The sequence below is a fragment of the Triticum urartu genome, chromosome 2A (genome assembly GCF_056163025.1).
Source record: "Triticum urartu cultivar PI428250 chromosome 2A, HENAU_Tu73, whole genome shotgun sequence".
NCBI classification, from domain to species: domain Eukaryota; kingdom Viridiplantae; phylum Streptophyta; class Magnoliopsida; order Poales; family Poaceae; genus Triticum; species Triticum urartu.
Window position 1 is genome coordinate 367,055,774 of NC_141874.1, and position 144,179 is coordinate 367,199,952.

At 46.8% G+C, this 144,179-nt stretch overlaps 1 protein-coding gene across 1 annotated transcript; it reads left to right on the forward strand.

The window, feature by feature from the left end:
* The first annotated feature begins 29,981 nt into the window (after positions 1-29,981).
* Positions 29,982-75,845, forward strand: LOC147985128 (uncharacterized). The gene is made up of 5 exons (XM_087541420.1): positions 29,982-30,014; positions 31,429-31,540; positions 31,771-31,880; positions 70,719-72,201; positions 72,930-75,845. Exons 1-4 carry the CDS (start codon positions 29,982-29,984, stop codon positions 71,904-71,906), a joined length of 1,443 nt encoding a protein of 480 aa, XP_087397546.1. The 3' UTR covers positions 71,907-72,201; positions 72,930-75,845.
* Positions 75,846-144,179: the final 68,334 nt, after the last annotated feature.

Genomic DNA, 144,179 nt, shown 5'->3' on the forward strand with positions numbered 1-144,179 from the left:
CTCCAAAAGAGCTTCCTCACTATACCTCACCCACCGCACTGTCTCGTGCTCCAAAGGGAGGTGCTCGGCGCGCCATGCTACACTTGAGGCGTCTCATAAGAGCGCAGCACCCGCGCCGAAGAAGTCGTCAAAGAGGAAGGCAGACGATAACACAGCCGAAGGATACGTCTCCAACGTATCTATAATTTTTGATTGTTCCATGCTATTATATTATTTGTTTTGGATGTTTATGGGGTTTATTATACGCCTTTATATTATTTTTGGGACTAACCTATTAACCGGAGGCCCAACCCAAATTGTTGTTTTCTTGCCTATTTCAGTGTTTCGAAGAAAAGGAATATCAAACGGAGTCCAAACGGAATGAAACCTTCGGGAGAGTTATTTTTGGAACGAAAGAAATCCAGGAGACTTGGAGTGTACGTTAGGGAAGCAACAAGGTGGCCACGAGGCAGGGAGGCGCGAATGCCCCTGGGCGCGCCCCCTACCCTCATGGGCCCCTCGTGGCTCCCCTGACCGACTTCTTTCGCTTATATATATCCATATGCCCTAAAAACTTCGGGGAACAGAATAGATCGGGAGTTCCGCCGCTAGAAGCCTCTGTAGCCACCGAAAACCAATCGGGACCCTGTTCCGGCACCCTGCCAGAGAGGGGATCCCTCACCGGTAGCCATCTTCATCATCCCGGCGCTCTCCATGACGAGGATGGAGTAGTTCTCCCTTGGGCTGAGGGTATGTACCAGTAGCTGTGTGTTTTATCTCTCTCTCTCTCTCATGTTCTTGAGTCGGCACAATCTTGATGTATCGCGAGCTTTGCTATTATATTTGGATCTTATGATGTTTCTCCCCCTCTACTCTCTTTTGATGAATTGAGTTTTCCCTTTGAAGTTATATTATCGGATTGAGTCTAAGGATTTGAGAACACTTGATGTATGTATTGCATGTTCTTATCTATAGTGACAATGGGATATCACGTGATCCACTTGATGTATGTTTTGGTGATCAACTTGCGAGTTCCGTGACCTTGTGAACTTATGCATAGGGGTTGGCACACGTTTTTGTCTTGACTCTCCGGTAGAAACTTTGGGGGACTCTTTGAAGTTCTTTGTGTTGGTTGAATAGATGAATTTGAGATTGTGTGATGCATATCGTATAATCATACCCACGGATACTTGAGGTGACATTGGATTATCTAGGTGACATTAGGGTTTTGGTTGAATTGTGTCTTAAGGTGTTATTCTAGTACGAACTCTATCATAGATTGAACGGAATGAATAGCTTTGTGTTATTTTACTACAGACTCTTGAATAGATCGATCAGAAAGGATAACTTTGAGGTGGTTTCGTACCCTACCATAATCTCTTTGTTTGTTCTCCTCTATTAGTTACTTTGGAGTGAATCTTTGTTGCACGTTGAGGGATAGTTATATGATCCAATTATGTTATTATTGTTGAGAGGACTTGCACTAGTGAAAGTATGAACTCTAGGCCTTGTTTCAACGCATTGCAATACCATTTGTGCTCACTTTTATCATTAGTTACCTTGCTGTTTTTATATTTTCAGATTACAAAAACCTATATCTGCCATCCATATTGCACTTGTATCACCATCTCTTCGCCGAACTAGTGCACCTATACAATTTACCATTGTATTGGGTTTGTTGGGGACACAAGAGACTCTTTGTTATTTGGTTGCAGGGTTGTTTAAGAGAGACCATCTTCATCCTATGCCTCCCATGGATTGATAAACCTTAGGTCATCCACTTGAGGGAAATTTCCTACTGTCCTACAAACCTCTACACTTGGAGGCCCAACAACGTCTAGAAGAAGAAGGTTGTGTAGTAGACATCAAGCTCTTTTCTGGCGCCGTTGCCGGGGAGGTGAGAGCTTGAAGGTATATCTTTAGATCTTGCAATCGAATCTTTTAGTTTCTTGTTTTTATCACTAGTTTAATTTATAAAAGAAAACTAAAAAATGGAATTGAGTTTGCCTCATACGCTTCATCTTTTTAATATCTTTCGTGAGTATGATGGAAAGGAAAATTGTGCCAAAGTGTTAGAAGAAGAATGCATTAAAATGTTTGGCACTAAATCTTTGAATGATGAGCATCATTGCAATGTTGTTAGTATGAACTCTTTGAATATCCATAGTACTAATGATGATTGCACTAGTCATGATGAAAATATTTGTTATATGCATGTCGATTTTTGTGGATTGCATAGAGTTTGCAAGTACATACCAAACAGGGAAGATAGATTTTGCAAGAGGCATAAGTATTTGGAAACTAAATGGTTGCAAGAAAGGCTAGATGTTTGTGCTGAAAATTTAAACTTTCTTAGCCGTACTTGTGAACTTTGCAATGAACGTGATCATTTCAGTACCCAATGCAAATTGTTTCATGATCGTATCGTGTCCAAAAATTGTGATGACTTGATTTCCCTTGCGCATCATAATGAACTTAGTTTGCTCTTGGGTTATGAAGAAATGAAACGTATAACTAAGGTTATTCCAGAATTTGCCCTTGATAGAGTTCTTCATTTTGTTCTAGAGGAAGTTTATATGTATTGTGCGGTGAATTGCATTGAAAATCCTTATATTGCCAAGTATATAAAGAAAAGAAAACAAATAGAATATGAAGAGAATACTAATGAAAGGGAAGAGACTTCCCAATATCCTCCTATTATTTCTTATGATGAATCAGGTTACGAGGAGGAGTCTTCTATCCAACCAATCTCATTAATAAGGAGCTCAAAACAGAGGGTTAAACCCACACATGATTTGAAGAAGAAAAAGAAAATACGGAGGATAAAAGGTAGAAAGGTATCCCTCCCAAATGATTTTGCTCCTATTACTCATTGTGATGATGATAATTGCTATACTATTGGTGCTATCCATACTATTAATGATGAGAGTGATTATGCTTATGATATGAAAAGGCCCAAGCTTGGGGATGCTATGTTTGATGAAGATGATGTTTTTGAGAATATATTTGCTGTAATTAATGTTTGTCCCAAGCTTAGGGATGCTACGTTTAATGAAGATGATATTTTTAGTCTCCCAAGTTTTGATATGCAAATTTATAATGATGATAGCATGCCTCCTACTTATGATGATTATACTGATGAAAGTGGGTTTGGAAGAGTGTCAACTTTAGGAAGTAATGATCCCACTATTTTGGAGGATGTTGAATCTTATTATGATAATTATGAAAGTGTATTTGGAGAGGTCATGACTTTGTTTAGTAATGATTCCACTATCTTGGAAGAGGTTTCAATCAATTATGATGAGAACAAAGTTACTACTTATGATGATTTTTGTGATGATACTTATGCTATAAAAAGTAGTGATGATTATATTTATAAAACTTGTCATGATTATGATTACCCTTTTTCTGAACATTACTATTTTAATGTGGAAAAAATTTATAGTATTCGAGTCTCTTATGATACTCCCACTATTCTGAATAAGAAGAATCTTGCTTATGTGGAGAGTAGTAAATTTTCTATGCTTGTAGATCCTAAAAAGAATGCTTTATGTGATAGTTATATTGTTGAATTCATTTATGATGCTAGTGAAAATTATTATGAGGGAGGAATATATGCTTGTAGTAAGTGCAATAATATCAAGTTTCCTCTCTATGTGCTTAAAGTTTTGAAGTTTTGCATGCTTTACCTTCCTATGCAAGTTGATTCTTGTTCCCATAAATTGTTTGCTCACAAAATCCCTATGCATAGGAAGTGGGTTAGGATTAAATGTGCTAGTTATATTCTTCATGATGCTCTCTTTATGTTTCGATTCTTATCTTTTATGTGAGCATCATTGAAATCATCATGCCTAGCTAGGGGCGTTAAACGATAGCGCTTGTTGGGAGGCAACCCAACTTTATTTTTGTTCCTTGATTTTTGTTCCTGTTTAGTAATAAATAATTCATCTAGCCACTGTTTAGATGTGGTTTTATGATTTTAATTAGTGTTTGTGCCAAGTAAAGCCTTTAGGATCTTCTTGGGTGATTGTTATTTGATCTAGTTGTAAAAAACAGAAAGTATGCGCTCACGAGAATAATTTTCATTTTTTTACCAGAGAGCGATAAAATCCCAATTCCACTTGCAGTAGATTAATAAACAAATTTCCTAGCACTTCCTAATTTCTCAGGATTTTTGGGGTTCCAGAAGTATACGTTTGATACAGATTACTACAGACTATTCTGTTTTTGACAGGTTCTATTTTTTTGTGTTGTTTGCTTATTTTGATGAATCTATGAGTAGTATTGGAGGGTATGAACCATATATAAGTTGGAAAACAGTAGATATTACACCAATATGAATTTATAATGAGTTCACAACAGTACCTGTGTGGTGATTTATTTTCTTACACTAACGGAGCTTACGAGTTTTCTGTTAGGTTTTGTGTTGTGGAGTTTTCAAGTTTTGGTTAAAGATTCGATGGACTATGGAATAAGGAGTGGAAAGAGCCTAATATTGGGGATGCCCAAGGCACCCCAACGTAATATTCAAGGACAACCAAGAGCCTAAGCTTGGGGATGCCCCGGATGGCATCCCCTCTTTCGTCTTCGTTCATCGGTAACTTTACTTGGAGCTGTATTTTTATTTACCACATGATATGTGTTTTGCTTGGAGCATCATTTTATTTTACTTTGTTTTACTTGCTGTTTGAATAAAATACCAAGATCTGAAATTCTTTAATGTTAGAGAGTCTTCATATAGTTGCATAATTATTCGACTACTCATTGATCTTCACTTATATCTTTCGGAGTAGTTTGTTGTCGCTCTAGTGCTTCACTTATATCTTTTTAGAGCACAGTGGTGGTTTTATTTTATAGAAATAGATGAACTCTCATGCTTCACTTATATTATTTTGAGATTCCAAAACAGCATGGTAATTTGCTTTGGTTATGAATTTAGTCCTAATATGATGGGCATCCAAGAGGGATATAATAAAAACTTTCATATAGAGTGCATTTAATACTATGAGAAGTTTGATACTTGATGATTGTTTTGAGATATGAAGATGGTGATATTAGAGTCATGCTAGTTGAGTAGTTGTGAATTTGAGAGATACTTGTGTTAAAGTTTGTGATTCCCGTAGCATGCATGTATGGTGAACCGTTATGTGATGAAGTCGGAGCATGATTTATTTTTTGATTGTCTTCCTTATGAGTGGCGGTCGGGGACGAGAGATAGTCTTCTCCTACCAATCTATCCCCCTAGGAGCATGCGCGTAATACTTTGTTTTGATAACTAATAGATTTTTTTAATAAGTATGTGAGTTCTTTATGACTAATGTTGAGTCCATGGATTATACGCACTCTCACCCTTCCACCATTGCTAGCCTCTCTAGTATCGCGCAACTTTCGCCGGTACCATGAACCCACCATATACCTTCCTCAAAACAGCCACCATACCTACCTATTATGGCATTTCCATAGCCATTCCGAGATATATTGCCATGCAACTTTCCACCGTTCTGTTATTATAACACATTTCATCATTGTCATATTGCTTGCATGATCATGTAGTTGACATCGTATTTGTGGCAAAGCCACCGTTCATAAATCTTCATACATGTCACTCATGAATCATTGCACATTCCGGTACACCGCCAGAGGCATTCACATAGAGTCATATTTTGTTCTAAGTATTGAGTTGTAATTCTTAATTTGTAAGTAAATAAAAGTGTGACGATCATCATTATTATAGCATTGTCCCATGTGAGGAAAGGATGATGGAGACTATGATTCCCCCACAAGTCGGGATGAGACTCCGGAAGAAAGAAAAGAGGCCAAAAAAAGAGAAAATGCCCAAATAAAAAATAAAAAGTAAATATAAAATGAGAGAAAAAGAGAGAAGGGACAATGTTACTATCCTTTTTCCACACTTCTGCTTCAAAGTAGCACCATGATCTTCATGATAGAGAGTCTCCTATGTTGTCACTTTCATATACTAGTGGGAATTTTACATTATAGAACTTGGCTTGTATATTCCAATGATGGGCTTCCTCAAAATTGCCCTAGGTCTTCATGAGCAAGCAAGTTGGATGCACACCCACTTAGTTTCTTTTGTTGATCTTTCATACACTTATAACTCTAGTGCAACTGTTGCATGGCCATCCCTACTCACTCACATTGATATCTATTCATGGGCATCTCCATAGCCCGTTGATACGCCTAGTTGATGTGAGACTATCTTCTCCTTTTTGTCTTCTCCACAACCACCATTCTATTCCACTTATAGTGCTATGTCCATGGCTCACGCTCATGTATTGCGTGAAGATTGAAAAAGTTTGAGAACATCAAAAGTATGAAACAATTGGATGGCTTGTCATCGGGGTTGTGCATGATTTAAATATTTTGCGTGATGAAGATAGAGCATAGCCAGACTATATGATTTTGTAGGGATAGCTTTCTTTGGCCATGTTATTTTGAGAAGACATGATTACTTTGTTAGTATGCTTGAAGTATTATTATTTTTATGTCAATATTAAACTTTTGTCTTGAATCCTATGGATATGAATATTCTTGCCACAATAAAAAGAATTACATGGATAAATATGTTAGGTAGCATTCCACATAAAAAAATCTGTTTTTATCATCTACCTACTCGAGGACGAGCAGGAATTAAGCTTGGGGATGCTGATACGTCTCCAACGTATCCATAATTTTTGATTGTTCCATGCTATTATATTATCTGGTTTGGATGTTTATGGGCTTTATTATACACTTTTATGTTATTTTTGGGACTAACCTATTAATCGGAGGCCCAGCCCAAATTGTTTTTTTCATGCCTATTTTAGTGTTTCGAAGAAAAGGAATATCAAACGGAATGAAACCTTCGGGAGAGTTACTTTTGGAACGGAAGCAATCCAGGAGACTTGGAGTGTACGTCAGGGACGCAACGAGGTGGCCGCGAGGCAAGGAGGCGCGCCTGCCCCCCTGGGCGTGCCCCCACCCTCGTGGGCCCCTCGTGGCTCCCCTGACCGACTTCTTTCGCCTATATATATCCATATACCCTAAAAACTTCGGGGAACAGAATAGATCGGGAGTTCCACCGCCATAAGCCTCTGTAGCCACCAAAAACCAATCAGGACCCTGTTCCGGCACCCTGCCGGAGGGGGGATCCGTCACCAGTGGCCATCTTCGTCATCCCGGCGCTCTCCATGACGAGGAGGGAGTAGTTCTCCCTCGGGGCCGAGGGTATGTACCAGTAGCTATGTGTTTGATCTCTCTCTCTCTCTCATGTTCTTTAGTCGGCACGATCTTGATGTATTGCAAGCTTTGCTATTATATTTGGATCTTATGATGTTTCTCCCCCTCTACTCTCTTGTGATGAATTGAGTTTTCCCTTTGAAGTTATCTTATCGGATTGAGTCTTTAAGGATTTGAGAACACTTGATGTATGTCTTGCATGTGCTTATTTGTGGTGACAATGGGATATCACGTGATCCACTTGATGTATGTTTTGGTGATCAACTTGCGAGTTCCGTGACCTCGTGAACTTATGCATAGGGGTTGGCACACGTTTTCGTCTTGACTCTCCGGTAGAAACTTTGGGGCAGTCTTTGAAGTTCTTTGTGTTGGTTAAATAGATGAATCTGATATTGTGTGATGCATATCGTATAATCGTACCCACGGATACTTGAGGTGACATTGGAGTATCTAGGTGACATTAGGGTTTGGGTTGATTTGTGTCTGAAGGTGTTATTCTAGTACGAACTCTATGATAGATCGAACGGAAAGAATAGCTTTGTGTTTTTTACTACGGACTCTTGAATAGATCGATCAGAAAGGATAACTTTGAGGTGGTTTCGTACCCTACCATAATCTCTTCGTTTGCTCTCCACTATTAGTTACTCCCTCTGTTCCAAAATAGATGACCCAACTTTGTACTAAAGTTAGTACAAAGTTGGGTCATCTATTTGGGAACGGAGGGAGTACTTTGGAGTGACTCTTTGTTGCATGTTGATGGATAGTTATATGATCCAATTATGTTATTATTGTTGAGAGGACTTGCACTAGTGAAAGTATGAACCCTACGCCTTGTTTCAACGCATTGCAATACCATTTGTGCTCACTTTTATCATTAGTTGCCTTGCTGTTTTTATATTTTTAGATTACAAAAATCTATATCTACCATCCATATTGCACTTGTATCACCATCTTTTCGCTGAACTAGTGCACCTATACAATTTACCATTGTATTGGGTGTGTTGGGGACACAAGAGACTCTTTGTTATTTTGTTGCAGGGTTGTTTGAGAGAGACCAACTTCATCCTACGCCTCCCATGGATTGATAAACCTTAGGTCATCCACTTGAGGGAAATTTTCTACTGTCCTACAAACCTCTGTACTTGGAGGCCCAACAATGTCTACAAGAAGAAGGTTGCATAGTAGACATCACCGAACCTTCATCGAAGAGGTGTGGCTTTTTAAATATGCCTCCTGGCCGTCACATCGAACTGTGACATTATCTACTGCGTCTTATCAGGAAGAGCGTTCGCCGGACTATGTCCAGGGATCTTGCATGTCGTGCCTCCACTAGTCAGATTCCAGACCCTGCCCTATGGACGGGGGCTGACACGAGAGTGACGCCGGATTGTCCTTCTGCGTAGGATTCGGCTGATATGTCCGTCACGAACTCTGAAGTGGAGAGCGCCATGAATCATCAGTGCCGGAGTGCCGCTCTTCGTGACACCGGTCTTACAAAAGAGGCATTTAATGCCTTCAGCTTGGCTGATGCATACATCCGAGTTGCTCGGGATGAGCTTACCAGAGCCACGGACTAGCATTTGAAAGATATGCGGGTAAGTACGCATTGTACAGCCTTTGTAATCATAAACCAGTAGCCCCCAAGACTTGAAGCAGTTGATACAACTGATTTAAAGAGCATTGTATAATCAGGCACTTACAAATAGAACAACCTGCTGTCTCAAGAGCCGGAAATGTGTCGGACCCAGCTAGCTACGGCTACCGCCGAATTGGAGAAATCCAAGGAGTCACCGCCTGGTAATGTTTCCCTCCATCTAGAAAAAATATAATCACATACCAATAATATGAATAATGTTGTGTTTCCGCTGACAGGATCAGTAGATCAACTGAAAGAGAAACTGAAAGTCGCCCAGGCGGGTGAACAGGAAGCCAAAAGGCAATAGGCGAACGTGTGCTGATGCGGGCCAGGGACGACAAGAACAAGTTGTAGGATTCCAACATCCTGATGGGCGAAGAGCTAAAAGATGTACGAGCCCAGCTGGCTGACGCCGTAAAGGAGAATAAGAGGCTATGGGGCGGCATATTCAGTATGCTTTCGAACTTACCTTTGTGAAATTCGGTGGAAAAATGAGCTGACAGATTTATGTCTGCAGGTAGGTTGACTGGCTGTCCCGAAGAAGAGATGTCCGGATCTCAAGGCGGTCTGCTCCAAGAGTTGTCCCAAGTGCACCAGCGAGCTCCGCAATCAATGCGGAGCGTTGCCCAGGCTTTGTGGCCATACGCCTCCCCTCCAGGAAGTATGGAGGAGCTTGTGAAGCTATTCCAAGGGGCTCGGCGGTGCTTTCGATTATGGAGGATTTCGGCCTGCCGAGAAGGTGCGCGAGAGGCTTGGGCCATGGTAAAAACACGGTACACCAAGCTTGATCCGAATTATATGGCCCGGGTTGGACCTCCGGGGTCAGATGGACAAGAAATTCCCGTTAGTCTGGTATATGACCAAGTAAAGATAGCCGCCAAGTTTTCCCAACAGGATTTTAAGCTACACAGTCTGTTAGACAGTGTAGAGGAAGAAGTTTTTGAATCCAAGTGACTATGTACTTCATTTGACAAATTTGTCCCTAGACGGATTATAAAACGATTGTCATGGCAGACCTTTTCGCTTCGACCTCTAGACCCGAAGGTGCAGAGTGTTTTCGAATACCCGCTCTATAATATAGACCGGGGTACGCGTGGAAACCAGGCGTAGGGGTCATAGTTGCTTGAACAGACAAGTTGTATCCGGCTAGCTATGATATATTACATGTTGATTGTAAGAAACATCTTCCAGGGAGAATAGTTCTGTTAAGGGTTCATTTCCCTGGGCAGAGATGCGTTAATATGCATGTCCGAACTATGATTGAAAAATCGCAGTATACGTAACATCTGGGGGTTCATAGTATGATGAAGGTAAAACGTCTTTAGTTCACCGACTGAATATTCCCTTAGGAACGCTAGCTTTCGGCTTCACCCAGTCTGAGGTACAAGTCCGGATGACCCGGCTGTAACAATCACAGTGGTGCTCCCATTATGCCCTATCCGAACAAATGGGAACGTAGGGCATAGGCACAGGAGCCAGGCAACCCAGCTTGGCAAAAACTGAAGTCATAACGATGCATATAATGGTGAAGAAAAGGTACATATGTGGAAGAGGACACATATGTGTTGAGCTTGATGCTCGGAAAATTATAATAAGCTTCTCTAAAAGAAGCCCCCAGGTATTATGAGTGTATACATTTAAGGATGTGCACATCATGGGTGTGCAGTTTGGCCACACAAGAGTTAAAGAGATAGAGAAAAATTAAAGAGGGTAAAAATGAAAACAAAGGTAGAAGAATACGAACAAAGACTATGGCTCTAGGCATAGAATCTTCGAGTCTTGTGGCATTCCACGGGTTCGGCTCTAGGCGATTGTCAGATGCATCACGCAGGAGGTACGCTCCTCCAGTGAGAACCTCATTGAGGGAGTCTTGGATTAGGGGGTCTCCGGACAGCCGAACTATATCCTTTGGCCGGACTGTTGGACTATGAAGACACGAGATTGAAGACTTCGTCCCATGTTCGGATGGGACTCTACTTGGCGTGGAAGGCAGGCTAGGCAATACGGATATGGATATCTCCTCCTTTGTAACCGACCTTGTGTAACCCTAGCCTCCTCCGGTGTCTATATAAACTGGAGGGTTTTAGTCCGTGGAACAATAGACAATCATACCATAGGCTAGCTTCTAGGGTTTAGCCTCTCTGATCTCGTGGTAGATCAACTCTTGTACTACTCATATTATCAAGAATAATCAAGCAGGACGTAGGGTTTTACCTCCATCAAGAGGGCCCGAACCTGGGTAAAACATCGTGTCCCCTGCCTCCTGTTATCATGCGCCTTAGACGCATAGTTCGGGACTCCCTACCCGAGATCCGCCGATTTTGACACCGACATTAGTGCTTTCATTGAGAATTCCTATGTGTCGTCACCGTTAGGCTTGATGGCTCCTTCAATCATCGATAGCGATGTATTCCAGGGTGAGACTTTTCTTCCCGGATAGATCTTTGTATTCGGCGGCTTCACACTGCGGGCCAACTTGCTTGGCCATCTGGAGCAGATCGAGAGTTACGCCCCTGGCCACCAGGTCAGGTTTGGAAGCTTAAACTGCACGGCCGACATCCGTGGAGACTTGATCTTTGACGGATTCGAGCCCCTGCAGAGTGCGCCGCACGGTCACGATGAGCATGATTTAGCTCTACCATCGGACAGTGTTCGGGAGACCGCACCGGCAACCGCTCCGACCCTCAATTCGAAGCCAATTGCGCCATCCATGGACGGGTGGATAGACCCCGCCACGGAGGCCGTATTCTCAGTGGCGAACGAGCCGAGGATCAACCTTACCCTTCACGGGAGCCGTGACGCCGAACTACCAGATTCTTCCCTGGCCACGGACTCTGAACCGCCTGCGCCCGTTCTTGTCGAATCCGACTGGGCGCCCATCATGGAGTTCACCTCCACGGATATTTTTCAGCACTCGCCTTTCGGCGACATAATGAACTCATTAAGGTCTCTCTCCTTGTCAGGAGAGTCCTGGCCGAACTATGTCCGGCAGGATTGGGATGCGGATGACGAAGAAATAGCCACTGTCGACAATTTGACCGACATGCCCGACTTCGACTCCGAAGACATCAACGGCATGGACGATGATGCAGGAGGCGAACAAGAACCACTGCCCACAGGGCACTGGACGGCCACCTCATCATATGATATATACATGGTGGACACACCCAAAGAAGGCAATGGCGACGAGACAGTGGAGGATGACCCCTCCAAGAAACAACCCAAGTGCTGACGTCAGCGGCGCTGCTCTAAGTCTCGCCAAAGCAAAAGCGGTGACACCGACACAGGAGATAATAGCACTCCGGACAGTGCCGAGGACGACAACAATCCCCTCCAGCAAGATTTAGAGCAGGAGGATGGAGAAGCCAGCCCTCCCGAGAGAGCGGCAGATGGAGAGGCGGAGGATGATAATTACATGCCTCCCTCCGAAGACGAGGCAAGCCTTGACGATGACGAATTTGTCGTGCCTGAGGATCCCGTCGAGCAAGAGCGCTTCAAGCGTCGGCTTATAGCCATGACAAATAGCCTTAAGAAAAAGCAGCAGCAGCTTCAAGCTGATCAAGATTTGCTAGCTGACAGATGGACTGATGTCCTTGCGGCCGAGGAATATGAACTCGAACGCCCCTCCAAGAGTTACCCAAAGAGCAGGTTGCTACCCCGACTGGAGGAGCAAGCATTAAAACCTACATCTCCAGCGTATGATGCGGCTGATCGGCCACCTCATGGCCGCGATAGAGAGGCATTTCAGCCAAAAGCTTAGCCCGCACCCCGATGCTACTCAAATAAAAATTTCAAGGCACGGGGAAACACACTAGACCTGTGAGACGTATTGGAGGACAAAGCAAAACACGCAAGATCGATCTATGGATCACGAGGGCGCGCCACCACGTGGGACGATAACTGTCACACCGGATACAGTAAAAGTAAATCCGGTCGTGCCGAACACAGCGGATAAGACTCATTTGAGCTGCGTCGCGACATAGCCCAGTACGGAGGCGCCGCACACCACCTATGCTTCACAAACGAAGTAATGGATCACCAAATCCTAGAGGGTTTCAAACCCGTTAATATAGAATCATACGACGGCACAACAGATCATGCGGTATGGATCGAGGACTTCCTCCTACACATCCACATGGCCCGCGGTCACGATCTACACGCCATCAAATACCTCCCACTCAAACTCAAAGGACCAGCTCGGCATTGGCTCAACAGCCTGCCAGCAGAATCCATTGGTTGTTGGGAAGATCTGGAAGCCGCATTCCTCGACAACTTCGAGGGCACTTATGTGCGACCACCAGATGCCGATGACTTGAGCCACATAATTCAGCAGCCAGAGGAATCAGCCAGGCAATTTTGGACACGGTTCCTGACAAAGAAAAATCAAATCGTCGACTGTCCGGATGCAGAGGCCCTAGCAGCTTTTAAGAACAACATCCGCGACGAGTGGCTATGGCAGCCCTCATGACACTCATGACCCGCTTTTGCGTGGGAGAAGACAGCTGGCTGGCTCGCAGCAATAACATATCAAAGAACCATGGTACTTCTGATACCAAGGATGGCAATGGCAGGTCATGTCGCAAACAACACAAGCGCCGCATCAACAACTACAATACCGAGGATACGGCAGTCAATGCCGGATTCAAAGGCTCTAAACCCGGTCAGCGGAAAAAGCCATTCAAAAAAAGCACTCCGGGCCCGTCCAGTTTGGACCGTATACTCGATCGCTTGTGTCAAATACATGGCACCCCCGACAAGCCAGCCAACCACACCAACAGGGATTGTTGGGTGTTCAAGCAGGCCGGCAAGTTAAATGCCAAAAACAAAGATAAGGGGTCACATAGCGACGACGACGAGGAGCCCCGACAGCCGAACACCGGAGGACAGAAGAGGTTCCCCCCACAAGTGCGGATGGTGAACATGATATACACAACCCACATCCCCAAGAGGGAGCAGAAACATGCGCTGAGGGACGTATATGCGTTGGAGCCAGTCGCCCCAAAGTTCAACCTGTGGTCCTCCTGTCCGATCACCTTCAATCGCATGGACCATCCCACTAGTATCCGTCATGGCGGATTCGCCGCACTGGTCCTAGACCCAATCATCGACGGATTTCACCTCACTCGAGTCCTTATGGACGGCGGCAGCAGCCTAAACCTGCTTTATCAGGACATAGTGTGCAAAATGGGTATAGACCCCTCAAGGATCAAACCCACAAAAACAACCTTTAAAGGCGTCATACCAGGTGTAGAGGCCCATTGCACAGGCTCAGTCACACTGGAAGTGGTCTTCGGATCCCCGGATAAGTTCCGAAGCGAGGAGTTAATCTTTGATATAGTCCCGTTCCACAGCAGCTATCATGCACTGCTCGGGCGAACCGCATTTGCGAGATTCAACACTGTACCGCACTATGCATATCTCAAGCTCAGGATGCCAGGACCTCGGGGGGTCATCACAGTCAATGGAAACACAGAGCGCTCTCTCCGCACGGAGGAGCACACTGCGGCCCTTGCAGCAGAAGCGCAAAGCAGCCTCTTAAGGCAATCCACCAGTTCGGCGATTAAAGACCTGGACACCTTTAAGCGCGCCCGGTGTAATCGGCAATAATACCGCCTGGCATGTTCTGAGCTCGCATAGCAATGCGGTCCCCACACCAGTCCCAGCCAAACGGTGAAATCTGTGCCACGCGTACATAATTACGCATTGGAAATACCATGGGCACAGGTGGGGAGGGGGGCACGACTACGGCACGCCCCAAGACGCGGCTCAACCGCACTAGGGGCTTCCCGCTTTGTTACTTTTCTCTCTTCAGGACTTTAATCTCTAGAAACCCCCGTCCGGCAGTACGATTGCTGAACACACGATGCAACAACCAAGGAGGCAAAAAGCCACGTCGCACGACGGAACTCCCAGGTGGTCTCCGATAACGAGTGAAATACTTGCTTTAAATACCATTCCTCAGCTTGCCCTTGGAGGGGACATGTCAAATAGTCCTACTTTTCGCTTATCGCACTACTTGTATCATTCAGCTTCGACGCACCTTTTTGAATAAACAATGCATAGAACTAGACTATTACCGCATTCTCTATTCTTTCTTTTATTATTATTTATATATATATATGTTCATTCATGACATTCAGCACCCATACACTCTGGTACGGCCAATATGCCAGGGGCTTAAGCGTACCCCATAATACGGCGTGAGAAGTCCGAACACTTTCGACAGTGCGGCACCCCGAACTTATAGCACTATATGCATCAGCTCCGAATCATGTCTTGGCTCAATAGTTGGGTTTGCCCGGCTCCCATGTTTTGGAACCTTACGTTCCGCTATATTGGCTAAGGTAGCACTGGGAGAACTACTGCGATTGTGCCCCGGTTCATCTGGGCTAAGCACCTCAGTAGAGAAAGCTAAAACTGACTATCATGATAAGGCGAGAGTTGGTCGCTGTTCGAGAGGTCTCGAGTCCCTAAAGACTTATGCCGTTTCAAGCGAGGAGTCGACTTTGTACGGCTTAAGGCGTGTATAGCTCCCCGAATTAGGCCTTCCGAATACTAGGGGCTTCGCCAAAATTTAAAATTGTAGACTTCTATGGCTAAGTAAGAGTGATAAAGCATTATAGTCTGATTGCCTTGTTCGTTGTGTCGAGCACCTCCCTCGAAGGACCCAACAATGGGAAAAAGAGTGCTCAGATTTATCCCGAACACCCTAGCACTCGTGGCATGGGGGCAGAAATCGACGACTGGCCATCTCTCAGATTTAACAAATAGCCGCACAGAAGGTAATATTTTAAATTCAAACAAGCGTTGCATAGCGCATATGAACAAGTTTTCATAACATAGGATCACACGAGGAAGTTTATTCAAAAATTACATCCTTCGCACACTCGTCCGCCACAAGACGGGCACCCTTTAGGACACCCTCATAATACATCTCAGGGTGGCGATGCTCCTTGCCCTACGGTGGCCCCTCCTTCACCATCTTCTCGGCGTCCATCTTGGCCTAGAGCACCTTCGCACAGGCAAAGGCCCGGCGTGCACCTTTGATGTAGACGGACCACTTTATGGCCTCCAGCCGTGGGTAGGCATCCACAAGCCACCTCACCAGGCCGAAGTAGCTGTTGGGAAGGGAGTCGCCAGGCCACATTTGTACTATAAGGCCCCTCATGGCCTGTTCGGCCGCCTTGTGCAGCTCGACCAGTTGCTTCAGCTGGTCGCTCATAGGCATCGGATGTTCGATCCCAGTATACTGAGACCAGAATAGCTTCTCTGCCGAGCTTCCCTCCTCGGCCTGGTAATATTTTGCAGCATCCGACATGCTGCGAGGCAAATCTGCGAATTCTCCTGGAGAGCTCCGGACTCGGGTAAGTAACAAGTAATTTACTTTCACATGCTTGCTTTGCATATTGAATTCCTTACCTGCCGCTATATTCCTCATCGCCTCAATTTCCTGGAGGGCCTTTTGGGCTTCAACCTTGGCATGCTTTGTGCTCTCGAGGGCCGCGGCAAGATCAGACTCTCGCGTCTTCGAGTCAAGCTCCAAAGCCTCGTGCTTCTTCACGAGAGCCTGGAGCTCTTGCTGCACCTCGCCCACCCGTGCCTCTTGTTTTTCCCGCTCGGTGCGCTCCTTGGCCGCTTTGTTTTCGGCCTCAGACAGCGCTTGCTTCAGGGTCGCCACTTCGGTCGTGGCCCCTGGCACATTCATGATGATCCTGTCAGTTCGCAACCACATTTTCTTTTTTTATATAGACAAGGAATTACTTACCTTTTTTCTCCTCGAGCTGCCTCTTGGTAAGGCCGAGCTCCTTCTCGGACCGCTCGAGGTCCTGCTTGAGTGCGGCGACCTCCGCAGTCAGTGCGGCAGAGGTCAGCAGCGAAGCCTGCATACGCATACAGACATACTTATATTAGACTCCTACATATATTATTGGTCCTCTATTCGGCTTTTCTTTGTGAACACCAAACTGAGCATCAGGGGCTACTGTCTATGCGGTAATATTTTTCCTATATTTTAAATACTTACCTCAAAGCATGTTAGAAGGCTGGCACAGGCTTCAGTCAGTCCGCTCTTGGCGGACTGAACCTTCTTGATCACCGCACTCATAATAGTGCGGTGCTCTTCGTCGATGGAAGCGCTGTGAAGCGCTCCCAGCAGGTCGTCCGGTGCCTCTGGTTGGACAGAGGTCACCGGCACGGACGGCTTGCCCTTCTTGGAAGGGAGCCGCCTACCCGAGTCCGGAACCACTGGAGGTTCCGGCGCGGTGTTCGGCTGAGGGCCGAACTTGGAGCCCTTGGGAGCCTTGCTCCCTTTGCTCCTGGAGTCCGGAAGGTCGCCTTGAGGCGCCTCCGGGACTGTCTCCCCCTGGCTCGGTGCCCCTTGAGACAATACCTCGGCATTATCCGTAGGGCAAGGGGAGGAGGCGGTTGGAAGTGTATCACTATTCATGTCCGACGAGTCCAAGGAACCGTCTGACGATGATACGCCGATACGGGCTTGGGGCGGACTGCATAATCATATTCGACATTAGGAGAGGCAGTGCGACAAAGGTATGCTATGAGTTACTTTGGTATCCGAATACTTATGACTTTGCTAGGGGCTTGGCCCTGAGCAGCCACTCGTCTTCGCCGTCGGCAGTGGTGGTGGAGTAGTCCGTAAGGAGAGTCCTTCCCTTCTTGGACCCTTCGGCCTCCCCGATTGGGGCGGCCTTCCTTTTCTTGTCTCCCCCGGATGGAGGGCAAGAATCTTCATCTTCCTTCGCCTTGTTTTCACGGGAGGAATGCGTCTCGGTGTTATCGGATGATGAGTCCGATACCACCTGGTGCCGGGAACTCTTTCGGCTTCCCTTGGCCTTCTTCTTGGTCTTCTCCGACACCTCATAAGGAGCCGGAGTCCGCATCTTCGTCAAGAGAGCATCTGCGGGGTCTTCGGGCAGAGGAGCCGGACAGTTAATCTGCTCCGATGTCTCCACCCAGTCCAGTCAAAGGCATGGGAGCTCAGACCCCGCACATGGTTAAGCTATGGGAAATAAACACCCGACCAGATGTACAGAACTTACCGGATTCACAGGGCGCTTCGCGCTTAGACCGCGGTCCTCGGTAAGAGAAGGAGGGACCTCGGCGCCCTTGAACAGCACCCTCTAGACGTCCTTATGCATCATGTCGAAGAGCTCTCTTAGAGTCTGGTGCTGGGCCAGGTCGAACTCCCATAAGTTGAAATCTCGTTGTTGACACAGGAGGATCCGGCGGAAGAGCATGACCTGGACTATGTTGACAAGCTTAAGTTTCTTGCTTGTCATGTTCCGGATACACTTCTGGAGTCCGTCCAGCTCCACCGATGAACCCCAGGACAGGCCCTTCTCCTTCGAGGAAGTGAGCCGCGTGGGGATTCCGGATCGAAACTCTAGGGCCGCCACCCAGTTGGTGTCGCGCGGCTCGGTGATGTAGAACCACCCCGATTGCCACCCCTTTATGGTCTCCACGAAGGAGCCTTTGAGCCATATAACGTTGGGCCTTTTCCCACCATGGCTCTGCCGCATTCCGCTTGTTGTCCGCCCACCACCTTCGGCTTGATATTGAAGGTCTTCAGCCACATGCCGAAGTGGGGCCGGATGCGGAGGAAAGCCTCGCACACGACGATGAACGCCGAGATGTTGAGGATGAAATTCGGGGCCAGATCATGAAAGTCCAGCCCATAATAGAACATGAGGCTGTGGACGAATGGATGGAGGGGAAACCCCAGTCCGCGGACGAAGTGGGGGAGAAAAACCACCCTTTCGTGAGGTTCCGGGGTAGGGACGACCTGCCCCGCAGCTGGAAGCCGGTGTGCGATATCTGCGGCTAAGTATCCGGCTCCACGTAGCTTTTTGATGTGTCCCTCCGTGACGGAGGAGGCCATCCACTTGCCTCCCGCTCTGGACATGTTTGGAGAGAGTTGAGGAGAAGGATGTGGACTTGGGCGTTGGAGCTCGAGTGCGCGAGAATGGATGAGCAAGGAGGAAGAAGGCGTGGGTAGAAAAAGGTAAGACCTTATCCTTTTATAAGGGCGGACGAAACTATGCGCCCCCCACTAGCCTGGTAAAACTCGCTTATCCCCCGAGCGCCATAATTGGTGGCGCGGTTGGGTTACCCACGTCCGTATTGATGAGAATCCCATGATAAGGGGAACACGATCTCTGCTTTGACAAGACGTGTCAAGAAACCGCCTCGCGTTATGTGCGGGCCTGGTTGAAGAAAAACGGTTCAAATAATTACCTGGCCGTGGCGTGATGTCATGCTGCCAAAACATGTCAGCAGATTAGATTTGTGGTAATATTATTCTCTCTACGGTGGTAGGTGGAACTTATTTTACAGGGTCGGACACTATCCTTGTATTCATACTCTTCCGTGGTGTATTCGGAGGAGGAACCCGCCTTGCAATGCCGAAGACAACACTGTGCGCCGGACTCATCGTCATTGAAGCCTGGTTCAGGGGCTACTGAGGGAGTCCTGGATTAGGGGGTCCCCGGACAGCCGGACTATATCCTTTGGCCGGACTGTTGGACTATGAAGATACGAGATTGAAGACTTCGTCCCGTGTCCGTATGGGACTCTACTTGGCGTGGAAGGCAAGCTAGGCAATATGGATATGGATATCTCCTCCTTTGTAACCGACCTTGTGTAACCCTAGCCTCCTCCGTGTCTATATAAACCGGAGGGTTTTAGTCCGTAGGACAACAGACAATCATACCATAGGCTAGCTTCTAGGGTTTAGCCTCTCTGATCTCGTGGTAGATCAACTCTTGTACTACTCATATTATCAAGAATAATCAAGCAGAACGTAGGGTTTTACCTCCATCAAGAGGGCCCGAACCTGGGTAAACATTGTGTCCCCTGCCTCCTGTTACCATCCGCCTTAGGCGCACAGTTCGGGACCCCCTACCCGAGATCCGCTGGTTTTGACACCGACACTCATCTATGATGAAGGGACCCTCCCACTTGGGCTTGAGTTTGTCCTTTTTCTTTTCTGGCAAGCATAAAATGAGTTCACCAACATTATAAGTCTTGGCCCGCACTTCTCTACTTTGGTATCTGCGAGCCTGTTGTTTATAGAATGCATAACGGGCTTTTGCAACGTCATGCTCCTCCTCTAGGGCATCTAGACTATCCTGCCGATCGAGCTCGGCCTCTCTCTCTTCGTACATGCGCACTCGAGGTGTGTTGTGAATGATGTCGCAGGGCAAAATGGCCTCTGCGTCGTACACCATGAAGAATGGTGTGTATCCGGTAGTGCGATTGGACGTGGTCCGCAGCCCCTATAGTGCGGAGTCGGAGTCTTCAACCCAGTGCTTGTCTGATTCCTTCAAAGACCACACTAGTGTAGACTTGATGCCGCTCATGATAAGACCATTAGCTCGTTCGACTTGCCCGTTTGTTTGTTGGTGATAGACGGAGGCGTAATCAAGCTTAAGGCCCAGGTTAGCATACCAGGTTTTCACTTCATCGGCTGTAAAATTGGAGCCATTATCAGTGATGATGCTTTGTGGGACACCATAACGGTGCACAACACCGGATATAAACTCTATAACTAGTCCAACTTCTGTCGTTCTAACTGGCTTGGCCTCTACCCACTTGGTGAACTTATCTACCATGAACAATAGATATTTTTTCGTGTGGCTTCCTCCTTTAAGGGGTCCGACCATATCAAGCCCCCAGACCGTGAAAGACCAAGTAATGGGGATTGTTTGTAGAGCGGTAGGCGGCATATGGCTTTGATTGGTGAAAAGCTGGCATCCGACACAGTGTTGGACAAGGTCCCGTGCATCTTCTCGGGTCGTTGGCCAAAAGAAACATGTACGTAAGGCTTTACTTACAAGGGCCCGAGCCGCGGCGTGGTGACCGCCGAGACTAGCATGGATTTCAGCCAGGAGCTGCCGTCCCTCTTCTTCGGAGATACATCTTTGAATGACTCCGGTAGCACTTTTCTTGTAGAGCTCTCCTTCATGGACCTTATAGGCTTTCGAACGCCGAACAATGCAACAAGCCTCATTCTGATCCTCAGGGAGCTCTCGCCTATTAAGGTAGGCCAAGAAGGGTTCGGTCCATGGGGAAATTACTGCCATTATTAGATGGGCCGATGGTGTTATTTCGGTGGCTGAGCCGCCGATGATATCAGTATTGTGTTCGGAATCTAGGGGTATGATCGGATCTAGACTGGCGTTGCTGCTCTCATCCTTCCACACCACGGATGGCTTGAATAGCCTTTCCAGAAAGATGTTAGGCGGGGCGGGGTCATGCTTGGCGCCCACACGAGCAAGGACATCTGCCGCTTGATTACTTTCTCGAGCCACATGATGAAACTCGAGTCCCTCGAACCCAGCTGATATTTTGAGTACGCCATTATGATAGTATGCCATCTTTGGATCTTTGGCGTCAAAGTCTCTGTTTATTTGGGATATCGCGAGATTTGAATCCCTGCACACCTCCAGGCCCTGTATGCCCATGGAGGCAGCCATCTGAAGACCGTGCAATAGGGCCTCGTATTCAGCTGCGTTGGTGGAGTCTGTGTATAATATTTGGAGTACGTACTAGACTGTGTCTCCAGTGGGGGACGTCAAGACGACGCCCGGTCCCAAACCAGCCAGCATTTTAGATCCATCGAAGTGCATGACCCAGTTGGAATATGTATCGTACTCTTTAGGGAGTTCAGCCTCTGTCCATTCGGCGATGAAATCGGCCAATACTTGGGATTTACTAGCTCGGCATGGTTTGTATGTTATGTCGAATGGTAGGAGCTCAATATCGCACTTGGCAATCCGACCCGTAGCGTCACGGTTATTTATTATATCATTGAGTAGTACTTCGGAAGCCACCATGATCGAACACTCTTGGAAGTTTTGTAGCTTCCGGGATGCCATGAAGACCTCATATGCTATCTTTTGGTAATAAGGGTACCGGGATTTGCATGGTGTGAGGACAGTGGATACGTAGTATACCGGTTTCTGAAGTGGGAACTTGTGTCCGTCCTCCTCTCGCTCAACGACGAGCACCGCGCTCACCACCTGGTGCGTTGCAGAGTTGTATAATAACATCGGTTCGCCGACGTTTGGCGCGGCCAGGATTGGGTTGTTTGCTAAAAGAGCCTTTATTTCCTCCAATCCTGTTGTTGCCGCTTCCGTCCAATCGAAGTGGTCGGTACGTCGGAGAAGGCGATAAAGTGGCAATGCTTTTTCTCCTAGTCTGGAGATAAAGCGGCTTAAAGCTGCCACACATCTGGCTAGTTTTTGGACTTGTTTAAGGTCTGTTGGTGTAGCCAATTGTGACAAAGCTCAGATTTTGGCTGGATTTGCCTCAATTCCTCTATTGGAAACGATGAAGCCCAATAGTTTTCTGATGGGAACGCTGAAAACATACTTTTATGGATTGAGCTTGATGTCATATGTTCGAAGGTTGTTGAATGTGAGACACGTATCATCTATTAACGACTCGACGTGCTTAGTCTTGATGACGATGTCATCCACATATGCTTCAACTCTCTTGCCGATTTGTTTCTCCAGGCATGTTTGAATCATGCGCTGGTGGGTGGCGCCGGTGTTTTTGAGCCCAAATGGCATAGTGTTGAAGCAGAAAGGCCCGTATGGGGTGATGAATGTTGTTGCGGCTTGATCGAACTCCTTCATTTTAATTTTATAGTATGCGGAGTATGCGTCAAGGAAACACAGTGAGTCGTGTCCTGCAGTAGCATCAATAATCTGATCGATGCGGGGGAGAGGATTTGTCCTTTTTTGGCACCATCACTAAGTTTGCTAGCCAGTCCGGGTGTTTTATTTCTCTGATGAATATGTCCTTGATTAACTTGGCTAGCTCCTCTCCCATAGCTTGTCGCTTAGGTTCGGAAAAGCGCCGCAGTGTTTGCTTGACCGGCTTACATCCCTTCAATATATTGTGGCTGTGTTCGGCCAGCCTGCGTGGGATTCCTCGCATATCAGAAGGGTGCCAGGCGAATATGTCCCAGTTCTCACGCAGGAACATTCGTAGTGTGGCATCAATCGTTGGGTCCAGCTATGCCCTGATGGAAGCTGTCTTCTTGGGGTCCATCGGGTGGACTTGAAATTTGAGTATTTTGTCTGCTCGTTTGAAGGAGGTGGATTTGGGATGCTTATCGAGGATTACATCGTCCCTATCCACCGTAGAGCATAGTGCGGTTAGCTCTTCGGCCGCAAGGGACAGGGATGCTGTTTTGTTTTGGCGCAGAGGGCTATGTCCGGATCACTAGCAAGAGTGATAATATCGTTGGGCCTGTGCATCTTGAGCTTCATATACCCGTAATGAGGTATAGCTTGAAAGCGTGTGAATGCATCTCGCCCCGACAGGGCATGATATCCACTGTTGAAAGGGGCTACTTGGAAGGTTATCTCTTCGAACCGATAGTTCTCCGGTGTGCTGAATACCACATCGAGTGTAATTTTCCCCGCGAATCGTGCCTCCCGGCTAGGAATGATCCCTAGGAAGGTCGTATTACTATGCTCGATGTGGCTCATGTCTATTTCCATTTTATTCAGTGTGTCCTCGTAGATGAGGTTTAGTCCGCTGCCGCTGTCCATGAGCACTTTAGTGAGCCGAAAGCCATCCACAATTGGGTTGAGGACCAAGGTGGCTGGTGCCCGGACTGACCGGACTTTTGGTTCGTCACTGGCGTTGAAAGTATATGGCCGTTTCATTCCAGGGATTTATTGTTGCGACTTGGCAGACTTCAGCCAGGTCGCGGAGTGCCCTCTTGCGCTGATTGTTTGAAGCGAAAGTCTCAAAGACTGTCAAGACTCTGAGGTCGTCATCTTCTGGGGGGAGTTGCTCCGCGGTGCTTTTGGTGAGGATATCCTCGCCGCTCTTGGCCACTTGCCGGAGTATCCAACATGCTCTAAGGCTGTGGGTTGGTACGGTATGCGGTGTCGTGTGTCGTGTGTATTTTGCACGGCCGATCGAGCCATCCCTCTAGAATGGTTCCGCGTCCCATAATGGGTTTAGTTTTCATTACTATGGGTTCGGGTGCCCCCCGAGGGTGCATCCGTTTTGCTCGCCCGAGGGGTTGGGTGGAGACCGGTGGCTCCCAGCGAGCTTTCTGGGTTTTCCAGGCGCTTTCCATTGCGCGGTACTTCTGGACCATGGTCGCCATGTCAGCAAAGTGTAGTAGGCGACGGTGGTTGATGGTATTGAGGATTCCTTCGTTCATGCAATTATTGCAGAATACTGAAATCGCGTCCTCGTCGCGGTAGTCCTTAATCTTGTCTTTGACAAGGAGGAATCTGGCCCAAAAGTGATTGACTGTTTCCTGAGGCCGTTGTCGTACGTACATGAGGTTGCATATATCTGGTGGGCCGGAATTGCTTGGCGAATATTGCTTGTGGTGGGTGGGTGGTTTTAAATCCGAACCCTGACCCGATTTGGAGTCCGGAGCCTGAAAACCTTCCGAGCTCATTAGTTCGGGCTCTGGGGTGTCGAATGATTTTCCGGGCGCAACGCCCGAACCCAAGTTCAGGAGACTGGGAGTGTCGTTCCGCAGACGGGTATCCGGCTCTTCGAGATCAAAAATCTGAACATAGTTGGTCTTCAGCATAGGGGAAGAATTGTTGTTTTGTTCTTCTACGACCGCTATCTGTTGGGTGACCGGAGGAGATTTGATTTCTCTCTGATCGGGTTTATGCCCAATCTGATCATAGTCAGTAGCGACCCCCATGTCAGCGATGCGATCCAGGAGTTCGTTTAAAGACAACCACTCCGCCGCATCCATCCATCTGGAGTATTCCGAGTCAACACGGAGGCGGTTTTTGATGACCCGAGAAGTCATCATCGGCTTAACGGCCGAACGGGGGGTGATGGTAAAGCCGCTCAGCCGGAGGGTCTAGCCTGAGGCCAGAGCTCCTCCGGAGGTGATACTGTCTTTGATAACAAGGTGAGCCATCAACCCTAACTTCGACGTCACAGTGGGAATCTCAATGAAAGCACCAATGTCGGTGTCAAAACCGGCGGATCTCGGGTAGGGGGTCCCAAACTGTACGTCTAAGGTCGATGGTAACAGGAGATAGGAGACACAATGTTTTACCCAGGTTCGGGCCCTCTTGATGGAGGTAATACCCTACGTCATGCTTAATTGATCTTGATGAGTATGAGGATTACAAGAGCTGATCTACCACGAGATCGTTGTGGCTAAACCCTAGAAGTCTAGCATGTATGATTGTGATCGTTCCTAAGAACTAAATCCTCCGGTTTATATAGACACCGGAGGGGCCTAGGGTTATACAAAGTCGGTTACAGAGAAAGGAAATACTACATCCGAACACCTAGCTTGACTTCCACGCAAAGGAGAGTCCCATTCGGACACAGAGCAAGTCTTCTATCTTATATCTTCATGGCCCAATAGTCCGACCCATGTCACACAGGCCGGACACCCCAGGACCCCTTAATCTAGGACTCCCCCACCGGCTGTGTGCCGACCATGAAGATCGCAACCCTATTCGACGGTTCATAGGGGTCCGGAATATTTTCTCCATTGGAACAACCCCCAAGCCGATCGTCTTGCAATTGATACATTGAATTAGTCTCGCGTGTGGACGATTCACCATCAGAATAGATGGCCTTCTCACCACCAGACACAGATCCTTCCTCAAATTCTGCCCATGGATAAAACCAACAAAGGCGTGCTTCACGGCGGGTTGAACCCGGGTGGGTCGTGCACGCTGAGTCGTCTCGATGATGTCGGTGCAGGTGTCCGGCTGAGGGCCCGGTTCGCCGATCTTGCCGATGAAGACGTGGATTCCGCCGAAGGGGATCCGGTACCCGTACTCAATTCTGCCGGCCTCAGGGCCCCAGCCTGCATCGTCGATGTAGAGCTTGCTGCGATGACTCTTGGTCATCCGGCCCACAACATATCCCTTGATCCCTTCGAAGCTGCCCTTCAATAACTCGAAACCACCATGCGCCAGCCCCACGGTGGGCGCCAACTGTCGTGGAGTTGACACGTCATATGTCCTAGCACAAGGACTTAGTCGTGGAGCCATCGCAACTAGGTTAGCTTGAAGGGGTTAAGTGGGACAAAGGACACATAGAGTTTACCCAGGTTCGGCCCCTCTCAACGAGGTAAAATCCTACTCCTGCTTTGTGTTGTATTGCCAGGGTTTTTTATTACCAGGGAGAAAATACGCTTGACCTAGCTCTCTATTGTTTGTTACTTGCCCTAAACCGCCGCCGGGTCGTCCTTTTATATATACAGGTAGACGCCCGGTGGCTCACGGAGTCCCGGCCTACTCATACACAACATGTCCGGCTCAGTGACTAACTACACTTGCCTTATAATACAAGTCTTACATACATGACGGTTCATCCTCTTGGGCCTCAAGTCGCCACAGGGTCTTGGGCCACCAACGGGCTTGTATGATCAGCCATCTTCACAGTAAGCTACCAGTGGTATGACCTGGCCCTCCTGGGCGGTTCATACCCAGTAGTTATATCCCCAACAGTATTGATTAATGGAATAAGTGTAAAGATGCTTTTACTTCCAAGTATTTTCCTCCCTCTAAGATCATCTCCCTTAGGAACGATATTATGAATTTTAAGCAAGTTGATCGTGAACACATTGCACAATCTTCGGAGAGGATGAAATTGATGATACAAAATTGCCCTACTCATGGTTTAAATTTGTGGATGATCATATAAAATTTTTATGCCGGATTGAATTTTGCTTCTAGAAATCTTTTAGATTCGTCCGCGGGAGGTACTTTTATGGAAGTTACATTAGGAGAAGCTATTAAACTCCTATATAATATTACGGTTAATTATTCTCAATGGCATACCGAAAGATCTTCTAATAGTAAAAAAGTGAATGTGATTGAAGAGATTAATGTTTTGAGTGGAAAGATGAATGAACTTATGAAATTGTTTGCTAGTAAGAGTGCTCTTATTGATCCCAATGATATGCCTTTGTCTACTTTGATTGAGAATAATAATGAATCTATGGATGTGAATTTTGTTGGTTGGAACAATTTTGGTAATAACGTGTATAGAGGTAATTTCAATCCTAGGCCGTTTCCTAGCAATTCCTCTAATAGTTATGGTAATTCCTACAAGAACTCTTATGGAAATTATAATAAGACGCCCTCTGATTTTAAGAACAATATTAAAGAATTTATTAGTCTCAAAAGAATTTCAATGCTTTGGTTGAAGAAAATTTGCTTAAAATTGATTATTTGTCTAGGAACGTGGATAGAATTTCTCTTGAGATTAATTCTTTGAAAATTAGATCTATTCTACCCAAACACGATATTAATGAATCTGTGAAAGCTATGAGAATTTCCATTGATGAGTGCAAACAAAGAACTGCTAAGATGCATGCTAAGCAAGATTGGTTTATAAAAGCGTGTTCTTCTAGTTTGTGGAAATAATGATGAAGATATTAAAGTGATTGATGTGACTCCTATTGAATCTTTGTTTTCTAATATAAATCTTCATAAATATGGGACTGGAGATGAGTCAACTTTAGTTAAAGGCGTCCCAATGATTTGGAGTTTATATATCTTAATGCAAAAATTGATAAAAGTGGGGTTGGAGAGTTCAAAACTTTAACTAGCGATGAACCCACTCTTTCGGATTTCAAGGATTTTAATTATGATAATTGTTCTTGATAGATTGTATTTCCTTGTTGCAATCCATGTTAAGTTATCCTCATGCTTATAATCAAAATAAATCTTTTACTAAACATATCGTTGATGCTATGATGAAATCTTTTGAAGAAAATCATGAATTGGAAGTTTCTATTCCTATAAAGCTATATGATGAGTGAGAACTTGCTATTAAGATTAAGATTAAAGATTATGAGTGCCATCCTTTGTGTGATTTGGGTTCTAGCGTTTCCACTATTCCAAAAACTTTATGTGATGTGTTAGGTTTCCGTGAATTTGATGATTGTTCTTTAAATTTGCATCTTGCGGATTCCACTATTAAGAAACCTATTGGAAGAATTAATGATATTCTTATTGTTGCAAATAGGAATATGTGCCCGTAGATTTCATTGTTCTTGATATAGATTGCAATTCTACATATCCTATTATCCTTGCTAGACCTTTCCTTACAACAATTGGTGCAATTATTGATATGAAAGAAGGAAACATTAGATTTCAGTTTTCGCTAAAGGAAGGGCATGGAGCACTTTCCTAGAAACAAAATTAGGTTACCATATGATTCTATTATGAGATCTACTTATGGATTGCATACCGAAGATGACAATACCTAGATCTATGATTTATGCCTAGCTAGGGGCGTTAAACAATAGCGCTTGTTGGGACGCAACCCAATTTTATTTTATTTCTTGCTTTTTTGGTTCTGTTTTTCAATAATTTTGTCATCTAGCCTCTAGTTAGATGTGTTTTGGTGTTTTAAATTAGTGTTCACGCTAAGTCAGACCTTTGGGATGGCTTACGGTGGTAGTTGATTTGATCTTGCTGAAAAGGAGAAACTTTTGCGCCCAGTTACAGAATTTTCAAAAATCATAGAAGCGTGGAAAAACTCTGAATTTTCTACACAAGATTGATATACAAATTGTCTATGTTTTCCTAATTTATCAGAATTTTTGGAGTTACAGAAGTATTCGAAGTTTTCAGATTTCTACAGACTGTTCTGTTTTTGACAAATTCTGTTTTCTATGTGTTGTTTGCTTATTTTGATGAATCTCTACTCCTAATGGAGCAATTGCTAGGATTGCGTCCAGGTTTTTTTGTCTGGCTTTTTTCGTCCATTTTTTTCATCTCACCTCCACCACTGCCCCTTCACATTGGTTTTTCATTGTCTAATAAAAACTTTCCTATCTAGCCACTTTTCAAATGGGTAGTAACCGATAGCACATTACCAAACAATGAAATCCAGTTTCATGACAATCAATGCTAAAATCTTAACTTTCCTAATGCATTGATCCTTACCTTTCCAAACAACCAAATATTCTACTATTAAAGGAAAATTAGTGAACGATGATTCATCATTCAACTCCTTCATAATGATACATTGCGCCTTCCCACACTTACCAAATCGTCGCTCGCAGGTCGTTGTTCATTCGCAACCCTGCCCATCGATAATTCATTTGTTCGCAGCTCCTACCATCGATCAAAATCATCTCGCACCCACCGATTTTTTGGTAGCGCATGCCCTATGCCGGTATTTTCTGATTTGTTTCTATTGCTCACCCTTTGAGATCGATCTCCTTCCCGATTCATCCTGGAAAACAAATCCTACTGATTATGAGTTTTATTTCCATTCTTTTCAAACCGAGCCCCACCCGATCTGAATCTAGACAAGGGGTTTTCCCTCCCTTCCAAGTTCAAACCCATCACGTCTGTTCTGCCAGCCATGGAAGAGAGGTCGGGGAGGGGAGCATGGTGGCATGTGGACCAACTAGCAGGAAAAGGACATGCCGATGAAGGCAGTGGCTCCTCTACCGCTCACCACGACCCCACTGCTGGTCGTGTGCTGGTTCTCCATCCACCCCCACCTCCAACTCGATCTTCGGTTGTCGCTAATAGCTAGTCTGCGACCGTTCTGTGGGCCTACAGTGGTGCTGATCCAAGATGGTGTTGCCTTGCCCTTGAGCACGCTGCCGCGGATGGTAGCGGCGCACAATCATCCGTTTCCGTGAGCCTGCCTCCACCGTGGTCGTGAAGGCCATGCCCCAGTCGCGCTCAAGGCCCTCGCCTGCACACCTCTCACGAGAACCCTTCCCATTAGTTCTCCGCTGCCGCCCTACCCGATGCACACCATGTCGGATCCTTCCTATGGCCTGTGCCCCTGCCCACGCACTACCCAGGCATGAGGGCCATAGCAAGGGCCCGTCCGATACACACACATCACAGTCCACCGAAGAATTGTTGCCTAGGTGAGTAGTTAGTTTGTGGTTGTGGATAGCTGACATTGTCTTCAGTTAAATTGGAGATTTCTTGTTCAGTTTTGCTGAGTTGTGTGTGATTTGATTGTATGTCGTCTAGAGCAAAGGTGGGTTCGGTGGCGCCGGTGGAGGAAGAATTGTCAATGAGAACCTGGACTTAGATGCAGGGTCATCGAAGAGAAGGACAACACCCCAGCCTTCATACACATGATGGAACACACATTGCCGATGATGCGGTACCAGGCCTACGGAAGAGATCCTGAGGTATGTATGAAGCCTTCAGAGCTTTTTAGTTGAGCGACTGCATAACTGAAGAATTTTGTGTTTGTAGTCTTTCAAAGTTGATTTAGACACCTTAGAATTCAAGATCATGGTTGTCTGATCTTTTCACAATTATATCAATTATTGTACTGTTTTCGGATTGATGATGAGAGATGTAGATTTCTGAGATTAGTTGCAATGAAATTTGGTTCACTAATTCAATGCTTAGACATACAAGATGCTATACTAGAGCTCAGGATAAAAAAGTTTGGTCACTTTGTTTCATTCTATAATGCCCGCCACAATACTGCATTAGCACTATCTTCAAAGATGCGTCCCCAGATGTTGTTAGGGATTTCTTCTGGGGATGATGACTTATGGATCAAGAACACTTGCGACGATATGCTTCTGCAGCGTGAGACATTGAATGTGTGCCTAAAGACTAGAACGATAGTTGTTTGCTGGGTCAGGAAGGAGAGGTATCTGCGTGATATCCCTCGCAATCTTTGTGAAAAAGCATGACACTACTTGCCTTGCATGTGTTCTGCAATGACAAGGAGTATGCTATCGGCCACAGGGTATGGGCTTCTGGAAAGACGTACTAGTGCGCTAATAAGGTATGTGATGAAATAGTACAACATTGTCTGATAGAAAGCTACTATTATTGGAGTATACACATTCACATGATTGCTTTTACAACCATTTTTAGGGTACCTTTACGTATGTACTTGAGATGGAAACTCTTTCTGTTTGTTTAATGTTCCCATTTGCAAATTTTCATCATGTGATTGCTTTTACAGTCATTGCCGCTTTGTCCATATTTGGTTAAGATGCACTGCATTCTATATCTTTCTATGCCAAGCATATTTCTCTTTTCTATCTGTAGTTCCTCGCATACATAAGCAAATGACAATGCATATTATGTTCCCTCTCCCTCTATATATCTCCAAATTCGTGGTAGCAAGAATCACTACGTACTGACCACATCGTCAATATGAATTTAGACCTATATGATGGAATCAATAAGACAACATAGCTTTCATTCTTATAAAGGAGGTCAGTTCCGTTCAGACCATTTAGCTATGTGCAGTTAAATTGTCAATCATCTATTAGATGCTTTTTACATCAAAAGGGGTGATTTCACCCAACTTTTTACATGTGGTCACCGTCATAGATAATATAAAATATTTGCAGTTCAAACTGACGTCAAGAATATAGATCCTTTGAAAGTTAAGCTTGGTTACCATGCGTACAACTGGTGACTGATCGTACAAGCATTGCGGCCATTGATTCTTGCTTTCATTTAGGTTAATTAGCACTATAATCATTAGTATCGACACAAATGCAAACAGAGTCATTAGTATCTTCTAACGGCTAGCATTGACTTGATTAATTTGATGTGTTGCCACCATCACAGGCCAGCAGCCCGGGGCGCAATGATGTGCCTGTGAACTCGCCGCCGTCCGTGCATATCGGGCATCCAAGCGTGCCCAGTAGTCACATGGTCGCCCCGCAGATGAAAAAATCAGGTACTTTACAACCTCAACTTTTGCAACTTCGATTAATTTACATCAACTTCTTCTCTGTTGGCTTTGGATCTGAAACTTCGATTAATTTACATCAACTTCTTCTTTGTTAATTACATCACCATCATAAAATTGGTTTCTTTTTAATTCAGGTTTCACTTGTAAGATGTGGGAAACAGTGTGACTCAATGACATTTTGACTTTGTTAATTTACATCACCATTCAAAATTTAGGTTTCAAAATCATGTATGTTCTACAATCTGATAGACATTTTCCAGTTTTTGAAGATATTATGAGGCCGAGTTGGGCGTCGAACCAGCAGTCCACGGTGGCGAGGAACCTGGTTACGATAGGGTTGCGTATCATCGAGCCCGGCACTGAGCATGTGCACGGCCCAGCCTTCTGCTGACGGCAATGCGGCTCCCTATTTATTATTGACGTGAGATTATGTGGGATGTAGGATGTCCGCTTGTCCCATCAAAAATTATGTGGACACATATGGGCCTCCCACTTATATTATGCAGCAGATGTAGTTGTGGATGCGGATTGGGGTTAGTTTGTTGAGTTACAGTTGTCTGAGCGAAATAATTTTCCTACTTTAGAAAATATGGCAAATAGTGTTGCATTAGAGATGGCTTTGTAACAAATTGCATGAGCAGTTTATATTTTTTCCATCAAGTCGTACAATTTTTTGGTTAGGTTCGAAGGGTAAGTGCATTGGTTGGTTGCTTCAAGACTTAATAATGGACATGGTGGCATATTTGTGGCATGCCCAATAATGGACATCGTATTTTTGTTTCACAGTAATGCATGAGATTTCAACTCTGAGTTATAATGTGTAATAGATCATGAGACATTAGATCTACTTTCTTGGCTTGGGGGGCGTCACGGGCAGTGCACGCCTCCTCTCCCTTGATGGCGGTGGCGGATTGGCACAAGCACGGGGTGTGAAGGAGATTGGGTGTCATGGTGATGGTGAGGTGGGAGTCATCCGGTTTTACAGGAGAGGGCTCAAGCGGGACTATGGCCGGAAAACAAGTAGGAGGGGAGGGTCCAACAGGAAAAGAGAAGGGTGCACTGTGGGGTGGGTTTTTTGTGTTGGGGCCGCGTGTTGGAGATAACATGGCACATAGTCCGAACAACTACATTTCTCCCCCACATGTGGTCTGGATTTCACGGAGTTTGCTGGTGGTTAAATTTTGAGGAGCCTGCTGGGCGCCCGTTTGATCTCCGTACATGCCCCGTTGTATGAGGAAGAAATAATCTTTGACCTTGAGGAAGATCATAATCATTTGTTTATATTCGCATAGCAATTGTGGCCTGTAGCAACGCACGGGCGTTCTACTAGTCTATGGGTAGTATTGAGGGGTATGAACCATGGATAAGTTGGAATACAGTAGATATTACACCAACATAAATAAATAATGAGTTCACAACAGTATGAAAAAGTGGTGATTTATTTTCTTGTACTAACGAATCTCATGAGTTTTCTGTTGAGTTGTGTTGTGAAGTTTTCAAGTTTTGGGTAAAATTTGATGGACTATGGAATAAGGAGTAGCAAGAGCCTAAGATTGGGGATACCCAAGGCACCCCAAGGTAATATTCAAGTACAACCAAGCATCTAAGCTTGGGGATGCCCCGGATAGCATCCCATCTTCGGTCTTCATCTATCGGTAAATTTACTTGAGGCTATATTTTTATTCACCACATGATATGTGTTTGATTGGAGCGTCTTGTATGATATGAGTCTTTGCTTTTTAGTTTTCCACAATCAACCTTGTTGTACACACCTTTTTAGAGGGACACGCATGAATCAGTAATTTATTAGAATACTATATGTGCTTCACTTATATCTTTTGAGCTAGGCAATTTTGCTCTAGTACTTCACTTATATCATTTTAGAGCACGATGGTGGCTTTATTTTATAGAAATTATTGAACTCTCATGCTTCACTTATATTATTTTGAGAGTCTCTCTAAACAGCATGGTAATTTTCTTTGGTTATGAATTTAGTCCTAATATGATGGGCATCCAAGAGGGACATAATAAAAAACTTTCATATAAAGTGCGTTGAATACTATGTGAAGTTTGATTCCTTATGATTGTTTTGAGATATAGAGAAGGTGATATTAGAGTCATGCTAGTGAGTAATTGTGGATTGGTAGAAATATTTGTGTTAAAGTTTGTGATTCCCATAGCATGCACGTATGGTGAACCGTTATTGGATGAAGTCAGAGCATGATTTATTTATTGATTGTCTTCCTTATGAGTGGCGGTCGGGGATGAGCGATGGTCTTCTCCTACCAATCTATCCCCCTAGGAGCATGCGCGTAGTACTTTGTTTCAATGAATAATAGATTTTTGCAATAAGTATGTGAGTTCTTTATGACTAATGTTGAGTACATGGATTATACGCACTCTCACCCTTCCACCATTGCTAGGCTCTCTAGTACCACGCAACTTTTGCCGGTGCATTACACCCACCGTATATCTTCCTAAAAACAGCCACCATACCTACCTATTATGGTATTTCCATAGCCATTCCGAGATATATTGCCATGCAACTTCCACCGTTCCATTTTATTATGACATGCACAATCACTGTCATATTGCTTCGCATGATCGTAAGATAGCTAGCATGATGTTTACATGGCTTGTCTATTTTTTTTGTGTCATTTGCTACGCTAGATCATTGCACATCCCGGTACACCACCGGCGGCATTTATATAGAGTCATATTTTTCTCTAAGTATCGAGTTGTAATTCTTGAGTTGTAAGTAAATAAAAGTGTAATGATCATCATTATTAGAGCATTGTCCCATGTGAGGAAAGGATGATGGAAGCTATGATTCCCTCACAAGTTGGGATGAGTCTCCAGACTTTATAAAAATAAAAGAGGCCAAATAAGCCCACCAAAAAATGAGAGAAAAGTGAGAAGGGACAATGTTACTATCTTTTTTCCACACTTGTGCTTCAAAGTAGCAGCATGATCTTCATGATAGAGAGTCTCCTATGTTGTCACATTCATATACTAGTAGAAATTTTTCGTTATATAACTTGGCTTGTGTATTTCAATGATGGGCTTCCTCAAATTGCCCTAGGTCTTCATGAGCAACCGTGTTGGATGCACACCCACTTAGTTTCACTAGTACATCGAGGTGTTATACAAATGGTTTTTAACCCCTTTCCATGACTACATTTGGATTTGTCGCCAAGTGAGTGTGGGTGATAGGGGGGTCCTTCCCGCACGACCGAGAAACCGTTGGGGATATGCCCTCCTAGCACACACGCTCGGCAAAATGAGGTCGTGTGCGACCGAATAGTTCTCAAATACGGTTATACGTACAGTCATGCTAAAAAATACAATTATACATGCGAAATTGTTTCCGGTCGTAAATACATCCCACACCCTCAGTCCCCACTAAACGTTTCCGTTCATATGAACATCCGACACAGTCGTTCCAAGGAAAACGTTTCCCTTCGCTGGTGCAACACACACAATTTGCCCGTTAGATCGTTTGTGATAGCGTTGCCATTGCACACGATATTAAAAAAATTATCGTTTGCGTTATTGAATGCATCATACACGATGCATAGAAGAAACTGTGTGGAAAAGGCTGTTGTGACGCCCCAAGACCGATGTGCCAGGTGTCTTCAAGTTATTCACTCCTGTTGCCATGTCTTTTGCTTGCGTGTTTTATTTCATCATGTCATCATGTGCTTTGCATCATCATGTTTTTTTTTCTTGCATCTGCCCGGGTTCCTTAGTTCCGTCCGTTGTCTGTTCTGAGTCCAGACACACTTGCACGCGCCCGCGGCATGTCCGAAATAGTATTTTATAAGTGGTCGGAAAATGTTCTCGGAATGGGATGAGAGTTGACGTGTGGTCTTATTATAGTGTAGATAGACCGCCTGTCAAGTTTCATCGCATTCAGAGATCGTTTGATGCCCCAACGGATAACTATAGCGGCAGTATAGCCGGTCTAACGTCGGACGTTTTCGGTCTCCGGAAACCATGCCAGGCTGCATCTCTCCCCTCTTCTCTCAGACCAACCCGCTCTTCACAATCCGCCAGACCCAACCTAACCTCTATCGTCAGCCCGCGGCCCTCCTCGCGCGCGTCCAAAAGTTGTCCCGGACCCGACCCAGACAGTCGTCACCGTTGGATCCGGATCATCCCCAAACATCTACAAAACGTCTCCGTTTTGTTAATTGGACTCCCTAGCCTATTTACCCTGACCGTCTAATTTTAATCGAAGGGACCGGTTTAGCCCCTAACCTAACCCACCTACTATATAAATCAGCAACCCTAAAATCTAGGGACTTGTCCTTTCAGCCGCCGCCGCATCTCCCTCGGGATCCCTGATCCAATCCATCCACTCCAACCGGCCAACCATCTTCTTCCTCAGATCCAATCCAGCAACCTCCCTGGATTTGCGCCACCGACCAACCACAGCTCCCGATCCCTCGCGCCCGAGGTCCAGCCAGCTGTGCCCCGCTGCCTCTCTGCACCTCATCAACCAGCCTGACCACCCGATCCGTGCCGCTCTGCCGACTCGTCTCCGGCCCCTGCTTGCCGGACCACCCCGCCTCCAGCGCCGGTGATCGCCAGACCACCAGGACCGGCCTTCTCCCTGTCCTTCTTCCCTTCCTTCTCCTACCTATTTCTCTCTTTCTCTCAAATCCCTCTCTCGTGTCTGTCTCTTCTCGCAGGGAAGCCAGGAGGAGTTGCGCTCGTCCCCGCCGGCAAGCTCGCAGCCACCATTGATCTTCACCTTCGCGACCTCCCCTCTTCATCTTTCCACCGGAGTCGTGCCGAGTCCGTCGCCAGCACCATGTCACCCTCGTACTCCTCGTCGCTCCGAGTCCGCGCAAGTCGTCGCCCTGCCGCCAAGTCCCAACGCGCACCGGCGAAGCAACTCCGCCTCCTCGCCAAATCTAGCGCCTACCCCCTCATCCGTGACCGCGAGCGTCGCCGGCAACCAGCAGCTCGCCAGAGCCAGCAGGACTCCTCCCCGCCACCCAAGAACCTCGTCAGAGGTCGCCTGCGTCGCCCGCCGACTCCCCCTGCTTCGCCCCTTCTCTGAACTTGCCGCGCTCTGTTTCTCTGTCGAACAAGATGGGCAGCGCTGTATCGCTCGCTGGCGTGCGCTAGATGGGCCTCGCGCCGGCCCAGCGCGCCTAAGCCGGCCTGCCCGCTAGGCCGCCGCCAACCTCCCTCGCTGACCGGGCCGAGCCCATGGTGAGGCCACCCCGCCGACGCCCCTCTTTTTTCCTGCTGTTGGGCTGCCCAGATTCGGCCCGTTTTTATATTTTTTCCTGTCCAGCGAATTTAGCTATTTTCCCAGAGAGTGCCAGTTTTGCAGAATGGTCCCTAAACTTCATGCATTTAATATCTTCACAACCGTGCATCGGATCTAAATAATTTATATATGTGACTTGACTAGAATTTCATCTAGTTTCACAATATCCAACTTTCATGCATGTTTACAATGTTTAAACTGATGTTTGCTTTAATTTGCTCCTATGCCATGCTAAAATGGTTTATTTCATAACTAAATAACCGTAGCTCGGTTTCTAATAAACTTTATATGTAAATGGGGTAGAAAATGCCTAGTTTAACATGGTGGCATCACTTTGCATGTTTAACAACTCTAAAATTATGTTTAGGGCAGAACAGTACCATAACCAAAATATGCACATGAGGATTTTTCCGAACTTGTTGCTTGTTGTTCCGGCCTCATTTAAATTTGCCTAGTTAGGTAGGTTGATTATGCTTCACCCCTTGCCATGTTAACAACATTTAATATTGTTGAGTACCTAAACGGGATAGAACTAAATAAGTCATGTGGTGTTCCGTCAATATGCATCTCGTTGCATAATGAGCTCCACTTAATTTGTAGGATTGTTTGTGCACTTTGCCATGCCATGCTTCATTAAACCGGACATGCATCATACTCGATTGTGCATCATGCCATGTTGATGTGTTGGTTGTTTACTATGTTGTTTGCTTCTTTCCGGTGTTGCTTCTCCGGGTTGGTTCCGATAACGTCGCGTTTGTGAGGACCCACTCGACTACGTCCGTTTGTCTTCTTCATGGACTCGTTCTTCTTCCTTGCGGGATCTCAGGCAAGATGATCATACCCTCGAAATCACTTCTATCTTTGCTTGCTAGATGCTCGCTCTTTTGCTATGCCTATGCTGCGATGCCTACCAATTGCTCATGATGCCTCCCATATTGTTGAACCAAGCCTCTAACCCACCTTGTCCTAGCAAACCATTGTTTGGCTATGTTACCGCTTTGCTCAGCCCCTCTTATAGCATTGTTAGTTGCAGGTGAAGATTGAAGTTTGTTCCTTGTTGGAACATGGAGATGTTGTTCCTTGTTGGAACATGTTTACTTGTTTGGATATCACAATATCTCTTATTTAATTAATGCATCTATATACTTGGTAAAGGGTGGAAGGCTCGGCCTTATGCCTGGTGTTTTGTTCCATTCTTGCCACCCTAGTTTCCATCATATCGGTGTTATGTTCCCAGATTATGCATTCCTTACGCGGTTGGGTGATAATGGGAACCCCTTGACAGTTCGCCTTGAATAAAACTCCTCCAGCATGGCCCAACATTGGTTTTACCATTCGCCACCTAGCCTTTTCTTTCCCTTGGGTTCTGCAGACTCAAGGGTCATCTTTATTTAAACCCCCGGGCCAGTGCTCCTCTGAGTGTTGGTCCAACCCGGAGCACCGTGTAGGGCCATCCCTTGGAAACTTGGGTTACGTCGGCTTCTGTATGCTTAGCTTATCCGGTGTGCCCTGAGAATGAGATATGTGCAGCTCCTATCGGGATTTGTCGGCACAGCGGGTGGTCTTGCTGGACTTGTTTTACCATTGTCAAAATGTCTTGTAACCAGGATTCCGAGTCTGATCGGGTCTTCCGGCTAGAAGGAATATCCTTTGTTGACCGTGAGAGCTTGTCATGGGCAAAGTTGGGACACCCCTGCAGGGTTTTGAACTTTAGAAAGCTATGCCCGCGGTTACGGGCAGATGGGAATTTGTTAATGTCTGGTTGTAGAAAACCTGAACTTGACCCTAATTAAAATACATCAACCGCGTGTGTAACCATGATGGTCTCTTTCCGGCGGAGTCCGGGAAGTGAACACGGTGTTGGAGTTATGCTTGACGTAGGTTGTTCTAGGATCACTTCTTGATCATAGTTTCACGATCGTGCTTTGCCTTCTCTTCTCGCTCTCATTTGCGAATGTTAGCCACCATATATGCTAGTCGCTTGCTACAGCTCCACCTCATACCTTTACCTTACCTATAAGCTTATATAGTCTTGATTGCGAGGGTGCGAGATTGCTGAGTCCCTGTGGCTCACAGATACTTCCAAAACCAGCTTGCAGGTGCCGATGTTACCGAGCAGGTGACGCAACCAAGCTCAAGGAGGAGCTCGATGAAGATCTTGTCCGTTGTGTTGCTTCGTTCTAGTTGATCGGTAGTGCAGCCCAGTTGGGGTCGATCGGGGACCTTCTCGCATTTGGGGTTCTTCTTTTATTTTGGTTCCTTAGTCGGACCTTGATTGTATTTGATTGATGTAATGCTTTATTCATGTAATTGTGTGAAGTGGCGATTGTAAGCCAACTATGTATCTCTTTCCCTTTTGTATTACATGGGTTGTTTGCGAAGATTACCTCACTTGCGACATTGCTTTCAATGCGATTATGCCTCTAAGTCGTGCTTCGACACGTGGGAGATATAGCCGCATCGAGGGCGTTACAAGTTGGTAATCAGAGCCTTCCCCAACCTTAGGAGCCCCCATTGCTTGATCGAATTAGCGGACGAGTTAAGTCTAGAAAAATGTTTTGAGTCATTTAGGAATTATATATCAGAGAGTTTAGGAATTCTTTTTACTCCCCAGTCCCTTCATCGCTCTGGTAAGGCATCCTGACGTAGAGTTTTGACTCTTCTCTTCTCAAATTTCACTAATTTTTTTAGGATCACACGGGTATCTTGGAATCGTTCCGATGGTTTTGTGACAAGAACACTGTTCTTGGTGCCTCCTGTCATTTAGGGGTTGTGGCAGTGTCCCGGGGAGTTGAGCTCCGAGGTGTTGTCGTCACAATTTTATCGTTGCAGTTCTGGAATACCTGAGATTAGTTTCGCCGACATCGAAAATCTCTTTTATGCAGTTGTTGGTGAGATAACCTTGACGCCACCCAGTACTGGGGCGGGAGTTCGGGAGTATTGCCATAACTCATATAACGGATGCTTTTCGAAGGTTGAGGTAGACGATTTCCGAAGGTTTCTTGGTTATGTGTTGAAGGATGGATACAGCTGGATGTAGGATTTGCTAGTTTTGCGTGAGATATTATGCTTCCCCTGTATCCCCAACACCTGATTGCATAACCAGAAAATTTTGGGAGTTCCATAGGTGGGAATTCAACTAGCTCTTAGGATATCTTTCCGACAGATGGATGATATGAAATTGGGGTTCGACGTCTAGTGGTCCGCCTATTCACGGTTGGTTTTACAGTGGTCTCGTTGTGTCTTAAAGAGTCCTTGGCTATGCCGACTCGGGGATTCTTCGTATGTCATGTGCACTGCCTTGTACATGATGGTGCTGTACGATCGAGCCTGTGTAGGCCCCACCACGAAAACTTCGGACGAAATCTCTATCATATGTTTTTTTCGACTTATTTTGCAAGCCAATCCTTTGTTTTGTTTTTGAGTTGTGGTATTCGAGTTGCTTCGAAGTCAAGAGTTGATTCCATACCTTTCCTAAGTGGTGTTCTCATATTCCTATGTGGATACTAAACCTTCATGATAATCGAGATTGTCTTGCCAGTCTTTTTCAACCGGTGTGCTTCTCGTCAAGCGGATCCGTCCATTTTCAACATCCGCAAGATTCAATCTCAGCTTTCTCAACGGTGTTTGCTTCATCCGGTCCAACTTGTCTTTGTTTTCCTACCCACCCACCCTTTTCTTCAAGGACTCAGATTTCTCAATCAAGTATCATTTTATTGATGGAAGTCTCTCCATTCTTTTCCTTCAATGTTCTTATCCGGTGATTCTCATGAAGATTCTAACGGAGCCTCAAGTTCATCATCATTCATTCTTTTTCTTCTCCGGTGGAACCAAGTCTAGCTTTGTTGACCATATATTTTCCTCGTTTCAAATATTTCACCATACCGGTGCACCTCATAATAATTCACTTCTCGCTATTCATTTGTTCCGGAGTGCTCAAGATATCGCAAAAGGCTCGTCTTGTCATTCAAGATCTGTTCAACCTAGTTCGAGGATGTTATCTCATTCAAGCCATTTTATTCAACCGGTGCTATCTCTCTTCTTAAATCTTTTCAACGGTGTTTTTCTCTTGAGTGGGCCCTAACCCACAGGTCTTTTTCCAGGATCTTACCTAACTCTTCTAATTCTCCCGGAGATATCCGTAAAATTCTTTTTGAAGTTTGACATAAGAATGAATTATCATAAGTCTTATGTTTTTCTCCAAGATCTTTCAAATTCTTTTCATCGTTGGCTCAACTTCTTCGTTTTTATTCTTCCGGAGTGTCTAAATAATTCACGGTGGTGTTTCTCGTCGTAATTCTCAGATTTTGAAGACCGAAGAAGAATTTTCTCTCAATCTTGTCCATTCTCTCGATGATTCGTGATTCTAGCTTGTTGCCATCCTCTCATAATTGTTTTAGATTGTCAGAATTCTTTTCACCCATCCAGAGCAATTCAAGAGTCTTCTCAGTTTGTTATCAGGAGTCCATCAATTCAGGTTTATTCATTTTCAGCTCTCAGTTATCATTCTCCAATCTTACCGGTGCATCATTCAAGTGATCTCTAATCAGTTCATGATACCTTTGTTCTCATGTATCTAGTTTGTCTCAAGCACCTTCGTTCGTTTGCTAATTCTTACCGGTGATTCACCCCTACTTCGATCATTTTCAATTCTTACCGGTGGTTCGTTCAAGAGTTTCTTCTTCCTTCGTTTATCATACCTATGTATTCGTTGTCCCAAACTCTAACGGTGGATCGTTGAAGACCTTACCAAGTTGGCGCTATATCTCTCTCAATCCTTGCTACAAAAATAAGTAGTGTGCCAAATCCATTGATTGTCATCAATTTAATTGGTGAAGGATAAGCATAATGTAATTCTTATTCTTGTTTCATCCTTATGTTAATCTTTTCTTTCGGAGTTTGTTCACGATGATTAAATTCTTGGGTTCAAGTGCTCATCCTTCTTTCTGGAGTTCCAAGCTCTTTCAATTATATCACCACGAGGATCTATCTAAATTATTACAAGGTTTCACCTTGTGTTTTCAACTTCTTTTTCCTTTTGTTTGATCATCCTTTTGTTACCGGAGTTCTTCATGAAGGTTCTACATGATGGTTCATCAAGGATTTAATTCCTTCTCGAAGTGTTCATCGAGATTCTTTTCAGAGGAGCTCAAGTATTCTTCTTCTTGCATTCCGAAGCGCAATTCTTTCATATCTCATCTTTTGAGATGGTCTTATGTCATTCTTGACAATTTCCATTCGTGTTTCATGATTCGCAAGTTGTTAAGAATGAGATATTTAAACCCACCAATTTCTTCATTGGAGTTATCTTGGGTTATATTTCACCTAAATCTTTCCCTAAGGATTGTTGCTAATTATGGTGCTTATAAGTGATCCAAGTTCTTCATTTATCCTATCGGTGAGATAAGTTTCTCGTCTCCTTGTTCTTATCAATCCAATCTTATTTTCGCTAGTGGCAGAATTTCACCTCAAGATTTCTAGATGTTTTCCATAAGCCCACAACAAAGATTACTCTTTTCATTGTTGGTTTTCCAACAACTCTATTCGACCCTTCTCCTAAAGATGCTTTTCAAGCTCATTTGAGGTAAAGATGTTCTTTTATCCTTCGTTCTTTTGATTACATTCTTACATTTGTTCTGGAGGCATTGTGATGTCGCAATCTTCGACCCATCATCTTGTTTTGTCAAGATCATGTTTAGTTCTGTCCATTTGCAGTTGGAGTGCTGTCCAAATTATATCATTCTTTTTCCTTCTCTATCTTATTTTAACCGGAGTGTTGTGCCCTTTTGCTCAAGTTATTTTTGCCTTATCAAGCCTTGCAACTATTTTCAACCGGAGTGCTATCTGAGATCTTTCTTACCCCTTGTTCCATTCATTCAATAGTTCCGGAGGCAGTGTGTTGTGATTTCATCAAGTATCTTCTAATCTTATCAAGTTCTTATTCAATTCTTTTTCTTTTCAATCGGAGTGCTGCCCGAAGTTGTTCTCCCTTGTTCCTCTTTTCTAACGGAGTGTTTTCAGCTTCGTCATCTCCATTGTATTCTTTTCTCGAAATGGCCTAAACTTTTCAAGGCTCGTGGTTTCACTCTTTTGTCAAAGAAGCAACTTAATTTTACCTCTTCTCTTTCTCTTCCGTTTGCCCTCCGGTGCCATTCTAGATCTCGGGACGAGATCCTCTCGTAGTGGTGGAGTGTTGTGACGCCCCGAGACCGATGTGCCAGGTGTCTTCAAGTTATTCGCTGATGTTGCCATGTCTTTTGCTTGCGTGTTGCATTTCATCATGTCATCATGTGCTTTGCATCATCATGTTTTTTTGAGCTTGCATCCGCCCGGGTTCCCCAGTTCCGTCCGTTGTCTGTTCTGAGTCCAGACACACTTGCGCACGCCCGCGGCATGTCCGAAATAGTACTTTATAAGTGGTCGGAAAATGTTCTCGGAATGGGATGACAGTTGACGTGTGGTCTTATTATAGTGTAGATAGACTGCCTGTCAAGTTTCATCGCATTCGGAGATTGTTTGATGCCCCAACGGATAACTATAGCGGCAGTATAGCCTGTCTAACGTCGGACGTTTTCGGTCTCTGGAAACCATGCCGGGCTGCATCTCTCCCCTCTTCTCTCAGACCAAACCGCTCTTCACAATCCGCCAGACCCAACCTAACCTCTCTCGTCAGCCCGCGGCCCTCCTCGCGCGCGTCCGAAAGTTGTCCCGGACCCGACCCGGACAGTCGTCACCATTGGATCCGGATCATCCCCAAACGTCTACAAAACGTCTCTGTTTTGTTAATTGGACTCCCTATCCTATTTACCCTGACCGTCCTATTTTAATCGAAGGGACCGGTTTATCCCCTAACCTAACCCACCGACTATATAAATCAGCAACCCTAAAATCTAGGGACTTGTCCATTCAGCTGCCGCCGCATCTCCCTCGGGATCCCCGATCCAATCCACCCACTCCAACCGGCCAACCACCTTCTTCCTCAGACCCAATCCAGCAACCTCCCTGGATTTGCGCCGCCGACCAACCACAGCTCCCGATACCTCGCGCCTGAGGCCCAGCCAGCTGCGCCCCGCTGCCTCTCTGCACCTCATCAACCAGCCTGACCACCCGATCCGTGCCGCTCTGCCGACTCGTCTCCGGCCCCTGCTTGCCGGACCACCCCGCCTCCAGCGCCGGTGATCGCCAGACCACCAGGACCGGCCTTCTCCCTGTCCTTCTTCCCTTCCTTCTCCTAACTTTTTTTCTCTCTCTCTCTCAAATCCCTCTCTCGTGTCTGTCTCTTCTCGCAGGGAAGCCAGGACGAGTTGCGCTCGTCCCTGCCGGCAAGCTTGCAGCCGCCGTGGATCTTCACCTCCGCGACCTCCCTGCTTCATCTTTTCACCGGAGTCGTGCCGAGTCCGTCGCCAGCACCATGTCACCCTCGTACTCCTCATCGCTCCGAGTCCGCGCAAGCCGTCGCCCTGCCGCCAAGTCCCAGCGCGCACCGCCGAAGGAACTCCACCTCCTTGCCAAATCCAGCGCCTACCCCCTCGTCCGTGACCGCGACCGTCGCCGACAACCAGCAGCTCGCCGGAGCCAGCAGGACTCCTCCCCTCCACCCAAGTACCTCGCCGGAGGTCGCCTGCGTCGCCCGCCGACTCCCCCTGCTTCGCCCCTTCTCTGAACTTGCCGTGCTTTGTCTCTCTATCGAACGAGATGGGCAGCACTGTACCGCTCGCTGGCGTGCGCTAGATGGGCCTCGCGCCGGCCCAGCGCGCCTAAGCCGGCCTGCCCGCTAGGCCGCCGCCAACCTCCCTCGCTGACCGGGCCAAGCCCATGGTGAGGCCACCCCGCCGACGCCCCTCTTTTTTTCCTGCTGTTGGGCTGCCCAGATTCGGCCCGTTTTTATATATTTTTTCCTGTCCAGCGAATTTAGCTATTTTCCCAGAGAGTGCCAGTTTTGCAGAATGGTCCCTAAACTTCATGCATTTAATATCTTCACAACCGCGCATCGGATCTAAATAATTTATATATGTGACTTGACTAGAATTTCATCTAGTTTCACAATATCCAACTTTCATGCATGTTTACAATGTTTAAACTGATGTTTGCTCTAATTTGCTCCTATGCCATGCTAAAATGGTTTATTTCATAACTAAATAACCGTAGCTCGATTTATAATAAAATTTATATGTCAATGGGGTAGAAAAATGCCTAGTTTAACATGGTGGCATCAGTTTGCATGTTTAACAACTCTAAAATTATGTTTAGGGCAGAACAGTACCATAACCAAAATATGCACATGAGGATTTTTCCGAACTTGTTGCTTGTTGTTCCGGCCTCATTTAAATTTGCCTAGTTAGGTAGGTTGATTATGCTTCACCCCTTGCCATGTTAACAACATTTAATATTGTTGAGTACCTAAACGGGAGAGAACTAAATAAGTCAGGTGGTGTTCCGTCAATATGCAACTCGTTGCATAATGAGCTCCACTTAATTTGTAGGATTGTTTGTGCACTTTGCCATGCCATGCTTCATTAAACCGGACATGCATCATACTTGATTGTGCATCATGCCATGTTGATGTGTTGGTTGTTTACTATGTTGTTTGCTTCTTTCCGATGTTGCTTCTCCGGGTTGGTTCCGATAACGTCGCATTTGTGAGGACCCGCTCGACTACGTCCGTTTGTCTTCTTCATGGACTCGTTCTTCTTCCTTGCGGGATCTCAGGCAAGATGATCATACCCTCGAAATCACTTCTATCTTTGCTTGCTAGATGCTCGCTTTTTGCTATGCCTATGCTGCGATGCCTACCAGTTGCTTATCATGCCTCCCATATTGTTGAACCAAGCCTCTAACCCACCTTGTCCTAGCAAACCATTGTTTGGCTATGTTACCGCTTTGCTCAGCCCCTCTTATAGCGTTGTTAGTTGCAAGTGAAGATTGAAGTTTGTTCCTTGTTGGAACATGGAGATGTTGTTCCTTGTTGGAACATGTTTAATTGTTGGGATATCACAATATCTCTTATTTAATTAATGCATCTATATACTTGGTAAAGGGTGGAAGGATCGGCATTATGCCTGGTGTTTTGTTCCACTCTTGCCGCCCTAGTTTCCGTCATATCGGTGTTATGTTCCCGGATTTTGCGTTCCTTACGCAGTTGGGTGATAATGGCAACCCCTTGACAGTTCGCCTTGAATAAAACTCCTCCAGCATGGCCCAACATTGGTTTTACCATTCGCCACCTAGCCTTTTCTTTCCCTTGGGTTCTGCAGACTCAAGGGTCATCTTTATTTAAACCCCCGGGCCAGTGCTCCTCTGAGTGTTGGTCCAACCCAGAGCACCGTGCAGGGCCATCCCTTGGCAACTTGGGTTACGTCGGCTTCTGTACGCTTAGCTCATCCGGTGTGCCTTGAGAACGAGATATGTGTAGCTCCTATTGGGATTTGTCGGCACAGCGGGTGGTCTTGCTGGACTTGTTTTACCATTGTCGAAATGTCTTGTAACTGGGATTCTGAGTCTGATCGGGTCTTCCCGCTAGAAGGAATATCGTTTGTTGACCGTGAGAGCTTGCCATGGGCTAAGTTGGGACACCCCTGCAGGGTTTTGAACTTTTGAAAGCCGTGCCCGCGGTTATGGGCAGATGGGAATTTGTTAATGTCCGGTTGTAGAAAACCTGAACTTGACCCTAATTAAAATACATCAACCGCGTGTGTAACCGTGATGGTCTCTTTCTGGCGGAGTCCGGGAAGTGAACACGGTGTTGGAGTTATGCTTGACGTAGGTTGTTCTAGGATCACTTCTTGATCATAGTTTCACGATCGTGCTTTGCCTTCTCTTCTCGCTCTCATTTGCGAATGTTAGCCACCATATATGCTAGTTGCTTGCTGCAGCTCCACCTCATACCTTTACCTTACCTATAAGCTTAAATAGTCTTGATCGCGAGGGTGCGAGATTGCTGAGTCCCCGTGGCTCACAGATACTTCCAAAACCAGCTTGCAGGTGCCGATGTTACCGAGAAGGTGACGCAACCAATCTCAAGGAGGATCTCGATGAAGATCTTGTCCGTTGTGTTGCTTCGTTCTAGTTGATCAATAGTGGAGCCCAGTTGGGGTCAGTCGGGGACCTTGTCGCATTTGGGGTTCTTCTTTTATTTTGGTTCTGTAGTCGGACCTTGATTGTATTTGATTGATGTAATGCTTTATTCATGTAATTGTGTGAAGTGGCGATTGTAAGCCAACTATGTATCTCTTTCCCTTTTGTATTACATGGGTTGTTTGCGAAGATTACCTCACTTGTGACATTTCTTTCAATGCGGTTATGCCTCTAAGTCATGCTTTGACACGTGGGAGATATAGCCGCATCGAGGGCGTTACAGCTGTCCATCACACACAGTTTTTATGTGGTAAACATTTGCGCAAGGTGGCCTAATGCAAACAGTTTTTAAGAGAATGACGTGTGTGATTGTGCACTGATCCAACTCGGTTTATTCCTAGAAACTGTCTGTGTTGCCTGAGGTCATCACTGAGGGAGTCCTGGATTAGGGGGTCTCCGGATAGCCGGACTGTTGGACTATGAAGATACAAGATTGAAGACTTCGTCCCGTGTCCGGATGGGACTCTACTTGGCGTGGAAGGCAAGCTAGGCAATACGGATATGGATATCTCCTCCTTTGTAACCGACCTTGTGTAACCCTAGCCCCCTCCGGTGTCTATATAAACCGGAGGGTTTTAGTCCGTAGGATAACATACAATCATACCATAGGCTAGCTTCTAGGGTTTAGCCTCTCTGATCTCGTGGTAGATCTACTCTTGTAATACTCATATCATCAAGAACAATCAAGCAGGACGTAGGATTTTACCTCCATCAGGAGGGACCGAACCTGGGTAAACATCATGGCCCCTGCCTCCTGTTACCATCCGCCTTAGATGCACAGTTCGGGATCCCCTAGCCGAGATCTGCCAGTTTTGACACCGACATTGGTGCTTTCATTGAGAGTTCCACTGTGTCGCCACCATAAGGCTTGATGGCTCCTTCGATCATCGCTAGTGATGCGGTCTAGGGTGAGGCTTTCCTTCCCAGACAGATCTTCATGTTCGGCGGCTTTGCACTGCGGGCCAATTCGCTTGGCCATCTGGAGCAGATTGAGAGCTATGCCCCTGGCCATCAGGTCAGATTTGGAAACTTGAACTACACGGCCGACATCCACGGAGACTTGATCTTCGATGATTCGAGCCCAGGTCAGACGCGCCGTACAGTCTTGACGAGCATGACGTAATTCTACCGTCGGACAGTGTTCAGAGATCGCATCCGCAGCTACTCCGTCCATCAATCCGGAGCAAGTCGCGCCATCCAAGAGCGGAGGGATGGACGCCGCCATGGAGGCCGCACTCTCAGTGGCGATAGAGCCGGATACTGACTTCACCCCTTACGAGAGCCGTGTCACCAAACCACTGGATTCATCTCTGGCCACGGACTCCGAGCTGCTCATATCTGTGCCCATCGAGTCCGACTGGGCGCCGATCATGGAGTTCACCTCCGCGGACTTCTTTCAGCACTCACCCTTCGGGGATGTGCTAAATTCATTAAGGTCTCTCTCCCTGTCAGGAGAACCTTGGCCGAACTATGTCCGGCTAGAATGGGATGCAGACGACAAAGAAATTCGCTACCCACCCACCACCCACTTAGCAGCCACTATCGACGACTTAACTGACATGCTCGACTTCGGCTCCGAAGACTTCGACGGTATGGACGATGAAGCCAGAGACGAACAGGATCCACCGCCCTCGGGGCACTAGACCGCCACCTCATCATATGATATATACATGGTGGACACCCCCAAAGAAGCCAATGGCGGCAAGAAAGCGGAGGATGACCCCTCCAAGAAGCAACCCAAGTGCCGACGTCGGCGGCGCCACTCTAAGTCCCGCCACAGCAAGAGCAGTGATACCGGCATAGGAGATAATAACACTCCAGATAGCGCCGAAGAAAACAACAATCCCCTCCAGCACGGTGCAGAGCTAGAGGACGAACAAGCTAGCCCCCCAGAGCAGGCAGCAGATGGAGAACCGGAGGAGGACAATTACATGCCTCTCTCCGAAGACGAGGCGAGCCTCGGCGACGACGAATTTATCGTGCCTGAGGACCCCGTCGAGCAAGAGCGCTTCAAGCGCCGGCTTATGGCCACGACAAGTAACCTAAAGAAGAAACAGCAACATCTTCAAGCTGATCAAGACTTGCTAGCAGATAGATGGACTGAAGTCCTTGCGGCCAAGGAGCATGAACTCGAGCGCCCGTCCAAGAGTTACCCAAAATGCAGGTTGCTACCTCACCTCGAGGTGGAAGCATCGAAACCTCATTCACCATAGTATGATGCCGCTGACCGGCCACTACGCGGCCGAACCAGAGAGGCGTTTCAGCCTAAAGTTCAGACCGCACCCTGTCGCCACTCAGTCAAAAATACTAAGGCCTGGGGCAACACAGAGGACCTGCGAGACATCTTGGACAATAAGGCAAAAATTGCACGGTCAATAGATGGGACACGCGCACGTGCGCCCACACGGGACGATGATCGTCACGTCGGATACACCAAGAGTAAATCCGGTCGGGCCGAATACAGCAGACAAGACTCATACGAACTACATCGGGATATAGCCCAGCACAGAGGCGCTGCACACCCCCTATGCTTCACTGACGATGTTATGAATCATGAATTCCCGGAGGGTTTCAAACCCGTAAATATCGAATCATCCGACGGCACAACAAATCCCGCTGTATGGATTGAGGATTTCCTCCTTCACATCCACATGGCTCGCGGTGATGATCTACATGCCATCAAGTACCTCCCACTAAAACTCAAAGGACGAGCCCGACATTGGCTGAATAGCTTGCCAGCAGATTCAGTTGGCAGTTGGGAGGATTTGGAAGATGCATTTCTTGACAACTTCCAGGGCACTTATGTGCGGCCACCGGATGCTGATGACCTGAGCCACATAACCCAACAGCCAGGGGAATCATCCAGACAATTCTGGACACGGTTCTTGACTAAGAAAAATCAAATTGTAGACTGTTTGGATGCAGAAGCCCTAGCGGCATTCAAGCACAACATCCACGACGAGTGGCTCACTGGCCACCTCAGCCAGGAGAAGCCGAAATCTATGGCAACCCTCACAACACTCATGAACCGCTTTTGCACGGGCGAGGACAGCTGGCTGGCTCGCAGCAACAACACATCAAGGAATCCGGATACCAAAGACGTTAACGGTAGGCAGCGTCGTAATAGACCAAAGCACCGCAATAATGGCGATAACACCAAAGATACGGCAGTCAATGCCGGATTCGGAGGCTCTAAATCCGGTCAGCAGAAAAAGCCATTTAAAAGAAATACTCCGGCTCCGTCCAGTCTGGATCGCATACTGAATCGCTCGTGTCAAATCCACGACACCCCTGACAAACCAGCCAATCACACCAACAGAGAATGCTGGGTGTTTAAGCAGGCAAGCAAGTTAAATGCTGAAAACAAGGACAATGGGCTGCATAGCGATGACGAGGAGGAGCCCCGGCCGCCGAACCCAGGAGGACAGAAGGGGCTTCCCCGCAAGTGAAGAGGGAGCGGAAGCGTGCACTAAGGGACGTCTACGCGATGGAGCCCGTCGCCCCGAAGTTCAACCCATGGTCTGCTTGTCCGATCACCTTCGATCGCAGGGACCACCGCACTAGCACCCGTCATGGCGGATCCGCCGCACTGGTCCTAGACCCCATCACTGACGGATTTCACCTCACTCGAGTCCTTATGGATGGCGGCAGCATCCTGAACCTGCTTTATCAGGATACAGTGCGGAAAATGGGTATCGATCCCTCAAGGATCAAACCCAGCAAAACCACCTTTAAAGGCATCATCCCAGGTGTAGAGGACCATTGCACGGGCTCAATCACACCGGAAGTGGTATTCGGATCACCGGATAACTTCCAAAGCGGAGAGTTAATCTTTGACATCGTCCCGTTTCACAGTGGCTATCATGCACTGCTCGTTCGGACAACATTTGCAAAATTCAACGCAGTGCCGCATTAGGCATACCTCAAGCTCAAGATGCCAAGACCCCGCGGGGTCATAACAGTAAATGGAAACACAGAACGCTCGCTCTGAACAGAAGAGCACACTACGGCCCTTGCAGCAGAGGCACAAAGAAGCCTGTTCAGGCAGACCACTCATTCGGCGTTAAAGCCCCCGGACACCTTCAAGCGAGTCCGGAACAATCTGCAATAGGATCGCCTGGCGTGATCAACGCTCGCCTAGCAATCCGGCCCCCGTCCCAGTCCCAGTGCAGCAACGAAATTCATGCCGCGCGTACATAACTACGCATTAAAAATACCATGGACATAGGCGGGGGCACATTCAGGACACGCCTCGCATTGTGGCTTAACCACACCAGGGGATGTACACCTTTGACATTCCTTTTCTCTTTCAGGGCCTAAATCTTCAGAAGCCCTTTCCGGCAGTCCGATTGCCGACCACATTCCGGAAGCAACAACCAAGGCGGCAAGAAGCTAGGATGAACACGGGAACCGCTAGGTGGTCTCTAGTAATACTTGATATACCCGTTTTTCACTATTTATGCGTAGCTTGCCTGGGGATAGGACATTTCGAATTGTCCTACTTTATGCTTATTGCACTACTTGTACCAGTACGCTTCAACGTATTATTCAAATAACAATGCATATTATTAATCTGTCATTGCATTATTTAAGTTTTTCTCATTCTCTTATATGTCCATTTACGACATTCCGCACCTGCACGCTCAGGTGCGGTCAGTACGCCAGGGGCTCTCATTTACCCCGTAATACGGCGCAAGAAGTCCGAACACATTCGACAGTGCAGCACCCCGAACTTATAGCATTATATGCATCAGCTCTGAATCATGTCTTGGGTCAAATGTTGGGTTGCCCGGCTCCCATGCTTTGGTACCTTACGTTCCGCTATATTGGCTAAGGTAGCGGTGGGAGAACTACTGCGATTGAGTCCCGATTCTTCCAGATGAGCACCTCAGTAGAGAAAGCCAGAAACTGACTGTCATGATAAGGCGAGAGACTGGTCGCTGTTCGAGAGGTCTCAAGTCCTTAAAGACTTTTTCCGCTTCGGGCGAGGTGTCGGCCTTGTCCGGCTTAGGCGTGTATAGCGCCCCAAATTCGGCCCTTAGAATACTAGGGGCTTCGCCAAAAATTTAAAATCATAGACTACTATGGCTAAGTGAGAGTGATAAAGCATTATAGTCCGATTGCCTGGTTCGTTGCGCTGAGCACCTCCCTTGAAGGACCCAAAATTGGGGTAAAGAGTGTCCAGATTTACCCCGAACACCCCAGTACTAGTTACATGGGGGCAGAAGCCGATGACTGGCCAACTCTCAGATTTGATAAACGGCCGCACAGAAGGTAATATTTTAAATTAAGCAAGCGTCGCATGGCGCAAAAGAACTCGTTTCATACTACAGGATCACATGGGCATGTTCATTCAAAGATTACATCCTTGGCACACTCATCCGCCACTAAGAGGGAACCCTTCAGGAAGCTCTCATAATAATTCTCGGGGCAGCGATGCTCCTTGCCCTCCGGCGGCCCCTCCTTCACAAGCTTCACGCGTCCAGCTTCGCCCGAGCAAAAGCCCTACGTGCACCTTCGATGTAGACGGACCGCTTGATGACCTCAAGCCGTGGGCAGGCTTCCACCAGCCGCCTCACCAGACCGAAGTAGCTGCTGGACAGGGGTTCGCCGGGCCACATCCGGACTATAAGGCCCCTCATGGCCTGTTCGGCCCCCTTGTGAAGGTCGACCAACTACTTCAGCTGGTCGCTCAAAGACACGGGGTGTTCGGTCCCAGTATACTGAGACCAGAACAACTTCTCCATTGAGCTCCCCTCCTCAGCCCGGTAAAACTCCTTGGCATCCAGCACACTGCGGGGAAGATCTGCAAACGCTCCTAGAGAGCTCCGTACTCGGGTAAGAAAAAGGAAAGTCTCCTTCACATGCTTGCTTTGCATATTGAATGCCTTACCCGCCGCTATCTTCTTCGCCACATCAATCTCCTGGAGGGCCTTGTGGGTTTTGGCCTTGGCACTCCGGACGCTTTCAAGCGCCTGCACGAGCTCGGACTCTCGCGTCTTGGAGTTAATCTCCAAGGACTCGTGCTTTTTGGCGAGAGCCTCGAGCTCTTGCTGCACCTCGCCCACTCGGGCTTCTTGTCTCTCCCGTTTAATGCGTTCTTTGGCCGCTTTATCTTCGGCTGCGGACAACGCCTTACTCAGGGTCTCCACCTCGGTCGTGGCCCCTGACAAATTCATGATGATCCTATTACTTTACAACGAACTTCTTTTTAACTATATAAACTGGGGTATATCTTACCTTTGCTCTCTTCGAGCTACCCCTTGGTAAGGTCGAGCTCGTCCTCTGACCACTTCAGGGCCTGCTTCAGCGCAGAGACCTCCGCAGTACGTGCGGCAGCGGCCAGCAGGGAAGCCTACACATACACATAGACATACTCTAATTAGACTCCTGAGTTATCATTTGATACTCTATTCAGCTTTTCTTCGAGAACGCCGAAAAGAGCATCAGGGGCTACTATCTATGCGGTAATATTTTTATATTTTGAATGCTTACCAAAAAGCCTGTTAGGAGGCTGGCGCAGGCTTCGTTCAGTCCGTTTTTGGCGGACTAAACCTTCTTGACCAATGCACTCATGATGGTGGTCTTCATCGATGGAAGCGCTGTGAAGCGCTTCCAGCAAGTTGTACGGTGCCTCTGGTTGGACAGAGGACACCGGCACGGATGGTTGGCCCCCCTTAATGGGGGACCGCCTGCCGGAGTCCGGAACCATCGAAGGTTCCGGCGCAGTGTCCGGCTGGGGCCCAAACTCGAAGCCCGTAGGAGCCTCGCTCCCTTGGTACTCAGGGTCCGGGAGGTCGCCGTGAGGCGCCCCCAGGGTCATCTCCCCTTGGGTTGGTGCCTTTTGAGACACCACCTCGGTGTTGTCCGTAGGGCGAGGGGTGGAAGCCGTCGGAGGAGAACCGCTGTTCATATCCGACGAGCCCAAAGAGCCGCTCGACGAGGGTACGTCGAGATGAGCTCGGGCCGGACTGCATAATCATGTTCGGCATGAGCAAAGGCAGTACAATAAAACATACCATGAAGTACTATGGTGTCCGGACACTTATGACTTCACCAGGGGCTTGTCCCTGGGTAGCCTCTCGTCGCCGCTGTCGGCGGCCGTCGTGGCACAGTCTGGAGGGAGGGTCTTTGCCTTCTTGGACCCTTTGGCCTCCCCGGATGGGTCGGCCTTCCTTTTCTTGTCTACCCCGGCTGGGGGGGAGAACTTTTCTCCTCCTCCTTGTTTCCGTGGGAGGAGTGCGCATCGGACTCATCGGACGATGAGTCCGATAGAACCACCTTGCGCCGGAGACCCTTTCGGGTCCCCACGGCCTTCTTCTTGGTCGTCTTTTTCGGCACCTCATAATTTGCCGGAGTCAGCATCTTCGTTAGAAGAGTGTTTGCAGGATCTTCGGGCAGGGGGGCTGGGCAATCAAGCTGCTCCGCTATCTTTATCCAGTCCTATTAATGACATGAAAGCTTAGATCTAGCACATAACCAAACCAGGGCACATAAATACCCTGAGAGATATAAAAGCCTACCGGATGGGCATGGCGCTTTGCACTGAGTCCGCGGTCCTCGGTGAGGGAGGGAGGCATCTCGGCGCCCTTGAACAGCACCCTCCAGAAGTCCTCGTGCCTCGTGTCATAGAGCTCTCGCAGCATCTGGTGCTGGGCCGAGTCGAACTCCCACAAAACAAATGTCCGTCATTGGCACGGAAGGATCCGGCGGAAGAGCATAACCTGAACCACGTTGACGAGCTTAATTTTCTTGTTCGTCATGTTCTGTATGCAGGTCTGGAGTCCAGTCAGCTCTACCGAAGAACCCCAGGACAGGCCCTTCTTTTTCCAGGAGGTGAGCTGCATGGGGATTCCGGATCAAAATTTGGGGGCCGCCACCCAGTTGGAGTCACGCGGCTCAGTGATGTAGAACCACCCCGATTGCCACCCCTTTATGGTATCCACGTAGGTACCCTCGAGCCAGGTGACATTAGGCATCTTGCCCACCATGGCGCCTACGCACTCTGCTTGCTGGCCACCCACCACCTTCGGTTTGACATTGAAGGTTTTCAGCCATAGGTCGAAGTGGGGCCTGATGCGGAGGAAGGCCTCGCACACGACGATAAACCCGAGATGTTGAGGATGAAGTTGGGGTCCAGATCATGAAAATCCAGCCCGTAGTAGAATATGAGCCCACGGACAAATGGGCGGAGAGGAAATCCCAGTCCGCAGACGAAATGGGTAAGAAAAACTACCCTCTCATGGGGTTCGGGCATGGGGACGATCTGCCCTGCATTCGGCAGCCGGTGCGCGATATTCGCAGCTAGGTATCCGGCTCCCCGTAACTTTTTGATGTTTTCCTCCGTGACGGAGGAAACCATCCACTTGCCTCCTGCTCCAAACATGCTTGGGGTGGTTTTAGAAGAAGAACACGAGCTTGGGTGCTAGAGCTCGAGTGTGCGGGAATGGGTAAGCGAGAAGGAAGAAGGCATGGGTGTAAAAAGTAAATCTTTGTCCCTTTATAAGGGTGGAGGAGGCGATGAGTCTCCCCACTTGCCTGGCAAAACCGCTTATTCCCCAGGCGCCGCAATTGATGGCGCGGTTGGGTTACCCACGTCCGTATTGATGAGAATCCTGTGATAAGGGGAACACGATCTCTGCTTTGACAAGACGTATCAAGAAACTGCCTCGCGATATGTGCAGAGCTGGTTGAGAAAAGCGGTTCGAATGATAACCGGGCCATGAAGTGATGTCATACTATCAAAACGTGTCAGCAGATTAGATTTCTGGAAGTATTATTCTCTCTACGATGGTATGTGGAACTTATTTTGTAGGGTCAGACACTATGCTTGCATTCAAACTCTTCCATGGTGTATTCGGAGGAGGAACCCGCCTTGCAATGCCGAAGACAACACTATGCGCCGGAATCATCATCATCGAAGCCTGGTTCAGGGGCTACTGAGGGAGTCCTGGATTAGGGGGTCTCCGGACAGCCGGACTATATCCTTTGGCCGGACTGTTGGACTATGAAGATACAAGATCGAAGACTTCATCCCGTGTCCGGATGGGACTCTACTTGGCGTGGAAGGCAAGTTAGGCAATACGGATATGGATATCTCCTCCTTTGTAACCGACCTTGTGTAATCCTAGCCCCCTCCGGTGTCTATATAAAGCAGAGGGTTTTAGTCCGTAGGACAACATACAATCATACCATAGGCTAGCTTCTAGGGTTTAGCCTCTCTGATCTCTTGGTAGATCTACTCTTGTAATACTCATATCATCAAGAACAATCAAGCAGGACGTAGGGTTTTACCTCCATCAGGAGGGCCCAAACCTGGGTAAACATCGTGTCCCCTGCCTCCTGTTACCATCCGCCTTAGACGCACAGTTCGGGACCTCCTACCCGAGATCCACCGGTTTTGACACCAACAATCACCCACGGTGTTTTCTGAATAATCATTTGCAATAGAAAAATCCAATTGGCAGGCTAATTGGCCAATTAGCTGGCTAATTGCCCTATTATTAATAATCCATTTATTAATCTAATTGACATTCATATTAAGGACATAATATATTTCATTTCCATATTAAGGAAGCAGGATTTCATAATTGAAATACATCAGAGTAAAACATGATATAGCTTTAGCCTTCAGCTACCCCATTACACAACTGCACCACCACCAAGTTTCACATGCAACATGTAGAACCTTTTGAAATTAGCATCATAGAAAGTACATAGATAGATGCATCTCATCTAGAAAACTGCTGAAGCGGAAGGAGAATATTGAGCCTTCATTCATGTTGAAGGTCTTTGCAACTTTAGGCCAGTGTCTGTGGATGATTAACCATCCATCCTTCGTGCTCTTCAGGAACACTTCAATATCGAACCGTGGGTGTTGTATGAAAATCTTCCTCGCCTCTTGACCAGAAAGGCCTAAAAACAAGGATGCGCATAAATATCTTCTCTATATTGGAATTGGGGCAAAGGAATAAAAAAGGCAAGGTATAATAGTTAGTACCATCTTGTAGTTAACTGGTGTCTTCTTCATTGTGAAGACAAAGATCTTATTTTTTGTCACTAATTTCTTTATCCTAACAATCTTTCTGGGTTTCTTGACTTGATTGATATTCATGGACAAGTCATTTCCCCATATGCAAAAAGGGTCAAACAGTGTGTCAAAACCTCCGACAACAAGACCTACATGTGTAAGACTAAATTGTTAAAAACCTAGATATTAGAATGGTTCCTGCAACTGCACAATAATGTGCTATTAGACAATGGACCATGCGCGTGCTAACCTTGATTGTAAACCTCAGTGCTTCCCATTGTTTTCCTGCAACACATATAAGGTAGTTAGTCATCAGGTTAAGTAAGGGTTCGCATGCTATCAGTAAAATATGTTGATGAAAAATAAGCACATTGCAGATTCATCAGATTAATTCAAGCCACATGGAAAACCCATTTATCCAAACCAAGCATGATTAAGAACAGGAAAATATAGCACTTTTATATGTTTCTCATGTATTAAGTGTAGCCAAATTTGACTTATTCCTCACATGCACAACAATACAAAATTGTACCCACGACAAGTGGACATCGCATTGCAGAATTGAACCAAGCAGTTAACTAAACACCACAACAAATGAACCAAAAATTAACTGAGCACCACATTGCACAATATGACATACTCCTAATAGAAGATCAGACAGTTAACCAAACCAAGCATGCTTAACAACTCAGAAATATAGCAATTGTATTTGTTTCTCATGTATTTAGTACAACCAAATTCGATTTATTTCTCACATGATATACAATAACATAATGTACCCACAACAATTGAACATAGCATTGCAGAATTGAACCAAGCAGTTAACTAAACACCACAAGAAATGAACCAAACATTAACTAAGCACCACATTGCACAATATAACATAATCCTAATAGAAGATCAGAGAGTTAATCAAACCAAGCATGCTTAACAACTTGGAAATATAACAATTGTATTTGTTTGTCATGTATTTAGTACAGCCAAATTCGATTTATTTCTCATGTGGTATACAATAACAGAATGCACCCACAACAATTGAACATCGCATTGGAGAATTGAACAAAACAGTTAACTAAACACCACAACAAATGAACCAAACGTTAACTGAGCACCACATTGCACAATGTATAACATACTAGAAGATCAGACGGTTAACCAAACCAAGCATGCTTGACAACTTGGAAATATAGCAATTGTATTTTTTTCTCATGTATTTTGTATAGAAAAATTCGATTTATTTCTCACATGGAAGACAATACGAAATTGCACCCTGAAGAATTGAACATCACATTTGCAGAATTGAACCAAACAGTTAACTAAACACGACATCTAATTAACCAACAGTTAATAAGTGAGCACCACATTGCACAACATATAGAACATATACACTAGAGCAACATATTGCATGGTAAAATTTGATAGCACAATTCACTAGAATTTGTTAAGTAAAGGCAGTAGCTAGCAAACTGAACATGGGTCCTTATAGTGAGCTAATAAGACAAGCTACTCCTCATTGTCAGAGATATCGATGATGATTGACTCCTTGGACATTGAAGAGGGTGAGGCCTCTGCGTCGTGGTTGCCCACGTCATAGTGGTGAGTTTCCTGAGCCGCTCTTGGCACCAACCTGCTGGCTCTCGAGATGAGGTAAGCACGTGCACGCTGAGAAAACACCTCGTAGTCTTCATCGAGGCATCAAGGGTGGCCTCAAGAAAACACCACGAACTGTCGTTTAAAGCAGCCAACTGCGTCGCGGCGTCGGCGCACGAGGCGTTGACGGTGGCCTCGACGGTGAGGTGATCCTCCAAGATCTGGGGGTTGGCACGAATGGCAGCCATCGTCACCTCATCCGCGCGTGCGGCAACAATTTGCTTCTCCGCTACCAAATTCTCCTTGAGATCCTAGCTATACAGCATGCACCATGGCTTGGGGCGGCACTTATTTGGTGGAGGGGTCGGTGATTTGGGTGGAAGGTGTCGCGCCGGTGGTCGGGGCATGTGGGATGTGGAAGGAGGAGGGGGATGGGGGTCGGGTGTGGATTACATGCCTGGATAGGCGAGGCCGAGCAGCGTGAAGGAGGGTCGCTGGCGAGGAGGTGGTGCTGCAAGCAAGGAGTGAAGGTTTCAACTTGGAAAGGAAGGTGGAAACAGGGAAAATGTGGCTTTTGGTAAGGGGTAGGGGGTAGGGAGTAAGATATTTCCGCGGAAGCCGAAAATTTTGAATCACTTCAACGAAAAAACTAGCACGCAAATGGTCATCAGACGGTGCTCCAGGACATTTTGTATTGCATCTCACATGGTTGGTGATAATAAACTGTGTGGGATCTACATGATTTTTCATCTTGATTTGAATTACATCATGAGGTCATAGCGCAATGGATGGTGTTTCAATTGCTAGAACTTTTATCTGCATTGAACATGCAACTATATGTGTATCATAAAAGAATTGGAATTATTCAGTGTTCGTTTGGACATTTTATACATTAAATTGGTTTTCTAGCCATTTCAGGTGCACAATTCAAAATTAAACTACATGCACATGCTCCGGTGCAACAACATGGGTTGTAAAATCATATATGTGTCTATGGGTTTATGCTTATGTACCATGCAAGAAATGGGGATGAATTTGGGGGGATCGTTTGAAGATTTTTATACGTTAACTGAGTTTTCTACGCATTTATGTTCATAATTCAAAGTTGAACTACATGCACATGCTCCAGTCCATAAAAATGGGTTGCAAAATCTAATGTTTGTCCTTGGTTGCAAGCTTAGGTCACATGCAAGAAATGAGAAATAATGTCAAACACCTTGACACTGTCGCTTGGCCGCTAACATTGAGATACATGGTTTTAAGATTCTAGTAAATTGAAAACTCGTCTGAAATTCATGAAACTTGACATGATATCATGGAACGGCATCGACATGCCGTGGTAAAAAATATAGTCCCATTTGGGGCAGGTTTGGGTATAAGCTTCTCGCAAACCAGAGCTTCTCTCACAACAAGCCTAATGGTTTCGGTAGGGAACGTGCACTACTAGGGAAAAGCCTAGCAGTAGTGTGGGTTAAATGCTTATCAGTAGCGCGGGTGGCTGCGCTACTGATGCGGTGCTATAGCTAATGCTTATCAGTAGTGCGGTTTGACCCACGCTACTACTACCTAGGGATAGTAGCGGCGTTGGTCTACAACAAGCGCTCCTGCTAATAGTTGTAGCGCCCTTGAACAAAGAGCGCTACTACTAAGAACTCGCTACTACTAAAGCCATACCCCACGCTACTGTTATTAGTTTTTGAAAAAAAATATGCTCCATATTTTGTGCTGCTGAATTTTGTTTAGGGCTTTATACAATAATCTCTAGCATATCATACACATACAAATATAATCATAGCATATACATACAAATAGTCTCATCAAATTATGTCATCATCATAATCATCATCCAACACAAAGTGGTCTCTTTTCATCATCTCGAAAATGGCGATACAAGTCTTGAATCCTTGCAACTACATCGGCATACATCTAAACAATGATATACGCGTGAAGAGCTATCACTATGAGTGAGAACGGAACTATGCAGTACATGAGGCGGCGGTTATGAGTCCTCTCTCGCGCTAGCGTGAACCTCAAGTAACTAGATTCGCCTTCTTGTCTGCTTTTGAAGCCTTTATGGCTGGCACCCAAGACCCCATCCACTTGCGCCTGACACTCAGGCCACTCGTCGTACACTCCCGGAACCTTCCCTTTGTACATGACATAGCACTGCTTCTTCACCATCAAGAATCTAGGTACCTGTTAGAGATGCATCTTCATCAAGAGAATGTACAATCATATGCAACAAAATATACTAGAGCAACACGAAAAAGAAAGGGTTAGCAACTAGATGCAACATATAGTACGCAAACTAGTTAACTAGAGGTACGCAGGTCAACGTACCCAAACTAACAAAGTAGTGTTACACAAGTTTGGCAGGGACCATGGACATCACAAAGTTTCATCGCTACAGAAAATATACAACTTCAACCGACACATATCATCATCATCAGCATCGTAAATCACTAGAAGTTCCATCCTTCCATATCATCAAGGGTGGACCCTAGCCTCTTGAACAGCGTGAGGTCATGACGTTGCATGCCTATGCGAGTTTGGACGTCAGCTCGCGATATAGGTCCGTGGTGGAACATCCCCTTCTCATCGATGACTTCTTTCATGATGATCATCGCAATGTCCCTTTGGATGCGAAAGAAGTCATCTCTAAGTTTATAATCCGCTTCTCCATGAGATTCAACCCAATTGCGGATATGATCATCGTTTATGCTTGTCATGCGAAGCTTTTGGTCATCCATGCTGAACTCAATCATGAGATGGAGGTGGTAGAATCCATCTTTCTTGCTTGGTTCTGGGACATGGATGCACCAGAAGTTAGTTTTATGCGAGAAACCCAACTTCTTGTTCCTTTGTTTCCTGATCTGCAGGTGGCCACCCCTAATGTTGAAGCCTTGGAGAGCATCATCTAGAATATTCATTATGTGGGTGTAGTCCTTCTTCTCGTAGTTTCTGGTAGGGTCGAAATGCATGGTTGCTACCCCTTGAGCATGCTTTGGTTTTCCCTTGAAGAGGAAAGGGTGATGCAGCAAAGTAGCGTAAGAATTTCCCTCAGTTTTTGAGAACCCAGGTATCAATCCAGTAGGAGACTACACGCAAGTCGCCTAGTACCTACACAAACAATCAAGAACCTCTCAACCAATGCGATAAAGGGGTTGTCAATCCCTTCACGGTCACTTAGGAAAGTGAGATCTGATAAATATAATAAGACAAATATTTTTGGTATTCTTGTTGTATAGATTGAAAAGTAAAGATTGCAAAATAAAATAAATAGTAAACTAGAATTGTAGATCGGAAACTTATATGATATAAAATAGACCCGGGGCCATAGGTTTCACTAGTGGCTTCTCTCATGAAAGCATGTATTACGGTGGGTGAACAAATTACTGCCGAGCAATTGATAGAAAAGCGCATAGTTATGAGAATATCTACGCATGATTATGAAATATAGGCATCACGTTCGTGTTAAGTAGACCGGAACGATTCTGCATCTACTACTATTACATCGCACATCGACCGCTATCCAGCATGCATCTAGAGTATTAAGTTCATAAGAATAGAGTAATGCTTTAGGCAAGATGACATGATGTAGAGGGATAAACTCAAGCAATATGATATAAACCCCATCTTTTTATCCTCGATGGCAACAATAAAATACGTGCCTTGCTGCCCCTATTGTCGCTGGGAAATGACATCGCAAGATTGAACCCCAAAGCTTAGCACTTCTCCCATTGCAAGAAAGATCAATCTAGTAGGCCAAACTAAACCGATAATTCGAGGAGACTTGCAAAGATATCAAATCATGGATATAAGAATTCAGATAAGAACCAAATATTGTTCATAGATAAACTTAGTCATAAATCTACAATTCATCGGAACTCGACAAACACACCGCAAAAGAATATTACATCGAATAGATCTCCAAGAACATCAAGGAGAACTTTGTATTGAAGATCAAAGAGAGAGAAAAAGCTATCTAGCTAATAACTATGGACCCGAAGGTCTATGGTAAACTACTCACACATCATCGGAGAGGCCATGGTGTTGATGTAGAAGCCCTCCGTGATTGATTCCCCCTCCGACAGATCACCGGAAAAGGTCCCTAGATGGGATCTCAAGGGTACAGAAGGTTGCGGCGCTGGAAAAGTGGTTTTGTGGCTCTCCTAGATCTTTTTAGGGTATAAGAGTATATATAGGCGAAAGAAGTATGTCGGTGGAGCTACGAGGGGCCCAGGAGGGTGGTGGGCGCGCCCTCCTACCTCGTCGCCGCCTCGTTGCGTCTCTGACTTCCACTCCAAGTCTCCTGGATTGTGTTTGTTCCAAGAAAGATCCTTGTGAAGGTTTCGTTCCGTTTGGTTCCGTTTGATATTCCTTTTCCGCGAAACACTGAAATAGGCAAAAAACAGAAACTGGCACTAGGCCTCCGGTTAATAGGTTAGTCCCATAAATAATACAAAAGTGCATAGTAAAGCCCATTAAACATCCAAAACAGACAATATAATAGCATGGAACAATCAAAAATTAGATACGTTGGAGATGTATCAGCATCCCCAAGCTTAATTCCTGCTCATCCTCGAGTAGGTAAATGATAAAAAAAGAATTTTTGATGTGGAATCCTTCCTAACATAATTTTCAATGTAATTTTATTTATTGTGGCATGAATATTCAGATCTGAAAGATTCAAGACAAAATTTTAATATTGACATAAAAATAATAATACTTCAAGCATACTAACCAAGCAATTATGTCTTCTCAAAATAACATAGCCAAAGAAAGCTCATCCCTACAAAATCATATAGTTTGGCCATGCTTCATTTTCGTCACACAAAATGCTCCTATCATGCATAACCCCAATGACAAGCCCAGCAATTGTTTCATACTTTAGTATTCTCAAACTGTTTCAACTTTGACGCAATACATGAGCGCGAGCCATGGACAAAGCACTATAGGTGGAATAGAATATGATGATGGAGGTTGTGTGGAGAAGACAAAAACAGTCTCGCGTTGACGCGGCTAATCAACGGGCTATGGAGATGTCCATCAACCGATGTGAATGCGAGGAGTAGGGATTGCCATTCAACGGATGCACTACAGCTATAAATGTATGAAAGATCAACAAAAGAAACTAAGTGGGTGTGCATCCAACTTGCTTGCTCATGAAGAGCTAGGGCATTTTGAGGAAGCCCATTGTTGGAATATACAAGCCAAGATCTATAATGAAATTTCCCACTAGTATATGAAAGTAACAAAATAAGAGACTCTCTATCATGAAGATCATGGTGCTACTTTGAAGCATAAGTGTGGAAAAAGGATAGTAACATTGTCCCTTCTCTCATGTTTTTTGGGTCTTCTTTTTTTATTTGGCCTTTCTCTTTTTTTCTCACACGGGACAATGCTCTAATAATGATGATGATCACACTTCTATTTATTTACAACTCAAAAATTACAACTCGATACTAGAACAAAATATGACTCTATATGAATGCCTCCGGCGGTGTACCGGGATGTGCAATGATTCAAGAGTGACATGTATAAAAAATTATGAGTGGTGGCTTTGCCAAAAATACGATGTCAACTACATGATCATGCAGTGCAATATGACAATGATGAAGCATGTCATAATAAACGGAACGGTGGAAAGTTGCATGGCAATATATCTCGGAATGGCTATGGAAATGACATATAGGGTAGGTATGGTGGCTGTTTTGAGGAAGATATATGGAGGCTTATGTGTGATAGAGCGTATCATATCACGGGGTTTGGATGCACCGGTGAAGTTTGCACCAACTCTCAAGGTGGGAAAGGGCAATGCACGGTACCGAAGAGGCTTGCAATGATGGAAGGGTGACAGTGCATATAATCCATGGACTCAACATTAGTCATAAGGAACTCACATACTTATTGCAAAAATCCACAAGTCATCAAAAACAATCACTACGCGCATGCTCCTAGGGAGATAGATTGGTAGGAAAATACCATCGCTCATCCCCGACCGCCACTCATAAGGAGGACAATCAAAGAAACACCTCATGCTTCAAATTTCTTACACAACGGTTACCATATGTGCATACTACGGGACTTGCAAACCTCAACATAAGTATTTCTCAAATTCACAAATATTGAACTAGCATGACTCTAATATCACCATCTTCATATCTCAAAACAATCATCAAGTATCAAACTTCTCATAGTATTAAATACACTCTATATGAAAGTTTTTATTATACCCATCTTGGATGCCTATCATATTAGGACTAATTTCATAACCAAAGCAATTTACCATGTTGTTATAAAAGACTCTCAAATAATATAAGTGAAGCATGAGAGATCAATAATTTCTGTAAAATAAAACCACCACCATGCTCTAAAAAGATATAAGTGAAGCACTAGAGCAAAATTATCTAGCTCAAAAGATATAAGTGAAGCACATAGAGTATTCTAATAAATTCCGATTTATATGTGTCTCTCCTAAAAGGTGTGTACAGCAAGGATGATTGTGGTAAACTAAAAAGCAAAGACTCAAATCATACAAGACGCTCAAAGCAAAACACATATCATGTGGTGAATAAAAATATAGCCTCAAGTAAAGTTACTGATAGACGAAGACGAAAGAGGTGATGCCTTCCGGGGCATCCCCAAGCTTAGGCTTTTGGTTGTCCCTAAATTTTACTTTGGGGTACCTTGGGCATCCCCAAGCTTAGGCACATGCCACTCCTTGTTCCAAAATCCATCAAATCTTTACCCAAAAACTTGAAAACTTCACAACACAAAACTCAACAGAAAATCTCATGAGATCGGTTAGTATAAGAAAACAAACCACCACTTTAAGGTACTGTAATGAACTCATTCTTTATTTATATTGGTGTTAAACCTAGTGTATTCCAACTTCTCTAGGGTTCATACCCCCCCCCCCCCCGATACTAGCCATAGATTCATCAAAATAAGCAAACAACACATGAAAAACAGAATCTGTTAAAAACATAACAGTCTGTCGCAATCTAGAGGTTTTGAATACTTCTGTAACTCCAAAAATTCTGAAAAATTAGGACGACCTAAATAATTTCTATATTGATCTACTGCAGTTGGAATTGGTATTTTATCGCTCTCTGGTAAAAAAACGAAAATTGTTCTTGTGAGCGCATACTTTCTGTTTTTTCAGCAAGATCAAACAACAATCACCCAACAAGATCCTAAAGGCTTTACTTGGCACAAACACTAATTAAAACATAAAAAACACAATAATGATAGAGAAAATAAAATTTATTTATTACTAAATAGGAACAAAAAGTAAAGAACAAAAATAAAATTGGGTTGCCTCCCAACAAGCGCTATCATTTAACGCCCCTAGCTAGGCATCTATAATTTTAATGATGCTCACATGAAAGATAGCAATTGAAACACGAAGGGAGCATCATGAAGCATATGAAAATCACATCTAAGTCTAACATACTTCCTATGCACAGGCATTGTATAAACAAACACATTATCAAGACAAGCAAAAACTATCAGATGCAAGGAAGGAGAAAGAAACAAGAGCACTTTCAACATAACGAGAGGTAATTTAGTGACACGAAAATTTCTACAACCATATTTTCCTCTCTCATAATAATTACATGTAGGATCATAATCAAATTCAACAATATAGCTATCACATAAATTTTTCTCTTCATGATCCACATGCATGCAAAGTTGACACTCTTCCAAAGTAGTGGGATTAACATTAACTAAAGTCATGACCTCTCCAAACCCACTTTTACCAAAAATTTCATAAGATTGAACATTCTCCAAATATGTGGGATCTAAAGTTGACACTCTTCCAAACCCACTTCCAATAATATTGAAAACACTATTATCAATCTCATATTCATCATGGGGCTTAAATAAATTTTCAAGATCAAAAGAAGAATCACCCCAATCATGATCATTGCAACAAGTAGTGGACATAGCAAAACTAGCATCCCCAAGCTTAGGTTTTGCATATTATTAGCACAATTGACATTCATAGAATTTATAATAATATCATTGCAATCATGCTTTTTATTCAAAGATCTATCATGAATTGCTTCATAAAGTAATTCATCACACTTTTTAGATTCATAAATTTCAAGCAAAACCTCATAAAGATAATCTAGTGCACTCGACTCACTAGCAATAGGTTCATCATAACTGGATCTCTTAAAGAGATTAGCAAGTGGATGAGGATCCATAAACTTTTAGCAAGCGAAGATGCAAGCAAAAAGAAGGTACATGGTAACACAAGATCGAACAGAAGAAGGGCGAAAGACAAGTGAAAGGTGAAGTGGGGGAGAGGAAAACGAGAGGCGAATGGCAAATAATGTAATGCGAGGGAGAAGAGTTTATGATGGGTACTTGGTATGTCTTGACTTGAGCGTAGATCTCCCCGGCAATGGCGCCAGAAATCCTTCTTGCTACCTGATGACCCACAAGTATAGGGGGTCTATCGTAGTCCTTTCGATAAGTAAGAGTGTCGAACCCAACGAGGAGAAGAAGGAAATGATAAGCGGTTTCCAGCAAGGTATTCTCTGTGAGTACTGAAATAAGTGGTAACAGATAGTTTTGTGATAGGATAATTTGTAACGAGCAACAACTAAAAAAAGTAAATAAAGTGCAGAAAGGTGGCCCAATCCTTTTTGTAGCAAAGGACAAGCCTGAACAAACTCTTATATAGAGAAAAGCGCTCCCGAGGACACATGGGAATATCATCAAGCTAGTTTTCATCACGCTCATATGATTCGCGTTCGGTACTTTGATAATTTGGTATGTGGGTGGACCGGTGCTTGGGTACTGTCCTTACTTGGACAAGCATCCCACTTATGATTAACCTCTATTGAAAGCATCCGCAACTACAACAAAAGTATTAAGGTAAACCTAACCATAGCATGAAACATATGGATCCAAATCAGCCCCTTACGAAGCAACACATAAACTAGGGTTTAAGCTTCTGTCACTCTAGCAACCCATCATCTACTTATTACTTCCCAATGCCTTCCTCTAGGCCCAAATAATGGTGAAGTGTCATGTAGTTGACGTTCACATAACACCACTAGAGGAGAGACAACATACATCTCATCAAAATATCGAGCGAATACCAAATTCACATGACTACTAATAGCAAGACTTCGCCCATGTCCTCAGGAACAAACGTAACTACTCACAAAGCATAAACATGTTCATAATCAGAGGGGTATTAATATGCATATATGATCTGAACATATGATCTTCCACCAAATAAACCAACTAGCATCAACTACAAGGAGTAATTAACACTACTAGCAACCTACTAGCACCAATCCCGGACTTGGAGACAAGAATTGGATACAAGAGATGAACTAGGGTTTTGAGAGGAGATGGTGCTGATGAAGATGTTGATGGAGATTGCCCTCTCCCGATGAGAGGAGCGTTGGTGATGATGATGGCGATGATTTCCCCCTCCGGGAGGGAAGTTTCCCCGGCAGAACAGCTCCGCCAGAGCCCTAGATTGGTTCCGCCAAGGTTCCGCCTCGTGGCGGCGGAGTTTCGTCCGAGAAGATGGCTTGTTTTTTTTTCCCATCGGAAGACTTCATATAGCAAAAGATGGCCACCGGAGGGCCACCGGAGGGCCACCAGGGGCCCACGAGGTAGGGGGCACGCCCAGGGGGGTAGGGCGTGCCCCCACCATCGTGGGCAGGGTGTGGCCCCCCTGGTGAATTTCTTCCGCCGAGTTTTTTTTATATATTCTGAAAACGTCTTCCGTGAAGTTTCAGGACTTTTGGAGCTGTGCATAATAGGTCTCTAATATTTGCTCCTTTTCTAGCCCAAAATCCCAGCTGCTGGCATTCTCCCTCTTTATGTAAACCTTGTAAAATAAGAGAGAATAGGCATAAGTATTGTGACATAATGTGTAATCACAGACCATAATGCAATAAATATCGATATAAAAGCATGATGCAAAATGGACGTATCAACTCCCCCAAGCTTAGACCCCGCTTGTCCTCATGCGAAAGCCGAAATCGAAAAATATGTCCACATGTTTAGAGATAAAGGTGTCGATAAAAATAAAATACGGACATGAGGGCATCATGATCATTCTTAGAACAACAACTTATATAATTCTTGTCATATGATTTCTTATGCTAGAGTAATAATTCAATCACAATTTCAAGTATGAATCGTAAACTTCATTGAAAACCAACAAACTATAATCTCAGTCATTGGATCAATTGCAATTTATCATAACATAGGAAAGAGTCAATAAGTAAGAACTTTTCAGCAAGTCCACATACTCAACTATCATATAGTCTTTAACAATTGCTGACACTCACGCAATACTTAGTTTGCCTCCCAACGTTTTAATCGGACATATTTTAATTGGACATAGAGAAAGATAGGGGCTTATAGTTTGCCTCCCAACGTTTTACCTGAAGGGTAATGTCAACAATAATAGTTCATGAAAACTCACATCCTATTAGCCATATATACCAGGATCTCTCCAACATACTGTGCTTGCCAAAGGATAACATGTAAAAATGAAGGGTGAAGATCACCATGACTCTTATGCAAGGTGGGAGATAAAAGTAAAAGATCGGCCCTTCGCAGAGGGAAGCAGAGGTTGTCATGCGCTTTTATGGTTGGATGCACAAAATCTTAATGCGAAAGAACGTCACTTTATATTGCCACTTGTGATATGGACCTTTATTATGCAGTCTGTCGCTTTTATTTCTTCCATATCACATGATCGTATAAAGCTTATTTTTTTCCCACACTAATAAGTCATACATATTTAGAGAGAAATTTTTATTGCTTGCACCGATGACAACTTACTTAGAGGATCTTACTCAATCCATAGGTAGGTATAGTGGACTCTCATGGCAAGAATGGTTTTAAGAGTATTTGGAAGCACAAGTATTATCTCTACTTGGTGCGATGAATTTGGCTAGCATGAGGGATAAAGGCAAGCTCAACCATGTTGGATGATCCATGACAATATAATTTATTTCAGATGTAAGACAACATAACCTATTACGTTGTCTTCCTTGTCCAACGTCAACTCTTTAGCATGTCATATTTTAATGAGTGCTCACAATCATAAAAGATGTCCAAGATAGTATATTTATATGTGAAGACCTCTCCTTCTTTATTACTTCCTATTAATTGCAACAATGACCAAAACTATGTTTGTCAACCCTCAACAACTTTTATTCATCATACTTTTTTCTATGTGAGCTCATTACTATCCATAAGACTCACATGATCTCTTTGTTTCTTTTTATTCCTTTCTCTTTTCTTTTATTCCCTTAGGATCATGGCAAAATAATCCAGCCCTTGACTCAACAAAAATCTTTATTATATAGCTCACGGACTCGATTACATAGAGGAATTATAAAGCAAAACTCAAAACTAGATCATGCCATAAATTTTATTCTACTAGATCAAGATAATACCAAAAGGATCGAACTAAGGAAAACGATAAAGATAAAAGTGATGGTGATACGATACCGGGGCACTCCCCCAAGCTTGGCAGTTGTGTGACGCCCCGAGACCGATGCTCGAGAAGACTTCCATATATTCCGGGTTTCGCCGTGTGCTTCATTTGTGCTTGCCATTTTATTTTTGCATTGCATCATGCCATCATCTCATAAATCATTTGCATCTCAACTAAATAAATTTTGTGAATCTTCGATCCATTTAAATCGAGGGAAGAGTGACTTCTCTTTATAACATATCCTCCTAATATTTAGGGAGCTATTATAAATATTCCACTATTTTGGAATTCACCTTAACACACTTGCAAAATCCCAATGCCTTTGTTATCACAACTCTTGGACTCTAACTTTGCTATATATCCTTTCTCTATTTTTTCCGGAGCTCCACCGAGATTCTCAATCATTTCTGGACCGTCCTAGCACCCACTTTCTATTAGAACCCATTTGAATTAAATTCAAATGAGTGCGGACCTAGTTTGCCCAAACCTCTTCCAACCATTTTTGTTAAATCCTTCATATTTTCTTGGTCCAAGGAAAATATCCCTGTTGGTCTAATTCCTTTTCTAATTCTCTCTTTCTGTTCTTCAAAGTTCTCTTTATTTTTTTATTTTTTTTATTGGGAGCCCAATTTAGCTTTCTAGGCTGGCCCTGTCCTTCTCTCTTCCTAGTCTTCCTTTAGCCCAGCCCAACAAGGCCAACCACTTGACCTTTTGGGCCAAGGCCCGTATCCCTCCTAATCCTAGGCGCATCTGGACCCTCTCCCTCGCGCCGCCAGAGTCAGCGAGCGCTGCGGCCTCGCTCGACCCCTCCTTCTCTCGATCTCCCTCTCGGTCCTTCTCTCGCCCGATCCATCTCCTCTCCCCTCGATCTCTCCCTTTCTTTCCTCCTAGCGCCGCCAAAGGAGGAGCTCGATCCCCATCGCAGCCTCTCCCTCGCGAGCACCCTCCTTCCCCTTCCCGTTCGCCTGCCTCGACATGGGGCCTTGCTCCTCCTCCCGCTCGCGCCTCCTCCTGCCTCGTCCATGGAAGCCGCCGCCTCGACTTCTGGCTCCGGCCTCCGCCGGCCGCTCCCTCCCGGGCCTTGGCCTCGTCCCTGACTACCCAGGCCAGAGCTCCCACTGCTGCGCCTTGGACAGGAGGTCCCTCACGGCCGCCCGCCGCCGTCCTTGTCCGCGTCTGTGGAACCAGGCCGCCGAGCTCCACCAAGCCCCGCTGTCGTGTCCGGTCGCTGCCGGCGACCACGACCAGCGCCGGCCATCCTCCTGCCGCTCCTGCTACCCGCCTCTGCTCTTCATGCACGGCCCCCTGCGTTTGTGGCTTCGCCTCCGTCGAGCTCGCCCCGCCGCCTCCGTTCTACTCCGACCAGATCCAGTTGGCCCCGTCCTCCTCCATCTGGGGACTCACCGTTCCCCTCGTCACGTCGCCGGAGTTCACGCCCAAGGCCGCTACAACCTCACCAACGGCCGCGTCCTTGCCTTCCTGTACTACTATTGCGAGATGCCAGGGCCACCACTACATCTGTACATCGTGCCATGTTCGTTCGCACGCCAAGACCGGACCTGTCAAGTACAACCACACCATGTTGATACGTGTACCACTACCGTCGACCTCCGAAGAACATGGTTTTGCCGAGTACCCCTTCGTTTTGTCAAGACCATCAAGTCCCACGACGACCTTGTACCACTACCGTCGCAAGAACCGAGACCGGCAAGTCCGAAGACCCAAGTACCATGACGCCAAGTACCCCTTCGGATCGCCAAGGTGGATCTCGAACATTGACGAGGTTCTGATAAGACCGTCGACGTGTACAACCACAATGTGAACGTGTGCCCGACGACCCCGAAGACCTATGTTACACCAAGTACCACGACGACCTTCGACATGTACCCCTACATCGCACCGAAATGCTGAGTTTCTCGCCATGCCCCTGAACATCTACGGAAACTTGTGAGACAAAGAACATGAACGACTACCGTCGCCACGAGAACGACTACTTCCCAAAATGAAGCGTGAAAAACTACTTCCGCTTCCATCGCCGAGTACGACTACTTCCCACGACGATCGTGAACGACTACATCGCTCGACCCGAACCGCTCCGATAAAGCACGCTCCAAAAGGTATAACCGCCGAGACGATGATCCGTGGAACGAATGCATGTTGGTTGTTGTAATCCGCCCGTGAACGTTAGTTGTTCCCTCATTTGACACCGTCGTCGATTCATGGGACATCCGGTATCCGGGAGCGCCCCACCATCTTTTGCACGCATCCGCACACTTCTCCTTTGCATCGGTATCTCAATCGAGTTACCGGAACCGGAACGTTGTCGTGGCACCGTTTCGTTATCGTTGCCATGGCACCCCTTTCCTTTCCACCACAGTGACAAATGCTTCTTAATGCTCTTGCCAACTTTTAATAAAAAAATGTATAAACTAGTTCATGTCATCTGCATCATGATAACAACAATTAAAATGTTTAAATTGTTGTTGCAATAAATTACTATGGCATATGGGGATTTACCGGATTCGTTATTTGTTATATCCGGCCCCATTTAAATTGTTTAGATGATATAGCTTTGTTATGCTTCACCTCTTGACATGCTTAACAACATTTAATATTGTTGAGTATCTAACCGGGAGTGAACTAAATAATTGATGTGGTGTTCCGTCAATATGCAACTTGTTGCATATTCGACTCCATTTAACTTGTAGTTATGTTTGTGCACTTTTCCATGCCATGCTTCATTAAACCGGACATGCATCATACTTGATTGTGCATCATGCCATGTTTATGTGATGGTTGTTTACTATGTTGTTTGCTTCTTTCCGGTGTTGCTTCTTCGGGTTAGTTCCGATAACGCCGCGTTTGTGAGGATTCGTTCGACTACATCCGTTTGTCTTCTTCATGGACTCGTTCTTCTTCCTTGCGGGATTTCAGGCAAGATGACCATACCCTCGAAATCACTTCTATATTTGCTTGCTAGATGCTCGCTCTTTTGCTATGCCTATGCTGCGATACCTACCACTTGCTTATCATGCCTCCCATATTGTTGAACCAAGCCTCTAACCCACCTTGTCCTAGCAAACCGTTGTTTGGCTATGTTACCGCTTTGCTCAGCCCCTCTTATAGCATTGTTAGTTGCAGGTGAAGATGAAGTTTGTTCCTTGTTGGAACATGGCTATGTTGTTCCTTGTTGGAACATGTTTATTTGTTTGGGATATCACAATACCTCTTATTTAACTAATGCATCTATATACTTGGTAAAGGGTGGAAGGCTCGGCCTTATGCCTGGTGTTTTGTTCCACTCTTGCCGCCCTAGTTTCCATCATATCGGTGTTATGTTCCTGGATTTTGCGTTCCTTACGCGGTTGGGTTATAATGGGAACCCCTTGATAGTTCGCCTTGAATAAAACTCCTCCAGCAATGCCCAACCTTGGTTTTACCATTTGCACTAACAACCTACCACCTTCCCTTGGGTTCTTCAGACTCAAGGGTCATCTTTATTTTAACCCCCCCCTCCCCCGGGCCAGTGCTTCTCTAAGTGTTGGTCCGAACCGAGCTGCCTGCGGGGCCACCTCGGGGAAACTTGAGGGTTGGTTTTACTCGTAGCTAGTCTCATCTGAGTGTGCCCTGAGAACGAGATATGTGCAGCTCCTACCGGGATTTGTCGGCACATTCGAGCGTTGTTGGTGGACTTGTTTTACCATTGTCGAGGATGTCTTGTAACCGGGATTCCGAGTCTGATCGGGTCTTCCCGCTAGAAGGAATATCCTTTGTTGACCGTGAGAGCTTGTGATGGGCTAAGTTGGGACACCCCTGTAGGGATTTGAACTTTCGAAAGCCGTGCCCGCGGTTATGGGCAGATGGGAATTTGTTAATGTTCGGTTGTAGAAAACCTGAAGTTGACCTTAATTAAAATGCATCAACCGCGTGTGTAACCATGATGTTCTCTTCTCGGCGGAGTCCGGGAAGTGAACACGGTGTTGGAGTTATGCTTGACGTAGGTTGTTCTAGGATCACTTCTTGATCATAGTTTCTCGATCGTGCTTTGCCTTCTCTTCTCGCTCTCATTTGCGTATGTTAGCCACCATATATGCTAGTCGCTTGCTGCAGCTCGACCTCATACCTTTACCTTACCCATAAGCTTAAATAGACTTGATCGCGAGGGTGTGAGATTGCTGAGTCCCCGTGACTCACAGATACTTCCAAAACCAGCTTGCAGGTGCCGATGAGTCCGCGCAGATGACGCAACCAAGCTCAGGAGGAGCTCGATGAAGATCTTGTCCTTTGTGTTGTTTCGTTCTAGTTGATCAGTAGTGGAGCCGAGTTGCGGTCGATCGGGGATCTGTGTAGCATTTGGGGTAGTCTTCTTTTATTTTGGCTCCGTAGTCAGACCTTGATTGTAACTGGTTGATGTAATGCTTTATTCATGTAATTGTGTGAAGTGGCGAGTGTAAGCCAACTATATATCTCTTTTCCCTTATTGTATTACATGGGTTGTTTGCGAATATTACCTCACTTGCGACATTGCTTTCAATGCGGTTATGCCTCTAAGTCGTGCTTCGACACGTGGGAGATATAACCGCATCGAGGGAGTTACAAGTTGGTAATCAGAGCCTTCCCCGACCTTAGGAGCCCCCACTGCTTGATCGATTTAGCTGACGAGTTGAGTCTAGAAAAAAATGTTTTGAGTCATTTAGGAATTATATATCGAAGAGTTTAGGAATTCTTTTTACTCCCCAAACCCTTCATCGCTCTGGTAAGGCATCCTGGCGTAGAGTTTTGACTCTTCTCTTCTCAAATTCCACTAAATTGTTTTAGGATCACGCGGGTATCTTGGAATCGTTCCGATGGTTTTGTGACGAGAACATTGTTCTTGGTGCCTCCTGTCATTTAGGGGTTGTGGCAGTGTCCCGGGGAGTTGAGCTCCGAGGTGTTGTCGTCACAATTTTATCGTTGCAGTTCTGGAATACCTGAGTTTAGTTTCGCCGACATCGAAAATCTCTTTTATGCAGATAACCTCGACGCCACCTAGTACTGGGGTGGGAGTTCGGGAGTATTGCCATAGCTTGTATAACGGATGCTTTTCGAAGGTTGAGGTAAATGATTTCCGAAGGTTTCTTGGTTTTGTGTTGAAGGATGGATACAGCTGGATGTAGGATTTGCTAGTTTTGGGTGAGATATTATGCTTCCCCTGTATCCCCAACACCTGATTGCATAACCGGAAAATTTAGGGAGTTTATAAGTGGGAATTCAAGTAGCTCTTAGGATATCTTTTCGACAGATGTATGATATGAAATTGGGGTTCGACGTCTAGTGGTCCGCCTATTCACGGTTGATTTTACAGTGGTCTCGTTGTGTCTTAAAGAGTCCTTGGCTATGCCGACTCGGGGACGCTTCGTATGTCATGTGCACTGCCTTGTACAAGATGGTGCTGTACGATCGAGCCCGTGTAGGCCCCACCACGAAAACTTCGGACGAAATCTCTATCATATGTTTGTTCCGGCTTATTCTGCAAGCCAATCCTTTGTTTTGTTTTGAGTTGTGGTATTCGAGTTGCTTCAATGTCAAGTGTTGATTCCATACCTTCCCCAAATGGTGTTCTCATACTCCGATGTGAATACCAATCCTTCATGATAATCGAGATTGTCATGTCAATCTTGTTCAACCGGTGTTTCTCTCTTCAAGTGGATCCGATCATTTCAACATCCGCAAGATCAACTCAAGCTTTCTCAACGGTGTTCGTTTCATTCTCAACGGTGTTTTTTCCCACCCTCCCACCCTTGTTTTTCTTGAAGGATTAAAATTTCTTAATCAAGTATCCATCTTATGGATGTAAAGTTTCTTCGTCCTTTCCGTCAATGTTCTTATCCGGTGATTCTCATGAAGATTCTAATGGAGCTTCAAGATCGTCATTCTTCATTCTTTTCTTCTCCGGTGAATTAGATTCGAGTTTTGTTGTTGATCATATCCTTTTTCCTCCTTTCTAATACCTTCTTATGTCGGTGCACCTCATATTCAGTCATTTCTTGCTATTCAATTGTTCCGGAGTGCTCAAGATATCTCGAAGATTCGTGTTTCCACTCTGCATTCGTTCAAGATCTCTCGTGGAGGTTCTCTCATTCAAGCCTTTTAATTCAACCGGTGAAATCTCTCTTTTAATCATTCTAACGGTGTTTTCTCTTGAGTGGGCCCTAACCCACAGGTTTTTTTCCCAGGATCTTACCTGACTCTTATTATTTTTCCGGAGCTTCTCAAATTCTTTTCTAAAGTTTGACGTAAGAATGATTTTCATCAGTCAGATGTGTTTCTCCAAGATCTCTCAATTTTCTTTTCATTGTCGGCTCAACCTCTTCGCTTTTGATTCTTTCGGAGTGTCTAAACAATTCACGGTGGTGTTTCTCGTCGTCACTCTCAACATTTGAAGACCGAAGAAGAGCTTTACCTCCATATCTTATCCATTCTCTCAGAGACTCGTGGTTCTAGTTCGAGGCCATCCTCTCATAATTGTTTGATTGTGGGAATTCTTTTCACCTATCCAGAGCAAATTCAAGAGTCTTCTCAGTTTGATCATCCGGAGCCCATGATCTAAGATTTATTCATTCTCAGCTTTCAGCCGTGGTTCTCCAAATCTTACCGATGCATCATTCAAGTATTCTCTTATCAGCTCGTGATCTCTTCGTTCTCATGTATCTAAATTCTCTCAAGCATCTTCGTTCATTTGCTAAATTCTTCCCGGTGTTTTCTTTGTCTTATCTTCGTTCATTTCACAATTCTTACCCGGTGATTCATCCCTTACTTCATTTATTTTAATTCTTACGGTGGTTCGTTCAAGATTCTTCTTACCTTGTTATCATATCAATTCATTCGTTGTTCCAATCCTACCGGTGGTTTGTTGAAGACCTTCCTAAGTTGACGCTATATCTATCTTAATCCTTTCTACGAGAATAAGTAGTTTGTCAAATCCGTTGTTGGTCATCAATTTATTTGGTGAAGGATAAGCATAATGTAATTCTTATTCTTGTTTCATCGAGTATATTCAATTCCTTATTCCGGAGGTGCATCATATCACATTCTGGGTTCGAGATGCTTTATCTTTTCTTTTCCCGGAGTTCCTAGCTCTTGCAATTACATCACCTCGGAGATTCATTTAAATCGATACAAGGTTTCACCTTGTGTTTTCAGCTTCGCTTTCTTTTCGTTATCCTTTTTGTTACCAAAGTTGGCCATGAAGGTTCTACATGATGGTTCATCAAGGATTTAATTCATTCTTGACGTTTTCATCGAGATTCTTTTCTAAGGAGCTCAAGCATTCTTCATTTTGCATCCGAAGTGCAATTCTTTCTACCGTACCATTTCAGGTGGTATTATGTCATTCTTCATAATTTGAGTTCATGTTTCATGATTCACATGTTGTTAAGTATGAGATATTTTAAATCCATCTACCTTTTCGTTGGAGTTATCTTTGTGTCATGTTTCACCTAAAGCCTTCCCTAAGGATTGTTGCTATCTATGGTGCTTATAAATGATCCAAGTTCTTCATTTATCCTCTCGGCGAAATAAGTTTCTTGTCTCCTTGTTCTCATCTATCCAATTCTTTTTCCCGTGAGTGGCAGGTTGTCACCTCATAATTTGAGATGTATTCCATAAGACCATATCAAGCTTATTATTTTTGTTGTTGGTTTTCCAACAACTCCGTTCTAGCATTTGTTGTAAGTGTGCTCCCTCGAGATCTTGTTCCCTTCGTTCACCCCATTCCATTCTTACTTTTGTTCCGGAGGCTTTGTGATGTTGCTCTCTTCAACCCATCTTTTCGTTTTGTTAGGATCATGTTCTTTTCTTGGTTTATCCATTTAACCGGTGTGTTGTGTCCTTTTGCTCAAGCTCTTTCATTTTATCAAGTCTTTCATCTCTTGTCAACTGAAGTGCTACCCGAGTTGGTTCTTTCTTTTCCTCTTTCTTAACGGAGTGCTTTCAACTTCGTTCATCTCCGTTGCATTCTTTTCTCGAAATGGCTTAACCTTTCAAGGTTCGTGGTTTCACTCATTAGTCAAAGAAGCAACTTTGTTTTACCTCTTCCTCTTCTGTTTTCTATCTGGTGCCATCCTAGATCTCGGGACGAGATCCTCTCGTAGTGGTGGAGTGTTGTGACGCCCCAAGACCGATGCTCGAGAAGACTTCCATATATTCCGGGTTTCGCCGTGTGTTTCAATTGTGCTTGCCCTTTTATTTTTGCATTGCATCATGTCATCATGCCATCATCTCATAAATCATTTGCATCTCAACGAAATAAATTGTGTGGATCTTTGATCCATTTAAATTGAGGGAAGAGTGACTTCTCTTTATAACATATCCTCCTAATATTTAGGGAGCTATTATAAATATTCCACTATTTTGGAATTCACCTTAACACACTTGCAAAATCCCAATGCCTTTATTATCACAACTCTTGGCCTCTAACTTTGCTATATATCCTTTCTCTATTTTTTCCGGAGCTCCACCGAGATTCTCAATCATTTCTGGACTGTCCTAGCACCCACTTTCTATTAGAACCCATTTGAATTAAATTCAAATGAGTGCGGACCTAGTTTGCCCAAACCTCTTCCAACCATTTTTATTAAATCCTTCATATTTTCTTGGTCCAAGGAAAATATCCCTGTTGGTCTAATTCTTTTTCTAATTCTCTCTTTCTGTTCTCCAGAGTTCTCTTTATTTTTTTTATTTTTTTATTGGGAGCCCAATTTAGCTTTCTAGGCTGGCACTCTCCTTCTCTCTTCCTAGTCTTCCTTTAGCCCAGCCCAACAAGGCCAACCACTTGACCTTTTGGCCCAAGGCCCGTATCCCTCCTAACCCTAGGCGCATCTGGACCCTCTCCCTCGCGCTGCGGCCTCGCTCGACCCCTCCTTCTCTCGATCTCCCTCTCGGTCCTTCTCTCTCCCGATCCATCTCCTCTCCCCTCGATCTCTCCCTTCTTTCCTCCTAGCGCCGCCAAAGGAGGAGCTCGATCCCCATCGCAGCCTCTCCCTCGCGAGCACCCTCCTTCCCCTTCCCGTTCGCCTGCCTCGACATGGGGCCTTGCTCCTCCTCCCGCTCGCGCCTCCTCCTGCCTCGTCCATGGAAGCCGCCGCCTCGACTTCTGGCTCCGGCCTCCACCGGCCGCTCCCTCTCGGGCCTTGGCCTCGTACGCAACTACCCAGGCCAGAGCTCCCACTGCTGCGCCTTGGACAGGAGGTCCCTCACGGCTGCCCATCGCCATCCTTGTCTGCGTCGTGGAACCAGGCCGCCGAGCTCCACCAAGCCCCGCCGTTGTGTCCGGTCGCTGCCGGCGACCACGACCAGCGTCGGCCATCCTCCTGCCGCTCCTGCTACCCGCCTCTGCTCTGCACGCACGACCCCCTGCGTTTGTTGCTTCGCCTCCGTCGAGCTCGCCCCGCCGCCTCCGTTCTACTCCGTCCAAATCCAGTTGGCCCCGTCCTCCTCCATCTGGGGACTCGCCGTCCCCTCCTCACGTCGCCAGAGTTCACGCCCAAGGCCTCTACAACCTCACCAAAGGCCGCGTCCTTGCCTTCCTGTACTACTATTGCGAGATGCCAGGGCCACTGTCAGTGTCAAAACTGGCGGATCTCGGGTAGGGGGTGCCGAACTGTGCGTCTAGGCGGATGGTAACAGGAGACAAGGGACACGATGTTTTTACCCAGGTTCGGGCCCTCTCGATGGAGGTAAAACCCTACTCCTGCTTGATTAATATTGATGATATGGGTAGTACAAGAGTAGATCTACCACGAGATCAAGGAGGCTAAACCCTAGAAGCTAGCCTATGGTATGATTGTTGTATGATGAAGTTGTCCTGCGGACTAGAACCCTCCGGTTTATATAGACACCGGATAGGGTTAGGGTTACACAGAGTCGGTTACAATGGTAGGAGATCTTGAATATCCGCATTGCCAAGCTTGCCTTCCACGCCAAGGAAAGTCCCATCCGGACACGGGACGAAGTCTTCAATCTTGTATCTTCATAGTCCTGGAGTCCGGCTGAAGGTATAGTCCGGCTACCCGAACACCCCCTAATCCAGGACTCCCTCAGTAGCCCCTGAACCAGGCTTCAATGACGACGAGTCCGGCGCACAGATTGTCTTCGGCATTGCAAGGCGGGTTCCTCCTCCAAGTCCTTCAAGAAGATTTTAAACACCAAGGATAGTGTCCGGCTCTGCAAAATAAGTTTCCACATATTGCCATAGAGAGAATAATATCAACACAAATCTAATCTGCTGACGCATTCCGCAGCGTGACATCACACTACGGCCAAGTCCTTTACTCGAATCATTTTTACTTTTCCACCTCAGCACGTTTAGCGAGGCGGTTTCCTTGGCACGTCTTGTCAAAGCAGAGATCGTGTCCCCCCTTTTACGAGATTCTCATCAATACGGACGTGGGTAACCCAATTGCGCCATTTATCATGGCGCTTGGGAGGCAAGCGAGTTTTACTAGGCTGGTGGTGACGCACAACCGCATCCACCCATATAAGGGGATAAGGATCCACCTTTTTACCTACGCCTTCTTCCTTCTTTGCCTATCCATCTCCTACGCACTCGAGCTCCAGCGCCCAAGTCCGCACTTCCTACCTCGACCTCCTCCAGCAATGTCCGGAGCGGGAGGCAAGTGGATGGTCTCCTCCGTCACGGAGGGCCATGTCAAAAAGCTAAGGAAGGCTGGATACTTGTCCAAGGACATCGCGCACCGGCTTCCCGAGGAAGGGCAGCTTCTCCCCACCCCATGGCCCCATGAGAGGGTAGTATTCCTTCCCCACTTCCTCCGCGGACTGGGTTTCCCACTCCACCCATTTGTCCGGGGCTCATGTTCTACTATGGCCTGGATTTCCACGATCTGGCCCTGAACTTCGTCCTCAACATCTCGGCGTTTATCGTCGTGTGCAAGGCTTTCCTCCGCATCCGCCCCCATTTCGGCCTCTGGCTCAAGACCTTCAACGTCAAGCCCAAGGTGGTGCGCGGCAGCCAGGCGGAGTGCGGAGGCGCCATGGCGGGCAAGATGGCCAACGTCCTATGGCTCGAGGGCTCCTTCGTGGAGACCCTGAAGGGGTGACAATCATGGTGGTTTTACATCACCGAGCCGCGCGATCCGAAATGGATCGCAGCCCCCGAGTTCCGATCCGGACCCCCCACACGGCTTATGTCCTGGAAAGAGACGGGCCTGTCGTGGGGCGACGAAAAAGAGGTGACCGGATTGCAGACATGCATCCAGTCCCTAGTGAGCAAGCCGATCAAGCTTGTCAATGTAGTCCAGGTTATGCTCGTCCACCGGATCCTCCCGTGTCAACAACGGGGCTTTAATCTGTGGGAGTTCGACCCGGCACAGCACCAAACCCTTAACCGGCTCTTCGACACGACGTATGAAGACGTCTGGAAGGTGCTAACCAAAGGCGCCAAGGCTCCCACATCCGCTTCCGAGGACCGCGGATACAACTCGCAGCGTCACGCTAGCGAGGTAAGCTATTTTCAGCTTTTACAGGATGTTAAGTTTCTTCATAGTTTGACTCTATGTGGGATCTAAACTCCCTCACCTTTGACAGGCTTGGCAGCCGCAGTCCGGATCGATTAACTGTCCGGCTCCCTTGCCCGAAGACCCAGCCCCTGCTCTCCTAGTGAAGCTGCTGGTTCCGGCACCTTATGTGGTGCCGGAGAAGAAGGCCACGAAGAAGAAGGCCACGAGGACTCGAAAGAGTACCCGTAATGTGGTGGTGTCGGACTCGTCATCCGACGAGTCCGAGACGCTCTCCTCCCGTGAGAACGAGGAGGAGGAAGAAGAACACTCTCCCCCTCCAGTGGGGGGAGGAAAGAAAAGGAAGGTCGCCCCAACGGGGGAGGCCGAAGGGTCCAGGAAGAGGAAGACCCCTCCGCCGAACTACTCCCCCGACGCCGAAGAGGACGAAGAGGAGTGGCCAGATAGGGCCAAGCGTCCGGCGAAATCGTAAGTATTCGGATATCAGAGTAACTCATGACGTTCCTTTGTCGCACAGCTTTCCCTAATGTCGAACATAATTATGCAGCCCGCCCCGGGCCGAACTCAACGAGTCGTCGAGCGGCTCCCTGGATTCATCGGACATGAACTTAGTTCCGCCCGCTGTCTCCCCCCGCACTGCGGATGACGCCGAAGTGGCGTCGCAACAAGCTCTGGGCAGGAGGAGGTGGTCCTGGAGGAGCCGCAAGGCGACCTCCCGGACCCCAGGAGTAAAGGGGACAAGACCCCCCAGGGCTCCAAGTCCGGCTTTGTGCCGGACACCGCGCTGGAATCTTCAACTGTTCCGAACTGCGGTAGGCGAACTCCTTCCAAGAGGAGCAAGCCTTCTGAGCCGGCGACCTCCGTCCAACCGGAGGTGCCGGACAATCTGCTGGAGGTGCTTGACAGCGCCTCCATCGACGAGGAACACCGTACTATTATGAGTACGGTGATCCAGAAGGTTCAGTCTGCCAAGAGCGGACTGAGTGAAGCTTGCACTAGCCTTCTAACAGGCTTCGAGGTAAGTAAAAAATATGTAAGAATATAACCGCATAGACAGTAGCCCCTGATGCTCTGTTTGGCGTTCGGAAAGAAAAGCCGAATAGAGGATCTACTAAATTTCGCAGGAGTCTAACAACAAAGAATCAATATGCGTATGCAGGCATCGCTGCTAGCCACCGCCACACTGACTGCGGAGGTGGGTGCCCTGAAACAGGGCCTCAAGCGGACCAAGCAAGAGCTCGGCCTTGCCAAGCGGCAGCTCGAGGAGAAAGAAGGTAAGAAAATACCTTACAGAAAAAGTGGCTATAAAAAGACGTGATTGCAAAAAATTACAGGATTGTACTGCTTATTGTAGGGGCCACGACTGAGGTGGCGACCCTCAAGCAGGCATTGTCCGAGGCCGAAAAGAAAGCAGCCGCGGAGCGCACCGAGCGAGAGAAACTTGAGGCCCAGGTCGGCGAGGTGCAGCAAGAGCTTCAGGCTCTCATGAAAAAACATGAGAGTTTGGAGCTTGAGTCAAAGACGCAAGCGTCCGAGCTTGCGGCGGCCCTTGAGACTGCCAAGTCTGCCAAGGCCGAAGCCCAAAAGGCCCTCCAATAGTTGGAGGAGATGAAAAAGATAGCAGCGGGTAAGGCATTCTTTATGCAAAGCAGAAATATAAAAGTGAACTACTTGTTACTTACCCGAATCCGGAGCTCTCCAGGGGCATTCGCAGATCTTCCCCGCAGCGTATCCGACGCCGCCGCATTCTACCGAGCTGAAGAGGGCAGCTCGACAGAGAAGGTGTTCTGGTCTCAGTATGCTGAGGCCGGACACCCTGTGCCCTTGAGCAACCAGCTGAAGCAGCTGGTCGAGCTCCACAAGGTGGCCGAACAGGCCATGAAGGGCTTCATAGTTCGGCTGTGGCCCAGAGAGGCCCTTCCTGGGAGCTACTTCGGGCTGGTGCGGCGGCTAGTGGAGGCCTGTCCAAGGCTCGAGGTCATCAAGCGCTCCATCTGCATCGAAGGTGCCCGTAGGGCCCTTGCCCGTGCAAAGGTGCACTGGGGTAAGCTGGACGGTGAGAAGCTTGTGAGGGACGGGCTACCGTCGGGGAAGGAGCATCGCAAGCCCGAGAACTACTATAAGGATGTTCTTGCGGGTGCCCACCTTGTGGTGGATGAGTGTACCAAGGATGTAATTTTTGAATGAACTCGCTCGTGTTTATCCTGTGCGCTGAAAACTTGTTCATATGCACTAAGCAATGCTTGTTGAATTTAAAATATTACTTTCTGTGTGGCCGTTTATCAAAAAAATGAGAGATGGCCAGTCGTCGGCTTCTGCCCCCATGCCACTAGTGCTGGGATGTTTGGGATAAACCTGAGCGCTCTTTTTCCCATAGTTGGGTCCTTCGAGGGAGGCGCTCAGCACAACGAACCAGGCAATCGGACTATAATGCTTGAACACTCTCACTTAGCCATAGAACTCTATAATTTTAAATTTTGGCGAAGCCCCTAGTTTGGAAGACCGAGTTTGGGGCGCTATCCACGCCTTGGCCGGACAAAGCCGGCTCCTCGCTCGAAGCGGCATAAGTCTTTAGGGACTCGAAAAACCTCTCGAACAGCGACCGGTCTCTCGCCTCATCATGACAGTCAGTTTTAGCTTTCTCCACTGAGGTGCTTAACCCAGCTCAACTGGGGCACAATCGCAATGGTTCTCCTAGTGCTACCTTAGCCGATATAGCGGAACGTAAGGCACCAAAACATAGGAGCCGGGCAAACCCAACTATTGACCCAAATCATGATTCGGAGCCGATGCATATAGTGCTATAAGTTCGGGGTGCCGCACTTGCAAAAGTGTACGTGCTTCTCACACCATATTGAGGGGTACTGAAGCCCCTGGCGTGTTTGCCGTACCATGGTGTACGGGTGCAACATGTCATTTAATAAACATATATATGAAAGGAGGATAATGCAAAAAATAGACAAAAAGCTATGCATTGTTAATAGAAAGGCTGCTATCAAAGCAGAACGATACAAGTAGTGCGATAAGCAAAAGATACTGGGCTATTTAACATGTCCTGGCCAAGAGCAGGCCGCGGAATTGTATGCCAAAATAGGTATACTGCTCGTAACAGAGACCACCTGGGAGTTCCATAATGCGGCATGGCTTGTCTGCTTCCCTGGATCTTGCATTGTTTGTGCGGCAGTTGAATTGCCGAATAGGTCGTCTGAAGTATGGATTCCTGAAAGTAAGAGAAAATTAAAAAAAAGAATTTGGCAGCCCCTAGTACGTCTTTGAGCCGTATTTTGGGTTTGCCGTTATTGTGCCCCTTCCCCTGCGCCCGTGGTATTTCAAGAGCGTAGTTATGTACGCGAGGCACTGGTTTCGCTATGTCGCGAGGGCTGGGGTTGGGGCCGCATTGCTACGCCTGCTCAGAATGTGCCAGGCGGTCTTGTTGTAGGTTACTCTGGGCGCGCTTGGCAGTGTTTGGCTTTTTAACGGCCGAGAATTGCCTAAGAAGGCTGCTTTGTACTTCCGCTGCGAGGGCCGCCGTGTGCTCCTCCGTACGGAGGGAGCGTTCGGTGTTTCCGTTGACCGTGATTACTCCTCGAGGGCCTGGCATCTTGAGCTTGAGATATGCGTAGTGTGGTACCGCATTGAACTTTGCAAATGCGGTTCGCCCGAGCAGGGCGTGATAGCCACTGCGAAACGGGAATATATCGAAGATTAACTCTTCGCTTCGGAAATTGTCCGGGGACCCGAAGACCACTTCAAGTGTTACTGAGCCTGTACAGTTGGCCTCTACACCTGGTATAACGCCTTTAAAGGTCGTTTTTGTGGGCTTAATCCTCGAGGGATCTATGCCAATTTTCCGCACTGTATCCTGGTAAAGCAGGTTCAGGCTACTTCCGCCGTCCATGAGGACTCTTGTGAGATGAAATCCGTCGATAATTGGGTCGAGAACCAATGCGGCGAAGCTGCCGTGACGGATGCTAGTGGGGTGGTCCCTTCGATCAAAAGTGATCGGGCAGGAGGACCATGGGTTGAACTTTGGGGCGACTGGCTCCATCGCGTATACGTCCCGTAGCGCACGCTTTCGCTCCCTCTTGGGAATGTGGGTTGCGTATATCATGTTCACCGTCCACTGTTGTTCGGCGGCCTGGGCTCCTCCTCGTCATCGCTATGCAGCCCCTTGTCTTTATTTTTGGCTCTTAGCTTGCCTGCCTGCTTGAACACCCAACAATACCTGTTGGTGTGATTGGCTGGCCTTTCGGGGGTGCCATGTATCTGGCACAAGCGGTCGAGTATTCGGTCCAAGCTGGACGGGCCCTGAGTATTCTTTTTGAATGGCTTTTTCCGCTGACCGGATTTATAGCCTCTGAATCCGGCATTAACTGCCGTTTCTTCGTTGCTGTCGCTGCTAACGCGGCGCTTTTGCTTATTCCGACGTGTACTGCCACTTTTGTCCTTGGTATCCGAATTACCAGGGTTCTTTGCTAAGTTGTTACTGCGAGCTAGCCAGCTGTCTTCTCCCACGCAAAAGCGGGTCATGAGTGTCGTGAGGGCTGCCATGGACTTCGGCTTTTCCTGTCCCAGGTGCCGGGCAAGCCACTCGTCGCGGATATTATGCTTGAAGGCTACTAGGGCCTCTGCGTCCGGACAGTCGACTATCTGGTTTTTCTTTGTTAGGAACCGTGTCCAGAATTGCCTGGCCGATTCCTCTGGCTGCTGAATTATGTGGCTTAAGTCATCGGCATCCGATGGTCGCACATAAGTGCCCTAGAAGTTGTCGAGGAATGCGGCTTCCAGGTCCTCCCAAGAACCGATTGAGTCTACTGGCAAGCTGTTAATCCAATGCCGGGCTGGTCCCTTAAGTTAGAGAGGGAGGTATTTGATGGCGTGTAGATCATCGCTGCGGGCCATGTGGATATGGAGGAGATAATCCTCAATCCATACCGTAGGATCTGTTGTTCCATCATATGATTCGATGTTTACGGGTTTGAAACCCTCTGGGATTTTATGATCCATTACTTCGTCTGTGAAGCATAATGGGTGTGCGGCGCCTCTATAGTGGGCTATATCACGACGCAGCTCGAAGGAGCTATGTCTGTTGTGTTCGGCCCGGCCGGATTTGTTCTATCCGGAATGAAGATCACCGTCACGTGCCGTGGGGCGCCTGCGCGATTCGTAGATCGATCTTGTTTGTCTTGCCTTGTCCTCCAGTACGTCTCGCAGGTCTGGCGCATTTTCCCGTGCCTTGGTTGAACGGCGCCGGGACATGGCTTGGGTGGAGGGCCAAGAGGCCTCTCTGTCGCGGCCGCGAGGTGGCCGGTCGGCCATGTCGTGCGCTGGTGATGTAGGTGCTTCCTCCTCTGATCGGGGTAGCGGCCTGTGCTTTGGGTAACTCTTGGAGGGGCGTTCGAGTTCATACTCTTCGGCTGCAAGGACTTCCGTCCATCTGTCAGCTAGCAAATCCTGATCAGCTCTAAGCAGTTGCTGCTTTTTCTTGAGGCTGCTTGCCGTGGCTAAAAGCCTGCATTTGAAACGCTCTTGTTCGGCGGGGTCCGATGGTACGATGAATTCGTCGTCGTCGAGGCTTGCCTCGTCTTCAGAGGGAAGCTTATAGTTATCATCCTCAACCTCTCGGTCTGCCGCTCTCTCATGAGGGCTGGCTTCTCCATCTTCCTGTGCCGAATCTTGCTGTAGGGGGTGTTCTTCGGTGCTATTCGGGGTAGTATTATCTCCCGTGCCGGAATCACCGTTTTTGCTTTGGCGGGATTTAGAGCGGCACCGCTGACGCCGGCGCTTTGGCTGTTTCTTGGAGGTGTCATCCTCCGCTGTTCCATCGCCATCTCCATCTTTTGGAGTATCCACCATGTATATATCATATGACGAGGTGGCCTTCCAGCGCCCTACAGGTGCTGGTTCCTGTTCGTCTCCTGCATCGTCGTCCATACGGTCGATGTCTTCGGAGTCGAAGTCAAGCATGTCGGTTAAATCGTCGACAGTGGCTACAAAGTGGGTGGTGGGTGGGCTTCAAATTTCTTCGTCGTCCGCATCCCATCCTTGCTGACCGTAGTCCGGCCATGCCTCTCCTGATAAAGAGAGAGACTTTAGTGAGTTTAGGATGTCGCCGAAGGGCGAGTGCTGAAAGATGTCCACTGTGGTGAACTCCATTATCGGCGCCCAATCGGATTCGATCGGTAGGGGCGCGGGGGGTTCGGAGTCCGGAGAGGAATCCGGATCCTCGGAGTCACGGGTCACGCAGAACGCGGGCTGACGTTCGGCTCGATCGCCTTTGAGATCGTAGCCCCTGAGGTGACGTCCAACCGCTCATCCTCAATTGGCGCAATAGGCTCCAGATTAAGGGTAGGAACCGGTGCGCGTGCGGCCTCCAGGGCACTGTTCGGCGGCAGAGCAAGATCATGCCTCTCAAAATAGTGCGGCGCGCTTGGCTGTGGCTCGAATCCGTCGAAGATCAAATCCCCGCGGATGTCTGCCGTGTAGTTTAAGCTTCCAAACCTGACCTGATGGCCAGGGGCGTAGCTTTCAATCTGCTCCAGGTGGCCAAGCGAATTGGCCCGTAGTGCGAAGCCGCCGAAGACGAAGATCTGTCCGGGGAGAAAAGTCTCACCCTGGACCGCATCGTCGTTGATGATCGAAGGAGCCATCGGGCCTAAAAGTGACGACACAGAGAAAACTCTCAATGAAAGCACCAATGTCGGTGTCAAAACCGGCTGATCTCGGGTAGGGGGTCCCGAACTGTGCGTCTAGGCGGATGGTAACAGGAGACAAGGGACATGATGTTTTTACCCAGGTTCGGGACCTCTCGATGGAGGTAAAAATCTACTCCTGCTTGATTAATATTGATGGTATGGGTAGTACAAGAGTAGATCTACCACAAGATCAAGGAGGCTAAACCCTAGAAGCTAGCCTATGGTATGATTGTTGTATGATGAAGTTGTCCTACGGACTAGAACCCTCCGGTTTATATAGACACTGGATAGGGTTAGGGTTACACAGAGTCGGTTACAATGGTAGAAGATCTTGAATATCCGCATCGCCAAGCTTGCCTTCCACGCCAAGGAAAGTCCCATCCAGACACGGGACGAAGTCTTCAATCTTGTATCTTCATAGTCCTGGAGTCCGGCTGAAGGTATAGTCCGGCTACCCGAACACCCCCTAATCCAGGACTCCCTCAGCCACCACTACACATGTACATCGTGCCGTGTTCGTTTGCACGCCAAGACCGGACTCGTCAAGTGCAACCACACCATGTTGATACGTGTACCACTACCGTCGACCTCCGAAGAACATGGTTTTGCCGAGTACCCCTTCGTTTTGTCAAGACCATCAAGTCCCACGACGACCTTGTACCACTACCGTCGCAAGAACCGAGACCGGCAAGTCCGAAGACCCAAGTACCATGACGCCAAGTACCCCTTCGGATCGCCAAGGTGGATCTCGAACATTGACGAGGTTCTGATAAGACCGTCGACGTGTACAACCACAATGTGAACGTGTGCCTGACGACCCCGAAGACCTATGTTACACCAAGTACCACGACGACCTTCGACATGTACCCCTACATCGCACCGAAATGCCGAGTTTCTCGCTGTGCCCCTGAACATCTATGGAAACTTGTGAGACAAAGAACGTGAACGACTACCGTCGCCACGAGAACGACTACTTCCCACAATGAACCATACTTCTGCTTCCATCGCCGAGTACCACTACTTCCCACGACTATCGTGAACAACTACATCGCTCGACCCGAACCGCTCCGATAAAGCACGCTCCAAAAGGTATAACCACCGAGACGATGATCCGTGGAACGAATGCATGTTGTTTGTTGTAATCCGCCCGTGAACGTTAGTTGTTCCCTCGTTTGACACCTTCGTCGATTCATGGGACATCCAGTATCCGGCAGCGCCCCACCATCTTTTGCATGCATCCGCACACTTCTCCTTTGCATCGGTATCTCAATCGAGTTACCGGAACCGAAACGTTGTCGTGGCACCGTTTCGTTATCATTGCCGTGGCACCCCTTTCCTTTCCACGATAGTGACAAATGCTTCTTAATGCTCTTGCCAACTTTTAATAAAAAATTGCATAAACTAGTTCATGTCATCTGCATCATGATAACAACAATTAAAATGTTTAAATTGTTGTTGCAATAAATTACTAAGGCATATGGGGATTTACCGGATTCATTATTTGTTATATCCGGCCCCATTTAAATTGTTTATATGATATAGCTTTGTTATGCTTCACCTCTTGACATGCTTAACAACATTTAATATTGTTGAGTACCTAACCGGGAGTGAACTAAATAATTGATGTGGTGTTCCGTCAATATGCAACTCGTTGCATATTCAGCTCCATTTAACTTGTAGTTTTGTATGTGCACTTTGCCATGCCATGCTTCATTAAACCGGACATGCATCATACTTGATTGTGCATCATGCCATGTTTATGTGATGGTTGTTTACTATGTTGTTTGCTTCTTTCCGGTTTTGCTTCGTCGACTAATGCCGCGTTTGTGAGGATTGATTCGACTACATCCGTTTGTCTTCTTCATGGACTCGTTCTTCTTCCTTGCGGGATTTCAGGCAAGATGACCATAGCCTCGAAATCACTTCTATATTTGCTTGCTAGATGCTCGCTCTTTTGCTATGCCTATGCCACGATACCTACCACTTGCTTATCATGCCTCCCACATTGTTGAACCAAGCCTCTAATCCACCTTGTCCTAGCAAACCGTTGTTTGGCTATGTTACCGCTTTGCTCAGCCCCTCTTATAGCGTTGTTAGTTGCAGGTGAAGATGAAGTTTGTTCCTTGTTGGAACATGCCTATGTTGTTCCTTGTTGGAACATGTTTATTTGTTTGGGATATCACAATACCTCTTATTTAACTAATGCATCTATATGCTTGGTAAAGGGTGGAAGGCTCGGCCTTATGCCTGGTGTTTTGTTCCACTCTTGTCGCCCTAGTTTCCATCATATCGGTGTTATGTTCCCGGATTTTGCGTTCCTTACGCGGTTGGGTTATAATGGGAACCCCTTGATAGTTCGCCTTGAATAAAACTCCTCCAGCAATGCCCAACCTTGGTTTTACCATTTGCACTAACAACCTACCACCTTCCCTTGGGTTCTGCAGACTCAAGGGTCATCTTTATTTTAACCCCCCCCGGGCCAGTGCTTTTCTAAGTGTTGGTCCGAACCGAGCTGCCTGCGGGGCCACCTCGGGGAAACTTGAGGGTTGGTTTTACTCGTAGCTAGTCTCATCTGAGTGTGCCGTGAGAACGAGATATGGGCAGCTCCTACCGGGATTTGTCGGCACATTCGGGCGGTGTTGGTGGACTTGTTGTACCATTGTCGAGGATGTCTTGTAACCGGGATTCCGAGTCTGATCGGGTCTTCCCGCTAGAAGGAATATCCTTCGTTGACCGTGAGAGCTTGTTATGGGCTAAGTTGGGACACCCCTATAGGGATTTGAACTTTCGAAAGCCGTGCCCGCGGTTATGGGCAGATGGGAATTTGTTAATGTTCGGTTGTAGAAAACTTGAAGTTGACCTTAATTAAAATGCATCAACCGCGTGTGTAACCATGATGTTCTCTTCTCGGCGGAGTCCGGGAAGTGAGCACGGTGTTGGAGTTATGCTTGACGTAGGTTGTTCTAGGATCACTTCTTGATCATAGTTTCTCGATCGTGCTTTGCCTTCTCTTCTCGCTCTCATTTGCGTATGTTAGCCACCATATCTGCTAGTCGCTTGCTGCAGCTCCACCTCATACCTTTACCTTACCCATAAGCTTAAATAGTCTTGATCGCGAGGGTGTGAGATTGCTGAGTCCCCGTGACTCACAGATACTTCCAAAACCAGCTTGCAGGTGCCGATGAGTCTGCGCAGATGACGCAACCAAGCTCAGGAGGAGCTCGATGAAGATCTTGTCCTTTGTGTTGTTTCGTTCTAGTTGATCAGTTATGGAGCCCAGTTGGGGTCGATCGGGGATCTGTGTAGCATTTGGGGTAGTCTTCTTTTATTTTGGCTCTGTAGTCGGACCTTGATTGTAACTGGTTGATGTAATGCTTTATTCATGTAATTGTGTGAAGTGGCGAGTGTAAGCCAACTATGTATCTCTTTTCCCTTATTGTATTACATGGGTTGTTTGCGAAGATTACCTCACTTGCGACATTGCTTTCAATGCGGTTATGCCTCTAAGTCGTGCTTCGACACGTGGGAGATATAGCCGCATCGAGGGCGTTGCAAGTTGCCAAGGGGAGTGCCCATACCAGATACTCAATTCTTCTTCGTTGGTGGAGATGGTGGTGATTTTGTTGATGGCATAGGCTTGTCGTCCTTCTTCCAGGGCATAGGCTCACCATCATAGAAGGATGACCGAGTCTCCTGAAACCTCAAATCTGCACCCAAACTCATCCTCTTGAATCTATATTCATACTCACAGTTTTGATTTTGCAGGTCATAGATCTGTGCTTGGAGGTGCTCATTTTTCTCATGAAGCTTGAAGATGGCCTCCCCAATGTCCTTGACGTCCAGCTTGTGGTTGTTGGTGAACTCTGTGATCATAATGTGATTGGAATCGAATCCACGCTCCACCATCTCCTGACACTTGAAAACTTCTTGCTCCAATGCTTCGAGCCTTGCCTGCGTGCTTCTGGTCTTCCTTGGTCCCTCAACATCGCGGATGTGCAACAACCCCTCACGCATCTCAATGGTTTGAAGGTGTTGCAGCACTTCTGCGAGGTAGGGGTTGATGACCTTCTCGAAGAACTGGTCCTTGGGGGCGCTTGAAGATGACATGACAACCTGGAACTGTCAGAAAAACAGCTCAAAACAAAAACAAGGGATTTTTTGCGTGATACGGGAGTCAAAACCCCCGGGAGATTATATAATGAATTTTTACCGACCAAAATACATGTCGTGTAAGAAAACGGAGTCCGGAAAGTGCACGAGGTGCCCACGAGGTAGGGGGGCGCGCCCAGGGGGGTAGGGTGCGCCCTCCACCCTCGTGGACCCCTCGTATCCTTCCCGGACTGCTTCTTATTTTTCTATTTTTCTAAATATTCCAAAACGGAGAAATATTGCCTTAAAAACTGTTTTGGGGTCGGTTTACTTACAGTACCACATACCTATTCCTTTTTGGAGTCTCAAACATTCCGGAAAGTGTCCCTTATGTATTCCTCCGGGGTTACGGTTTCAATAACATTGGTTTCAACATTTATGGGATTACCTGAGATATAATGTTTGATTCTTTGACCGTTCACCACCTTCGGATTTGTGCCTTCGAAGTTGTTAATTTTTATGGCACCGGAACGATAGACCTCCTCGATAACGTAAGGACCTTCCCATTTAGAGAGAAGTTTTCCTGCAAAAAATCTTAAACGAGAGTTGTATAGCAATACATAATCACCTACATTAAACTCACACTTTTGTATCCTTTTATCATGCCATCTCTTAACTTTTTCCTTAAACAACTTGGCAGTTTCGTAGGCTTGGGTTCTCCATTCATCGAGTAAGCTAATATCAAATAACCTCTTCTCACCGGCAAGTTTAAAATCATAATTGAGCTCTTTAATAGCCCAATATGCCTTGTGTTCTAGTTCGAGAGGTAAGTGACATAATTTTCCATAAACCATTTTATACGGAGACATACCCATAGGATTTTTATATGCAGTTCTATAGGCCCATAATGCATCATCAAGTTTCTTGGACCAATTCTTTCTAGATCTATTAACAGTCTTTTGCAAAATTAATTTGAGCTCTCTATTACTCAATACTACTTGACCACTAGACTGTGGGTGATAAGGAGATGCGATTCTATGATTAACATCATATTTAGCAAGCATTTTACGGAAAGCACTATGAATAAAATGTGAACCACCACCAGTCATTAAATATCTAGGGACTCCAAATCTTGGAAAAATAACTTCTTTAAGCATTTTAATAGAAGTTTTATGATTAGCACTACTAGTTGGAATAGCTTCTACCCACTTAGTAACGTAATCAACAACAACTAAAATATGTGTATATCCATTAGAGGAAGGAAAGGGTCCCATATAGTCAAAGCCCCAAACATCAAATGGTTCAATAACAAGTGAATAATTCATAGGCATTTCTTGACGTCTACTAATATTACCAATTCTTTGACATTCATCACAAGATAAGACCAACTTATGGGCATCCTTGAAGAGAGTAGGCCAATAAAAACCAGATTGCAATACCTTATGTGCAGTTCTATCTCCAGCATGGTGTCCTCCATAAGCTTCGGAGTGACACTTGCGTAGGATCTGTTCCTGTTCATGCTCAGGTACACAACGTCTAATAACACCATCTACTCCTTCTTTATAAAGATGTGGGTCATCCCAAAAGTAATGCCTCAAATCATAGAAGAACTTTTTCTTTTGCTGGTATGTGAAGCTAGGTGGTATAAACTTAGCAACAATATAATTAGCATAATCAACATATCATGGAGTACTACGAGAAGTACTTATAACATTTAATTGTTCATCAGGAAAGCTATCATTAATAGGTAGTGGGTCATCAAGAATATTTTCTAACCTAGACAAGTTGTCTGCAACGGGGTTCTCAGCTCCCTTTCTATCAACAATATGCAAATCAAATTCTTGTAGCAAGAGAACCCATCAAATAAGTCTAGGTTTAGCATCTTTCTTTTCCATAAGGTATTTAATAGCAGCATGATTAGTTTGAATAGTTACTTTAGAATCAACAATATAAGGTCCAAACTTATCACAAGCAAATACAACTGCTAAAAGCTCTTTTTCAGTAGTAGCATAATTTCTTTGAGCATTGTCTAGAGTCTTACTAGCATAATGAATAACATTTAATTTCTTATCAAATCTTTGCCCTAGAACAACACCTACAGCATAATCACTAGCATCACACATAATTTCAAAGGGTAAATTCCAATCAGGTGGCTGAACAACAGGTGCAGAGACTAATGCTTTCTTAAGAACTTCAAATGGTTCTACATAATCATCATCAAAGACAAATGGTATATCTTTTTGTAATAAATTAGTCAGAGGCCAGGAAATTTTTGAGAAGTCCTTAATGAACCTCCTATAAAATCCAGCGTGACCAAGGAAACTTCTTATACCTTTGATGTCCTTGGGACATGGCATCTTTTCAATAGCATCAACCTTGGCTTTATCAACTTCAATACCTTTTTCAGAAACTTTGTGCCCCAAGACAATACCTTCATTAACCATAAAGTGGCACTTTTTCCAATTCAAGACAAGATTAGTTTCTTCACATCTCTGCAAAACTCGATCAAGATTGCTCAAGCAATCATCAAAAGAGGAACCATAGACGGAAAAGTCGTCCATGAAAACCTCACAAATCTTTTCACAAAAGTCAGAGAATATAGCCATCATGCATCTTTGAAAGGTAGCAGGTGCATTACATAAACCAAAAGGCATACGTCTATAAGCAAAAGTACCAAAAGGGCATGTAAAAGTAGTCTTTGATTGATCTCTAGCCGACACATGTATTTGAGAGAAACCAGAATAACCATCTAGAAAGCAATAGTGTGTATGTTTGCATAATCTTTCTAGCATTTGATCAATAAAAGGGAAGGGGTAATGATCTTTCTTAGTAGTTTTATTTAATTTGCGGAAATCAATTACCATCCTATAACATGTGATAATTCTTTGTGGAATCAATTCATCTTTAACATTAGGAACAACAGTAATACCTCCCTTCTTAGGGACACAATGGACAGGACTTACCCACTTACTATCAGCAACGGGATAGATTATACTTGCCTCCAGAAGCTTTAGTATTTCTTTTCTTACCACTTCTTTCATTTTAGGATTCAGACGTCGTTGAGGATCACGAGCTGGTTTGGTATCTGCCTCCAAATTTATTTTATGTTGACATAGAGTGGGACTAATGCCCTTAATATCATCAAGAGTATATCCAATAGCAGCACGATGCTTCTTCAGAGTTTTCAATAACCTTTCTTCTTCATGCTCTGAAAGGTTAGCACTAATAATAACAGGATATATCTTCTTTTCATCAAGATAAGCATATTTAAGATTATCAGGCAACGGTTTAAGCTCAAACAGGGGATCACCCTTGGGTGGAGGAGGATCCCCTAAAATTTCAACAGGCAAATTGTGATGCAGAATAGGTTCCTGTTTAAAGAATACTTCATCTATTTCCCTTCTTTCATTCATGAACATATCATTCTCATGGTCTAGCAAATAGTGTTCTAAAGGATCACTAGAAGGTACGACAATAGAAGCAAGACCAATAATTTCATCCTTACTAGGTAATTCTTCCTCACGATGTTGTTTACTAAATTTAGAGAAATTAAACTCATGAACCATATCATCAAAGCCAACAGTAACAACATTCTTTGTGCAATCTATGGTAGCATTAACAGTATTTAAGAAGGGTCTGCCAAATATAATGGGACAAAAGCTATTTTGCAGAGAAGTAAGAACAAGAAAATCAGTAGGATATTTAGTTTTCCCACACAAGACTTCAACATCTCTAACAATTCCAATTGGTGAAATAGTATCCTTATTGACAAGTTTAATTGTGACATCAATACCTTCTAACTCAGCAGGTGCAATTTCATTCTTAATTTCTTCGTATAAAGTATGCGGTATAACACTAGCACTAGCACCCATATCACATAAGCCATGATAACAATTATCTCCTATTTTAACAGAAATAACAGGCATGCCTACCACAGGTCTATGTTTATCTTTATCACAAGGTTTACCAATTCTAGCAGTTTCACCTTCGAACTGAATAACATGCCCATCAATATTATCAGACAAGAGATCTTTAACAATAGCAATATTAGGTTCTACTTTAACTTGCTCAGGAGGTGTATAAGTTCTAATATTGCTTTTACAAACAACAGTTGAAGCTTTAGCATGATCCTTTATTCTAACAGGGAAAGGTGGTTTCTCAACATAAGAAGTAGGAACAATAGGATCGTTATAAGTGACAGTCTTTTCTTCAACTTTAATAGGTGCATCTACTTTTACTTCTATGGGTGGATGATATTTAAACCACTTCTCCTTAGGGAGATCAACATAAGTAGCAAAGGATTCACAGAAAGAAGCTACTATGTCAGAGTCAAGTCCATATTTAGTGCTAAACTTACGGAAAATATCGGTGTCCATAAAAGATTTAACACAATCAAACTTAGGTGTCATACCTGACTCCTTACCTTCGTCGAGGTCCCAATCTTCAGACTTGCATTTAATTCTATCCAATAAATTCCATCTGAATTCAATAGTCTTCATCATAAAAGAGCCAGCACAAGAAGTATCGAGCATGGTTTGATTATTATGAGAAAGCTGAGCATAAAAACTTTGCATGACTATTTCTCTCGAGAGCTCATGATTGGGGCATCAATATAACATTGATTTAAGCCTCCCCCAAGCTTGAGCGATGTTTTCTCCTTCGTGAGGCCAGAAATTATATATATAATTGCGATCACGATGAACAAGATGCATAGGGTAATACTTTTGATGAAATTCCAACTTCAATCTTTTATAGTCCCATGATCTCATATCATCACATAGCCTATACCATATCAATGCGTCTCCCTTCAAAGATAAAGGGAAGACCTTCTTCTTATCAACATCATCGGGTATACCTGCAAGCTTAAATAATCCACAAACTTCATCCACATATATTAAGTGCTCATTAGGATGCTTTGTTCCATCTCCTGTAAAAGGGTTAGCTAGCAGTTTTTCCATCATACCCGAAGGAAATTCAAAAGGAGTTTCATTTTCAATAGGTTCAGTAGGTTGAGGAGCAACTCTTTGCTCTACTAGATGTGGTGAAGATACCCTGAACAAGCCCCTCAGAGAATTACTTTCCATAGTAACAAGTGACAATAAATTTCAGCACACTATATAAATTTTTCCTTACCAAATTCCACCTACCAAAGGCTCTACACTCCCCGGCAACGGCACCAGAAAAGAGTCTTGATGACCCACAAGTATAGGGGATCTATCATAGTCCTTTCGATAAGTAAGAGTGTCGAACCCAACAAGGAGCAGAAGGAAATGATAAGCGGTTTCCAGCAAGGTATTCTCTGCAAGTACTGAAATAAGTGGTAACAGATAGTTTTGTGATAGGATAATTTGTAACGAGCAACATGTAACAAAAGTAGATAAAGTGCAGAAAGGTGGCCCAATCCTTTTTGTAGCAAAGGACAAGCCTGGACAAACTCTTATATAGAGAAAAGCGCTCCCGAGGACACATGGGAATATCATCAAGCTAGTTTTCATCACGCTCATATGATTCGCGTTCGGTACTTTGATAATTTGGTATGTGGGTGGACCGGTGCTTGGGTAATGTCATTACATGGAAAAGCATCCCACTTATGATTAACCTCTATTGCAAGCATCCTCAACTACAACAAAAGTATTAAGGTAAACCTAACCATAGCATGAAACATATGGATCCAAATCAGCCCCTTACGAAGCAACACATAAACTAGGGTTTAAGCTTCTGTCACTCTAGCAACCCATCATCTAATTATTACTTCCCAGTGCCTTCCTCTAGCCCCAAATAATGGTGAAGTGTCATGTAGTCGACGTTCACATAACACCACTAGAGAAGAGACAACATACATCTCATCAAAATATCGAACGAATACCAAATTCACATGACTACTAATAGCAAGACTTCTCCCATGTCCTCAGGAACAAACGTAACTACTCACAAAGCATAAACATGTTCATAATCAGAGGGGTATTAATATGCATATATGATCTGAGCATATGATCTTCCACCAAATAAACCAACTAGCATCAACTACAAGGAGTAATTAACACTACTAGCAACCTACTAGCACCAATCCCGGACTTGGAGACAAGAATTGGATACAAGAGATGAAGTAGGGTTTTGAGAGGAGATGGTGCTGATGAAGATGTTGATGGAGATTGCCCTCTCCCGATGAGAAGAGCGTTGGTGATGATGATGGCGATGATTTCCCCCTCCGGGAGGGAAGTTTCCCCGGCAGAACAGCTCCGCCAGAGCCCTAGATTGGTTCCGCCAAGGTTCCACCTCATGGCGGCGGAGTTTCATCCGAGAAGATGGCTTGTTATTTTTTTTCCATCGAAAGACTTCATATAGCAGAAGATGGCCACCGAAGGGCCACCGGGGGCCCACGAGGTAGGGGGGCGCGCCCAGGGGGGTAGGGCGCGCCCCCACCATCGTGGGCAGGGTGTGGCCCCCCTGGTGAATTTCTTCCGCTGAGTATTTTTTATATATTCTGAAAACGTCTTCCGTGAAGTTTGAGGACTTTTGGAGCTGTGCATAATAGGTCCCTAATATTTGCTCCTTTTCCAGCCCAGAACCCCAGCTGCCGGCATTCTCCCTCTTTATGTAAACCTTGTAAAATAATACATAATAGGCATAAGTATTGTGACATAATGTGTAATCACAGACCATAATGCAATAAATATCAATATAAAAGCATGATGCAAAATGGACGTATCACTACCTCTTGAGCATGCATTGTTTTTCCCATGAAGAGGAAAGGGTGATGCAGCAAAGTAGCGTAAGTAGTTCCCTCCTTTTTTGAGCACCAAGGTATTAATCCAGTAGGAGAATACAGGCAAGTCACCTAGTACCTGCACAAACAATCAAGAACCTCGCAACCAATGCAATAAAGGGGTTATCAATCCCTTCACGGTCACTTACGAAAGTGAGATCTAATAAAGATAATAAGGGAAATATTTTTGGTATTTTTGTTGTATAGATTGAAAAGTAAAGATTGCAAAATAAAATAAATAGTAAACTAGAATTGTAGATCGGAAACTTTGTCGGAGTAAATAACCATGGGTAGCCTAGCCGGCTCCCCCTGGCCGTTCTGAAAAAAATTACGAGCCGATTCGGCCCTCAAGAATCCAAGACACAGGGCCGCCTTCCCCTTGCCGGCTGTCTCCAGGCCGGCTATCGGAAGGCGGCCCGACTTCAGCCCTCATGAAGAAACGCCGCGGGAGGGCCGGCTCCGAGAAGCCGGCCGCGAGAGGGCCGACTCCAAGAAGCCGGCTCCCATAAAGGGGTCAAGATCGTACCCTCGAAGTCTGCATCCACATAACGGCGATGTGACGGGGCGTGGCTACAGTGAAGCCTGCCACCCCCGAATCCCAGAGCACGCCTGGCACAGTGCGCGTACGGGTGGCCATGACCCGTCTGGCGTGGCACTGTTGCCACGATGACCTTGATGTCAACCACGACGGACCGCCGGCGCGGCCCACGGGCGGTGGGCCCCTTCGGGCAGAGAGACACCCGAAGGCGGCCAGGCCTCCCCCAGTCGGCCCAAGATAGAGCCAGCTCCCCACAGCCGGCTTGCCACCTCCCTCGAAGAAGACGCCCCATTAAGGAGACAAGACGCGGTGAGGCTACAGCGATCGCCCGCCGGGCGGCAGCACTGTAGCCATGCCCACCTCGGCGTAGCCCTCGTCACCAAGATTAAGCAACAGTAACCAGCCGCCGACAAGGCCCTGGACAGTGGGGCCTGCCTGTCGACCAAGGAGCCGGCAGCCGGCGGGACTCACAAGCCGGCGGGCCCCAGCAGCCGGCGCAGAAGCCGGAGAGCGTAGACACAGACGGCTGGGCCCCGCGCCCAGCCGGATTACCATTGTACCCCGGGGGGTAGGCCTATATAAACCCCCCGGGGCATCCATGCAAAGGGAGATCGATCCCTGCTAGTTTTAGACACCACGTAGGGAGGAGAAGAGAGCAAGCCTTGCCCTTCTTCCTCCTCTCGCCAAACAGCTCAAGGAGCATCGTGTAGCTACTTATTCATCTAGTGATCATGCGGAGACCCCGCAGAGCAGCAGTAGGGGTGTTATCTCCACGGAGAGCCCCGAAGCTGGGTAAGATTCGCCGGCGTGCATGTCTTCGCCTCATCCCGTTTCCAGGCACCGGCGACGTCTTATTGGCTCCCACAATAATAAGCCACCCGTTGGCATATGTCGCACCTACCACCCAACATTTGGCGCCGACCGTGGGGCCAGGTGCACCATCGTCTGGAGACCTGTTCTGGACGGGAACCCTCTTCCTCCCCCGCGAGCGTAGCCAGCCCGGCACGCCCGATGGCGCTTGCCACGACATGCTACAAGGCGTCACCAACATCTGTGCGGCGAGCAGCCTCGCCGATCTCCTTGACAAGACCCTCATCTCCGACGAGCACGCCTCCCACGCGGGCACCGACCACCTCGTCAACCTCCTCGGCCAGCTCCACGTCTTCGGCGAGCCTGCCGTGGACTTGGAGTCGGTTGGCTCCACCGATCCGATGCCTGTCGACTCCGACACGGCCTCACTCGACACATTCCCCCCCGACATCGCGATCTACAACGACTCGCTTCCCCGGGCCGATGGCTACGACGCAGTCACCACCGAGGTGATGGTCATCGGCCACGGCGGCGCTTCCGATGAAAGCGCCCATGACACCCCGCACGTGGCGGTCCACGACTTGTCCATCCCCCTCCCGGCCGATGCCGATGCTGAAGCACTGGAAGCTCGCCGCCTTGCCCTCCTCGCGGAGGGTCGGAAGTTGGTTTCCATGAGACGCCTCGCTGAGGCCCACCGACGCGAGGCCGACCACGCCGCCTTTGGCACGCCGCCCCCAGGCGAGCCCAGCCGGGCCGGCGTTGTCAGACAGCGCGGCGCTGTCGTCACCGATACGCTAGGAGTCGACCGCCCAGTCTACGCCACTCTGCTCGAGAACCTGCGTGCCGCCCAGGCGGCCGTAGACGAGCTGGATGGGCTGGGGGCCGAAGAACTCCCCCACATGACCTGACGCATCCAGCATCTGATCGATGCGGCCGCGCGTCGGCATGAAGCCGACGCCCGCGCGGAAGGCCCTCCCCCGCGCCGAGATCACGGCACGACGTCCCGGACGCCGACTACGGGCAAAACCCGCGCGCGGCGCGAGAAAGAGCCGGCTGCCAGCCGAAGCCGAACCTGAATCTCCATCGAGCGAGACGCAGAAGGCCACCCCCGGGCCGTGGAGTGGCGGGGCAACCCGCCTCCGCCCCGGCCCCGTGGAGAGAGATATCCCACCCAACCACCTATTGCGCATCCGACTCTCAGCGGCCGGCTAGGTCGCCGCGAAGGAGTCGGCGAGAACGACGCCCGCCATCGGATCGACCGCCTGGCGCGATCCCCGGCGCTAGAAGAACAAGACGATGTCGGCCCGCCTTGCTTCGGCCCCGGCATCCGCGACGAGCCCTTCCCCAAAGGGTTCTCGCTCCCAAGAGACACGCCTAAGTACAACGGCTCCGTGAAGCCGGAAGATTGGTTGATCGACTACTCCACGGCGGTTAGCATAGCCAACGGCAATAGGCGCGTTGCCGTGAAGTACGTGCCCCTCATGTTGCAGGGCACGGCCCGGACCTGGCTCAACAGCCTCAAGCCATACGGCATCAACAGCTGGCTAGACTTCACAGAAGCCTTCGTCCGCAACTTCACCAGCACCTACAAGCGGGCTCCCAAGCCCAGATAGCTCTCCTTGTGCGTACAAGGCCCCGCCGAGTCCACTCGCGACTACCTCACATGTTGGGCCAAGCTCCGCAACTCTTGCGAACGGGTGCACGAGGTGCAAGCCATACAATACTTCACTGCCGGGTGCCGAGAAGGCACCCTCCTCAAGCACAAGCTCCTCTGCGACAAGCCGACTACCCTCGACGAGCTTCTGGTCATAGCGGACAAGTACGCCACCGCTGACTCCTCGATGAAGACCGAACTCCGGGTAGACGCGTCGAGAAAGGTACTCAACCCGGCGCCCAAGACGCCGGCTGGGGACTCCAGCCGACGCCCACACCAGAATGACCACAAGCGCAAGGGCCCCGTGCCGCCCTCCACCAGTCGGCAGGTGGCAACAGTCAAAGACGAGCAGCCCGAAGCGCGGCCCGCACCCAAGAAGCAGAGGGGCGGCAAGCCGGCTTGGCAGCCGGCCTTCTCCTACGAACAGACTCTCGACGCCCCATGCAAGTTCCACAGCGGCGCGAAGCCGTCCAACCACATGACCCAGAAGTGCCACTGGCTCACCCGAATCTCCAAAGGCGAAGGGCTCGCACCGCCTCCACCTGCCGGTCCGCCGCCTCCGGCTCCGCAGCCGCCGGCCGCTCGGCCCACAGTCGGAGCCGTGCACGATGAGTTCCCCGACGAGCATGCCGCCTATGTCATCTTTACGAGCCAGCCCAAAGACCAGCGCAGCAAACGCTGAGAGCACCAAGAAGTCAGCATGGTTGCTGCCAACCCCGCCGAGCACATGCACTGGTCAGAAAAACCTATCAGCTGGAGCCGGACCGACCACCCAGAGGTGATGCCGTCTCTTGGCTCTTATTCGTTGGTTTTGGATGCCACCCTTGCAACAGATAGACGCGCTGCCGGTTTCTCCCGCGTGCTGATAGACGTCGGGAGCAGCATCAACATCCTGTACCGTGACACCATGGAGAAGCTGAATGTCAAGACGAAGCAACTCATGCCTACTCGGACTGTGTTCCATGGCATCGTACCCGGCTTGTCCTGCGCCCCCATTGGCAAGATCAAGATTGATGTACTTTTTGGGGACAAGGAGCATGTCTGCCGGGAGGCGATCTGGTTTGAAGTGGTGGACCTGGAGAGCCCCTACCATGCATTGCTTGGCCGACCTGCCTTGGCCAGGTTCATGGCAGTTCCCCACTATGCATACCTCAAGATGAAGATACCGAGCACCAAAGGCATCATCACCGTAGCCGGCGATTACAAGAAGTCCTCTGAGTGCGTATCAGCCAGTAGCCGGCTGGCCGAGTCCCTTGTGATTGCCGAAGAAAAGAAGATGATGGACCGAGTCGTGGCCATGGCCAGCAAGCAGTCGGCCTTGTCCCCCGATCCCAAGGAGCATGATGCTCAAGGATCTTTCCAGCCGGCCAAGGAGACGAAGAAGATACCTCTTGACCCCGAGCACCCAGAGAGGTTTGCCGTCATCGGGGCAAACCTAAACAGCAAATAGGAAGGCGAGCTCGCTGATTTCCTCCGTGAGAATCGGGACATCTTTGCATGGTCCCCCAAGGACATGCCGGGTGTTCTGAAGGAATTCGCCGAGCACAAACTACATGTCCGAGAAGACGCAAAGCCGGTCAAACAACCCCTCCACTGACTGTCGGAGGAGAAACGCGGGATTGTGGGAGAGGAGATAGCCCGGCTTCTGGCAGCCGACTTTATTATGGAAGTTTTCTTTCCAGAGTGGCTCGCTAACCCGGTCCTCGTGCTAAAAGAAGAACAACAAGTGGCGCATGTGTATAGACTACACGAGCCTCAACAAGGCCTGCCCCAAAGATCCCTTTGCCCTGCCAAGGATTGACCAAGTGATAGACTCCACGGCCGGATGCGAGCTGTTGAGTTTCTTGGATGCTTACTCAGGGTATCACCAGATAAAGTTAGATCCGGCAGACCGCCTGAAGATCGCCTTCATCACGCCATTCGGAGCCTTCTGCTACCTGACTATGACATTCGGCTTGAGAAATGCCGGTGCCACTTTTCAGCGTTGCATGCAGAAGTGCCTCCTCAAGCAACTCGGCAGAAATGACCACGTCTACGTAGACGACATTGTGGTGAAGACGGAGAAGCGCGGTACCTTGCTGGAAGACCTCAAGGAAACATTTGAGAACCTACGCCGGTTCCAAATCAAGCTTAACCCCGAGAAATGCGTGTTCGGAGTGCCAGCCGGCCAGCTCCTAGGCTTCCTGGTCTCCGAACGCGGCATCGAATGCAACCCAGTAAAGATCAAGGCCATTGAGAGAATGGCGATTCCCACCAAACTTCGAGACGTCCAGAAGTTTACCGGATGCTTGGCCTCCCTGAACCGCTTCATCAGCCGGCTCGGAGAGAAAGCTCTTCCCCTCTACCGCCTCATGAAGAAGACCAACCACTTCGAGTGGAATGACCAAGCCGACCAAGCTTTTCACGAGCTGAAGAAGATGCTGGCCACGCCGCCTGTCCTGGCGGCGCCGACTGAGAAAGAGCCCATGCTCCTCTACATCGCCGCAACCAGCCGGGTGGTCAGCACCGTCATCGTAGTCCAGCGCCCAGAAGAAGCCCGAGCCCAGCCGGTCCAGAGGCCGGTGTACTATTTGAGCGAGGTGCTATCTACCTCGAAGCAGAACTACCCGCACTACCAGAAGATGTGCTACGGCATGTACTTCGCTGCCAAGAAGCTGAAGCCCTACTTCCAAGAGCATCCCATCACGGTTGTATGCACCGCCCCGCTGGCCGAGATCATAGGCAGCCGGGATGCATCCGGCCGGGTGGCGAAATGGGCCATCGAGCTGGCCCCCTACACGATCTTCTACCAGCCTCGCACCGCCATCAAGTCCCAAGCATTGGCCGACTTCCTCGTCGACTGGGCCGAGACCCAGTACCTACCGCCGGCTCCCGACTCCACTCATTGGCGCATGCATTTCGATGGGTCCAACATGCGCACCGGCTTGGGAGCCGGCGTCATCCTCACCTCTCCCAAAGGGGACAAGCTCAGATACATGCTGCAAATTCACTTTACTGCCTCCAACAACGTGGCCGAGTACGAGGTGCTCATACACGGGCTCCGGCTTGCCAAAGAACTCGGCATTCGCCGGATCCTATGTTATGGCGACTCGGACTTGGTGGTCCAGCAATCATCCGGTGACTGGGATGCCAAGGACGCAAATATGGCAAGCTACCGCTTCCTCGTTCAGCAGATCAGTGGGTATTTTGAAGGATGTGAGTTCCTCCACGTACCACGAGCCGACAATGAGCCAGCTGATGCTCTGGCTCGAATAGGCTCCACTCGGCAAGCAATACCAACCGGTGTCTTTCTATAACGCCTCCTCAAGCCGTCTATCAAGCCGTCTCCAGAGTCCGATTCCATCTTCGTGCCGCCTGACCCCGACGCGGCCGAGTCCGGCTCGAAGAACCAAGCAGGCGACCCGGGGACTCCGATAGTCAGCCAGGGGGCATCAGCAGGCGGCTCGGGGACTTCCGTAGTTACGCCCGACCTGGGGACTGCCATACCCGACTTGGGGACTGCGGTAGTCAGCCCGGAGACTACACCAACACAGCAGGTGGCGGCCGACTCAAGCATTTCACCGCCCAGCCCGCCCGCCCTGGTCGCAGTAGCCGTTTTGGCAATAGAAGAGGTCGCAGCTCCATCATGGGCTCAATCCATCCTCAACTTCCTAATAAACCAAGATCTGTCGGCTGACGAAGTAGAGGCAAGACAAGTCCAACACCGAGACGGAGCATACACAATCGTCAATAGAGAACTCGTCAAGCGCAGTGTCACTGGGGTCCTCCAGCGATGCGTCGAGCAAGAGAAGGGCATTGCAATCCTCAGAGACAACCACCAAGGAGAATGCGGCCACCATGCGGCCTCAAGATCACTCGTCGCCAAAGCCTTCCGCCATGGTTTCTTTTGGCCGACTGCTTTGGATGACGCCAAGGAGTTAGTTAAACATTGCAAAGGGTGCCAACTCTTCAGCTCCAAGCAACACATGCCGGCTTTAGCACTCAAGACCATTCCCCTCACTTGGCCCTTCGCCGTTTGGGGACTGGACATGGTGGGCCCATTCAAAACGGCGCGCGGCAGCATGACACATCTACTTGTCGCCGTGGACAAATTCACCAAATGGATTGAGGCAAAGCCGATGAAGAAGCTGAATGGGCCGACTGCCATGACATTTATCGCAGATATAACAACTCGGTACGGCGTACCACACAACATCATCACCGACAATGGTACGAATTTCGCCAAGGGAGCTTGGCACGTTTCTGCGCGACGCAAGGAATCCGGTTGGACCTAGCGTCCGTTGCCCACCCGCAGTCAAACGGCCAGGTCAACCGAGCCAACGGCCTCATCCTTTCCGGCATCAAGCCCCGACTGATCGTACCACTGGAGCGTTCAGCCGGCTGTTGGCTCGATGAGCTCCCGGCTGTCCTATGGAGTCTGCGCACTACACCAAACAAGTCAACCGGCTTCACTCCTTTCTTCCTCGTATATGGTGCCGAGGCGGTCATCCCAACTGACATTGAGTTCGACTCGCCTCAGGTGACCATCTACACGGAAGCCGAGGCCAAGGAAGCACGAGAAGACGGCGTCGACCTGCTGGAAGAAGGCCGGCTGTTAGCCCTTAGCCGGTCCGCCATCTATCAGCAGGGCCTGCGCCGCTACCACAGCCGGAAGGTCAAGCCAAGATCCTTCCAAGAGGGCGATCTTGTGCTCCGGCTGATCCAGCGAACAGCCGGCCAGCACAAGCTCTCGGCCCCTTGGGAGGGCCCCTTCGTCATCAGCAGAGCCTTAGGCAACGACTCCTACTACCTGATCGACGCGCAGAAGCCGAAGGCACGAAAGAGAGACGACTCCGGCAAGGAGTCGGAACGACCATGGAACGCCAACCTCCTCCGAAGGTTTTACAGTTGAAATGCAGTATGTATCACGCTAACTTTTGTACTAAGTACGAGACAATAGGCCCCCCGAGGAGAGCTCGGGGACTGCCATCTTTTATCTATGAATGAAAAGTATCATGCTTATGGCCTTGTCATTGCATTCACTTTTTCCGTCTGGACCGGGTTCGACTAGTCGGCCCGGGGACTGGCCGCCTGGAGTTATATTAGAAGTCCTACCCGCAGTCAGACAAGTAGTGTGCCGGCTCCCAAGCCTTCTCTTGCCAAAAGTCGCAGTTCGAAGAACCGGCTGTCCGGCTGGCAAGAGTTAAAGGCAGGAACGGGTGCCCACACGAAAAACGGCTAGGGACTAACGGACTAATATAACAAAAGCCGGTTTTTCTCCCACCGCCGACCGGCTACCAGAGTAGCCGGCCGGCCGGCTTCCATTCACCTCTCTCCAATCTAAGAAAGCTCGGGTACTTGCCTTCCTAGAAGGGGAAGGCGGCAAAGGAAACAGCCTAAGGATAAAAAGCATACATGAATGGAAACCAAACACACAATAATATTTACATAAAAGACCATCAAAAGGCCAGCATTCAACATAGTTCGAATACACCCCCAGTGGGTGGAACTACGCAAGTTTAATAAAGTTGTTCAAAAGGAAACAAGCAGGAAAAAACAAGGACGGCAGACTAGGCCAAGGGAGCGAATGGCGAGTCGGGCAGGTTGGTGGAGACGGCAGTGCCGGCTGGAGGAGTGGCCGGCTGGCGAACCTCGGCATGATCACCGCCTCCCGTAGAGGGCGCGCTAGCACGCGCTTTGTTGCCGGAGGCACGATCAGGCTGAGGTTGGCTGCCCGCTTCACCAGTCGGCTCAATGTCTTCGCCTTCCTCTCCTTCATCGTCTTCACCTTCATCGCTGGAGGCGATCTCCTCTGCCGAGTCTTCACCCGCTGCCGGGTCCAGCCCGAACCACTCCTTCGGTTGGGCAACGCCGTCATCATTGATCTCAGGAGTGAAGACGCTGATGTCAGTACACTCGGCGATCGTCAAAGCGCGCTGAGCGATAGCCGGTCGCACCTCCTCCAACTCTTCGTCGGCCTCCAGCCGCCAGGTGCGCAGCTGGTCCAGGTTCAGCCCCGGATACCAGGCTCGGATGAACTCCAGCGCCCGCCCAGCTCCAAGCCGGGCTGCCGACGCCTTCCAGGCCTCGAAGTGGCCAACAGCCACCTCTAGCCAGTCGGCAGTCCGATTCGGGGTGCGGGGAATCGTCTCGCTTGGCCAGAGGGCGGCCAACACCTGCGCCCCGGCGCGCTAGAGGTGGCGGAGCATACGGTGAGCCGGCTGCAGCCGGGCTTGGACCGCCAAGAGCTGCTCCTCGAGCGTCCGGCTTGCGTCTGACACGATTTCAGCCCCCGCCTGCCGGCGTGCCTCGCGATGGGCCTCGATGGATTGGGTGGCGAAGACGGAGTAGCTGGGAAAGTAGTCTGCACAGAGAACAAAAAGCAGCAGAAGTCAGAACACAAATCAGGGATCAAAGGGCAAGCAGGGAGTGAAGAAGGTGGCTTACCGTCGATCAGATCCTTGATACGGCTGAAGCCCTCGCTCAGTGCCTGCTTCGCTTCAGCCCAGCCCGCCGCTTCGGTCTCGAACTCGGCCTTCAGGGCGTCCTCATTATCCTGCGCCTTCTTCAGGGCCGCCTTATGGCTCTCCTCCTGGTCGGCCGACTTCTTGACCAGGCGGTCATGCTCCAGGACCAAGGCGCTATACTCGGCTTCCTTGGCGCGAAGGGCGGCCTGGGCCCCGCTGAGCTGCTCCCTCAAGTCGGCATTGGCTCCTGCAAGCATGAAGACAAAGGAAATTAATAAGGTGAAGTCGTCAAGGAAGATCCGACCCGGCTGCTCAGCAGTCGGCCCGAATCTCGGGGACTACACCCAGTGGGTGCACTGACACGCCCCCACAGGAGATGAACGAAACAAATACGCACTCCGGCTGCTGGTCAGGTCCTCGGTTCTCCTGCCCAGCTCCTGAGCCTGGGAGTTTAAGGTGGCTGCACGGAGGTTGTGATACTCCTGAAAGATTATACAGGAAGCAAGGATAAGTTAAGTTGTCAGAACCTAGTAATTTCCAAGCCGCCTGCGCAGCAGCCGGCTCAGAACTCGGGGACTACACCCAGTGGGTGCGCTGATGCGCCCCCAGGAAGAAACCAAAAGAACAAAATAACAAAGGCCAGAAGACTCACCCGGATGACGACCCGCGTCGAGAGAAACTCTTGAGTGTATCGCTGCAGCGAGGCGGCCTGAACTTGAAGCCAGTTCCGGACCTCCTGGGCCGCCGCGTTCAGCTCGCCCGTCCCCCCGCTGGGAGTCCACTCAGACGTGCTGGCGCTGGCCGCCTCCAGGGCCTCCGCCGCCTAGCTGGCGCCCGCTGCTCGGTGCGGTTCCGGCGCGGAGGCGCCACCCCCTGCACGCCGGCGCAATGCCGACTGCACCTCGAGGCCGGCCCCTGCTTCTGGCTCGCCCCTGGACGGCTGCTCTGGTGCCGCAGCTGATTGGCCGCTTTGACCCGCTCCAGTCGGCGCCGTCTGCGACGCCTCCTCCACGAAGATCACGTGGTCCTCCCGCCCCTCCATCACCGGCGGGCCTTGGTCGACCTCCTCCAATGGGGGCACGGGAATGTTGGGGGCCACGGCGCGGAGGGAAACAACGAGCAGCAGAGGCCGGTTGTGCGAGGCCTCCGCCTCCGTCTCCGCGGCTGCCGCTATCGCCCGGGCCTTGGCCGCCGCGTCGGCCTGCTCCTTTGTCGCCTGGGCAGTCCTTCGCTCCGCCGCCTCCCGCTCCTCCCACACCTCCCGCGCGTTACCCTCCATGGCCTCCCTAAGGTCGGCGCGGGGGTCCACGCGGCGGGAGCTTGAGGACCCTCCAGTCGGCCCGACTATGGAGCCGCCAGGACCTCGCTCGAGAGAAAGCGGCGCCCTATCCGGCAAGAAAAGAAAGGTTTAGAAGAGCTTCGAAAAAGAAAAAAAAATATATATATACGCAAGACATTCAACGACTTACGCAGAGACCGCCTGCGGAAGCGGGCCGCCATCGCGGCCGCCTCATCCCGCTTGGTCGCCGCCGTGGAAGCCTTGGATTTCTTCGGCCGGCTGCCGAAGAAGGTCGATGCAGCCCGGCGCTTCTGCGCGCCGCCACGGGCAGCCGGCACGGCGGACGAGCCCGCGCCTTGATGATCAGGCGCCGGCTGGCGGTGCGGGGCGACTTTGACCTCGTCGTCGTCCGGCCAGTCTTCGAAGCTGGCCCCGAGTCCCGCGCCTCCGGCCTCGTCGCCTTCCCCCACGATGGCGTCTTCCATGGCGGCTGCTCCCAGGTCCGGATCGTCGGCGTCGTCCACCGTGCGGTCGGGGAGGAGCTGGCGCTCTACCCCCGTGGCCCCGGCTGTCGGCGGAAGAAGAGGGTTCTGCTAAAAGCAAACCAATTAATCAAGAGTCGGTTATCATGAGGCCGGCTACAAAAAGGAAGAAAAGAAGAAAGAACTTACGGAAGGCGGAGGGTTGGCGCGGGAATACGGCTCCTTGCCGTATCGCCAATCCTCGGCGAGCTTGCAGTTGGAGATGTAATTCAACATGTAAGACACCTCTGCGTGAGGCATCTCCCTGGTGCTCAGCCGGCACGGGTCGAAGCGGCCGCTCATCTGGCAGATCATGTGAGGCCGGCCTTGGAGCAGAAGAACCCGACGGTCCACGAAGGCGGCCACCAAGTCGGCCCCGGTCAGGCCCTCCGACTGGATCATCACCCGAAGCCGGGAGACGGCTGCATTCCCGGCCTGAGACAGCGACCTGGCCCGGTAGCTCCATGAAGGTTGCCTCCCAGCCGGCGGGCCGGCTACGTAAGCCGGCAGGTTGACGTAGTCACCTTGCTGGGCGATGTTCTTCACATAAAAATAAGACTTCTGCCAAAGCTTCACCGACTGGATCAGTGGAATGGACGGGAACGGATTGTTCTCGCTCGCCCGCCTCATGGCAATGAAGGCTCCGCAGGGGGCGGGCACGCCCCGACGACGGTGCCGAGCTTGCTTTGGAAGAACTCCCCCCAGAGCTCGAGCGTGGGGAGAACTCCAAGAAAACCCTCGCACAGGGTGACGAAGGCCGACAGCAGCATTACCGCGTTGGGCGTGAGGTGTTGCGGCTGGAGGTGGTAGAATTCGAGGAAGGCTCGAAGGAATCCGCTCGCCGGGAGGCCGAAGCCGCGCAGGCAGTGCGAGCGGAAGATCACCTGCTCGCCCTCCTCCGGTGCCGGCGAAATTTCCCTCGCCGGCGCTTGACGAACCCGCACTAGGTTCTCGCCGGGCAGACGCCGCGTCCGGCGGAGGAACTCGACATGGTCCTCATGGACGTTGGAGCCATCCCACGAGCTTGACAACGCCATGGGAGCAATGCGGCAGGGAGCAAGACGAAGCGATGGCGGAGCGACACTGCAAAGAGTTGCTGCGGCGAAGAGAAGAAGAAGGAGGGCGAGAAGGGGCAGAGTGAGGGAGAGCGCGCGAGCCTCTGCCGCTCCCCCTCCTCCTCTACTTATAGACCGTGCGGCAGAGCCGAGGAGGCGCAGCGTGGGGGAACGTGGGGATCAACTGCGCCCACTCCCCCACGTCCCGCGATTATTGTGCCTTGATGGCAGAATAAAACCGCCACGGGGAGGCGAGCGGTCCATGTGGGCCGCAGAAGATCCGCGCTCGGACTGAGGCCCGCAAGTGGCGGGCCCGGGCCTGCGGCGGCGTCCCGTCGCGCGCGTGCGTTGGCAGGACTTCCTTGCCACGTGGCCCGCGGAATGGCGCGGGGTCAGCTCGCAGGGCGACCCACGTTCCCGCCTACAAGAAACGGAGCTTTCCGAAGACGACGCGCACACGCAAAAGCCGGCCCCTCGGGATAGGAAGCTGACCTAGCTTCTCGTCCCTTTGTCCGCCTCGAAGCTCGATCAGCTTCGGGGACTACTGTCGGAGTAAATAACCATGGGTAGCCTAGCCGGCTCCCCCTGGCCCTTCTGAAAAAAATTACGAGCCGATTCGGCCCTCAAGAATCCAAGACACAGGGCCGCCTTCTCCTTGCCGGCTGTCTCCAGGCCGGCTATCGGAAGGCGGCCCGACTTCAGCCCTCATGAAGAAACGCCGTGGGAGGGCCAGCTCCGAGAAGCCGGCCGCGAGAGGGCCGACTCCAAGAAGCCGGCTCCCATAAAGCGGTCAAGATCGTACCCTCGAAGTCTGCATCCACGTAATGGCGATGTGACAGGGCGTGGCTACAGTGAAGCCTGCCACCCCCGAATCCCGGAGCACGCCTGGCACAGTGCGCCGTACGGGTGGCCATGACCCGTCCAGCGCGGCACTGTTGCCACGATGACCCTGATGTCAACCACAGCGGACCGCCGGCGTGGCCCACGGGCGGTGGGCCCCTTCGGGCAGAGAGACACCCAAAGGCGGCCATGCCTCCCCCAGTCGACCCAAGATAGAGCCGGCTCCCCACAGCCGGCTTGCCACCTCCCACGAAGAAGACGCCCCATTAAGGAGACAAGACGCGGTGAGGCTACAGCGATCGCCCGCCGGGCGGCGGCACTGTAGCCATGCCCACCTCGGTGAAGCCCTCGTCACCAAGATTAAGCAACAGTAACCAGCCGCCGACAAGGCCCTGGACAGTGGGGCCTGCTTGTCGACCAAGGAGCCGGCAGCCAGCGGGACCCACAAGCCGGCGGGCCCCAGCAGCCAGCGCAGAAGCCGGAGAGCGTAGACATAGACGGCTGGGCCCCGCGCCAAGACGGATTACCATTGTACCCCCGGGGGTAGGCCTATATAAACCCCCCGGGGAATCCATGCAAAGGGAGATCGATCCCTGCTAGTTTTAGACACCACGTAGGGAGGAGAAGAGAGCAAGCCTTGCCCTTCTTCCTCCTGTCGCCAAACAGCTCAAGGAGCGTCGTGTAGCTACTTATTCATCTTGTGATCATGCAGAGACCCCGCAGAGCAGCAGTAGGGGTGTTATCTCCATGGAGAGCCCCGAAGCTGGGTCAGATTCGCCGGCGTGCATGTCTTCGCCTCATCCCGTTTCCAGGCACCGGCGACGTCTTATTGGCTCCCACAATGATAAGCCACCCGTTGGCATATGTCGCACCTACCACCCGACAAACTTATATGATATAAAATAGACCCGGGGGCCATAGGTTTCACTAGTGGCCTCTCTCATGATAGCATGTATTACGGTGGGTGAACAAATTACTGCCGAGCAATTGATAGAAAAGCGCAAAGTTATGAGAATATCTACGGATGATTATGAAATATAGGCATCACGTTCGTGTTAAGTAGACCGGAACGATTCTGCATCTACTACTATTACTTCGCACATCGACCGCTATCCAGCATGCGTCTAGAGTATTAAGTTCATAAGAACAGAGTAATGCTTTAGGCAAGATGACATGGTGTAGAGGGATAAACTCAAGCAATATGATATAAACCCCATCTTTTTATCCTCAATGGCAACAATAAAATACGTGCCTTGCTGCCCCTATTGTCGCTGGGAAACGACATCGCAAGATTGAACCCCAAAGCTTAGCACTTCTCCCATTGCAAGAAAGATCAATCTAGTAGGCCAAACTAAACTGATAATTCGAGGAGACTTGCAAAGATATCAAATCATGGATATAAGAATTCAGAGAAGAACCAAATATTGTTCATAGATAAACTTAGTCATAAATCTACAATTCATCAGAACTCGACAAACACACCGCAAAAGAATATTACATCGAATAGATCTCCAAAAACATCAAGGAGAACTTTGTATTGAAGATCAAAGAGAGAGAAGAAGCCATCTAGCTAATAACTATGGACCCGAAGGTCTATGGTAAACTACTCACACATCATCGGAGAGGCTATGGTGTTGATGTAGAAGCCCTCCATGATCAATGCCCCCTCCGGCAGATCGCCGGAAAAGGTCCCCAGATGGGATCTCATGGGTACAGAAGGTTGCGGCGGTGGAAAAGTGGTTTCGTGGCTCTCCTGGATGTTTTTAGGGTACAAGAGTATATATAGGCAAAACAAGTATGTCGGTGGAGCTATGAGGGGCCCATGAGGGTGGGGGTGCACCTACCCCCCTAGGCGCGCCCTCCTACCTCGTGGCCGCCTTGTTGCGTCTCTGACTTCCACTCCAAGTCCCTTGGATTGCGTTTTTTCCAAGAAAGATCCTCGCAAAGGTTTCGTTCCGTTTGGATTCCGTTTGACATTCCTTTCTGCGAAACACTAAAATAGGCAAAAAATAGAAACTCGCACTTGTCCTCCGGTTAATAGGTTAGTCCCAAAAGTAATGTAAAAGTGCATATTAAAGCCCATTAAACATCCAAAATAGATAATATAATAGCATGGAACAATCAAAAATTATAGATACATTGGAGACGTATCAACGGCGTGGGAGACTTGCGGGTAAAGAACGATAAGGACGGTGTGCCCGTTGTTGTGGGGAAAAAACACCTCGAATTATTCTCCATATGAGCAAGAAGGAATGATTGAAATATACGAAAGGGTTGTCCAGAACTGACTTACTTCGGATGATAAGGCAGGAGGACAACTTCCTGGTCTTTATTCTGTACCATGAAGTTTTGGAGGTACTCCCTAGCAATTTCACGCTCAAAGTCACCGAGACTCAAGAAGTACTCGTGCATGTAGTACGGATCCGCCACACAGATTTGCGAGACTTCTTCTCTCTTCATGACGGAGCTCATATGTAGCGCAAAAAGGCGGATGATTGTAAAATCCATCAACCTTGTCAGAAACATCTCGAAGATATGGTCAAACTGCAGGAAGAACACCTCCGTGGGCCATGTGTCGATGTAGCACTTCCCCTCAGCCACATGAGCCACGTATGTCGGATATCTTGGATCCTTCGAGGCTAGTAGGCTTTTCTCAGTTAACAACACATGGTCGTGCAGTCTCCTGAGATCCCCTGATAGTGCCTCCAACGGTTTCGCCCATGACATGGAACATGGCCGCACCTTTGACGGGTACATGCTCTTCAAAATCCACTGTCTGGCTGTGATGTGCTCTGGCTTGTTTGTAGGTAGCTGAGCCTATCTTCCCTAGTCTCTTCCTCTCCTTTTTCCTGGGCACACCTTCCAGACCCTTCCTTAACCCCTGCCCCGGTATTGCCGGGCTAAGCACTGTATGACCCCCGGCTAGTTGAGCCTGTGTTGAGGCGGCATCTTTAGGTGTGTCCCGTGAGGATTTCATGAAGAGAGACTTCTTGCAATCCCTACTAGGACGTTCCTGCCCGGGCAGATCATCCACACCCTCATCAGCATGCTGATAGCCTGTTTGTCATATGGCTGACTCATCATATCTAAGTCACTGTCATAGGCGCCTGTATTGAGGAAACTCATTGGGTCCTCTGTCTCCTACATATCATCATCCGTTCTTTGTTCTATGGAGCCGATTACATCAGCCACTATTGGACTCCCTTCATCACGTCGTCCGCCGCTCTCACCCAGCACTACATGTGCTGGTAATTGCGTAGGCGGGGTGGTGGTCTCCATACATGCTTGTTGGTGTGTGGTTATTGGTGTGCTCTCGGCCGGCTCCAGATGAAGAAGTTTCTTCGGCCATAGCAGCACCCAACCCTTGTAGCTTCGGATCATCCCACGGTTGTTCTATGCTATCATCCCGGTCGGGGAACTTGAATCTCTTGTGCAACTTCATCATGAGCAACTTCCTCAAGTGTTCTTTACTCCTTAAGTCATTGTCGTTGATGCTCGCGCATTCCCGTAGGATGCATCCTAATTGGTTCCCATAACACTTGCGAGGTTCTTCTAGCTCTACAGGCTCAAACTTGCTAGGTGCCATCTTTGTGATCACCAGTCGTCCAATGCCGAATTTGTTAGGTTTTTGTATACTCTGCTTCTTCTTTTCGGTAGCGGCATTGGCGTCGGTACCTTCCCCGCCGGTCTCGGTGCCGCCATCGGGGCCGGCGCCGTCGGTGTCGATGTCGGTAGCAGTACCATCATCGAGGCCGACCTGCAAACCTTGACTGTGCTTAGTAGACAAAAAGTCAAGGTACTGTTGTTCACCATCATAATACATCTCATCTCCATCCTGGTCAGAAGGCCCTGGTTTCTTTGTTGTTCGACATGTTTCCTATGATTAAGTATCCTCGTTTAATTCTAAAACAATAAAAAATGAAAAATGACATAAAAAGATCTATGTTTGCCAGAATGATGTTTCCTAGCAACTCCCGGCACTTGATATGCCTACCTTCTAGCACAAGTCATGCCAAAATTCATGGAAAATTTTGGCATGACCTTTGCTAAAATGTGGACATATCGAGCTCCTGAAATTCACCGCAATGGAAATGAATCAGCATTCCGGCGAAACATAGGCCACTCGGATCACTTACCCTGCACATAATCATCATTTTCCAAATATGACTTGTCCAAAACATCACATGTCCAAATGACATGTCCAAATTCCAAATATGACATGTCAAAATCACATGTCCACATATCACATGTCCACTTCAAATTTGTATATAAAAGAAGAAAAAAATAGAACTTGAAGAAAAATGTAAGAAGTCATTTTTCTTCACAATATTTGAAAGTAAATTCAGCCTACCTAAATTTGAAACTAAATAATAGCGACAATTGCTTTAACTAAAAAATTTAAATAGCAACAGTTGCTTTAACTAATCTGTCCACTTCAGATTTTGTTTTTTAAAATAGCAATAGTTGCTTTAACAAATCTGTCCACTTCAAATTCTGCTTTTTTAAATTGCAATAGTTGCTCTAATCCATCCTAGGTTTCATACTAATTCTAATTAACTAACTAGCACTATAAAATTTAAATAACAACAATTACTTTGAATAAAAAATGCAAGAAACCTATATAATCAATTCTGTTTTTTCTTACACTAAAAAATAGCATAGAAGAGGGGAGGGGAGAGGGCCTACAAAGGGCAGAGAGAGATGGCGCGTCAACGAGGCGAGGCAGGATTGGGGAAGACGGCACGGCACTGAGGGTCGCCGGGGGCGGGGGAGACGGGGGTGAGCGCCGGGGTCGGGGCGAGCGCAGGGGCGCGGCGAGGGCAGGCCTTCGGCTGCAATGACACGGGGGAAGAGATAGTGGGGATTTGGGGGGAAAAGCAGAGGCAGGAAGAAGCAGAGAGTGAGGATTTTGGGGGTTAAGTCGAGGTAGCAGTAACGCGTTCCGGACAAACACACTATAGCTAAGTTAGCTATAGCACTTTTAGCGAGAAAGTGCTACTGCTATTACAGGTAGCTATAGCATTTTATCCAGAAAGCGCTACTACTACCTTGACTAGCTATAGCTCTTTTTCAAAAAAGCGCTACTACTATAACCAATAACAATACCTATAGCAGTTTTCCTGTTTTTTCTTCTATTTTATTTTCCTTTATTTTCTCTCCCTTTTCTTTTCTTTTCCTTTTTTTCGATAGCAGTGAACGAAGGGAAGGTGATACAATGTATATAACTAAGGCGATATATATTGCATCATTTTACGGTTCAGCATGTATACAAAATAGGAACAAATATATTACATCATTTGACCCATGCATAACGGTCAAGTGTGTACAGAAAATAGGAACATATGTATTACATCATTTGACCGATAACGGTTCCTCAGTGTTGACGTTTTCATTTTTGAGTGAGCTCCTTTCCCTTCTTGTTCGTTGAAGAATATTTGAGCCCCTCATTGTGACTTTTCCTTTTCCATGGAGTATGATCATTCTTAGGTAATGTAGTATTGCTCCTTCTTTTCACGTATACTTCATCGTCATCTTCCCTTATTGGGTTGCCGTATTGGTCGTAGTCTTCCTCGTTGGCGACTCCATCCATTCCAATGATGTTCATTTTGCCTCTCCTCACGACAAGACAGCTGGGATTGCACGGGTCGGTTATGAAGAAACATTGTGTCACGTGCTTAGCATGTACCCGTGGCTCGTTTTTTGCGATAGCGTTCACGGTAGCGCCCTTGGCGAAGGGTATAGTCATGGTAGTGAAATACTAGTTTTCTCTTTCGACATTCTTAGCCCATCTGACACGAAACATCGTCGCGTTGTGTAGTTCAGAGTAGTCAAGCTCCCGGATCTCCTCGACCCTTCCGTAAAATCTCTTAGTTGTGTCGTTGTCGCTGCCGGTCATGCATTCCATCGTCACCCCTTGTAACATCCCAAATTTTCAATTTGGAATGTTATACACTAGATCATCATTGCATATCATATTTATTGCATTTTGGTTGATCCTACAATTTTTTCGTAACTCAAGGACCCTCGGAGAGAGTTGGGGATTTCGTTATTTTCATATTTGAGTTATCTCAAATTTTGAAAATAGGATCATTTGATTTTATTTATTTTATCTTCAATAGTTTCCATTTGCAAAAATATGAGAGAGGGAATAAAATGACTTTCCCAAAATAAAGAAATATTAAGGATTTAATAAAAAAATCAAATAAGATTTTATTTGGTTTTATTTGCTATTTTATTTGAATTTAGGAAAAATGCGCGTTTTTCAAAATTGCATTTAGGCCCCAAACAAATGTTCATCCTGTGCAACTTGATTTTAGAAGCCGGGGAAAATTTATTTCGGGATTTTTGGAGTCCGTTTAGTATTTCTTTTATTTGTTTTTCTGCGCGTTATTATTTTTTTTAAAACATGAACCGACTCCGGGCTGTACCAGAGTGGGACTCCGCACGGGGCAGCCCTTATAAGGCGCCGCGCCCTAACCCTAACCCTAGGCCGCCGCTGTCGCGCGCCGCCCCGCGTCGCCCCGCCGCCTCGCCGCAAACCCGCGTTGCCCCGCCGCCTCGCTGCCGCCCCGCGCCGCCACCTCGCCGCCCCGCCACACCGCGCTGCCTCGTCGGAGCCGCCCCGCTGCCCGCCGGACCCGCCGCCGAGGTAGCCGCCGTCGCCGGCAGTTTTCTTTAGAAAACCGCCCATTTTTTTAAAAAGCCGCGGTTTATTTTTTAGAACGTTTTTTTTTCGGTTTATTCTGTTTAGCGAGCGTTCGCTCGTTCGTTCGTTTTAACAATCGTGTTCGTCATTTAGATCCAGTTAACGAACGTTCGTTCGTTAAACTGTTCGTCGTTTTTCTTTTTCTTGCATTTAATCCATGATTTTTCTGATCGTGATTTCTGATCCGATTTTCATTCTAGTATAACTTCTCGCTCGTTTATCGGAATCGGGTGATTCAAGCGCCTGGAGTTTCGTCTCGAAACCCTCTTTCCGTTTAGCCAACTCAAACAAGTTTTTTCCACTGTAAAAATTTCCCTAGATCCAGAATAGTAAACGAAGTCTGTTTCTTTTGATGTTTGTCTTTCGTTGCTTCGTTCGATTTGGTTCTTTTTGCCAACCGGAGTTCTTAAGTTGAACTTATGGTCAGATCTCTTATTTGAGCTTTACCTATGGATTAGATGAGTACTTTTTGTGTGCTTGTTTGTTTGCGATGGAGTACCCGGAGTGCGCCGCTTGTTACTTCGAATCACTAGGTTTCTCGGATCATCAGCAAGGCAAGTAACACTTTGATCATGTTTTCCCACTACCCAGTTTTATTGCATTAGATCAATCCTCACACATTGCATGATTAGGATCTAATTAAATTGTGGGTTTGGGAAGTAGATGAGGTAGTACCTATTACCTGTTATTATCAAACCTTTGGGAGTTACTTCTACATTTGCTTATTATTGCTATGCTATGCTAGTAGACGTGGATTGGGTGAGTGTATCCATGACAGATGTGAGCTTTGTTAATTAATGGTTTACTTAAGGTGGCAACCTAAACACACATCTGGGTGGATTGAGGCACCTGGGTATTCCAGGATTTGCCTGTTTTCTTTTGGACCACCACCCAGGCTCAAAGGGATCATGAGATTATTCATGCTAGAAACTTCCGTGTGCAGCCACAAGCTATTATGGGCTCTAGCATAGATGACTAAGTCATGCGAACTCTTACAGTGGTAGACTAGTAGATGTAGGGGATGTAGGTGGTATGGTCTACCCATCATAAGGTGCTAGCGCTTCTGAAAGACTATGTCTCGGTCATCCGTTTCTCAAACACCATGTAGTGCGAGAATCCCAACGGAGGAGATCGAGTCTTGTGGGGAAAAGTGCACAAACCTCTGCAGAGTGTATAAACTAATCATGGTTAGCCGTGTCCCCGGTTGTGGACATCTTGAGTATCTAGTACCTGGATTATCATGTGAATCTCAACATGTTACTATAAAATTTAATTTGATGGGTTTGTTTAATGATGTTACTTAATTGGGATTGAGGATGCTGTCAACCATTCTCAATGTTCAACAACCACCATAATAGTTAAATAAAAATTTATTCCTTTGCAGTAGGGAAAAATTGGCTTTACGCAAAACTGTAACCATAGAGCTTTCCACCAGCCAAATATGCATATAGTATAGCTGTTTCATTCCATTATTCTCTATGTGTTACTTTGCCAGCATATTCCATGTGCTGACCCGTTTTCGGGCTGCAACGTTAATGTTGCAGACTTTTCAGACGACGATTAAGGAGTTTTAGGTCGTGGTTTCTATACTTAGTGATGCCGTTGGAGTTGATGGATTCACTTATCTTCCAAGCCTTCCGCTGTTATCGTTATTAGATGGCCTTAAGCCATATTTATTGTAATAAGTTCTCTTTTGAGACCCTCGATGTAATAATTGTGTGATTGCTACTCTGCTATAAATCCTTCAAGTACTGTGTGGTGTCAGCATTACTGATCCAGGGATGACACCGGAGCATAGAGATTGGACCGTTTGAGGTCTGGTCGCTACAAGATGGTATCAGAGCACACGCTGACTGTAGGACACGACCACTAAGCTAAAGACCTACATCACTACTCACTCTTCTCTTCTGACCTCCCATCTTTTCTACTCTTTAGGATGGCGGATGCAAGGAACAAGTTCACGCAACCGGATGAAGATACACCCTTTGGACGTCACTTGAAGGAAGTCACTAGATACCTGAACATAGGAGTACCAAGCTTCACCGGAACCTACAACGCCACTTTACCTGAAGAAGAGCGCTGGATGATTCAAGTTCAAGTTCCAGGAAGGATGTTCATGCCAGTCACCGAGCCCATAGAGTTTTCCTTTGATGCACTAACTTGGAGTCTAGGAAAGAGCATGGCAGCTCACATCGCCATGGGATGCATTGGAGAAGTCTACCGCAATGATCTCAAGGATACTATCTACCAGATTTGTGGGCGCCGAGATGAGCACTGGGAGATGATCAGCACCAGAAAGGATAGATCAATTGCAGCTTTTATCCAGGAGTTAAACCAGCACATTCGACGTCAGGAGAACTAGATGTGCGCCGACATGATAGACCTGAAGAAGGCAAGGACAAGAATCAAGGAACTGGAGGAAGAACTCAAGGCTACACGTGAAGATTATGAAGAAGAAATTGAAGTATTAGTGGGGAAGAATGACGATCTGATCAAGAAGATTGGAATATTTATGGGAGGCCCTATGCCAGTAAAAGAAGACGAAAAACCCAAGGAGATTCGCCCGGAAGACTACATCATCATCGATGACACCGACTCGGATCCAGATGATAGCGATGATGACTATGTTGATGAAGCTGGAGCAGATATCATGGAGTCTGCAACTGAAGAATATTTCTAGTAGACCACCTCATCAGTAGTAGTAGTCCACCATGTAAATATAGTAGTCCGAGCACTTTTGCGATAGTTAGATCGATTGTATGCCCTTGTTTGATTGAATGAAGTGAATTGTTTGCTTTTGCCTCATGTGCATATGGGTAGTGTTTTCTCTTTAGACCCCATCTATTATTAAATCTCATCTTTTCTAAACCCTCAGATGCCTCCGAGACGTGACCCCGGATTTACCTTTCCATCGGAGCTCACCCAGTTGATCCAGCAGCAGAACACATTGATGCAGTTGCTAGTCCAGAATCAGAATCAGGGGAACAACAACAACAACCCACCACCACCACCACCTGTTGATCACTTAGCCCGTTTTCTTAGGCTGAATCCGCCGGTGTTTTCCAGTAGCACCGAGCCGATAGTAGCAGATGATTGGCCCCGCAAGACAGCTAGAGAGTTGACCACAGCAAGATGCACGGATGCGGAGAAGGTGAAGTTTGCCGCACATCAGCTTCAAGGACCCGCGGCATCATGGTGGGAGAATTTCACAGCCACTTTCCCTATCAATACTGTCACATGGGACCAGTTTCAGCAGGCTTTTCGAACTGCCCATGTTTCGGCAGGAGCTATGGCCATGAAGAAGCGAGAGTTTCGCAACTTGCGCCAAGGAGGACGGACAGTTGGCCAATATGTGGAGGACTTTAGTAAGCTAGCATGTTATGCCCCGGATGACGTTGCTACGGATGCCGCTAAGCAGGAGAAGTTTCTGGAAGGACTGAATGATGAGTTGAGCATGCAGTTGATGGTAGCAACCTTCAGCAACTACCAGGAGTTCGTAGATCGTACTCTTATGATTGAAGGGAAGCAGCAGCAAATTGAAAATCGCAAGAGGAACTATGCACAAGGAAAGTACAATTCAGGAGCTCAACAGAAGCCACGATTTACCCCTAGACCGGGAGGACATTTTTAGCATACCCATGGAGGAGGAAGCTCGCACAATCACAATGGCCCCAGGAATGGTAATGGGAATGGAGGAAGCAACGGCCAGAACCGCACCAACCCATCAACACCAGCCAAGAAAGACCTGAGCCAAGTCACTTGCTTTAAGTGCCAGAAGACCGGACATTATGCCAATGAATGTCCTGAATCACAGAATGGAAATGGCAATGGAAGCTCGGGGAAGAAGCCGAACCCTTTCAATAGGGGACAGGTGAACCACGTTAATGTGGAGGAGGTTGAAGAGCGGCCGGATGCAGTAATCGGTAAGTTTTTGGTTAAGTCATTTACTGCACTCGTTCTTTTCGATACTGGTGCATTGCATTCATACATATCAAGGGGATTTGTGGATAAGTATAAACTACCAACCCAAGCCCTTAGGTCACCCATGTTAGTAACCTCGCCTGGAGCAGAATATATGGCTAGTCTATGGTGTGATCGGTTACCATTAAGGATTGGTAACTATGTTTTTCCCTCAGACCTAATAGTATTGGAATCTCAAGGATTGGATGTGATATTAGGCATGGATTGGTTATCAAAGTATGAAGGGAATATTGAATGTGCTAGTAAGTCAATTTTGCTTATCACCCCAGAAGGGAGAAGGATCAAGTATGTATCCCGACATGTGCCAAAGAGGACTCAAGTAAATTGCTTAACAGGAGTTGTGCAGGAGGAAGTACCAGTAGTGAAGGATTTCCCCGAAGTATTTCCAGAAGAGTTGCCAGGCATGCCACCGGATAGAGATATTGAGTTTTTGATTAAGCTATTGCCAGACACAGGGCCAATATCAAAGAGACCATATAGGATGCCTACAAAGGATTTGGTGGAAATTAAGAAGCAAATTAAGGAGTTACTGGATAAAGGTTATATTCGCCCAAGTTCTTCACCTTGGGGATCGCCAGTACTTCTAGTGGAGAAGAAGGATGGATCGTTAAGGATGGTTGTAGATTATCGAGGATTGAATGAAGTAACCATCAAGAACAAGTACCCACTACCGATGATCAATGATCTGTTTGATCGATTGCAAGGAGCTAAGGTATTTTCCAAGATCGATCTGCGATCAGGATACCACCAGTTGAAGATTCGGGAACAGGATATACCCAAGACAGCTTTTACCACCAGGTATGGGTTGTACGAGTATACCGTTATGTCATTTGGTCTGACTAACGCACCTGCATATTTTATGAACATGATGAACAAAGTGTTTATGGAGTTCTTGGATAAGTTCGTCGTAGTGTTCATTGATGATATCCTAGTTTACTCAAAGAATGAAGAGGAGCATAAGGAACATTTGCGTTTGGTTCTTGGAAAGCTCAGGGAACATCAACTATATGCGAAGTTTAGCAAATGTGAGTTTTGGTTGAAGGAAGTTGGATTTCTCGGACATGTTATATCCGGAGAAGGTATAGCAGTAGATCCCACTAAACTTGATACCGTGACCAAGTGGGAAGCACCAACCACCATGGGAGAGATCCGGAGTTTTCTTGGACTCGCAGGATACTACCGGAGGTTTATTGAGAATTTCTCAAAGATTGCGAAACCTATGACGGAGTTGTTGTAGAAGGATACCAAGTTCATATCAACGAAGGAATGTGAGGCTAGTTTTCAGGAGTTGAAGAAACATTTGGTTACTTCACTAGTGTTGACTTTGCCAGACCAGACCAAGGATTATGAGGTGTATTGCGATGCTTCACGTCGAGGACTTGGAGCAGTGCTTATGCAGGAAGGGAGAGTTGTTTCATATGCCTCACGATAGCTTAAGCCTCATGAGTTGAATTATGCTATAGATGACTTGGAGTTAGCAACCGTAGTGCATGCACTGAAGACTTGGAGACATTTTCTGATTGGAAACCATTGTGAAGTGTACATGGATCATAAGAGTCTGAAGTATATTTTCACACAGAAGGAGTTGAATCTCAGACAAAGGAGATGGTTGGAGCTCATCAAGGATTACAATATGAAATTGCATTATCACCCCATAAAGGCTAACGTAGTAGCTGACGCATTAAGCCGTAAGAGCCATTTCAACACCCTAATGATGGGAGAATTACCAAGGGAGTTAGCCAAAAATCTTCGAGAGTTATGTTTAGAAATAGTCTCGAGAGGCTATGTAGCCGCATTGGAGATTCAGTCTACTTTGATGGATAAGATCAGAGAAGCCCAAAGGACTGACAAGGAAATTGCTTCTATTAAGGAGAAAATTAGCAACGGAAAAGCTAAGGGATTTCGTGAGGATGAGCACGATACCTTATGGTTTGAAGACCGTGTCTATGTACCAAATGATTCGGAGATCAGGAAGCTAATTCTGCAAGAGGCCCATGACTCACCATACTCGATTCACCCAGGATATACCAAGATGTATTTGGATTTGAAGGATATTTTCTGGTGGACCGGAATGAAGAAGGATATTGCGGAGTACGTAGCAGTTTGTGATGTATGTCAGAGAGTGAAGGCAGAGCATTAGAAGCCAGCAGGATTGCTACAACCATTGCCGATACCCGAATGGAAGTGGGATAAGCTAGGCATGGATTTTACTATAGTATTGCCCAGAACACATTCAGGCTATGACTCGATATGGGTTGTGGTCGATCGTTTAACAAAGGTAGCTCATTTCATTCCAGTGAAGACTACCTATGCCAGTGCGAAGTTGGCAAAGATATACATGACCATGATCGTATGTCTGCATGGAGTTCCAAGGAGCATTGTATCGGATAGAGGAACCCAGTTTACTTCAATGTTCTAGAATCAGTTGCATGAGACTTTGGGAACCAGACTAGAGTTTAGCATAGCTTTCCACCCGCAAACAGATGGAAAGACTGAGAGAGTCAACCAGATCTTGGAGGATATGATAAGAGCTTGTGCGCTAGATTACGGATCTAGTTGGGATGAGAATTTGCCATATGCAGAGTTCTCTTACAACAACAGCTATCAATCCAGTTTGAAGATGGCCCCTTTCGAAGCCCTGTAGGGAAGGAGGTGCAGGACCCCATTGTCCTGGGATGAAGTTGGAGATCGCCAGTTTTTTGGACCGGATCTGATAAAGGAATCTGAACAGAAAGTGAAATTAATTCGCGACAGGCTAAAGGTAGCTCAATCCAGGAAGAAGAGTTATGCAGATTCTAAACGCAAGGAGGCAGTTTACAAAGTCGGAGACCGAGTTTATCTTCGAGTATCACCACTTCGAGGAGTTAAGCGGTTTGGAGTTAAGGGAAAACTAGCGCCACGTTTTGTAGGCCCATACAAAGTGTTGGAACGTATGGGAGAAGTAGGCTACAAGTTGGAATTACCCGAAGGACTGTCAGGAGTTCACGACATGTTTCATGTATCCCAGTTGAAGAAGTGCCACGCGGAGATGGCTGACATACCACTGAGAGATACGGTACCACTTGAAGCAATTCAGTTGGACAATGATTTGACTTATGAGGAGAAACCAGTTAAGATTCTAGAGTATGCCAGTCGAGTCACCCGCAGCAAGGTTATCAAGTTTTGCAAGGTTCAGTGGAGCCACCGCACGGAGGATGAAGCCACCTGGGAATGAGAGGAAGATTTGCTGAAGGACCACCCTCACCTATTTAGCCAACCCGAATCTCGAGGGCGAGATTCATCTTAAGGGGGGTAGGTTTGTAACATTCCAAATTGACATTCATCTTAAGGGGGTAGGTTTGTAACATCCCGAATTTTCAATTTGGAATGTTATACACTAGATCATCATTGGATATCATATTTATTGCATTTTGGTTGATCCTAGAAATTTTTTGCAACTCAAGGACCCTCAGAGAGAGTTGGGGATTTCGTTATTTTCATATTTGAGTTGTCTCAAATTTTGAAAATAGGATCATTTGATTTTATTTATTTTATCTTCAATAATCTCCATTTGCAAAAATATGAGAGAGGGAATAAAATGACTTTCCCAAAATAAAGAAATATTGAGGATTTAATAAAAAATCAAATAATATTTTATTTGGTTTTATTTGCTATTTTATTTGAATTTAGGAAAAATGTGCGTTTTTCAAAATTGCATTTAGGCCCCAAATAAATGTTCATCCTATGCGGCTTGATTTTAGAAGCCGGGGAAAATATATTTCGGGATTTTTGGAGTTCGTTTAGTATTTCTTTTATTTGTTTTCCTGCGTGTTATTATTTATTTAAAAAAACGCAAACCGACTCCAGGCCATATCCGAGCGGGACTCCGCCCGGGGCAGCCCTTATAAGGTGCCGCGCCCTAACCCTAGGCCGCCGCTGCCGCGCGCCGCCCCGCCGCCTCACCGCCGCCCCGCGTTGCCCCGCCGCCCCGCATCGCCACGCCGCCTCGCCGCCGCCCCGCGCCGCCACCTCGCCGCCCCGCGCCGCCCCGCCGCCCGCCGGACCCACCGCCGAGGTAGCCGCCGTCGCCGGCGGTTTTCTTTAGAAAACCGCCCGTTTTTTTTAAAGCCGCGGTTTATTTTTTAGAACGGTTTTTTTCGGTTTATTCTATTTAGCGAGCGTTCGCTCGTTCGTTCATTTTAACGAACGTGTTCGTCGTTTAGATCCAGTTAACGAACGTTCATTAGTTAAACCGTTCGTCGTTTTTCTTTTTCTCAGATTTAATCCGCGATTTTTTTTATCACGATTTCTGATCCGATTTTCGTTCTAGTATAACTTCTCGCTCGTTTATCGGAATAAGGCGATTCAAGCGCCTAGAGTTTCCTCTTGAAACCCTCTTTCCGTTTAACCAACTCAAACAAGTTTTTGCCACTGTAAAAATTTCCCTAGATCCAGAATAGTAAACGAAGTCTGTTTCTTTTGCCGTTTGTCTTTCGTTGCTTCGTTCAATTTGGTTCTTTTTGCCAACCGGAGTTCTTAAGTTGAACTTTCTGGTTAGATCTCTTATTTGAGATTTACATATGCATTAGATGAGTACTTATTGTGTGCTTTTTTGTTTGCGATAGAGTACCCGGAGTGCGCCGCTTGTTACTTCGAATCACTAGGTTTCCCGGATCATCAGCAAGGCAAGTAACACTTTGATCATGTTTTCCCACTACCCAGTTTTATTGCATTAGATCAATCCTCACACATTGCATGATTAGGATCTAATTAACTTGTGGTTTTGGGAAGTAGATGAGGTAGTACCTATTACCTGTTATTATCAAACCTTTGGGAGTTACTTCTACGTTTGCTTATTATTGCTATGTTATGCTAGTAGACGTGGATTGGGTGAGTGTATCCATGACAGATGTGAGCTTTGTTAATTAATGGTTTACTTAAGGTGGCAACCTAAACACACATCTGGGTGGATTGAGGCACCTGGGTATTCCAGGATTTGCCTGTTTTCTTTTGGACCACCACCCAGGCTCAAAGGGATCATGAGATTATTCATGCTAGAAACTTCCGTGTGCAGCCACAAGCTATTATGGGCTCTAACATAGTTGACTAAGTCGTGCGAACTCTTACAGTGGTAGACTAGCAGATGTAAGGGATGTAGGTGGTACGGTCTACCCATCGTAAGGTGCTAGCGCTTCTGAAAGACTATGTCTCGGTCATCCGTTTCTCAAACACCATGTAGTGCGAGAATCCCAACGGAGGAGATCGAGTCTTGTGGGGAAAAGTGCGCAAACCTCTGCAGAGTGTATAAACTAATCATGGTTAGCCGTGTCCCCGGTTATGGACATCTTGAGTATCTAGTACCTGGATTATCATGTGAATCTCAACATGTTACTATAAAATTTAATTTGATGGGTTTGTTTAATGATGTTACTTAATTGGGATTGAGGATGCTGTCAACCATTCTCAATGTTCAACAACCACCATAATAGTTAAATAAAAATTTATACCTTTGCAGTAGGGAAAAATTGGCTTTACGCAAAACTGTAACCATAGAGCTTTCCACCAGCCAAATATGCATATAGTATAGCTGTTTCATTCCATTATTCTCTATGTGTTACTTTGCCAGCATATTCCATGTGCTGACCCGTTTTCGGGCTGCAACATTAATGTTGCAGACTTTTCAGATGATGATTAAGGAGTTTTAGGTCGTGGTTTCTATACTTAGTGATGCCGTTGGAGTTGATGGATTCACTTATCTTCCAAGCCTTCCGTTGTTATCGTTATTAGATGGCCTTAAGCCATATTTATTGTAATAAGTTCTCTTTTGAGACCCTCGGTGTAATAAGTGTGTGATTGCTACTCTGCTATAAATCCTTCAAGTACTGTGTGGTGTCAGCATTACTGATCCAGGGATGACACCGGAGCACAGAGATTGGACCGTTTGAGGTCTGGTTGCTACAAGATGGTATCAGAGCACACGCTGACTGTAGGACACGACCACTAAGCTAAAGACCTATATCACTACTCACTCTTCTCTTCTGACCTCTCATCTTTTCTACTCTTTAGGATGGTGGATGCAAGGAACAAGTTCACGCAACCGGATGAAGATACACCCTCTGGACGTCACTTGAAGGAAGTCACTAGATACCTGAACATAGGAGTACCAAGCTTCACTGGAACCTACAACGCCACTTTACCTGAAGAAGAGCGCTGGATGATTCAAGTTCAAGTTCCAGGAAGGACGTTCATGCCAGTCACCGAGCCCATAGAGTTTTCCTTTGATGCACTAACTTGGAGTCTAGGAAAGAGCATGGCAGCTCACATCGCCATGGGATGCATTGGAGAAGTCTACCGCAATGATCTCAAGGATACTATCTACCAGATTTGTGGGCGCCGAGATGAGCACTGGGAGATGATCAGCACCAGAAAGGATAGATCAATTGCAGCTTTTATCCAGGAGTTAAACCAGCACATTCGACGTCAGGAGAACTAGATGTGCGCCGACATGATAGACCTGAAGAAGGCAAGGACAAGAATCAAGGAACTGGAGGAAGACCTCAAGGCTACACGTGAAGATTATGAAGAAGAAATTGAAGTATTAGTGGGGAAGAATGACGATCTGATCAAGAAGATTGGAATATTTATGGGAGGCCCTACGCCAGTAAAAGAAGACAAAAAACCCAAGGAGATTTGCCCGGAAGACTACATCATCATCGATGACACCGACTCGGATCCAGATGATAGCGATGATGACTATGTTGATGAAGCTGGAGCAGATATCATGGAGTCTGCAACCAAAGAATATTTCTAGTAGACCACTTCATCAGTAGTAGTAGTCCACCATGTAAATATAGTAGTCCGAGCACTTTTGCGATAGTTAGATCGATTGTATGCCCTTGTTTGATTCAATGAAGTGAATTGTTTGCTTTTGCCTCATGTGCATATGGGTAGTGTTCTCTCTTTAGACCCCCTCTATTATTAAATCTCATCTTTTCTAAACCCTCAGATGCCTCCGAGACGTGACCCCGGATTTACCTTTCCATCGGAGCTCACCCAGTTGATCCAGCAGCAGAACACATTGATGCAGTTGCTAGTCCAGAATCAGAATCAGGGGAACAACAACAACAACCCACCACCACCACCACCTATTGATCACTTAGCCCGTTTTCTTAGGCTGAATCCGCCGGTGTTTTCCAGTAGCACCGGGCCGATAGTAGAAGATGATTGGCTCCGCAAGATAGCTAGAGACTTGACCACAGCAAGATGCACGGATGCGGAGAAGGTGAAGTTTGCCGCACATCAGCTTGAAGGACCCGCAGCATCATGGTGGTAGAATTTCACAGCCACTTTCCCTGTCAATACTGTCACATGGGACCAGTTTCAGCAGGCTTTTCGAACTGCCCATGTTTCAGCAGGAGCTATGGCCATGAAGAAGCGAGAGTTTCGCAACTTGCGCCAAGGAGGACGGACAGTTGGCCAGTATGTGGAGGACTTTAGTAAGCTAGCACGTTATGCCCCGGATGACGTTGCTACGGATGCCGCTAAGCAGGAGAAGTTTCTGGAAGGACTGAATGATGAGTTGAGCATGCAGTTGATGGTAGCAACCTTCAACAACTACCAGGAGTTGGTAGATCGTACTCTTATGATTGAAGGGAAGCAGCAGCAAATTGAAAATCGCAAGAGGAAGTATGCACAAGGAAAGTACAATTCAGGAGCTCAACAGAAGCCACGATTTACCCCTAGACCGGGAGGACATTTTCAGCATACCCATGGAGGAGGAAGCTCGCACAATCACAATGGCCCCAGGAATGGTAATGGGAATGGAGGAAGCAACGGCCAGAACCGCACCAACCCATCAACCCCAGCCAAGAAAGACCTGAGCCAAGTCACTTGCTTTAAGTGCCAGAAGACCGGACATTATGCCAATGAATGTCCTGAATCACAGAATGGAAATGGCAATGGAAGCTCGGGGAAGAAGCCGAACCCTTTCAATAGGGGACAGGTGAACCACGTTAATGTGGAGGAGGTTGAAGAGTGGCCGGATGCAGTAATCGGTAAGTTTTTGGTTAAGTCATTTACTGCACTCGTTCTTTTCGATACTGGTGCATTGCATTCATACATATCAAGGGGATTTGTGGATAAGTATAAACTGCCAACCCAAGCCCTTAGGTCAACCATGTTAGTAACCTCGCCTGGAGCAGAATATATGGCTAGTCTATGGTGTGATCGGTTACCATTAAGGATTGGTAACTATGTTTTTCCCTCAGACCTAATAGTATTGGAATCTCAAGGATTGGATGTGATATTAGGCATGCATTGGTTATCAAAGTATGAAGGGAATATTGAATGTGCTAGTAAGTCAATTTTGCTTATCACCCCAGAAGGGAGAAGGATCAAGTATGTATCCCGACATGTGCCAAAGAGGACTCAAGTAAATTGCTTAACAGGAGTTGTGCAGGAGGAAGTACCAGTAGTGAAGGATTTCCCCGAAGTATTTCCAGAAGAGTTGCTAGGCATGCCACCGGATAGAGATATTGAGTTTTTGATTAAGCTATTGCCAGGCACAGGGCCAATATCAAAGAGACCATATAGGATGCCTACAAAGGATTTGGTGGAAATTAAGAAGCAAATTAAGGAGTTACTGGATAAAGGTTATATTCGCCCAAGTTCTTCACCTTGGGGATCGCCAGTACTTCTAGTGGAGAAGAAGGATGGATCGTTAAGGATGGTTGTAGATTATCGAGGATTGAATGAAGTAACCATCAAGAACAAGTACCCACTACCGATGATCAATGATCTGTTTGATCGATTGCAAGGAGCTAAGGTATTTTCCAAGATCGATCTGCGATCAGGATACCACCAGTTGAAGATTCGGGAACAGGATATACCCAAGACAGCTTTTACCACCAGGTATGGGTTGTACGAGTATACCGTTATGTCATTTGGTCTGACTAACGCACCTGCATATTTTATGAACATGATGAACAAAGTGTTTATGGAGTTCTTGGATAAGTTCGTCGTAGTGTTCATTGATGATATCCTAGTTTACTCAAAGAATGAAGAGGAGCATAAGGAACATTTGCGTTTGGTTCTTGGAAAGCTCGGGGAACATCAACTATATGCGAAGTTTAGCAAATGTGAGTTTTGGTTGAAGGAAGTTGGATTTCTCGGACACGTTATATCCGGAGAAGGTATAGCAGTAGATCCCACTAAACTTGATACCGTGACCAAGTGGGAAGCACCAACCACCGTGGGAGAGATCCGGAGTTTTCTTGGACTCGCAGGATACTACCGGAGGTTTATTGAGAATTTCTCAAAGATTGCGAAGCCTATGACGGAGTTGTTGAAGAAGGATACCAAGTTCATATCAACGGAGGAATGTGAGGCTAGTTTTCAGGAGTTGAAGAAACGTTTGGTTACTTCACTAGTGTTGATTTTGCCAGACCAGACCAAGGATTATGAGGTGTATTGCGATGCTTCACGTCGAGGACTTGGAGCAGTGCTTATGCAGGAAGGGAGAGTTGTTTCATATGCCTCACGATAGCTTAAGCCTCATGAGTTGAATTATGCTACAGATGACTTGGAGTTAGCAGCCGTAGTGCATGCACTGAAGACTTGGAGACATTTACTGATTGGAAACCATTGCGAAGTGTACATGGATCATAAGAGTCTGAAGTATATTTTCACACAGAAGGAGTTGAATCTCAGACAAAGGAGATGGTTGGAGCTCATCAAGGATTACAATATGAAATTGCATTATCACCCCGGAAAGGGTAACGTAGTAGCTAACGCATTAAGCCGTAAGAGCCATTTCAACACCCTAATGACGGGAGAATTACCAAAGGAGTTAGCCAAAAATCTTCGAGAGTTATGTTTAGAAATAGTCCCGAGAGGCTATGTAGCAGCATTGGAGATTCAGTCTACTTTGATGGATAAGATCAGAGAAGCCCAAAGGACTGACAAGGAAATTGCTTCTATTAAGGAGAAAATTAGCAACGGAAAAGCTAAGGGATTTCGTGAGGATGAGCACGATACCTTATGGTTTGAAGACCGTGTCTATGTACCAAATGATTCGGAGATCAGGAAGCTAATTCTGCAAGAGGCCCATGACTCACCATACTCGATTCACCCAGGATATACCAAGATGTATTTGGATTTGAAGGATATTTTCTGGTGGACCGGAATGAAGAAGGATATTGCGGAGTACGTAGCAGTTTGTGATGTATGTCAGAAAGTGAAGGCAGAGCATTAGAAGCCAGCAGGATTGCTACAACCATTGCCGATACCCGAATGGAAGTGGGATAAGCTAGGCATGGATTTTACTATAGTATTGCCCAGAACACATTCAGGCTATGACTCGATATGGGTTGTGGTCGATCGTTTAACAAAGGTAGCTCATTTCATTCCAGTGAAGACTACCTATGCCAGTGCGAAGTTGGCAAAGATATACATGACCATGATCGTATGTCTGCATGGAGTTCCAAGGAGCATTGTATCGGATAGAGGAACCCAGTTTACTTCAATGTTCTAGAATCAGTTGCATGAGACTTTGGGAACCAGACTAGAGTTTAGCACAGCTTTCCACCCGCAAACAGATGGAAAGACTGAGAGAGTCAACCAGATCTTGGAGGATATGCTAAGAGCTTGTGCGCTAGATTACGGATCTAGTTGGGATGAGAATTTGCCATATGCAGAGTTCTCTTACAACAACAGCTATCAATCCAGTTTGAAGATGGCCCCTTTCGAAGCCCTGTAGGGAAGGAGGTGAAGGACCCCATTGTCCTGGGATGAAGTTGGAGATCGCCAGTTTTTTTGGACCGGATCTGATAAAGGAATCTGAACAGAAAGTGAAATTAATTCGCGACAGGCTAAAGGTAGCTCAATCCAGGAAGAAGAGTTATGCAGATTCTAAACGCAAGGAGGCAGTTTACAAAGTCGGAGACCGAGTTTATCTTCGAGTATCACCACTTCGAGGAGTTAAGCGGTTTGGAGTTAAGGGAAAACTAGCGCCACGTTTTGTAGGCCCATACAAAGTGTTGGAACGTATGGGAGAAGTAGGCTACAATTTGGAATTACCCGAAGGACTGTCAGGAGTTCACGACATGTTTCATGTATCCCAGTTGAAGAAGTGCCACGCGGAGATGGCTGACATACCACTGAGAGATACGGTACCACTGGAAGCAATTCAGTTGGACAATGATTTGACTTATGAGGAGAAACCAGTTAAGATTCTAGAGTATGCCAGTCGAGTCACCCGCAGCAAGGTTATCAAGTTTTGCAAGGTTCAGTGGAGCCACCGCACGGAGGATGAAGCCACCTGGGAATGAGAGGAAGATTTGCTGAAGGACCACCCTCACCTATTTTCTAGCCAACCCGAATCTCGAGGGCGAGATTCATCTTAAGGGGGGTAGGTTTGTAACATCCCAAATTTTCAATTTGGAATGTTATACACTAGATCATCATTGCATATCATATTTATTGCATTTTGGTTGATCCTAGAAATTTTTTGCAACTCAAGGACCCTCGAAGAGAGTTGGGGATTTCGTTATTTTCATATTTGAGTTGTCTCAAATTTTGAAAATAGGATCATTTGATTTTATTTATTTTATCTTCAATAATTTCCATTTGCAAAAATATGAGAGAGGGAATAAAATGACTTTCCCAAAATAAAGAAATATTGAGGATTTAATAAAAAATCAAATAAGATTTTATTTGGTTTTATTTGCTATTTTATTTGAATTTAGGAAAAATGCGTGTTTTTCAAAATTGCATTTAGGCCTCAAATAAATGTTCATCCTGTGCGGCTTGATTTTAGAAGCCGGGGAAAATATATTTCGGGATTTTTGGAGTCCGTTTAGTATTTCTTTTATTTGTTTTCCTGCGTTTTATTATTTATTTTAAAAAACGCAAACCGACTCCGGGCCGTACCCGAGTGGGACTCCGCCCGGGGCAGCCCTTATAAGGCGCCGCGCCCTAACCCTAACCCTAGGCCGCCGCTGCCGCGCACCGTCCCGCGTCGCCCCGCTGCCTCACCGCCGCCCCGCGTTGCCCCGCCGCCCCGCATCGCCCCGCCGCCTCGCCGCCGCCCCGCGCCGCCACCTCGCCGCCCCGCGCTGCCTAGCCGGAGCCGCCCCGCCGCCCGCCGGACCCACCGCCGAGGTAGCCGCCGTCGCCGGCGGTTTTCTTTAGAAAACCGCCCGTTTTTTTTAAAAGCCGCGGTTTATTTTTTAGAACGGTTTTTTTCGGTTTATTCTATTTAGCGAGCGTTCGCTCGTTCGTTCATTTTAACGAACGTGTTTGTCGTTTAGATCCAGTTAACAAACGTTCATTCGTTAAACCGTTCGTCGTTTTTCTTTTTCTCAGATTTAATCCGCGATTTTTCTAATCACGATTTCTGATCCGATTTTCGTTCTAGTATAATTTCTCGCTCGTTTATCGGAATAAGGCGATTCAAGCGCCTAGAGTTTCGTCTCGAAACCCTCTTTCCGTTTAACCAACTCAAACAAGTTTTTGCCACTGTAAAAATTTCCCTAGATCCAGAATAGTAAACGAAGTCTGTTTCTTTTGCCGTTTGTCTTTCGTTGCTTTGTTCAATTTGGTTCTTTTTGCCAACCGGAATTCTTAAGTTGAACTTTCTGGTTAGATATCTTATTTGAGCTTTACCTATGCATTAGATGATTACTTATTGTGTGCTTTTTTGTTTGCGATAGAGTACCCGGAGTGCGCCGCTTGTTACTTCGAATCACTAGGTTTCCCGGATCATCAGCAAGGCAAGTAACACTTTGATCATGTTTTCCCACTACCCAGTTTTATTGCATTTGATCAATCCTCACACATTGCATGATTAGGATCTAGTTAACTTGTCGTTTTGGGAAGTAGATGAGGTAGTACCTATTACCTGTTATTATCAAACCTTTGGGAGTTACTTCTACGTTTGCTTATTATTGCTATGCTATGCTAGTAGACGTGGATTGGGTGAGTGTATCCATGACAGATGTGAGCTTTGTTAATTAATGGTTTACTTAAGGTGGCAACCTAAACACACATCTGGGTGGATTGAGGCACCTGGGTATTCCAGGATTTGCCTGTTTTCTTTTGGAACGCCACCCAGGCTCAAAGGGATCATGAGATTATTCATGCTAGAAACTTCTGTGTGCAGCCACAAGCTATTATGGGCTCTAGCATAGTTGACTAAGTCATGCGAACTCTTACAGTGGTAGACTAGCAGATGTAGGGGATGTAGGTAGTACGGTCTACCCATCGTAAGGTGCTAGCGCTTCTGAAAGACTATGTCTGGGTCATCCGTTTCTCAAACACCATGTAGTGCGAGAATCCCAACGGAGGAGATCGAGTCTTGTGGGGAAAAGTGCGCAAACCTCTGCAGAGTGTATAAACTAATCATGGTTAGCCGTGTCCCCGGTTATGGACATCTTGAGTATCTAGTACCTGGATTATCATGTGAATCTCAACATGTTACTATAAAATTTAATTTGATGGGTTTGTTTAATGATGTTACTTAATTGGGATTGAGGATGCTGTCAACCATTCTCAATGTTCAACAACCACCATAATAGTTAAATAAAAATTTATTCCTTTGCAGTAGGGAAAAATTGGCTTTACGCAAAACTGTAACCATAGAGCTTTCCACCAGCCAAATATGCATATAGTATAGCTGTTTCATTCCATTATTCTCTATGTGAATTGCCACGAAAGGATCTACCTCGTCTAGATGTTGTAGCACTACCCATTTTGCTCCGTCAAAGTCATTGCATCGATCTGAGTATGCCACGTGTAGTTCCCTGCGACCGTTGGAGTGTGAAAGTGCAACTATCCCTGGGTGGTTTTGGTAATTCCTAACAACATATAGCTCATTGCGCTAACATTATTCCAAGATTAATATTTCAGGAAAAGCTCAATGAATGGCATGGCATGGATGAGGAAAGTGGATCCCTCAAAATTATAAGGACAAAAAATTTGGCTCAAGCTTGAAGCTCAAGACTCTACATTTTATATTTTAGTGATCCAAGATCACATTGAGTCTATAGGAAAAGCCAATACTATCAAGGAGGGATGAGGTGTTGCTTAATGGCTTGCTTGCTCAAAATGCTTAGTGATATGCTCCAAAATCCTCAACTACCTTCCCACATCCACATATGATCTAAACCAAAAGTCAAACTCGGCCCCACCGATTCTTTCTATCCAGCGCCACCGAGTTTCAAATGTCATAGCCACTGCCACAAACACTAGGCAAATCGGTCTCACCGATAGGGATCTCGGTCTCACCGAGATGGGATTGTAATCTCTCGGTTTCCCTTCGTAATGTTTCGGTCTTACCGATGTGAGCGATCGGTCCCACCGAGATTGCAACATAAACTCTCTGTTTCCCTTTTGTAACATTTCAGTCTCACCGAGATGAGCGAATCGGTCCCACCGAGTTTACCTAACCAACTCTCTGGTTAGCTTATTCCCAAAATCGGTCCCACCGAGTTTGTGTAATCGGTCACACCGAGATTACGTTATGCCCTAACCCTAACCATATCGGTCCTACCGAGTTGCATCTCAGTCCCACCGAAAATCCTAACGGTCACTAGGTTTGCTGAATCAATTCGACCGAGTTTAACCATTTGGTCCTACCGAGTTTGGAAAATTGTGTGTAACGGTTAGATTTTGTGTGGATGCTATATATACCCCTCCACCCACTCTTCATTCATGGAGAGAGCCATCAGAACATACCTACACTTCCAATACACATTTTCTGAGAGAGAACCACCTACACTTGTGTTGAGGTCAAGTTATTCCATGCCAACCATATGAATCTTGATCTCTAGCCTTCCCCAAGTTGCTTTCCACTCAAATCTTCTTTCCACCAAATCCAAATCCTGTGAGAGAGAGTTGAGTGTTGGGGAGACTATCATTTGAAGCACAAGAGCAAGGAGTTCATCATCAACACACCATTTGTTACTTCTTGGAGAGTGGTGTCTCCTAGATTGGCTAGGTGTCACTTGGGAGCCTCCGACTAGATTGTGGAGTTGAACCAAGGAGTTTGTAAGGGCTAGGAGATCGCCTACTTCGTGAAGATCTACCGCTAGTGAGGCAAGTCCTTCATGGGCGACGGCCGTGATGGAATAGACAAGGTTGCTTCTTTGTGGACCCTTCGTGGGTGGAGCCCTCTGTGGACTCGCGCAACCATTACCCTCCGTGGGTTGAAGTCTCCATCAACGTGGATGTACGATAGCACCACCTATCGGAACCATGACAAAAACATCCGTGTCTCCAATTGCGTTTGAATCCTCCAAACCCTTCCCTTTACATTCTTGCAAGTTGCATGCTTTACTTTCCGCTGCTCATGTACTCTTTTGCATGCTTGCTTGAATTGTGTGGAGATTGCTTGACTTGTGATAAGATAGCTAAAATCTGCCAAGAACTAAAATTGGGAAAAGGCTAGATTTTTATTTGGTCAAGTAGTCTAATCACCCTCCTCTAGACATACTTTCGATCCTACAAGTGGTATCAGAGCTTTAGTCTCCATTTGCTTTGATTTCCATAGCTTTTGGCGGTCATAGCCTTGGTTTCACAACCTAGGAGAGTATGGCATCTAGCGAGGGATATTATCATCGTAGAGGTCCTTACTTTGATGGCACTAATTTTGCTAGTTGGAAGCATAAGATTAAAAATGCTTATTCTTGGACATAACCCCGCCGTTTGGGCTATTGTGTGTATTGGCTTGCAAGGTGAATTCTTTGACGGGAAAGAACCGAACCGTGAAGCCACCGTGGAAGAGTTGAAAATGCTGCAATACAATGCTCAAGCTTGTGATATCCTCTTCAATGGATTGTGCCCCGAAGAATTCAACAAAATCAGCCGTCTTGAGAATGCAAAGGAAATTTGGGATACTTTGATTGATATGCACGAAGGTACGGACTCTGTCAAGGAATCCAAATTGGATGTGCTTCAAAGTCAACTTGACAAGTTCAAAATGAAGGATGGTGAAGGTGTTGCTGAAATGTACTCTAGGCTTGCTCTTATCACAAATGAGATTGCCGGCTTAGGGAGTGAAGATATGACCGATAGATTCATCATCAAGAAGATCCTAAGAGCCTTGGATGGAAAATATGATACCATGTGCACATTGATCCAAATGATGCCAAATTACAAAGATCTCAAGCCAACGGAAGTCATCGGAAGAATTGTTGCTCAAGAGATGTCACTCAAGGATAAAGAGGAACTTCACAACAAATCAAGTGGTGCTTACAAAGCCTCATGTGATGCCCCCACATCATCGAGTGAGAAACAAACCTTCAATGAAGAATTGAGCTTAATGGTGAAGAACTTCAACAAGTTATACAAGAGTAGAAGCAAAGAGAGAAGCTCCAAGTCAAGGTCCTACAATGACAAAAGATCTTCTAGTCGAGAGCGAAACTGCTACAATTGTGGAAGGCCCGGACACTATTCCAATGAGTGTACGCCCCCCTACAAGAGAAGAGAAGATTCTCCCAAGAGAAGAAGTAGAAGAGAAGAATCACCATCTAGAGAAAGAAGGAGTAGGGATGATCGTTATGAACGAAGACCCTCATGGAGAAGCAAGGATTCGGAAAGAAAGGACAAGTCATCAAGGAGCTACACAAAACGAAGACATCAAGCTCATGTTGGTGAATGGGTATCCGGCTCCGACTCCGACAATCAGTCCGGGAGAAGCTATCACTCCGACTCCAAATATACTCAAGATGAAGGTGTTGCCGGTCTAGCACTTGTGCCAACCAACTCCTACAACATATTTGACTCACCAAATGAAGGAGTTGGAACATGCTTCATGGCTAAAGGCCCAAAGGTATCACACCCCGAATATGTTGATTTAAATAGTGATGAAGATGACTTGTTAGGTGATGATGATTTACTTGTTGACAACTCTAGTGATGAATACTGTGATGAAACATCAATTAATCATGCTAATCAAGATAAAATGAATGACAATGATAAGGATAAGATTGAGTCTCTAACTAAAGAACTAAACACTCTTAAGTTAGCTCATGAAACTATCTTAGGAGATCATCAAGAACTTTTAAGGACTCATGAGAAATTACGCTTTGAAAAGCTCAACCTTGAGCAAGAGCATGAGTTCTTAAAATCAATCAACGATGATGTTCGTAAGAAAAGTTCTTATTACATTGCCAAGCGTTTACTCTTATCCACATACATGCCTCAAGTCAAGTATAGTAACAAGAACAAGAAAGATTCTTCCTCTAGTAGTAACAATAATCATGCTAAATCCATATTGTTGCTTCTAGTAGTTCTCTTGATTCCACTAATGATTCTCTTAGCCAAGTTACACTTGAGCAAGAAAATAGCTTATTGAAGGGAATTATAGAGAAAGGTGTTTACAAGAGCCTTGCCGGAAGTAAGTAATTCGAGGAAATTGTACGTAAGCAAGGAAGGCACCGGAAGAATCAAGGTGCTGGTTTTGAACGAAAGTTCAATGCCAATGGAGTTGAGTGGGAAGAAGATCAATACCCCAAGACGAAGTTTGTTCCTCAACAAGAGAAGTATGATCCTACTTCTTTCAAAGGGAAACAAGCTCAAGATGATCTTCCACCACAAGACCACAAGCAAAAAGGCAAGGACAAGCTTCAAGAGGAAATTGATGCATTTGAAGAAGCTCCTAAGGCCTTGGTCAAGTGGGTTCCCAAGACTACTTCAAGTTCCACTTCATCAAGTACAACTACAACACCGAGGATTCCCATCAAGATGGTGTGGATCCCGAAGAAGAAGAACTAGAGAGTTCTTGAGGGTGACTCCGCCAACATACTTCACTCTTATCATCTTGGCAAGAACAAGTGCAATCAACTTCCACATCTTGCACTAGTTCAAGGAGTCACAAACCCTCTTTTTGGTAAGACAAGGGACAAGGTAACCTAAAATCTTTCATAGACATCATCTTGTGTGTGCATCACTTTATGTCTATGGATATCCTTGTTTGTTCCTTGTGGGACTAACCCGTGTAGGTATTGAAAGTGCAACTCACTCCAATGGATAGCTTCAAATCATCTACATCAACATTGAGCATCCACATCTTCAACATCTACATGAAGTCATCATCGACAAAACCCAAGGTTAGTTCATCCCTCTTAGGGGGGATCTCACATCTAGGGGGAGCTATACTCTAAGAATTGAGCTAAAGCAACTCTAATGGTGTGAACACAACAATGCTTTATGTAAAAGTGGTAACCCCACTTGTGCTTAAACGATGAGTATGACCTATGATCAAATGTTCTCATTTGACTCCTAAGTCAATATACTCATATATAGATGACCTAGTCATCGCAAATTGTTTGATAGATGCTAGAATTGGTTGTGCATGCTTCGCCACATATTTCAATTGCCATTTTATTGTGTGAGCATGTTGATTGCATATTTTACACATTCGAGGACATCCACTTGTTGTTTTGATTGACTGGTTTTCTTTTCTTTTGACAAGTGGATGGACAAGAATGCCTAAGAACCCTCTCTAGCTATCTATGCTTTTCTCGTCTCAAACTCTATTCATGCTACATCACAAAATTTGATCAAGTCATATTCGAACCACTCTATGTGAGGAGCACTCGGAGTCCCCGATTCGTCATAGACTTAAACTTCCAAAACTTCTTTGTGCGTTTCGGTCTGACCGATTCATCCATTTCGGTCATACCGAGATCACTAAGTCGATCTAGGTTTTCAATCTCGGTGCAACCGATTTGAACCTTTCGGTCACACCGAGTTTCAGTAACTGCTTGCAGTTATGAATCTCGGTGCCACCGAGTTGTTCCACTCGGTCACACCGACAGGGTCGAGCTATATATATCCACGGGCAAAACTTTTGGAAATTTCTCCGAAGTCTTTTCGCCCGCGCTTAGCCCGCTCTGCCTCCAGGGTCTCCGGATCGTCCTCCTCGTCGTCAGTTGCCTCCTACCGCTGGTCTCTGCCACCGTCAACGGAAATCATTCCCGCCGTTGCTGCCGTAGCAAGTTCATCGGCGAACTAGGGTATGAACTTGATCACTGTGCTATCCTCAATCCGATTGCTAGCACATTGTGTTTGCCATGAATCTTGCCACGATTGAAATGATCTTATCCATTCAAAACACTCCGTAGATTAGAGTTGAATTGAAAATTTAGGGCTAGGTTTCCGCCGAAACCATCTCGGACCATCCGAGTTGTGGAACTCGGTACCACCGATTCGGCTCAGGCCATTGCACATGAGATTCTCGGTCTGACCGAGAATTGAAAATCGGTGTGACCGAGTTCAGGACTTTGTGAAACCCTAGCAGTCTCGGTGCCACCGAATTGTGACTCGGTCTGACCGAGTTCACTAGTTTAGGTTCCAACAGTTGCTTCGGTATCACCAAGTTTACAAATCGGTTGATCCGAAATGCTTTCTATGGAAAACTAAAACTAAGTTTTTGACTCATTCTTTTGCAAAAACCTCTGCATTTTGTGATGCTCATCCACTCTATCTCATCTATATCTATTCACAGGGTCTGCTGTCAGTGTTTGCAATATGTCTGATCAGAGTGACAGCCAGAACAGGTCAGAGGAGTAGGTTCACCTGAGTGAGGGAACTAGTCCCTCTAGCAGTTTAGATGATGGTAGCAGGAGTACTCCCAGCAACTTGCCCAAAGCTGCCACCAGAACAAGGAAGAAGAAAACTTCAGAGTCTAAGGATGAAGACTATGTGGCCACTAAGGATGATGCCACATCAAAGAAGAAAGTGCTCAAGAAGGAGTACAACTCAGCTGCAGTTAAGCCAGGGATGAAGATCAAAAGGCCAGCAGGAAGACAACCCATGTCAAAAGCCAGAGCCACCACTCAAGCATCTTTGGAATCCAAACCCAAAGAGCCTGCTGCAGAAGGAAAGAAAAGGAAGGAAAGGGTCAAGAAGACCATGGCCAGAGTGATTGGAAAGGCTTCCATGATGGAAGAAGAAGAAGAGGTTGCTGCACCAGCACCCAAGGCACAAAAGCTGATGGGTGATGCTATAAAGTCAGGGGCTGCAACATCAAAGCCCAAAGAAGCACCCAAAGCAGCCTCCAAGCCCAAGAGTGCACCTAAGAGGAATATCAGGAGTATACCAGCTACTGAGAAGAACAAGGCCCCAGTGCCTGAAGTTGCTGCTAATGAAGATGATGAAGGACAAGTCCTGAGGAAGCTCAAACCCAAGATTCCAGACCATAATGATGCTCATCCTGTGGCTGAGAACATGAAGATCGGGAGAGACTCAGGGTTGAGGCTATGGAGAGAGTTAGATCCATATGCCACCAGGAGAAGGACTGCTGTTGATTACAGGTTCCACACAAAGGAACAACAGGACTTCTATGAGACAGTGTTGCTTGACAAGAAGCCCATAGTGTGTGACATGAGATGGGTCGACTGGGACTACATCAAGGAGAATGAGGATCACTATCCAGGTGTACATGATAGTTTCAAGGCTTGTGGAGTCGATGAGTTTGTGGCTCAGAAGCTCACAAAATGGAATGATGAGCTCATCATGCAGTTCTACTTCACAGCTCATTTCTACCCAGATGGAAGGATTGTCTGGATGTCTGAAGGTATGAGGTACCAGTCCATGGTTGCTGAATGGGCGAAGTTGATCAATGCCCCAAAAGAGAGTGAAGATGACTTGGATGTCTATGCCAACAGGAAGAAGGATCACAACACAATGGCACACATGTACAAGGAGATCCCAGATGCTGCTCTTGAGACACATAAGTTTGGATCTGTACATTACCTTCTGTCAGGCTTGCCAACCATCAACTGGATCCTCAGGCACACTCTCTTGCCAAAGTCAGGTGATCACAAGATGATCAGAGGCCATGCAATTAACTTGCTTCACATATTTGATGTTCCACAGAAATTCAAGGCCATGATCCTCATGGTTGAGACTATCAAGAGGACAATAGCAGACCAAAAGAGAAGTTGTGGATATGCCCCACAAATTCAGGAGTTGATTAACTCAAAAATGGGCACAGGAAAATATCTGTTGGATAAGGAACACTTTGTTCTCTATCCTGACTTTGAGGACAACCAAGTGGTTATGGATGAAGATGAACCATCCTCAGTACAAGCACAAGCCAAGAAGGAGAAGGCAAAAGCTGAAAAGGCTGCAAGGATGCCAACTACTAAAGAAGCATCTCAGTATCTCCTGAAGAGCAAGCAAGATCAGCTTGGCTACCTGATTGCATCCACTCTGAGGA

Excerpts from the sequence above, each read along its gene's own strand:
- LOC147985128 (XM_087541420.1), top strand. The coding sequence starts at position 29,982 with ATGCGGTACCAGGCCTACGGAAGAGATCCTGAG. Across the intron at positions 30,015-31,428 it reads CCTACGGAAGAGATCCTGAG|GCCAGCAGCCCGGGGCGCAA; the intron begins GTATGTATGAAG and ends CCACCATCACAG. Across the intron at positions 31,881-70,718 it reads CCACGGTGGCGAGGAACCTG|CTTTCTAGGCTGGCCCTGTC; the intron begins GTTACGATAGGG and ends AGCCCAATTTAG.